At 37.1% G+C, this 144,179-nt stretch overlaps 7 protein-coding genes across 8 annotated transcripts; 4 read left to right on the forward strand and 3 right to left on the reverse strand.

Annotated features, from left to right (window-relative positions):
* The first annotated feature begins 1,180 nt into the window (after nt 1–1,180).
* On the forward strand, nt 1,181–10,395 carry LOC145772635 (nucleotide sugar transporter SLC35B4-like). Its single transcript, XM_082584500.1, has 6 exons — nt 1,181–1,303; nt 1,626–1,739; nt 4,912–5,014; nt 5,840–5,959; nt 7,307–7,474; nt 9,617–10,395. Exons 1-6 carry the CDS (start codon nt 1,218–1,220, stop codon nt 10,121–10,123), a joined length of 1,098 nt encoding a protein of 365 aa, XP_082440626.1. The 5' UTR covers nt 1,181–1,217; the 3' UTR covers nt 10,124–10,395.
* Nucleotides 10,396–26,410: 16,015 nt separating this feature from the next.
* On the forward strand, nt 26,411–42,743 carry LOC145771931 (coagulation factor XI-like). The gene is made up of 13 exons (XM_082583699.1): nt 26,411–26,501; nt 27,219–27,268; nt 27,897–28,004; nt 29,416–29,532; nt 30,012–30,176; nt 31,814–31,926; nt 33,071–33,156; nt 33,425–33,527; nt 34,396–34,567; nt 37,911–38,081; nt 38,371–38,547; nt 38,662–38,790; nt 42,289–42,743. Exons 1-13 carry the CDS (start codon nt 26,485–26,487, stop codon nt 42,414–42,416), a joined length of 1,536 nt encoding a protein of 511 aa, XP_082439825.1. The 5' UTR covers nt 26,411–26,484; the 3' UTR covers nt 42,417–42,743.
* Nucleotides 42,744–43,434: 691 nt separating this feature from the next.
* On the reverse strand, nt 43,435–56,138 carry LOC145771930 (alkaline phosphatase, tissue-nonspecific isozyme-like). The gene is made up of 11 exons (XM_082583698.1): nt 56,030–56,138; nt 54,986–55,093; nt 53,355–53,476; nt 52,364–52,544; nt 51,600–51,775; nt 49,954–50,161; nt 48,897–49,052; nt 48,437–48,616; nt 47,654–47,797; nt 46,877–47,021; nt 43,435–44,771 (listed from the first exon to the last, which is right to left on the reverse strand). The coding sequence occupies exons 1-11, from the start codon at nt 56,094–56,096 to the stop codon at nt 44,504–44,506; spliced, it is 1,755 nt and encodes a 584-aa protein (XP_082439824.1). The 5' UTR covers nt 56,097–56,138; the 3' UTR covers nt 43,435–44,503.
* Nucleotides 56,139–61,125: 4,987 nt separating this feature from the next.
* Nucleotides 61,126–88,417, reverse strand: LOC145771503 (AP-2 complex subunit alpha-2-like). 2 transcript variants are annotated; one of them, XM_082583198.1, is made up of 23 exons: nt 88,288–88,417; nt 87,922–87,990; nt 84,633–84,775; nt 82,455–82,648; nt 81,693–81,822; nt 81,120–81,251; nt 79,942–80,020; nt 77,865–78,015; nt 77,278–77,446; nt 76,666–76,803; nt 76,104–76,286; nt 74,678–74,902; nt 74,209–74,403; nt 73,709–73,795; nt 73,194–73,318; nt 69,531–69,608; nt 67,202–67,284; nt 66,787–66,878; nt 66,024–66,142; nt 64,862–64,984; nt 63,797–63,873; nt 63,322–63,449; nt 61,126–62,741 (listed from the first exon to the last, which is right to left on the reverse strand). In XM_082583198.1, the coding sequence occupies exons 1-23, from the start codon at nt 88,352–88,354 to the stop codon at nt 62,664–62,666; spliced, it is 2,865 nt and encodes a 954-aa protein (XP_082439324.1). In that variant the 5' UTR covers nt 88,355–88,417; the 3' UTR covers nt 61,126–62,663. The 2 variants fall into 2 exon arrangements, with proteins under 2 accessions (XP_082439324.1, XP_082439325.1); XM_082583199.1 differs by lacking the exon at nt 69,531–69,608 and having other exon boundaries at nt 88,288–88,415.
* A 10,021-nt stretch (nt 88,418–98,438) lies between these two features.
* LOC145771923 (protein phosphatase inhibitor 2-like) lies at nt 98,439–102,800 on the forward strand. Its single transcript, XM_082583687.1, has one exon. The coding sequence runs from the start codon at nt 98,457–98,459 to the stop codon at nt 98,931–98,933; it is 477 nt and encodes a 158-aa protein (XP_082439813.1). The 5' UTR covers nt 98,439–98,456; the 3' UTR covers nt 98,934–102,800.
* A 6,432-nt stretch (nt 102,801–109,232) lies between these two features.
* On the forward strand, nt 109,233–112,837 carry LOC145772573 (uncharacterized). Its single transcript, XM_082584435.1, has 4 exons — nt 109,233–109,487; nt 110,082–110,262; nt 110,540–110,659; nt 112,668–112,837. The coding sequence occupies exons 1-4, from the start codon at nt 109,305–109,307 to the stop codon at nt 112,835–112,837; spliced, it is 654 nt and encodes a 217-aa protein (XP_082440561.1). The 5' UTR covers nt 109,233–109,304.
* Nucleotides 112,838–125,337: 12,500 nt separating this feature from the next.
* On the reverse strand, nt 125,338–132,516 carry LOC145772574 (mixed lineage kinase domain-like protein). The gene is made up of 8 exons (XM_082584436.1): nt 132,367–132,516; nt 131,174–131,317; nt 129,801–129,981; nt 129,108–129,255; nt 128,031–128,172; nt 127,093–127,245; nt 126,393–126,526; nt 125,338–125,563 (listed from the first exon to the last, which is right to left on the reverse strand). The coding sequence occupies exons 1-8, from the start codon at nt 132,514–132,516 to the stop codon at nt 125,338–125,340; spliced, it is 1,278 nt and encodes a 425-aa protein (XP_082440562.1).
* Nucleotides 132,517–144,179: the final 11,663 nt, after the last annotated feature.

Below are 144,179 nucleotides of genomic sequence, written 5' to 3' on the forward strand. Positions count from 1 at the left end.
TTTTTTTCGATTATCTCAAAACAAGAAATAATGAGTTACGCCATTACTTTATTAGTCTGACGATATTACCTTTTACAAGTTAAATTTTCCAGGTTACATTTTATAAGCCACCTTTTACAAGCCACATTAGGAATCATAATTTCAGTTTCTTAAAAAGAATTCTGGTTTTGATTGGAGAGGCGCAGCCACAAACATCGCAAACTCTACACGCGACCATATACACGCAACACAATGATAGATCTACGTGTTGATGAAACACAGTAGAAATGCGATTCAGGCATAATGCAAAATTTGATTACAAGACTGCATTCCGAGAGCACGCGGTATTTGTTAATTGGAGCAGAATATTCTAGAATGCGACTTGACGTCAGTGAAATGACGCGCGTTACGTCAAAGAAAAATAACTCTCGAGCGCTACACTCTTCTTTCAGACGCCAGAGTTATCTGGACATGTATAAATTAATAATCAATGATTCAATATTGAACATTCTACTTCTTGTATGTTGTGATTAGTGTACCTATACATTATATATTTACACAATCAGCATGATAAACAATTTGAAAATAAGAATTTGTATGAAATCTGTATAGCATTTTGCCGCCCAAGTTTTTTCCTATTGAACAATGCTTGATTCCACATTGAACACAAGCCCGGATTTAGGGGGGGCAGAGGGGGCAAGTGCCCCGCCCCCCCGACTTTTGAAGGGCCCCCTACGTGGAAAAAATGTGATTTTGTGTTATTTTGTTTTTCCTTTCAGCCTTTGAACATTCTGCAAAATGCTGTGTAGTGCTGGATTGATGCTACTGTGGACGCAGAGGTGGTTTTTTGCGCCGTAGGCGTGAACATTTTTTTGCAGGGGGCCCCCGATCTAAAAATGCCCCGGGCCCCCATCAGCTAAATCCGGCCCTGATTGAGCATTGTACTTCTTGTATGTTGTAATATAGTCCCTAGTTGTAATAGTAACAGTGTGTGCATTTTTTATCCACACAATCAGCATGATGGACAAACTGGACAGACCCTCCTAGAAAGCTCGCGCCTTCGGCGCTCGACCGTCGACGTGTCGACGTCAAATTGGGCTACTGTTTGATTTCTTTGGCATATTTTAGTTTTTTTTTTAAATCTGGCAACACTGGATGGTATCAGCACAGCTGAATTTACAATCATTCATAAATAAAGTGATTTTTTGTGATTTCTAGTCAATTCTGTTTTATTCAAAATGGTTGCATTTTGGACTAGCTTTGCGATTTCTACTGTGATGCTGGGATGTGGATGCAATGTGATCTTTTTAGAATATATCATAAGGTATGTATTGTGTAAAAGTTATTTAGGGAAGTTTGCTAATTTAGCCTATTTCACAAACTGTTAACTTAATTTTAAGATTTTTATATGAACGAGATTTTGACTTAGCGAGATATCGTACTCTTGAAATATTGCTTTCTCAAAATACTAGCATGAAAAAATTAAATTGTTTTGCGAGATTTGATAATTTTTTGATTTGTATTGCTCCACAATCTTTAATTGTTAGTTGCAATTTTTATTAGATAGCCTACCGTATATATAAATTGTTGAAAATACATTAGTTTGTTCCAAAGCTGATCATATGAGTGTGTTATTGTTGTTTCAGAGCTTCTAGCAACAGTGGAAATATGATTGTCTTCTTTCAATTTCTTTTTGTAGCTGTGGAAGGTTTCATTAACCATAAAAGTTTTGGAAAAACTCCAAGAATCATTCCCATGAAGTAGGCCCATTGTTTAAACACTCCATAAAGAAGTTTGCTGTGTTAGAATTACATTGCACTTTAATATTGTGTTTTAGTGCAGTTTGATTGATTGATTGATATTTATCCATGGACTGTGAAAGCTTCTAAGTTGAGAGCTTAATCCTTGAAGTTTTAGATACTTGTGGAGGCTTTAAACCACTAACACAGGCCCGGTCACTGAGAGTGTTGTTAATGTTGTTGCCAGGGAACTAATTTATCTGCTAGGTGCCGCTGAATGGAAAGCAGTCTTAAAATGCTTTGCTCAAGCGCACACTCTGAGAGTCGAACCAGCTTGAGTCGGTCGTGTAACAACTGAGCTAGCTGGGTGGACAAATGAATTTTATTTACAAGAGTTTGTAAAATAATTTCAAGCTTGTATTATTTATGTTTAGTATGTATAGAATTACAAATGTTACAAAATTAACTGGTTGAAAATCAAATATTTCATTTCATATTCATACAATCAATCAATCATTTTATTTTTCGTCATAAACGCGTCCAGGACGAAAAAGATACTAACTACAAAAATTGATATAGACCTACCAGCACGTTAATGAACGGGAAAAGGTGGCAAACCTTGAAAGGTTTAAAATGTGCCTGAATGGAAAATCATGTAGTAGGCTATATAGGGTGCAACCTAGTTCGTACCCTGAAAAGATCGAGAAACAAAATTAAAAAAGCCGAAGTCGCTGATCACAGTTTAATAGTCACAAAGCCGAAGTCGTTAATCGGAGTTTCCGCAAACAACTCGAGGGTTAGGGTTAGCGGAAACTGCGGTTAGCGGAAACTGCAGAAAAATATTTGCGGAAACTGCAATCCGCGAGGGTTAGGATTAGAGAGCATAGATTACTCGACAGTTAGAGTTAGGGTAAGCGGAACTGCGGTTAGCGGAAACTGCGGAAAAATGTTTGCGGAAACTGCGATCAGCGAGGGTTAGAGTTACAGCATAGATTACTCTAAGGGTAAGGGTTAGCGGAAACTACGGAAAAATGTTTGCAAAAACTGCGATCAGCGAGGGTTAGAGCATAGATTAGTCTATAGTTAGGGTTAGCGGAAAGTGCAGAAAAATCTTTGCAGAAACTGCGATCAGCGAGGGTTAGCGTTAGAGTGAGGGTTAGCGGAAACTGCGATCAGCGACTTCGGCTTTGTGCTATCTTTCTCTCGATCTTTTCAGTGGGAAAATTTTGAATTGTTTGCGGAAACTGCGATCAGCGACTTCTGCCTTTTTTAATTTTTTCGCTCGATCTTTTCAGGGTACGAACTGAGGGTACGAACTGTTCAGGGTACGAACTAGGTTGCATCCGGCTATATATCAGTAGTTAGCACAGCCACAAAACCCAAAAAAACAAATAGCAAAAAATAAAACAAAAACAGAGAGAAGCACGTGTACATGTAGTAATGAAAGACAGCCTAATGAAAAGTGTTGTGGATTGAATTTGCCAGTTCCAATATTGATGTGGATGAGCAGTCATAATAATAGGATGAAGAAAGAAAACCGGACGGAAAAGAAACCCTTCCTCAGGCAAAAGCTCGTTTCAATGTGGCCCAGGAGAGCAGGTGTTGAGCTCTTTCTATGGCCAGACTGCACATCACACAATAGCCTAAGACGATTGAGGTTTGAAATCCAATTTAAGTTATTGTTTCTTGTTCTGGTGGGTGATGGAATGGATGAGCTGGTAGATGATGCTGCCCTGATGGTGTTGATGAAGCTCTCCTCCCCTTTTGCGACGTGTCGTGTTGATTATGGAGTGGTGCGTTTGCTGTTAATACTTACAAACATAAAAGTACAGCACGAGCAATCGACATTATTGTTAGTTAGGCCTAATCTTTTGTAAATTATTTTGGATTTCCACTAAAATCTTTACAAGAATGCAAGAAAGCCTTTTTATGTGTTTTTCTATTGCGTGTCCATTTTGCTGAAATGTTTTTAGTTTGTGGCTGATTGTAGCAACAGTTGACAGCGCTAGACACATGTTTCAACCATGAGGCAGGATACATTTGTATTGCACCACTAAGTCATGCTAGTTGAGGATAGCCCATTGATTTAAATGAATAATTTTTTCCTCCACATAAGAATTCAATTGACTGGCAAGGTGACGGTTGAGAGTCTGTAAAGTTTCAAATATAGTCAAGTGGGGTAAAAAAAATTTGTTTCAGAAAGGTTGTCCTAGATTTTTTAGTTTATCAAGTATGACCACTAAAGTTGGTCACAATATACAGACCATATATGTCTATCATCCCCCAATGAAATATTTTAAATCCATTAACTGGTTTAAAAATTATGCACAAAATACCTGAATTTTTTTTACCCCAGCTTTGGGGTAAAAAAAATACCTGTTAGTGTAGCAGTTTCTTCTTTATTAATATAGTATTGGTTTCATATGTTTTGCTATTGATTTCATAGGTAAAAGAAGTAATGTAAATGTGTCTCCACCAGAGGAAAGAAGCTTTGTGTAACTCATAGATCAAGGACTGTGAGAGATGCTGAACCCATAGTCGAAACTGACCAGATGGGTCATGATGATGTAAACGATTTTGCACACAATTTTTGTATGCACTTTTTTATAAAATACACATTGTAAAATCGCAAAGTCTCATTTTTGTAATAAAAATACCAGCAAGACAAAAAATTGTGTCTATGGCGTGCACGTATACTTATGCACGCATAAGTATACGTGCACGCCATCCTGAGTTTTATCTGCAGCTCTAGTTTGAACATGCGAGTGGGCGATTAAATTTCGCAGATCGTGAATCCTAAAAAATTATATAAAGCCCTCAAGTGAGATGCAAAGTATTGGAGTAATAAAGATTTGAACAATGAAACCAAGGATATTTCAAGAATATATAATCTTTTTTATCGTATTACTAATTTTTTCTGATTTCATTTATTTTTGAGGTATTTAGTCAAGATCTCTGAAAAGGCACTGCAACAAGAATTCTTGACAAATTGTTTGATTTTCTTCCCTGAAATGTAACAACGTAACATGTTTTTTAAAGTTTTGCCTAGTTGCTAAAATTAAAAAAAACTGAGCAGCCAGATATATCTCATTCTCTGCATTGCCAAACCTGAGAGGTTACACAATGACAATCAGCACTCATGTCTTGGCATTGAATCTCAATGTACTAGCCTAGTAATTTTTTTGTGTCGCAGGAACTACTTGCTGTTGACAATATTGTACTTCTCAGTCAGTGTGAGCAATATCATGGCACTAGCATGTGACATTCCAATGCCTTTGCACATGATATTCAAATCTGTAAGTTTTAAGTCTGGATATACTTTTAAGATAATTCATAATGTATCTATATATAGCAGAAGTCTTTGGAGAGGATTTGGTTGCATTGCTATAGACAAGACAACCGACATATTAAATTTTATCTTCTCAAATGTTTGAAAAAATAAACTGTTCATCCAATATTTCTTTGCAATTGCAAATCGTTATCGTTTTCCAGTGTTCTAGGCAAATAGATATGTTTTGTGAATAAGTTAACTTTTTTGATATCATGTATTCACCAGAAGAAATCGCCTTATTAGTGTCTCATGTTTTTTCAGTTAATTGTGTCTGTCACCCATTTACAGTATATACTTGTACTTTTGGCGGTGCATCTTGTTCCAAGCTTTTCAATCATCATCAATAGATTTAGTACCGGTAATAGGCTACTGTTGTTAGCTGGTTTACAAAATAAATTAAAATTCAACAAAATAAGTGACTTTCATGACATGTTTCAAGTGTGAACTTGCCATTACAATTGTCAAACTAAGACAAAACGTAAGTCACAATTACTCTATAAAAACTGGTGTACATTGATCAAGTTCATGCCTACTGGTACTGTACAGTTGCATTAAAAAAAATTACGTTAAATATTCAATTCATAACCTTCAGGCAATGTCTCACTTTTGTATCTTCACATCATTTTTGTGATTTGAAACATTAGTCTTAAAAATAAGCCAGTTTGTTAAATTATCTTTACCGTGGTTGTACTGTAATTGACGGCACCAAATGCAAATTATTCCTGGTGAATAAAAAATTAATATATTTATAAACATATATATATTTATATTTATAAACATTTTTAAACAGGGTTCTCTTGTTGCTAACATGCTAATGGGCATTGTGATATTGAAGCGATCGTATGCAGTTGTAAAGTATCTTGCCATTATGCTTGTGTCCGTAGGAATATTCGCGTGCACCATTGCCACAGTAAGTGTTCTCAATTACTTTTACTGTAAAAATATTTAAGACCTGCCATGTTCTAATGCAGTTGGAGGCCGCATTGTGGCTTGCCATGTTGTTCTGTGGAGCCCGGCAGCCCATGTGGTACTCATCATAATACTGAAAATATATATTGCATCTGCTTACTAGTCAACACAAATTATTATACAAATTATACATCTCACTGTTTCCAGCCTTGGTAGCAGAATCGGATGAGGACTTCCTCAATCTAGCCTTGAGGCGAGTAAGGAATTGTAAAAACTCTGTGAATTAGCTGAACACACCCTTTGATGTAGTTCACATCAATACACATGTAAATTTTCTTGTGTAATGTTGCATTGAAGCTTTGCAAACAATAATGCTGCCTTGCAGTTTCACAATGCGAATTTAACGCTCAGAAGCTCGTGGAACAGTGCTGCTAACCTTGCGATTTTCCTGCAAACTTGCGCTTGTTTTTTCTTTGGAGTTGGCATATGTTTTTAGATTTACAGATTGCTTGTTTAATGTTTATGGGCCAAAAGACCTGCAGTTCTTTCATTGTGTGGATTTCTTCACAACAGTTGTCACCCACATAATGTGTGGACTGCATCGAATCTGCTTCTTGACATAAACACTTTCATAAGAAATTGATACTAAATTTTCTTTTAAAAAACATTGATTGATCATTAAAAATTTCGTATTTGGCCTGCCAGTACAAAAGGTTGCATGTGCCTGTTCTAATGTGTACACTCTGTACAGTGATAAACGTAAAAGCACCAGTGAAAACTTGTCTTAACTGGTGAAATTGCATACACACTATAGTACCAGAAATTTCTTTTCACTGTTGGTGTCGTCAAAGCTTCTATACATATACTGTATTATAATTGTGGGTCAATCCATTTACCACCCAATGTTTTCCCTCAGTCCATCGAGAGGCTATTAGAGGGTACCCTAGAGAGTATATATGGTTGGTTTTCTTGTCCAGGTTATGCAGATGTTATTCTGCTGTGTTTTGTAGAATGAGAATAGTAGCCTACTGCACAATCACTAATGAAGTACTTGCAATATATCACTGTAATTACGAAACAGGCAATAATACTAATGAAATTAGCACAGGCTAACAAAGAGGGATGAAAAACGGTTCTTCCATTTTTAAATATGTCAGTATAAACTTTAGATTTACGTACAGTTCATTGTAACACTAACAAAGGCAGTACAATCTCATAAAATAGTTGCAATGAGTAAAACTGAAAATGTTCGTGACGCTGTGAACATTCAAATCTCATAAACTTGAAAACAAAGCAGTAGGTTGAAATTGTTGTTTGTAATTAATCCTGCCTGTTGTGTTTGTGCTAGGGATCTTCAACTAACTCTTCCGATGATGGAAAAAGGTCTTTGTTTCTTATGCTGATTGGTGTAGTGCTGCTAACTGTTGCATTGTTACTGTCTGCACGGATGGGAATATTTCAAGAAGTTTTGTTTTCAAAGTATGGGAAGCAATCAAGAGAAGCCATGTTTTATAATGTAAGTATAAAAGTAGTTGCTAGTTACTTTAATACTAGGCTATGGATTTATATTGATATCACTAACATTGTATTGTGAATATCAGTATTTTGCTGAAAACTCATTTTTTTCACGTGATATATTAAAGTTGGATAGGAAACGATAGATTCTGCATCTCTTTATTATGTAAATCAAGCTTCTACCATTTGTAGTTCATAAGATGTGGACGTCGCTGGAGCCATTTGGCAGGTGGCACCATATAAAAATGCAGAAAAATTAGGGGGCTTGAGCTACCTCTAAACATGAAAAAAAAATTAAATTATTTTGCATGTGATATACTGATAATTTTTCACCAAATGAAACACTTTAAACGCCTGGCCCTGGCACCAACAAAATTCCAAAAAGTGTTTATAAAGACCACCTTAATATAATGCGTTATGGGAATTGAGAAGGAGTAGGATTGCAAGCCTGTGTCTTGACCTAGGTTCGACTAGTAATTCGATATTATATCATACATTTGACAGCTGAAAAAGCTGCTTGCCTGTGCAGTGCATGTATTTGGTTTTATAATCTTACCACAAATCAACAGAGTGATGAAAGACCCTTTGTGGGTTGTTGGTTCGACTCCCTTCGAGAGCACATTAGCTGTGTTCTGGCAAGACACATTATTACCCGCCCGAATGGGTAGAACTGATGTGATGATCAATTGACCATACAGTTTGCTGCTTTCTGCTGTTCGTTATGATGCATCTGTAATCATGGTAGAACTCGTACATAACCGACAGGTCGGCACCAGCAAGTTTCATTCAAGTATTGCTTTTCAGTATATGCTCAACAGCTCAAGATTGTTTGCATTATTTTTTGTCAAAGAGCCTGATACTTTACTTGGGTGTACACGATATTCTGGTTCGACCGACCTGTTGCAGGGACATCTCACCCTCCCTGAGAATATTGGCCCGAATTTTATTTCATCTAATGAGCTTATTTTTCTTTATCCAAGTTGAATTCCCATCATATTTTTTTTCATTTCATACTTCACACTTGTTGTGACGCAAATGTTTTAGTTAAAAACACGATATACGTTCTTCTGGTGCAAACTAAGCTGAACTATCTCAAGTTGTATAAGGTAATAATCTGCTTTTGTTCTAACGTTTCTTTAATCAGACACGACTGCCTTCTTCAGAGGCTAGATCAAGTAATGCCCTGTCTAGCATGGCAAAACACAGGACCATATTGATGTAAACCAATCAAACATGCAAAATGATACCCAACTTCCAAAAAAAATTATCGTGTGTAAATTTTGAAATTAGAAAAAAGAGTGTAAATGTCATCAATCAACAAGAAATTTAGATAACGGCTGAGCGGGAAGAGAGTGAACCGTATGGTCCGGTATGGATCATAAAGAATCAAATTGTATACGCAACACTGCACAGTTTCCAATCAGCATGAAGCCAAACCAATTTAAATACATCGGACAAGCACTAACAGTAATTTTTTTATAAATAGGAAAATAGATGCCATCATTACGCAGGTAATGATAGCAGATCATCACCTTATACAACTTGAGATAGCTCAGCTTAGTTTGCATCAGAAGAACGTGTATCATGTTGTTTAACTAAATGCCTGGTGAACAGCCACATTCAATTTTAGCAAACGTTTTAGGCTGGCTTTTTTGTTTGGAGTTGCATTTTTGTTTATATATATATATTAGGTATACCGCTGTGTATCATGAACCCCCTGCTGTTTTCAGAAAACGTGGCAATAAAAATAGATATTAGGAGACCTTAAGGTCGAAACAGCTGCGTCCTGTCTGTAGTAATGTATTATATATAATAATATATGATATTGGATAAATTTTGTGTCTCAAGTGTCCAGCGCAAAAAATGTGACTGAAATTCAAGGGTGGTGAACCAAAACAAACGCACATGGCAAAATGTGCTCAATGGATGAATGACATTTGCACCAGACTGTCTTGATCACTTTATCTGCTGTATACCAGTATACGGTACCGGTACTGTTATCCGTTATTTACGCATTTGCATCATTCGGTGTGTACTGTGCCTTGTATTTGATTATGCTGAAAAACTTCTTTCAATGCTGTTTGAAAAACTAATCTTAGCATTATCATAATGCAATTACACATGTTGTCGTTTTCTTTTACAGCACGCCATCCCCCTCCCGTTTTTCATCGCTCTAGCACCAAGTATCTTGGAAAACATTTACATTCTCAATAAGTCGGAAGTATTTCCTCTGCCTTTGGTTACCGATGCTTATGCCTTGATAACGGGTGATCGTGACTCTGCCGAAGCGATGATGTCACTTCCGATTCTATGGCAGTACATGATTGGTAACTTGATTACGCAATATATCTGCATCCGCTCAGTCTTCTATCTGACGTCTGTATGTCCTTCCTTGACTGTGACGCTGATTATAACTTTGCGAAAATTTGTTTCAATCATAATTTCTGTTTTTTATTTCAACAACGAATTCACTCAACTACATTGGCTTGGCGCTACTTTTGTGTTTGCAGGAACTTTATTATATGCTGATGTTTTTTCAATGTTTTCAAAGCAACCGTTGAAAAGTGTTGCGTCACACAAGAACGGACATCTTAATAACGGTGTCAACCAAACAACCAAAAGAAAATGTCTTGATGACAATTTTTCATGAAAACTTTAGATAAATAATGCAGCTCACACTTTGATTGCCAAGCGATGTTGTCAGGTCTCCATAGTTTGGTATTTCTATAGTCCCCGACCTCCTTTTAATCTCACACAAATCTGTTTCTAATACGTTTTAGTCTTTTCGGTCAATTCCACTTGTCGAGCAACACGCTAAACTGGCATTGCTTGACAAAGTGAGGCCATTCGGCTCGACGACAATGACCTTCGAAATCATTTTAAACCTTTAGGGGCGTTTGAAAAAGTTTATTTAAGATATGTAACCGGTTAGATGCTCCATATTTATTTAAAAAAAAGTGGTCTGTGGTTATTGTGACTTGAAAGTGTGCTAGATAGGGAAAATGACGTTAGTGGAACTGTCGCTTTTTTGGGATAAATACGTCATTAATGTGCTATCATTGTTGTTCAATAACATACTATGTATTTTTATCATGGCAATATTTCTGTTTGACCTGTAAGTCTTTTTCTTTAATCCACGGACCGCGCCTCTGCTTTTTCGTTTTTTGTTGTTCCATTAACGTTATGAAACGTAACTGGGAAAATGCGTGCTCTCTTGAAATATTTTTATGCTGTTTCACTGCAGAGCAACTGAGCAAGGACACTGCTATTTTGAGAGCGATTATTGTACACTTGTACAGGACTTACACTGCATGAATCTTAGGAAATTGTTGTGTTTTGATTTTTGCTTAAGCCATGAGAGTTAACTTTCATTAGGTAAATTATTTTTGCAAGTCTTAAATATAGAAAAATATTATGTTTTCAACATTGTTTTAGCGTCGATTGCATTACTTTTCTTACTTGATTGTCATTCTTTCAACTGCATCCGCATCTTCCTTGAACCATCAGCGATCCGTAACAGCTAGCCTCCATCGAAGTAAAATATTTGTGCTATTTTGCTCTTCTTTGCACTCCATTAGATTTACATGACGTTTCCAGTACTGAACTTGATTTGTGCGGAATGGCCCGTTTCGGTGAGTCCGATCCCTATTCGGTGATTTTTTCAAATTTTTCTTTTTAAATTATCGGGTACCGTAGCCTGGTTATCATTGCCGTTTTAGGGTTAGGGGTTAGAGGTTAGGAACTCACCGAGTCGGACTCACCGAATAGTAGCAGACCCTGATTTGTGAATGTATAACTTCCCGAATGCCAGTTGATCGATGGTTTGGCATATTTGGCAAAGTTTTCCCAGGTGGCAAAATCATCCGTCCTTTTTATGTTGACTCAAAGTCTACAGTTAGAGGTTAAATCAACATACAAAGAACAGGTTTTAGTCGTTGTTTCGCCAAAAAAAAGCCTCCCATTGTTTTAAAAGTGTCAGAATAACCCCTGCAATTGTTAGTGCCAACATCAGTATAAAAAACTGACTTTTTTGGCTGGGTAGATCCAACAATTAAACTTCCGGCCACAAAATTAGAAGTTCCCGATTTAGATCTAGGTCAAATCAAGTCTTGTTATGTGTTGTTTTTTTGAACAACACTTGCTTTAGTTCAAAAGTATTGTTGTAGCTGGGCATTGTTATCAAAGTTCTTTCAATGGGTCTGTATTCTATAAAAAGGTTTATCAAATATTGATGTTGCAGTATGTAGCATGTACACTGTACAGTTGTACACTGTACAGAGTCTGTGGTGGCAATCTTGTAATTTTAATTATCACATTCTTCTTCGTCGTATGAGCTGTCTTCTTCCGGACTATATGTTTGGGCATGAGGTCATCAGTTACTCGACAGTCTTGTCATCCAGGGCCTTCAACATTAACGACATTTCACTGTAGAAAGGAACGATCCATCTGAAAGCCAGCATTTTGCTGGCTGAGTATGTAGCAATTCGATTTCTGGCATGAATTAATGGTGTGATACTGATCAGCCCAGCCTCGTGGGCGAAACACGTGTCTATCGCTCTCAATTTTTGCTCATGTACAATCGGCTGCCAGAAACGTATGCTGTGGAGTTTGACGCATGTTCTTGTGCGTCATATGAAAGCTTGTGTTGGTTTGCTTTGCATTGAAAGTATGTAACAAGCATCCGAGCAATTTTTGCCTGTGATGTATAATTGTATATATTACGTCATTGACAATAGGAAGGAGAGTGTCAAAGACATAGGCGGCTTAACAAACACATTCAGCTTCTCATTTTTAGTTAATCTTCTATGGTTATGCTTCTAATTTTTTAATAGCATTCACTTTTCTATTATTTATTGGCGTCAGACTTCAGGGTTTTACTATGTCAACAGTACAAAAAAAAAACAACGAGGATGTGCCCTGGAAAATTATATGGTAATACAACAAAATGGAGACTTAAAGTGCCTAAGGTTTTAATAATAAGACCTGTTTTATCCTGGCTTTTGAAATAGTGCAATGAAACGATCACAGTAGATCTTCAGAGTGTAATCATATCATTTTTCGTGATTGCGCAAAATATATTAATGTTATTATTAGTTTCTTCAATGTTGTTAGTAGGCTGTGGCCTAGTCCACAACCATTTTATCATAATTTGGCCTTTGGATGTTGCCCTTGGGTGAAACTGTGATGTATATATTGAAATTAATCTTCCCAAAGTTGTGTAGGCCTGCATTAAAATTTATGCTTATTTTTGTATATACGTTTTCTTGCATTAAACGAACAGCTTTCCGCTTGCAATCCTCAAAATTACTGAAGCATGTAAGCTGCACAATAATAGCATTCGTATAGCTTCATATTTGTGGTGCGATCTAGTCGCTGCAGGGCGATCCATGGCAGTGGTGAGCAACCAGTAGCCGAACCAGAAGGAGGGCACTTGGCCACGTGCCCTTATAATCGTATGAGACCAAACCGGTCCATGCCTGGACAGTAGGCTAACATACGGTAATAAACATCAGACTACTTTTGTTTATAAACGACTAATTTCTGCTTACATTTGGAAAGCAACAGTTGCAAACACTCAACAATTCCACCAGATACTAAAGTTAATATTCCCAATTTAGTCAAATTCGCCTAAATTGCTATCGATTGAGGCGTCAGGGCAGTGGCGTATCCAAGGGGGAGCAACTGCCCCCCAGTAAAAAATGCAGCTAATAAACCGTTAATCAGGGAAAACAGGTTTTGATTGGAATTCGTATCTCATATTGCAGTAGGCTACATTAGCTCGCCTAATTTACCCAGATTCGGTTAAACACATCCGTTTTCCTTGATCCAGCTAAAACAGTAGCCTATGTGTCACAATTGATGATGATGATCCAATATGTTCGTTCTTTAGAAACTCATTTTTCTTTCAATTATAACCAAACCGGAATCAGCAAGTGCAATTCGTATAACCAGGGGCGTCATGGGGGTAATTGGCATTGCTCCCTTGAAATATTTTTGTAGGCCTATATGCGATCGACTAACAAACTTGTAAGCTATTGAAAAGCTTGTTCAAAAAAGAAGTATTTCTTTGTTCAAATTTATGCGGCATTTAGTGTACCTACGGTAGGCCAACATTTTTGCTTCTATCAGAGGCAGTAATATGCAGTTTGTTGTTTATCGTTTTGCTTACCAGTATTACCTTACCAAACACCGCTCACCTCTGCCCAGGGTGTGATAAATTGGGTGGGCGTAGCTGCTGAAGGAAAGGCGGCCGAGAGAAAGGAACTGGCCACCCTACTCTCGTTAGTGCCGAAGGCTTAATATAATGAGAACCTTATCTTAATTCTCATCCTCCGATGCTTGGATTCAAGTATGGGACTCACCTTTACCTACCAGTAGTCAAATGTGATTTCAGATCTTTGTTTCCACGTCCGACGCACACCTCAGGTCTTATATGAACATTGAAAAGGCTACTGTGTTGTATTTTGTTTGAAAGGTATTTATTGACATACTGAAACCCACCTTTGAACCAAACATTTATCGGACGTCCAGTTTATTCTTACTGCTGTGTTGATTTTATGTAAATTAAATAAACTTTTCACCCTCTACTATAGCATTATTTGACTGAGTTATGGCATTTTTTTCAAAAATTTCTGGGGGAAGCCCCAGGCCCCTTGCGGCTACTCATTTTGGCTTCTACCTTCCACAAACGTCATTGGACCAAAAAAATCTACACCACTGTTAAGAAGGGTTTGTTGTAAGCCGTGGTAATGGTAAATCAGCCATAAAGTGCCTGATAGGCTTTGCTTTCTCCAAGGCACAACCAGCGCAATCATGCAAAATGTTTCACCGAGGAATTACCATTTGCAATCCAAAAACGTTGAGTAGATAACAGTGTCTGTTGCACACCACAGTGATAGCTACCACAATGAGCGTCAAGGACAACTATCCGTGTCAATGCGTGCCTCGAAGGTAAAATAAGAGGATGCTTCGCATCGACAGTTAGTTTTGGGAGACTTACTCAAAAGACCTTCAATACTAAGTATACCCCTGTGTCCACGCAAAGACGATGCTTTTTTAGGGAGCGCAACTCCGTCAGACACTGTTTTTCCGCGCCAGCTTCGCTCGAGGCATGACGTTTTGTTACCACATCAATTGACTTTGGCAGACCCTCACAACTTAACAAATCTCTATAGCCTACACTACTTGGTAGGCCTATCATATTTTCATAGCCCAAAAAGAGGACACATTTCGCCAGCAAGTAAAATTTTACGCTTGGACAATCTTTTACATCTTTTGGATACCGTAAAATGGGGTGACTTTGTACACTTTTTGCGCATTTCTGTTTACCTTAAAAAGTTCTTAAGTGATGAGAATAAAAGTTAGCATTAAAAATACCTCTCAAGTATGGGTCCTTCCAATACAAATGTGATTACTTTAAAAAAACAAATTGAAAAATACCTTTTTTCATTTAAATGGCCTGTTCAAAGTCACCCGGCAACGGGGAGTCTTTGAACGAACCTACAAAACGACTGAATTTCAAAGTTTAACTGGCAAGGGGTGGCTTTAAAGTACTGAATACAGTGAAGTTATTCCTCAGTAAAAATTGCTCTGTTCAAATACATTTTTGAATGCAATTCTTTTATTTATTTTTACTATTAGGTTACGGTGTATAGAAAATAACGAAGAGCAAACCTATCAGGCACACAACGTTGATATTTAGTTAAATAAGGTAGAAAACTGAGCAACTAAATATCAACCTTGATTCAATATTTAACTTCTGACGTTGTGTATTGTACAGCGTTGACAGAACGTAGCGACTATAACAACCTAATATCAATGTTAAATCAACGTCACCAAAACAGAAAGTTTTCTCAACTTTCAAATATACCGGTATGCTAAGAAAATTTCAACGTCAGAGTCAACGCGTTTTAATGTATTTTAAACGATAATTCCTTGTCGTGTGCATGCTGAGAAAGCAATAGGATCACACACAAAAAAAAAAATAGGAAGACGATGCATCTTGCAGTACCTATCGTAATCGATATTTGTAAAGATATTGTTCAACAGTATTTGTAAAGAAATTGTTCAACAAAAAGTTTTTGTTCATCAATAGTCTTTGCTCACTGTTTGTCTACCATTCACGTGAATCGACAACAAATTTCAAAACTCCTCTTCGTAAAATTTCGGGAGCTATTTTTCAATCACTTTGCTTTAGGAAAACGCACAGATTTCCTTTTCATCCGGAAACACAAAGAGGTCTTTGTCACATACTCGTTGAGTCTTGCTTCGCACAAAGGAGGATTCATATTCTTTGCTGCTCGTTGTAGTGATGGATTCTACTTGTCCTAGATAGGCTTTCATCTTGAATGTTCGAAGAGCAAAGTTCACCAATAACCAATGTCCTGCTCTTAGGCTGTCTTCACTGACCGGAAAAACTCCAGTAAAGTTAAGAGTTTCCTGTGGCACTGTTGGTGTAGTGATCAATGTAAATGAAGACTCCTCTTCAGAGTCGTCGCTGTTTTGTGGCAACGGTTCCACACGACTAGGACCAGCAATCTCAACTCTGCTTCTTGAATCAATAAAAGGCAATAAAAACGCTAAAGTTGCCGTTGGATTAATCCAGGTGTCTGTTCAAACTCACCCCAGGGTATGTTCAAAGTCACCCCATCAAAGTTTTTTCGCTGCCATACAAAAATGGGACTTGCAACAAAAGTTTCAATTGTTGCTTCATAATAGTGACCAAAAACGTGATGCAGAATTTTAATATGAACGGTGTACCTCAATCGTAATCACAACAAAAATATAGATTTTTCGAATGTACAAATTACAGTTCAATTTATGTCTTTGCGTTTACATCAATTGGTGAAAACCGAAATAAGTTGGACACCTCTTACATTTTCTCAAGATAGTAGACAACCTAACTAATAACCACGAGTAACAAAAGTTAAAAAATTTTAAAAGGAAAAAAAGTACAAGATAGTTAGAGGTATAAAATCTTTTAAAGTCACCCCATTTTACGGTAATTTTAAGCTTAGCCTATGCAGCAAAAGTTACAGCAAAAAAAACAAGACAAATTTATACGCCAGATTTGGCCTATAAATATTTTGCAGCCCCCTTATACGGCCTAATTTGTTAGCCTACATTTTGCAACACGTTTCCAGATTTTTCCAACTTTTGGTTACTGTCTAAGTGAAATTATTAAAAATCATATTTTAACATCTTTTGCTCTCTTTCCCGAGTGACACAATGAGTTTCAACATCACAAGGGTGGAAAAACGAAGACAGTTTCACCTATAAGATTTCAGTCAGACTGGTAACAGGACTTGCTTACAAGGACTTTTTATAACAGTCTGCTTGAACGTTTTTTAATATAGTTTTTCTCATTTTGACTGCTTCCTCAAGGCAACAAAACGCTTTCATATTATTACGAGTCAGCAAAAAGTGAAAATATCTGATTTTTAGAAAATTTAAGTCAGATAGCAACGATCGCAAGAATTTACAAAATGTGACAAATCAGGCACCACATCCACGTAGCAATGCCTTAACTTTTTCAGTGAGAAAGAATCAGCTTTGAACTTACAAAATTGTTGGCATGAGATATGATTGAAATTGTATGCTACTCAATAGTTAAGATTCTGAAAACGGACTGAGATAACTAAATGGCTGTTTGTTTCCATGCACCATTGAGGTTGAAACGAGAATCGTAGCTACATAAAATGTGTTCTATTTGCATCTGCATAAACTGAAAGTAGGCTATCTATGCCACGATTTCTTTTTGAAGTAGCAATACTTAAGTTACGTTATGCATGGTGCACATTTGGACATTCTTTTCTACTTTCTTCACTTGACCAACGACCCAAACTCTCAAGTTGGTAATCATAACGTCTACAAGCGTTGAATCAATGTAATAAAATCTGAGTAAAAGGATTATTTTTTTGTAAAACTATGCAGAAGGCCGTAAATTATAAATACGATAAACTCTTCTGCATTTTTCTGTTTTTAGGTCACATTTTTTGTATTTCCTCGTGATTTAGCCTAAATAGCCCACTCATTTTTTTGATTTCTCAAATTACTTATTTCGTCACAAATTTCCTTATAAAATTCCAAATTCAAAGTCACAAATTACCGATAACCGAGAAACAATGGTGTTTGATATGTTACAATACAGTAGACGTCTGATTGTTTACAACAACGGATCAACAAGATAAGCTACGCCAATTGTTTAATTATCTTTGAATTAGCTATTAGCCTACATTGGTGCAGAAAATTGTTTTGGAAAGCACATACAAGCCATCGCCGAAAATTCGCGCAACAATAAAAACACTGTTGAAAATTTAAGCAAGAAACTTCAAAATACCAAAAAAAAGAGGACATTTAAGCATTTCTGGGTGTCCTCGGAGGACTATTCATTTTTCTTAAAAAAAGAGGACAAATCCTCTAAAAAGAGGACATATGGTAGCCCTACTACTTGGGCCTACCACTGTAGGCTATGTAGGAAAACAATCTATATTTGAAGCGTCCTCTAGGTAAGAAGCACTTTGGTGTTCTAATCACGACCTTCGATCGCTAAACGCTGCAGAATTAACCTCGCTTTTAGGAAGAATTGCCAGCCGAACCCTAGTGGATTAAAATTTTGGCCAAGTAAACTTAACATTAAACGACGTGTGTCATCCCTGACGTGTGTACTTCTCTAATGGTCGGATAGAGAACTTAACCCTATTCGGACTAACGGGCAGTGATGGGCATTATCGGCGATAATTATCGGCGATAAATTTTTATCGCTTATCGTTATCGCTTAATTATTTTTTCAGTTATCGTTTATCGTTATCGCCAAAGGCAATATTTGATTATCGCCGATAATTAATCACCGATAAATTTTATTTCGGATCAACACACAAGTGGAAAGATCATGAAGAGTAATATTTTTACTAGCCACCTAATTCATGAAACTAAAATTAAAACCAGTTCTTCTTCAGTGCCTGAAGTGTGTGTGCACAGGTCGTTGTCATGGGAGGGGCACGCCCCCTGCAGCGACGGCCCTGACAACACAATAATTTTTAAAGTTGCAAATTGCAATGCAATGAAATGCATGCAACAAGTCTCTTATTGTTTTGCTGCAATCGGCAATCGCGAGTGAATTTTACAATTAAAATGTAAGCGCACAGGCGGTACAGATTTCTTTGAAGCGAAGCGAAAGAAATTGGCAAGTGGTTTATGAAAGCGTCGCAATACGACTCCACTTTTACATCGGAAACATGGTCTTTCGCGCCACCATCACTAAAACAAGTCATTGCAAAATATGATATTGCTTGAAGCATTTGACATGCAGACCGACATCACACTTTTTGCATCTTGTAAGTTAGTAGTTTTTGCATGACAATAGGCGCATCGAGTTGCGTGGTAAAATTATGCTAAATACAGTATAACCTTTCTCATTTACCTATGCTGCATAGCCGAGTGATAAGAGCGCTTGAACGGCAATCGAAAGGGCGCCGGTTCGACACCGCTCATGAGCATACAGCTGTGTCTTTGGCAGGACACTTAAAGGCATGCCTGAAGGTGGACATGAAGATTGGCTTCCTTGCCTTCCCGTCCACTTAATCTAAATCTTCAACCACCGGGCGTAAGCCTGGATACGATGACGATTTACCTATGCGACATAGCCTAACTCAATTAAATATTTGTATTCCCACTAATAATACAGTGCCTATATTGTAATTCTTATCTCAACAACTCAGCGTTCTGCAATTGCTTTTGATGGTGTTCACAAAGAAAACAGAAAAATTTATCTGGAATTATCAGTAAATTACCATAATTATGTTATTGTTCTTAAACAAACACCACTAATTTGACAAGCTTGATGGATTTCACAGTATGCACATTTTTACTACCAATAGTAGTAGTAGTAGTAGTAGTAGTAGTAGTAGTAGTAGTAGTAGTAGTAGTAGTAGTAGTAATAGTAGTAGTAGTAGGCATCCTTCCATCTTTTCAGATGATGGTAGCACTTTGGGTACGGCAGCTTCTCATATGGCTCTGAAGTCCAATCCTGGCGTGGCAGTCTCGTCCACAGTTTGGACATATGAAATCAGAGGAGTTCTGAGGCTGCTGTCTCTCTTTTCTTCTTAACCAATACTTTCTTTCTTAACCAATTCTTAACCAATCTTTTCTTTCTTAACTTTTACTACCAATAACGCTTAAGATTACTGATAAATTTTCAAGCATTTTGCGTTTTTTGGAATTTTTTCAATTGCTGACTTTGCTGTAAACAGCCCGCAGAAAGCAAAATACAAAGTTTGGAATTTTTTATGGTATTTCCATTTGATTTAATTATTTTGCCTACTGCACGTAGGCGGCAGTGTAACTTACTTGATAAAAGCATCCAACTGGTATCTGAAGATATAATTATAAGCACGGCGGTTACCTCAGTGGTTTGATTCTGGATCAAGAGGTTGAAGATTCGATACCTACTGCCGCTGTTGCGATTCTACTCATGCATAACTTACAAAAAGTTTTGTCCCTTTACAGTATTCGATTTTTCGTCATGTTGATGAAAACAGTTCGTGCTGCATGGGATGGGGCAGCGCTAATCAAGAAAAAAAAATTATCGTTATCGGACATTATCGGCGATAATTTATCGTTTATCCTTATCGCTTAACTTTTTTTTGATTTATCGTTTATCGTTATCGCTTTAGGCATTTTTCGTTTATCGATTATCGTTATCGCTTAACTGAAAAATGAGTTATTGCGCCCAACACTGCTAACGGGTGGATGGGTTCCGTCCATACCTAAAACTTTCATCGATTACTTAAAAGTTACTGGCTCAAATTAGCTGAAGTTTTATGACTTTTCCTAAAAATTATTCATCTTTGTTTTAGTAATAAAATGACATTTTTATGTGGTATAATTTTTTAGTTATCAGCAGTTTTTGACACCCTACTCCTAAAATTGCCAGGTCATCTGAAAAACTTTATCATCTTGTACAAGCAAGTTAGCAAACATTTGTATTGTTTTGTGCCTTCCAAGATTTACTGCGTGACCTACATGACTACTGACCATTTCGGATTACATGCATGACTGGACCGTGTGCCTTTTACGAAGATATTAACGATTTCAGGAGATTATGACGGAGACATCAGAAAAATGAAAAAAAAATGACTACTTTTAGCAAAAAAGCAATAGCAAATAACTGGTAGAGTATGTGTGTCCACTTAAAATTTTAACCAGTTTGTCAATAATTTTGCTTTAACTTTGCGAAAAAAGCAACCTCGTAACGTTTTTATATCAAAAGTTATTAGCAAATGAAAGTGTGGATGGAATAAGTCCACACGTCAGGCCATTACCTCACAAAAATAGCTTAGTCCGAATAGGGTTAAGGACACGGCTATTCAGAATTTACAAAATCTATTAAGCTTTGGATGCTTGGCTTCGCGGTGCTACCACATTGTCCGCCCCGATAGCTCAGTTGGTTAGCGCGTGACTTCTGGAACAAAGAAGCTTCAAGATGAAGCCGCGCTGGTGCGACTCTCTGGGTGTGCACTGTGCACTTGATCAACGCACGTTAAGGATTGCTCTCCTTTCAGCGGCACCTAATAGATGGAATAGGCAAGAACACTTCAATAATCGGAAACTCCACTCTGTCAATCTCGGTGACCGGGCCTGCGTCAGTGATTCCAAGCCTCTACAAGTATGCGATACTGCAAGGATTAAGCTCTTTAAGAAGCTTTCCCAGTCCGAGGATAAAGATTCAATCAATCTTTCAGATAGCAGAAAAAGTCTTTCCTCGCATAGCCAGGCAATCGATTGGCCAGGTCTAGTATAAAACGTCCTTCTAGCTGATGACGCTGGTTATACGCCCTAGCGAAGAGGGTAGCCTACACTGAGCCAGTTTGTCTTTAAATTTTTTTACTAAGGATGACGACATCCGAGATAATTTATTGCCATACCGTACCCGCTGAATCTCCGGCTCCGCGAGATATTCGCCTCTAACGCCACAGCGCTGGGGCAAGCGATCCAGCGACATATAAATCTTTCCCCTAAATTTGAAATGGTTTGCGCGGAGCTACGTACGCAGGCTGCCTGCAGAAAAGTCAGCTGATTTCCCTCAAATCGGCAACTCTCTATTAGCTATTCAATACGGTTGTTAAAAAAGATAACTGGCATGTAGTTGCTGTCATAGTTAATCAATGCGATCTTGTCAAAAAAGTGCGACAATTATGATATTTGTAGAACCAGTTTTGTTGATCCTCAACACCTCTGTTTGAATTAGGCCTTGGCGGGGGTGTCATAACATGTGTAGTTTTACGGCCATTCTATTCAACTAGTGGCGGATTACATCTCTTACTTTTGAAAGCATCCCTTTTTCTATAAAAATAACGTTAATCATAGTATGGTTCTCTCCCAGCTGCCTCATAGGCCCCGGACAGTTTTGTCAAAACATTATAATTATCTCAAACATGTTCTATTTTTGTTAGGCGTTTCCGGAGAAGAGCTTTCTTGGGGGGTTTCTCTATGTGGAAGTTCCATTACATTCTCCCATTTAGCCTTGCTCTGTTTAAGTTGGGCTTCCAAGCTAGCGGCACCATCAGTGTGTCGGGCTCTCCCAGGTAGGCTGACAGCGACAGTGGTCCAGTGTCCACCTCTGGACCTTTTTTCATCGCGGTAGGAATGTGATCGGCGACTCCGAGACTGCTGGCTGTAGGCAGTCGTGACCCGCTCTCTGAACACAGGTTCCTATCCACATCGTAAAAACAGCTCAAGTTTACTTTGCCTTGCTCTCAGTTCGGCTGCCTTGGTCTAAATTTCAGTTTCGGCTTTCTCAGCTTTGCCTTTGGCCTCAGCTCTGGCTTTGTTTATCTGCTTCTGCCTTTCAAACCCCGATTTCTTCATTTCGATGGTGATATTAATTATTTTTTCTTCTTTTGAACGGCGGGACCGACCACTCGCGGCACTGGATGTTGTTTTGCTGTTGACATACCGTAACTGCAAGATGGTACCCCTTTTATAGTAGCCTACCTGCATTCGTATCTATGCTAGAAATTTTATTTTGTTTTAAACCCTGTTTTACCTCTTCAACTGACCTGACCTGACCTGTTTTCTAACTTCAGATATCATGCTGATATCCTTTAATTTATTCGCGAGTTTTAAAAGTTCGCCGAAGTTGCCCTCTAACTCTACCATAGTAGCCAGGACCCGCTCCAACGACGCTTTATCATGTTTCGACGTGAGAACCCTGCTTAATTCTTCAGCCCCTTTATCATTTCTCTTTTTTATGTCTGACGTTCCTTAGGAGCACAGCCTCCGCACTGGAATCAGCATGGGCAGGGCTGTCATGAACCCCCTGAGAATGCACTTTCCCAACGCCGGGTGGTCCGCCGTGCTACCCTCAGACGCAGTCCTATAGGTAGCGGGAAACGTAAGAGACACCGGATGTCCTCCGTCACCTTCCAATATTTAAGTAGGCCTAGCCTTAAATGAATTTATATCTGCTTGTGGACGGTCTGCAGATACAATCTTGCATTTACCCAGACAACAAAATTCGTCATTTTTACATTGATTCTACGTTTGCAGTCGTTAAATCAGAGTAAAAATGACGAATTTTGTTGTCTGGGTAGAAATCTTCGCTATAAACTACACCGCAAACGTTTTTGCTCTATGGTTCACCGTGGAAACAATGTTCTTGCCTTCACTTGATTGCAGTCATTAAGATTCTTCTTGCACTCAGTTCAGTTGCAGAAGAAAAAAAGAATATTAGCAGAGGGTGGGAGTCGAACCCACGCAATTGAAATGACTATTTCTTTGCCCTAACTCATTAGCAGTGACGTTCGGCGGTTTAATCCTCTGTCTACCGTGGGGTCCAATGGACCCCAAAACAAATTTCGCTCTGCAATTTCTCAGGACATATAGCAGATGCGATATTGATATACCTTGACTTTTCACAGCTTTGTTTGATCTTTAGGACATAGAAAAAATAGGTAGCATAGAAAAAAATAATAGCATCTTGTACCGTGGGGTCCAACGGACCCCAAGCCTGCTGCATTTGAAGTAATCTTGTATTACAACAGCACTAAAAGAGGAGTCGACACTATTGGCAGAATTTTTAGGAAATTCACTTCCAAAAGAATGACGAGAAGATGGCCGATAGCTCTATTTTACAATATGATCGATGTCACTGCTGTCAATGCTTTTGTGATATGGCATCAATTGCAAGGCGAAAATAGCAGCACAACATTGAAGCATGCATGCACGAAAGAGAAGAAAATTTTAGATTCAACTAGGAAAAGGGCTTGCTGGATTACCAACTTTAATTTCAATATCAACAAGACATCTAAATCCGCAAGAAAATAAAAGAAACAGCTGTTGAAGATCAGGCGCCAAAATCAAAGAAGGCTTGATGCTATCCTTGCGAAAGGCACAAAGACCAAAAATGCAGACAATTCTGTACTACTTGCAAAATCAATGTTTGCCAAGAACATTCGCAATTCATTTGCAATGAATGAGATAATAAGTTACTGTATATAAACTCACAAAATTTCTTGTGAACTAATATGTAGGCCTAATATGCATTTTTTAACCAAATTTCTCAATAGTTTGACCATTGCTCAAGAATAGACCAATTCCGTATCAGTTTGGTTTGTGCTACTGTATGATTTCTTTGTTAAATTTCGAGTATTTTTGGTTTTTCTAGAGTGTTTATAAGTTATGATTTTTGTAGTCTGTTACATCCTTTCCTATTGAGCTTTAATTTTATCATCGGAGCTGATTTTTTTGTCCAAAACAAGTACTTTGAACTTTGGGGTCCAATGGACCCCAACGGTAAAATTTGCATATTTTTTTTCGCTAGACAGAGGGTTAAACCGTTGGGAAAGCTACTTGGAAATATGCTGCAGCAAGGTAGTAGGCACGAAGGGCGTAACCGTCGGGCAAAGCCCGAAGGCGTGTTGCTGGAGGCAACACTTCCAGCGGGGGGTCTGGGGAGCCTCCCCCAGAAATTTTTGAAAAACACTTCCAATTTGGTGCGCTCTGAGAGCATTTCCAAAACAAATCAAAAATAAAAATCTGTCAAATTGTGCTTCGCCTATGTCGTGATCATACATCCATTTAATGTTTAGAAGTCATGAACAATCTTAATTTTAACGTTGCAGGACCAAAATCCAGTGTTAGACATGGAATAATAGTTGTCTAAATATTTAATTTGTCATGAATGTTCATTCTCAGATATTCAGTTAGGTCTACACTACAAAAACTAACACTTAGGCCTAAACATTACAACCGCAAGCAATTTGTACAAAAAGCTGGATAAGTTTGCCTCCTGCGTATAGAAGCTTAACGAACTAAATATTGCATCCGCACCTGAACGTTCATTGGCGAAGTAACGTTATATCAACGCTGTAAAAAGGGCAAAGGCATGACTATGAAAGCTAGTAGGCTAAAGTACATGGCGAGGAGACATAAAAAAGCAGCAACAATCTTTTCGCCTTGATGATGCTGTGCTGTGTACCGTGACGAGACCATTCTGTGCGTATGACGAGATAGTCTAGCCATTGTACGCATTGACGTCACTGGGAAAGCAACTTTAACTATAACACGTCTGATTGGCTAAGCAGCTGGTGACGTTTTGCAAAACGGTGAGGATTGGATGAAACGAAGGCGTTTTTTGACGTTTTTGAACGGGGGGAAAGCAACTTGGAAAATTGATTTCCCTGGAGCCTCAGTGATTGTTTCTGACAGGAGCGTTTGCGTTAATTGACATTTATAGGCAAGACATGCGGTTTGGTGAGGACTTAGACTACTCACAAGCGTTATGAGTAATTCTAGTCACAAACACAGTAATTTTCAAGTTAAAATAGACGTGATAAAAATAATAAGAAGTTAAACCTACAATTCAGTCATTATATTTTGCATAGTTTTCGCTCAGGTAAGCACTGCTTTCCTTGCTTTCCCTCACCGATCGTCACTGCTCATTAGGCCACGTTGGTTGTGACGATTCACTTAAGATTTAAATTTCTTTTTATCAAAAAATCTTTCCAGAAGAACGATCAGCTGAGTCACATGACTGAAATCAGCTGACTCGCATATACGTTACGTATGATTGCGTTATGTCCTTCCGACAGTGGGGTACGTAAAAGTGTTTACTGCAAAATTTGGGTGGTCAAAATGTGCAAAATAGAAAGGACGATACCATAGTTTGAGGTATGAAAAACCTAAAGAAATAAGTAGCGAGTCTAAGGATTAAGTCTTCTTTGAAATACGTTTTGAGTACTTTTGAATTCAATATGACACACTCTTTGCATCTATATAGCCTAACCTCAAATCAAAGCAAGGTTTATGTAGAAGACGGTATATTTAATAGCTCCACTTTGAAGTTCAAAACTATTTCCTCAATGATCGATTGTGGAGTCTTTATCCCCGGACTGAGCAATCACCTTTGAAAGCTTAATCCTAGCAGTCTCGCATACTTGTATTGTAAACTTGTCAAGCCTTTGGACCACTGACGTATAGGTACGTCACCGAGCTTGACAGAGCGGTTTCAACTTGTTGTTGAAGTGTTGTCCGTGATTATTCCATTTACTAGATACCTATGAATAGACAGCATTGAGTCTGAAGAAGTTTGTTTTTAGTCGTTTTCGCTCAATCACGGATATCGGAACAAACGGAAATGATGGCGATGATAATGTAACAGTTCGTTGACGAACAGGAAAGAATGAAAAGAGTCATGCGAGGTTTAACGCACGATCGTCTCAAAACACCCCACTTTGATACAAACGCTACATTGCTGAAATAATGATGTTAAATCTTCACAGGTTGTCAGATTACATTCCTTTCTACAGCGATGATTAACGTGACCGATCTCACGGCTTTGTGAAAGAAACTACAATTCAGTTTTTGCAACTATTTTACTATTTCATTAACTTATATGAGCTAATATATTTTGCTAATAAATTAAGATTTTCTTTCAGTTCCAATAAGGTTTAGTCAAGTAAATGAAATTGTCTTTGACAAAGTTTCATAATCTATAGATAGCACTGCAAAATGATGTCTACCAATTGGTGAGTTTTTTAGCCTTAAAGTTGTATTGAAATACTTCAAATACTTCATAGCATGCAGTAGGCCTACTTAGTAGAATAGTCTTTAGGCCTTGATAGAGTAAAAACAGTTTCAAGTATTTAGGAAAAATGATTGCTAGTTGTTTTTTTTCGTCACATCAATCTAAAATTATTGGCTTCATAGCAACTAAGAATATTTAAGTGCGTCAGCACGGTAAGAACACTTCTGAAAAATAAACTTTTTTTCGCTTCGAACACTGTAGCTAGTTGTCCTCTTTAGTCTACGGCAGTGGTTGGGAGCCTTTTTGAGTAAGAGAGCCATTAAAGCTACATTTTTTAAAATACATTTCCGTGAGAGCCATAGGTTATACTGTAATGCTTTAACACTTAATATAATTAACACTTGGTGGCACTGGTGAAGTTTTGAAAGTGGGATGGCGTCTTCACAAAAGGAGAAAAACTGCGGGGGTTTGGGGGGTCTCCCCCACCAAAAAAAAAAAAGAAAAATTACGATTAATTTGGTGCATTCTGAGCGTATTTTCAGCTCTAAATTGTAATGAAAAGTTAAGATAAAACTTTTGCGGTTTGCACTTTAGAAGATTGGATTTTTTTGTGAGCTAGATGCCGTCGTCAAAAGAGCCATATATGGCTCGCGAGCCATAGGTTCCCGACCCATGGTCTGCGGCATCCTGCTTACCGTAGTTGTTTTATAATTTGCAGGTTTCTTTCTATTATGGTTTTTCTGTATTTAGAAGCTATTGTATCTACTGGTAAGTAAATCATCTAAATATTTGCATATGTATAGAAACAGTTTTCAAGTTTAATTGCCTTCCATGTATGATAGTTAATAAAACGTTTGTTGTAAAGATAAAATTAATAATTCAAGATGGGTTTGCGAACTAATTTTCATCGATTGAATTTGTTTTTATTAGTTTAAAAACAGATTGGATACTTTTATTTTATTTTAACTTTTTATCTGAAAACAGTGAAGATGACCTGGATAGCATTTATTGGCCAGTCATCGTCAGTTATAGTCAGAGTGGTTTTAGTTTTGAATTCTTCAATGGTCTTGTTTTGAGTGTAATTATATGAAACGTGAAAGACCAACAAATTTGCTATTTGAAATGAGTTTAACAAGCAATAATTGCAAATGAGTTTAACAAGCAAAAAATTGCAATTATTGCAATTTTTTAGTGCTTGGGAACTTTCGCAAAGAGCTTATAAAAACTAGGCTAGCTGAAAAGGATGTTTGTGGAAAAATGATGCGTTGTGCTTGTTTGCAACAATCACTCTAAATAGGCTACGATACACAACTCCTTAGGCTACTCAGTTATATAATAGGTAATTTCATTTTATGAAAATAAAAATAAAAACTGACAGACTCTCTTAACAATTCAGATGCTTGCAACGATACAACAACGTCGTGCATTCTTTTTAAAGACTTGTGCGAGGAAACTCCATTTCTGCAAAATATATGTCCTCTTACCTGCAATCGCTGCCCGGAAGGTAAATCAATGAGCTTTAGTTTTATAATCATTAGCTGGTCACCATTAGCTGATTGCATGCAGGTTACAGCGGCTCCTTTATGAACTTTCGGAGAATATACATAAATAAAGAAGTCTAAAATAGATGCATTTAGAAGGATTATGATTTAATGGTGTTCAGCCAGTGAATTCAATGGTAATGGGGATGGTGCCAGGCAAACCAACAAAAGGACGAAAAAATGAAATATTTTGGCAATATCATGCAAATTACGGGAATGAAAAGCGTGGCAGAAGTAAGATAAAAACAAAAGATATAACAAAATGGAAGGAGTTTATAAGGAAGATCACAGCTGATCAAACAGGATTAATCTATTGAAGAAGAAGAATAACAACAAAAATCCTTTTCCATATCTTACCTCAGCTATTACCACCGCAATAGGTTGACTTGGTCTTCAATGTGGTATAGCTCAATAACAATATTTTGCTGAAGAAAATTGCACTTTTTCTAGTTTTTGAAAGGCATATGGCCAAACTCCTTTTCTTACTCCTTAAATCAGATGATCTTACGCGAGTGTTTCACAACATTTTCAAAGTGGATTTGAATTTTTTTTTTATTTGGCAAAAGTTCAAAATTTTAATTCTTATAAGCATGGAACTTTTTATTGAAAAACAATAATTTAGTGTAGGCTAATATTTAATAAGACATCAGTAAAAAATCTACACTTCTGCGCAAATTTTTTCTATTGAATTTTTTCTTTTTTTATAATAATTGCATCTGACACGGATATTTTAGAACAGTGGCCAAGCTCACAATTTCTTTCAAAAACTATTAGATGTTCCCAATACAGTAACTCACTTATAAAGTAAGCTATATCCCTCTACCTTTTAAACAAACAGAATTTTTAGATGACATTGCTAAACACTTCTTATCAACCATTTCTTAAATTGTTGATAAAATGCGACACAAACCAAACTTTCCATCTGATCTACTTCCCAGACTAACTGTAGATTCTGCTTGCGTTTTGAAACGGGTTTCTTTGATTTTGTCATCTATAGGCTGCATCTGAAAACTTTTCAATGTCAAGAGGTTCAACAATCTATGAAACATATTTTGCAGTTTTGAGCAAGGTGGAGATAGTTGGTTGTAACACATTTTTCAACAAGATCAGTGGCTCATAAATATAACTCATGTTAAGTTACAAACCTTTGGTCGGAAACTACACTGTCTTATGCCACAGGCATAGATATAATGTGATTGAGCCCCTTTGTCTCCAAATGCATTTTATAATTTTTTTTTTAGGAGGAGAGGTACAAGACCAAGTGTCCCTCTTTGGATCTGCTTTTGTGCCCAGTATCTAATTTTGTTGGTTATATTTTTGGTTATAAAAGCAACTGGACCGTAGATTGGGTTGTTAAATTCATAGCATTTTTAGATCCATGTGCAATTACAAACGGAGGTTGCAGTCAATCATGCAGCTGGAAGGATGGAATCGTGACATGCGGTTGCATGTCTGGTTACAAATTAACTGACGATGACAAAACCTGTGTCGGTGAGTATTGTATATCAAATTGAAACTTAATTGCAAACACTTTGGTTTGGTTGGTTTTCAATCTTTATCCTCGGTCTGACAAAGCCTTAATTTTACTCTGTGCTACATTTAAACCATCATACCACCATGCAAATTTTGCTAGATAAAGATTATTAAAGTTTAACTAGTCGTAAAATTTAAGTGTTGGTTTTTTAATTTTTTGCTTATGTTTGTTCTGTCTTTTGTAGTCTTTCAACACCATCTTACGTTATGCCAATGTATTGAATTACTCAACATAACGTTTCTTACACAAAATCATCAGTAATCTCATATCACATCACTGAAATCATTATGTGCAAATGATTTCAAATTTATTTTGTATGATTTCAAATAATATTTCTGGAAAGTGGGTTGTAATTACAACATTGAGACGCCACAGAGACCCACAGCTACGCAATATTCATACTCCAAGTTTTATTTGGCTATACGCTTATCGACAGATATAAACGAATGCACAGAAGGACCTAGTCCATGCAACAAAGATCTCTTTCAAAGCTGTGTCAACACCATCGGCTCATTCTACTGTCAAGATTTCAATTGCCAAGAATCCTTGCCTGGAACGATCAATTATTACAAAAGCAAAAAGTGCTGCACACTAAAAGATGGTAAGCCAAGTGCAAATTAATTTTATATTTCATTAACTTGATTGTTGATAGGATCGCTGCAACCAGTTTTATTTGTCTTATCCAGGCTTAGGCCTACGCCCGGGAGTTAAAGATTAAGATTAAGTTAGGCCTACTATATTTTCATCACCTAAAAAGAGGACACATTTTGCTAGCAAGGAAAAGGCGAGTAGTATTTTATGTTTGAAGAATCTTTTATGTGTTTCTGGATAATTATTATGGGCCCATACGCAGCAAAAAACAACAGAGACAAACTTGTTTGTCAGATTTCGCTTATGAATATTTTGCAATTCTCTTGACCACGCCTAGAGATAACGGCTTGATTTGTTACGTTCTGCAAGACGTTTTCAAAAATTTTCAACTTTTGGTAACTGTGTGATCAAAATTTTCAAAAATCATACTTAAATATCCGGTTTTGCTCCTTTCCTCAGAGGGGACACAAGAGTTTTAACATTACAAGCATTGGAAAAACAAAGACAATTAGACCCAGAATATTGCAGTCACACTATTAGCCACTTGCTAACTGACTGAATGTTTTGTAACTTAGCCTACCTTTTCATTTTTTACTGCTTTCTGTAAAGCAATAAACAGGCCCTTTATCAGAACTGACGATGCACTAGCAAGTGCGAAATATATTTTCTGTTACATCTACTGACTACTGATCCCTGTTACCTTAGCTATTGAGGTTTTAGCTTTCAAGCAATAAACAGCTTTTATAGTGCGTACCATATATTACTGAGAATCAGGTTAAAATGATAAAAAGGATTTTTAAGAAAATTTCAGTCAGACAGCAATGATCGTCAAAATCTACAAAATATTACAACTCATGCAGTATCTTTAGATAGGCATGCCTTAATTTTTGTCTGTAATAATTGGTCGGCTTTAACTATTTGCAACAAATATGACTGGATGTTTCATTGAAACAAAAAAATTGTGGATATCAAATGGCCTACAAGCCGTCGCTGAAAATTAACCCAAAAATAAAACCAAGTGTCAAAATAAAGGACATTTGAGCATTTTTGAGTGTCCTCGGAGAACCACTCATGTTTGTTAAAAAAGAGGACAAATCCTTTTAAAAGAGGACATATGGTAGCCCTAGATAAGTGGACGGAAAGGCAAGGAAGCCAATCTTCGTGTCCATTTTCAAGCATGCTGCTTTCAAGTGTTTTGCCAAAGATATACCGCAATAGGCAAAGAGTCATTTATTGCAGTGTCGATTTAATGGCAGCTAACATTGCAACCCTAAACGGACGCCCTGTATAATTCCGTGGCAGTGTGGACACTGGAAATATCTGATGATGGCATTACTCAAGCTGTCAATTTTCATACATCAACTAGACGTTTTGACATAGCCTACTGTAGATGTTCAATGTTATGCCAAATTAAAAACATGTCAACCAACCAGCTAAACTCGTGTACACAAAAAATACCATATGGTAATCTAAGTCAGATGCCTTGACGTTATTTTCTAAAGTTCCAATTTAAAAGCTTGTTAATTCTAAGCTCATGTTTTGCTTCCCTTTTTCATGTTGTTGATAAATCAAATGGTTGCAAAAGTCGCGGACAAAAAGCGATCTAAACCGTGGAGAAATCAGTCAAGCTTTTTAATACTTTGGCAGGTTCATGCGGACTAAATCAATATATTCGGCGGCAAATAATGCGCAACAACTCCAAAGACCCAAGAAGAATTCGACTTGGAAGTAACGCCGCTGTGGCCAGTTGGCCCTGGATGGTAGGCTATGACATCCACCGTCAAATAACATTGTTAAAATTGCAATGTAGATTGAGCTACGCTATTAGAGGCATGGTCGTTGCTTGCTTCGCAAATGTTGATACAAATGACTTGTTACAGCCTTGGCTGAAACAAGTCGTTTTTATCTACGTTTGTAATGTTAAAATTTTAAAAGAATGTTTTTACACAAGATCCAGTGGTATAGGTTTTCTTCGCTGGTTATTGATTTGTGCGTATTAACACTTTTTGCAGGATATGACTGATGGCATTTCTTTTGAAAAAGAACTTTTCAGATTAATTTTTCGTGATAACAAACCTTAACCGCCTTTGGGCTGCGATAGACTAAGCATCTCCGAATTTTTTTCCTTCCTGCTAGGTTTACTTCCGTTATTAGGCCACTTGTTTTTCTTTCAATTTTGCGTATGCTCTGTAAGTTAGTAAACAGAGTGAGCTAGCCTTGTTGGCTACCGCGACAAATTGTCACAAAAGTTCTGTTTTACTTTGTTTTGTAGAAAAATGTATAAGATTGATGGCGTTGGTTTAGGTAAATATGAAAGACAAAAATACAGAACAAAACAAACGAATAATACCTCTACTTCATTTGAGATAAAGCAACCAAAAACCATCCTGACTGCCAATAATTTCAGCCGTTAGCGAACAATAATAACATGCAAGTTGAATAAATTATTCTACTTTTTAAAGTGAACTATACTCTTAAATCTTAATCTCTAGCAGTTTAGACTTATTCAAATAGAAGCAGAAGAAAACACTTCAGCTGCATATTTGCACAAAGACGCATTCGTACGATATCATTCAGGCAGGCCTAAAATGAAAACATAATTTCAACGCTACACTCAAGTTGATGTGCATTAAGGTTGATCGAAACCGATTCCCTTCTAAATTTTGAAATACTTTTGGTCCATTTCTACGCATAATCCTTTAACTCATTTATTTTTCATATTGGAATGCAACGGTAATGGTGATGTTTAAAATTTGGTTTTTACGGTTAATCCAAGCTCCTTAATATCTCATCTGCAACCAGTATTGCAAATATGAAAAAATTAAGTGGATTTGACTATATAGTATAGGCCTATAGTTAGAATTTATAATTGTTTCAAATCCATAACTCAGCTAATTGTTTTAGGTGCAACTGACTACCAGTGGTTCACACTTGTGTGGTGGAACATTGTTAACGAATTCATGGGTCGTCACATCTTCAGACTGTCTGCAGTGAGTATTGGTGCTTATAGATCAACAAAAATTGAAACTTGAAAATTTTCCGGCAATAGAATTTTATATTTAATTTGTTTGAACAGGTTACGTAGGCTTCCTTCACAAAAAAAAAAACAAAAAAAACACAATGTATAAGGCTACTACATTAGGTTATAGAGCTGAAATCGTTTCCCAGTAATTGATCTATGCAAAATTAGAAAAAAATTACAGTTACTTAGTTTGACAGATTGCTCTGCTTACATTTTTTTCGTATCTTTATAAACAGGGGTTTAAAAAGCGAAGATATTTTATTAACTTTGGGCCACGTGCGAAATGCAATCAGTGTCTTCCTTGACATTGAGAGACAAGAACAGCGAAATGTGGGTGAAGTAAGTTACCACTTTGTTTCTTTGACAATGCGATATTGTAAATTAATAAATGCCATTGTATAAAGCACTAGGCTACCGATGATATTCATAGCGATGCCTCTGGTGAATATTGATGATACTTATTACTATTAGTCACTATTTATGACAGCGGAGACTTGTCTTTGAAGAAGACATTAAAATACCGCTTTGTGCAACAAATCGTTGTGTGGAAAGTGTACTGTTGAGGTTCGACGACTTTGCTTGGAATGTAGTGGGCCTAAATTACAGTAGATGAAGAATTTCTGGCATGCTCTTGGGACTTATTCGCATTTTCGTCCTATTGGTCGTTTCGCTTTGGTTTTTGTTTCAATCCATTTTATATCTTTGAATATGATCAGGAGCACAGCCACCCAATTTTTTGGGGGGTGAGGGTAAATAAGTATTAAGTTATTGCACATATCAGTGAGCCCGGCAACGAGTCGGCAAAAGTTAAGCACTCAGAGAAGTGTCTGGGCGACCTCACCCAGAAAATTTTGAAGAAAAAGCTTAAAAACTTCTGAGAGTAGACTACTTTCAGCCTAAATCCATAGTAAAACTGTATTAAATGATGCTGTAACGAAAGGTTAAACGTTTGTTTAAAATATTTCGGGAGAGGGCAATTGTTCTTCCCGGTTACGCCCCTAGGTATGAAAACCATGTATTAAAACAATGTACATACTGTAAACTACAGTTAAAAATGAATGTTATCATTAAGACCCAAATTCGCAATATCTGTTAGGCACAAAACAACATGGAGTCAAAATAATTCCTTCGGGTATTTTTAGTGAATCAAAATTCCGGGCATTTTATAGCGTTAAAATTAATCACGTTTTTTGTTGATTACTTACAGATTATTCGACACCCCAGTGAAGTTAAAAACGGCCATGAACAGAACAATATCGCACTTTTAAAACTCTCTGCTCCAGTTAACTACACTGAGAAAATCGGACCGATCTGCTTACCTTGTGGAGAAGTGCCTAACGAAGGCGATAAGTGCTGGACTACAGGATTTGGATCAATAGGTTGGCATTTTTATAAATTCCCTGAAGATTTGTAACAGTACTATGTAAATTTTACCGTCTAAATGCAGCACTTCTATGATTCTTTCTCTCTTCTTTCCTCTTTGACTTAGCCTACTCACTTATAAGCTATTTTCTCCATTCTTTTTTTCTTGTGGTGAATTATTCTTCCTATCATAGTGACAATTAGAGCTGAAATAATCCAATAAAGATCAAGTCAAGGTGAATGAAAGCCAGAGACTATGCAATACTTAAACTGAAATACCGATACCCCCAATACGTAATCAACTGTGGAACAAGTGTATGGAGTCATTAACCTCAACGGCTTTGAAAGGAAATAGAAGCTGTAACATCACAAGACCAGCATTAATTGACTTGGTTTCCTTATCTTTAAACAAAGCTCTTGGGAGGTTAAGTCTCCATGTGGTTTATGTCACCCAGGCTTTTTTACGTCAGCATAAAATTAGCGATTTAAATTTTAAAAAAACCTTCTGAATGCCATTTTTAAGAAAACAGATTACGGTACAAGAACTAGAGAGGAAAAGATGGCAGAGTAATGAAGCACCGTTAATACCCACAACTACAGTATCTTTGTCATCTATCTTCAACTGTTCAGACAAGTCATGGTCTTTGCAGGCACTGGCCACTATAATCAGCTTCCGGGCAGACGTATGTTAAAACGTTTCCTCGGTCCTAACACCGACCTTCCTTTCACCGACCGACACCAACCTAATACAACCGACGGCAATACTGCTCAAGACACCAATTCCAACCAAACCGTTCAAGAGGTGGAACTTCCGTAAAGCCGACTGAACTTTCTTTAGCCTCCTTACCAACAAGTTTACAAACGAGTTACCTCTACCTAACTCTCATATAATGAGGACGAGGCTTACCAAGACTTTTTCAACACCATCTTAGCATGTGCCAAACAAGCCATCCCTCGCCGTCGTGAAAACAACTACACTCCGTGTTGAGATGCAGAGTGCGAGCGCCCCTACCAATACTTTCTTAGCTCTGCAGGTAGTCAAACAACATCTTCAGTCGCCAAGGCTCTTCTGGAAAGACTCTGATCTACGCTCGTGTCAAACCAATAATTGACCCAATGGTTCTCAAAGAACAAGCTGGATTCTGACACAAGAGGTCAACCATGGATCAAGTCACACTACTAACTCAAGACATTGAGGAGAGTTTTTTTAGCAAAAAGAAAGAGAGGTCTGTGTTTGTTGATCCATGGCCACCTGGAGATGCGGCCCGATTTGTCACATTTTGCAGATTTTAATTACAGCTACTGCTAGTGCTTGACTGACATTTTTTGAGATGTTTTTACTTTTTGCGGTTTTCTAATGAAATAAAACTTTTTTGTTGCCTTGGGGAAGCAAGTAGCAAATGAGAAAAAGTATGTTGAAAAACGCAAAATCAGACTGTTATTGAAAATTAACAGTCTGACTAAAATCTTCGAAATCAAAATTTCTTTGTTTTTCAACATGTGAGGATGTTAAAACCTATTGTGTCATCTGGGGAAAGGAATAAAGAAAGCGTAAAAATCTAATTTTTAGAAAAATTTATTTAAACGTTTGCCCATGTGACAAATCAGGCCGTATCTTTAGGTGGCCATGGTTGACCTAACAGCAGCCTATGACACCGTCTGGCACCATAGCCTAGTCTACAAACTACTCCGCCTACTCTCTGACAGAAACATGGTCAAAATGATCATGGAACTCATCCGCGACAGGAGTTATGCCCTTACCACCGCAAGCTGAAAACTCAGTAGACTACGGCGTCTCAAAAACGGTGTCCCACAAGGATCAGTCTTGCCAGTCTTCCTTTTCAACATCTCTATGAACTACCTACCATCTGCTGCAACATCTGATAAATATGCATATGCTGATGGCCTAGTCATTTTGCACTCTGCGAAAGACTGGAAATCACTAGAAACGACATTGAGCCAAGACATGACGACTATACCAACAGGGCATCTTCATCAATGGATACTGAAGCTCAGCGAAGATAAAACTGTGACGGCAGCCTTCCTTCTCAGCAACAGGGAGGCAAAACGTGATTTTACAGTGACCATCAACGGCAAGATTTTGCTGTCTTGTCCAAAGCCTACATACCTCGGAATAACACTCGACAAGTCACTCACATACCGCCGCCACCTACAGACACTACGCAAAAAGCTAACATCTCGCGTTTTCTTGCTGAGACGTTTAAAAGATACATCTTGGAGTGTAGGTGCTGACACCTTGTGCACTGCAACCATGGCTTGGGTCTACTCCACCGCTCAATACTGCACCCTTGCCTGGTACCGTAATGCCCACACCCGCCTTATCGACCGGCCAATCAACGATGCATTGCGTACTGTGACGATGCCTGCTCCTTACTCCAACAGAGTACTTACCAACCTTTGCAGGCATCCAACCTGCTGAGCTTCGCCAAAAAGGAGCCATTATACACCTGGCTCGCTGGGCAAATCTAAACATCCCACTTTAGGAATCTTTCCGGCGATTAAAATCAAGACACTCCTTTTTACCAGCTGCCTTTGATTTATTACAACTATTCAGTGATCACACCACCAGTGCAGTAGCCTACATTATATGGAAAACACTTGGAACACAGCATGGTGTGCCATCGATACCAAACTCCATGCTTTTATACCTCACCCGGTGGCGCGCCCCTCTGGTAGGCTATAGACCTGTCCTGGCCGACTTGTGTCATACTCAACAGAATTTGAACGAGAGTCGGCCGCTCCATTCCAATATGTACAAGTGGGGTCTGGCTTCCTATTCGGCCTGCGAGTGCGGCACAGAGAAACAAACTGCTGACCATGTCGTTCGTAAATGCCCCGTTTGCAAGGCGCCAAATGGAATGCATGGCATAGCAGAACTGGATGAAGCTACACTCACCTGGCTTTTCATCAACTACCATGAAATCTAAACAATCCTTGTCTCACACAAAAAAACAACTGTTCAAAAAACAACTGGCACAACCAAAACTAAAAGTCTTGATCGTATTTGTCATTCACGTTTCATATTAATGTGAAGACCATCAATATCGAATGCAAATGACAACGATGATGACTGCGATTAGTTTCAACAAAGATTTCATATTTTGCCTATTTACAAAAAAAGGTACAACTTCCTGCAACTGGTTATTAATTTTATTGATTGCTGTCACATTTTGTATACTAGATCAAACCAGAAGTGCCATCTTTTCTGTAAGCAACTATAAAAAGTTTCGTTCCAGTGGTATAAGCTAGATTTGACTGCATAGTTCCCAAGCAAGCTAAAAAAGTTTTTAAGTTTCAGCAAATACACGTATAGTTTCTTTTGTAAGAAATTTTTTCTAGATGAGGACCCAGATCTTCCTTTGCCTGGCATTCTTCAAGAAGTCGACGTCCCCATTGTTGGTATCAATGAATGCATTCGGGCTTTTGAAAAGTCTACATCAAATGTTCCTGTTAATCGAGATACAATGATATGCGCTGGATATAAGGAAGGAGGGAAAGACGCTTGCAATGGTACGTATAAACTTGTAATCTGTAGGCTTATAGTTAAGGTTTTATGGGTGATTGTTGAACGTTTTAATGCCACTGAATTGGACGAATTCAGCAAACGTTTCGGCATTTACTAATAAAGTTTAAAGCAGAACAAACTTAACATTCTTTTCATAACTAGAGTTACTTGTAATAAAACTGCATTGTGACAAGCATCATGCTTTTGTTTTCTGCACTGAGTTAGGCTGCGTCTAAATGAAGTTACAGTGCCTTCACTTTAATGATTTTATTTCGAACTATTTTAAAAACATAGGAGACGGTGGAGGCCCCCTGATGTGCCAAAGAGCCACTTCTTGCCAGTGGTATCTTACTGGAATCACTGGATTTGGAGTGGGATGTGGAAGAAAAGGATTTTATGGAATATACACAAATGTATTCCGGTTTGAAGAGTGGATCCGAAAAACATTAAAAGAGGATGCATTTGATCTATGTGAGTGTCAATAAAAGGACACAATTATGCAGTCAACATTTGTAAATTCGAGCTTAAATTTTAAAATGTTTCGCGGCATGAAACACAGAAATTCATCCGCTTATGTTCTTACAGGCGCTACAAATTACAACCCGTGTAGCTTTTTGGAAAACGAACAAGTCGGATGTAATTCTGTTTCGAATGTTTGTGAAGGGCGCTCGAGAGTTGGCTGTGCACTCACTTGTTGTTTACGTGAAAATAACCGTAAGTTTATGTGCATGAGCTTGTTAACCTTTCAGATTGCATAATATTTTTGTTTATGTTTGCTTAAAATATAGCTTCACCTATGCACCACTCCTTTTTCAGCTGCGCTTTTAATTGGAATTATCAGGGAAGGTTGCTTTATTATTTTTTAGCAATGGGGTACAAATATTAAAAAAAAAAAATGTAAGCTACTTTACATGCTACATAGTGCACATAATCCATTTTCACATTTCACACTCACCATTTAAAGATTCACATTCTAATTTCATTAGATACTTTTTTTCTTTGCCCTGTGGTAGCCTAACGTAAGTGACGTGCTGTTGTGGAGTAATAGACCCTTGTTTGAGACTGCTTGAAACAATATTGGAAGCCTCGTCTCCCCGTTGGATAAAGTAGGGGTTCATTCATAGCTTGTCACGCCAGTGTCGGAGCCAGGTAAGAGCATTGTTTGTGATGTTTTTGAGGTCGTTGTCATCACATGAAGGGCTAAGGGGGCAGTTGGTGAGGATGTGCTTCATTGTCTGATTGTCTAGGCCGCAATCACACATTGGGTCAGGAGTCATCTTCCATCGGAAAAGATTGCTTTTATTTCTCCCGACTCCGCAGCGGGCTCTGTTTAGGCAGCACCACTCTCTTCTCTCAAGGGTGGGAGTTTGTTGTAGACTTTCGGAAGGACTTGGGATGGCAGGATGTTGTGTCCTATCGGGCTCAGAGGTCCACATTTCTAGTCGTGCAGCTGTCGCGCTTGTGTGTTCCAATGGGCCGACTTTGATGAAGCTTTTGCGTGACTTGAGTCTTGCTGGGATAAGTTTGTGTTCATAGAGAGGGTGGCGTTGGTCGGATATTTGTTTTACTCTTTCCTTTTTTGTAGTGACTTCTCTTCGGATATGAGGTGGGGCTATAGTTGCTAAGTTATAGAGGTCGGCGATTGGTGTTGGACGGAGTGTGCCAGTTATGATTCTACATGCTTGGTTTAATTCGGAGTCAATTACTTTGGTGTGGCTTGACCTAGCCCATACTGGAGCGCAGTATTCAGCGGTCGAATAACAGAGAGCCAGTGCTGTTTGCTTCAGTGTGTGCTCATCTGCTCCCCAGTTTGAGTTTCCCAGCTTTTGCAAAAGGTTGTTGCGAGCAGATAATTTTTTCTTAAGCTTCAGTAGGTGTGTCTTATAGGATAGGGTCCTGTCTAGTGTTATGCCAAGGTATACAGGAAAGGGGGTATATTGTAAAGCAGTGTTTTCCCAATTGATGATAAGTTTTTGGCTAGCCTTATGATTGTTCAAGTGAAAGCATGTCACTTGGGTTTTGGAAGGGTTTGCATTTAGGCTCCAGTACTTGTAATATGTGGAATACTCGGAGAGTGCTCCTGTTAAGGTCTTTTCTATCACCGAGAAGTTTTTTGATTGGGTAGCTAGGCAGAGGTCGTCGGCATAAATGAAACGACGTACGTTGGGGGGTTTTGGTTGATCATTGGTGTATATGTTAAATAAGATAGGTGCAAGGACAGAGCCTTGCGGCAGGCCATTACGTTGGGTTCTCCATCGGCTTTTTCGACCATTCATCTCAACAAAAAATCGTCTATTTGTAAGAAGTGATTGGATAGCTTGGTTGATTGTGGGGTTCTTGATGACTTGATCTAGTTTAAGAAGCAAGGCCCTATGGTTGATGGTATCATAAGCGGCAGATAGGTCTACGAAGACGGTTCCAGTGGCGAGTTTCTGTTCGAATCCATCCTCTATATATTGAGTTAGGTTTAATACTTGACCGCAACAAGAGCGCCCTGGTCGAAAACCTGCCTGGTCATGTGTAAGTTGGTCATCTACTTGCGTTGAAATCCTATTTAGTATGAGGCGTTCGTATACTTTCATGAGGATGCATAAAAGTGATATTGGTCTATAGTTCTTTGGGGAAGAGGGATCTTTTTGGGGTTTCAAAAGAGCTACTACCTTTGCTTTTCTCCAGATCTTTGGTATTGTTGCACCGGCCAGACAATTGTTGAAGAATTTTAAGAGCCAGGATTTTGCTTTCGTACCAAAATGGAGGATCTGTTCAGTAGTGATTCCATCTAGGCCTGTTGCTTTACCACTTTTCAAGTGTTTGAAGGCTACCTGAAGGTCTGCTGGTGTAAAAAATTGATCGTTGGTTTCCCTTTCTAGTAAAGTATCGTTTTTGTACCTGGTGGGTTTGTGGTATCGGTGCTTGGCTTTGGTTTTTCCATTAAGGAGCAGTTGGTGGGCGACTTGGTTTGGTGTGACTGCTGCGAGGTTATTTTGCAGTTGATTATCAGAATTTAATTTTTTTATGGTAGCCCATGCTTTCTTGCTATTGTGGCGAAGGTCAGTTGACTCTATCATTTTTCTCCAGCGCGTTTTTCTTTCTTCATCGAGTTTGTTGAGGACTGTTTCGCCAAGGTTCTGAGCTTCTTGGCTGAAAGGATCCTAGTTGTATTGGTTCAGGTATTCTTCATACACTTCTTTGCTTTCAGTTGTGAGACCAGGTATGTATTCTTTGCGGCTTCCTCTTGGTATGGTCTGTTTTGAGACCTTCCAAACCAGTTTTTGAAAAACAGCGTATGATTGGGGTGTGGGGGGTATATTGTCGATTTCTGCGTCTAGTACTTGTGTAAAGTTGTCCCAGTTAGCTTTGCGGAAATTAAACCGTGGCAGTGGTTTGGAGATTCGGGGCTGAATTACTGGGTTTATGTTGATGCATACTGGGAGGTGTTGGGACTTGGGTATGGGTTCGAGGATTGTTCTTTTATAGGAGTTGATGTATTTTGAGCTAACAAAAGCAAGGTCGGGATTATAGCCTTTCTTCCATCGGGCACTGTGGAAGGTTGGTTTGTCTTTCGGCGAGTAGAGCAATGAGAGATTATTGTTGGAGGCCCACAGTTCGACCAGTTCTCCATCTTTATTGCTGCTGCTGTATCCCCAGGCAATGTTGTGGCTGTTAAAGTCCCCTATTATGAGGCACGGTTTGCTGTTGTCGATCCAGGTGTTATTTGGCCAGGAAAAAGATTCTGTGGGGGGTTTATATATTGAGAAGATTTCCAATGAATTAGTTTTTATGTGCAAAATTTCTAAAGCACCCGTTGTTAGGTTGGCCGATCCGAGAATCGCTGACTTCTCCCTGCAGAATATGGCACTACCATGGGTTCGGCTGGGAGATTGAATGGCTAAGTACATTCCTGGGATGCTAGGAGGGATTTTGTCTCTGTGTGTTTCTTGCAAGCACAGGATGTCTGGTTGTAAGTTAGCTATAAGAACTGCTTTCGTGGCTGACAAACCTTCCGTATTGAAGCTAATTATTTTCATCGTAGGGCCGAGGGTCTATCCTTTTACCACCCTAAATATGCTCTCTCTGGCAGTAACTGGAGTGTAGTGTTGAGATTAGTCTCCTGTAAAGGATTAACGGGGATCGCCACGTGAAGGCTCTCAACATGATCCCCAGTAGGGGTAACTTTTATTCAATTAATAACCAGTGTTTTTACCCTTTCAGGAGAGTCAAACTGTTTCGACGATCCAGACTATACTGCAGCATGCTATGCCCTGCAGGAGCAATGTGAAAACTCTGATTTAAAGCCATTTCTTTCTGACAAGTGCCGAAAAACGTGCGCTATCTGCTGATGCGTAACTATACGCAGCTGTGGTGTACTTGACATACTGCAATGAAAAATATCGACTTTTCAACTACGAGAACATCCAGTTGTTGCAAGAACGTGAATTTGTTATTTTTGTTATACTTTTGCCAATAAGAACTTAATTGAAGAAGAGAGAGTATGTCACATAATGTCGAATTTGAAATATCGTCATTTGAATATTTTATTTTTCCTGAAATCAACAATTTTCGATTTTTGTGGCATATTTCAGTGAGTTGTCTCATGACGAAATGTGATTTAAGTACTTTTCGTTCTCACCCTTCAATTGTTCTCTGAACAAAAAAAATTCACATCTTCCATGTATTATTACGTTACGTAGGCTACTTGATAAGCAGAATCTGGCATTTTTACATTGATACAACGTCTGCAGACGTTGAATCAATGTAAAAATGATGAATCTTGCTATCTGGGTTTCTTGGTAAGCAGAGTTGTTCTGTTCTTTTTTGTGTTAACCTTTCTGTTGTAGTAGGAGGAAGGGTTTTACTTTTTGCTACTTACTGAATGTCTGGGCAGGCGTCGAACAGACATATTGGATTGTTTGGTCATCCAGAGTCTTGCTGTGCTATGGAGGTACAGTTGATGATAATAGTCTTTGTTGTTTATTTCACCTTACCCCAACCACAACTCACGCATGGTGCCATCATCCACTTTTTGTTGCGAGCGTAAACACAGAATATGCCTCAGTATGTATTATAACCAGAGATGAGCAAGATCACAAGTTTTTGTGATTTTAAAGATCACGGTCACGAATACTCGACAAATCGAAAATATTTTCTGTGATAGTTTTAAACATTGCAATAATTTGCATGTACGAAAACAGTGATGTTTAACCCCATTGTAGTCTTTTGGGTGCATGCAGGGTGGGTTAAAGACAGAGGCCCACTAACAGTATAGCAATAGTATGTTTTTTTAATCAAAACAAGTGCCCCTTTTGTGTCTTTATCAATAGAATCAAACACAATGTGCTATTTGTGATAAAAAAAAATGTAAATTTTAGGCCAACCACCAATAGTTCACCTCAACACCGAAAAGCGCGACAGCTATTCACTAGTGCGATTCTATTTTAATGCAAATTGAGGAGGGTAGAAACATAGCATAGTGATTCATGGAAAGTAGCCTAGGTAGGTGAAATCAATGCAGTCAAAAATTTGTCAAGGCGTTGTTACGTCATCTTTTCAAATGCTCAGCACTTTTTTGCTAACATTGCATTATTACTGAGGTAGGCTACACTTTAATAACAAGTTTCAACCACCCACAGGTTATTTTGGAGAACCAAATCAATCTCTACAAGTGTTGTTTGTGTTTCCTTCCTATGATAAAAGAAATATTGTGAAAAGATAGAAAGTAAATATCAAAAATGCTCCAACGAATATCAAAAACTACTTTGCAGAACCCCAAATATGTAGGCCTACTTACTTCTGATAGATTTTGGGTGGCTATGATTTCTAGTTAGGCCTAACCACTTGATAGTCAGTAAATTAGTACGGTAGTATAGAGTTCCAGTAGTAAGCTATAGCAGTTTTTATGCCTATACTGTATAATTATTACAAAGCAGTAAAGTAGGGCCTTTTTCTGTGGCGCTGCTGTTTGCATCACTAAAGAAAACACGTGTCAAAATGTGAATTATGTGAATATTACGGACGTTTTTTTTTAGGCAAAAATGGAAACTTGAAAAACTAAAATGTTAAAAGTACGGTTGACTAAAACCCAGATTTAGCAAACATACAAAATAAAAAAGTATTAGTTGATGAAAAAAAGAACATGCAATAATATAATTCAGCACAATAGAACAAAAATAAAGTGAATAACCGTGGTGTTGGTTTACTGAAGCAATACTGTACTTGTATAGGCCTAGTAGCCTAATGTATAATCTTAATCCCTTTTTCTCCTTTGAATATTTCGACATTGTTCACAAACAGTAGAGTGTTCCATTTTTTGGCTTTCAGCACAAACCATTTCGACTAGTAGCTAATAGTAAGTTGAACTAAACCAGATGATCACCAAGCGATTGATGCCATTGTTAACAAAACAGCTTGATTCAAAACTGATCCATGGTTAAACGTTTTGCTCCATCATTGTGTGGCCTTTCTCAGGGCGTGACGATGGCATTGTTGAATTCCTTAACTTGTAAATCCAAATCCCACAAATGACCAGTAAGAAGACACATAATAGCAGGAGTACGAACATCACGTACAATCCCACCTGTGCATGATCGGAAGTTAAATTCTTTCCCAAAAAATTGCTTGTGAAATCTTGATCGGGCTTCTCATTTGCAACTGAATGACAGCGGTGTGTTGTGTAGGGTCCAATGCACGAAGCATACCTACCAAAAACAGAATTGCATAAATTTTACACAAATTTGCAATGAGAAGTCAACGTCCTAGTGACTTATTCACAGAGAATAAACTGAAAGAATGCTTAACCGGCGTTGTAATAAAAATGTCATGCTTAAAGGTCATTGCGAGGCTTGCTCCACACCAGGGGTCACCAAACTACGGCTCTCGAGGTTCGTCTACTCAGCCAGCCGAACTATGCAAAGAATGTGATACATACACTGAATAAAAATCTCATCAAAAGTATTATGCTATGTAAAGTGTTAGAGTATTTAATTTGTCGTTCCCGGTCAGGGTACATATTTTATCAAAATATGAAAAATGCTGTTTCTGATGTGTGACTTTAAGAGTATATGACAAAATAATGAGTTTTTTCTCCACAACTCATCCGCCTACAACGATCGAACATGCATCAGTTCTTGCGATACAGCTGAATAAATCACACCTACTCTGTTGAATTACCACCACCGGTTGCAGGACTATATAGGCGGAGAGCATCTCTTTGTACAGTCACATGGCCTTTTCTCGAAAAAGTTTGGTGACCATGACAAGAAAAGCGTAGGCCTAAGCCTAAAATGATAGTAGTTTTGAAGTGAAGCTTACGGCCAACCTTCACACAGAACATTCTTACACTTAACATTAACTATAGCTTATATAGCCTACTCAGACATCCACATTTTCTAGTCCAGATCTGATAAAGATGTTTAAACAGCTTATTCTGTCGTATCCTCTCTGTAAATATCATAGCTGATACAGCCCTCAATGTACAATGATGTTCCAGTTTGATCGATTTAGCGCGTCTTGCCAAATTTTAGTAGGGTTTTTAATATGTGGTTAAAAATTGTGCAAAAATGTGAATCCTTGAGCTCCTCTTGGCTGTTTTCCTAGTATTTTTCCACTTAAAGATAAATCTTCAAGTTCGCCTTTCCTTATGATGTGACCCAAGAACTTCAGCTGCAGCATTTCTAAAGATGTTATTCTCTGCTGCTCCTGGCCCATCTGTTGGAGAACTGCTCTGTTGGTTCGAAAAGCTGTCCATGGAATTTTAAGAATTCTTCGGTAAAACCACATTTCTGCAGCTTCAAGCTTTTTTCAGGTTTTTGCCGTTAGCGGCAAAGTTTCGCATCCCTACATCAAAACTGACCAAGTCGTAGCCTACCTACTTATAAAATTGATTGAGTTTCGCTTTTAGCAGCATGATCGTTGCTTACTTCACAATGTAGATTTTAACGACCTGGTTTAGCCTGATGCTGCGAGTTCGCTGAAGTAATAGTGGATTGCACTAGCTTTCGGAACACAGTTCCCTAGTCTGAACCTTGAATATATCATAGCACATGACTAAAAAACTGTGTTCCAAAAGCTAGTGCAATCCAATATTACCACAGCGAACTCGCAGCATCAGGCTAAAACAGGTCGTTTTAAAATCTACTTATAAAAATATGAACATGATAATGGATTGCAATTGAATTATGACTCTTTGATGTTGCATGTGCACCACCCGTCCAGGACTATCAAGACCATTGTGGCTCCAGCCAAGAATGGAGGTTTTGTGTTAGTATTACAATATTTATAGGATGGCGCAGCGAACAAGGCGCTTAATTGCTTTCCAATCACGCAACTCTGGTTCGACTCACAGCTTAAGCTGATTGTTGCAAAACACTGCTCACCTCTGCCCAGGGTGTAATAAATTGGTCAGGAGCAGTTGCTGAAGGAAAAGCGGTCGAGAAAAATGGACTGTCGACTACCTGTCTCTCGTTAGTGCCGAAGGCTTAGCATAATGGGAACCTTATCTTCTCATCTCCCCAATGCTTGTATTCAAGTATAAAACTCACTTTTTTCTTGTAATACTTACAGAGTACTCACATAGTACTTTTACAAAGTAATCACATAGTACCTAGGCCTACTTTGCTTAAAGTATCGCAGCTGCAAAAGTAGTAGGCTAAGCAACGTGCATTGCAACAGCAATGCAGGCTATCCCCAACAGAATAGATACATGGACTTGGTTAATTGTCATCGAGCAATGCTACTGCATGTTTATTGTTTATGCAACTCTGGCAAACCATCACTTTTCAATTTTGTTAGCCTACTTATGTACCTGATAACAGTGGCGATGTAGCTTTGCTCATGTACACCGTGAAAAAGATGAGACATAGGGCCTTGTGCAAAAATAGACATATCCTCTCCTCCGTGTGTTTCCTTCTTCAAAGGAATCGCTGAAAATTGTCGATATCCAGGAAGGGCTAAAGAACATTTTGCACATTTCAAATAGAGAATAATCTATCCGTTTCCTTCTGAAGAGAAAGACCCAAACGCGATGACACAACCAACTAACAAAAAAACAGCATCAGTAATGTAAAAAAAACGTATCAGGAAAAGATTAATGTAGAAAATTGATTATTGTAGCAAAATGAATCGTTTCGTGTTGATGGCAAAGTGCGTGTATCTGTTATCATAAGCCTAATAAGTGAGTTCATGGATGCAATGTATGCGATGTATTCGTGGAGTAGGCTTAATACTGAAAACCTTATAAAAATGACTAGATCTCATTTAACTCTTGGTGATTTAAAAAAGGTAAACTAACTAGTAGAATAAGTAACTTACAGTGGCAATTTAAAATTAAGCATTGTATTAGAAAAGATTTTTTTATTTGCTTGAACCAAATTTAATTAAATACACTGGCATAAAAATATTAAGCATACATTTCATCGAATAGGCATGTGTAGTTTGCTACATCAACAATATTAGACTATTAACTGAATATTCTGGCAAAGTTTATATTTGTACTTAAAACAGATATTTGGAACCTTAGTTTGAGTGGAAACTCTCAACATAGTTCAATATCGCCTATAGGTAGTGAAAATTTATAACTAACCAGTGTCTTTTTCAGTCAAGTTTGCACGATGGCATTCTTCATCTGTATGTGCTGCTTTATTGCCGGGGCCATTTGCATAGATCAAGGTGGTGTACGTCCTGCCATTCTTATCAATTTTTGGATTTTCGTTTGATGGAGCAAGGCCTGTTAGAAAGCAATATTTATTTTATCTTTTTAAACGTACTTTCCGCTGTAAACTAGTCAGGATTGTTTAAAAATAAGCACGTGAGCTACACACACGATTTAAAAGCCACACTACCACTCATGAAAAGAAATGCTTAAAATTTTATAACTTGAACGTATTAAAATATTAGTAAAACTCTTCTGCACCAACTCATAAATAAGAGTTAGAATTTTTGGTTGGAACATTGCGAAATCTAATTTCTAACAAACTTTGCTTACAACAAGGTCATCCTTTTCAGTGAAATATTCAGCGGCAAAATAATCGAGGAAAATCTGCTCAAATATTGCTGCAAAGTAGGCTACAATGTTCAACCTTATCTCTTTGAAAACAATACTAAATCACTGCGAAAAATAGCGGGAAATCACCATAGAAATTGTTGTTGAGGAATGAGGATACATTACAACTAATTTTTGTAAAAAAGGCATTCAAGGATTTAAATTTTATAATTTTAGTGGAATTTACAAATTATAAGATAGTTTAAAACATTTTTAGTGACTTTTCATGGATCCTTTCTAAATTTTGACTCGAAATGCATTGTTTTCTGGCAATCAACTTAATCAGCCTTTTATTTTTCATTCGCCAGTGTTCTGACAGCGTACCAAAGATAGGATTTCCACGATCGCTATCTCCACCGAGAGTCATGGTATGTCCATGGTCAGCTGTGACTATGATGAGACTGTCATTTTCTGACGTCATCTTGATACCAACATCTACTGCTTCGTCAAACGCGAGTGTGTCATGAAGCGCGAGGTAAGCTTTTCCACCGTGATGGGCATGATCTTAAAATAAGATTTCCTTTTGAAAATAGTTGATAGATTTAATTTGTTCGATGTATCACTATTACGTATCATGCTGATTGCTGACATAATTATTTCAAAAAAATGTAGAAGTTAACTTCCTATATTCCCGAGACTCACCTTCCCGAGAAAGTTTAGCCTATATGAAAGTTGGATTACGATGCTATAAATTTTTACAGGATTTTTTCAACAGATATGTTCAAGGAATCCATAGCTAACAAACTAATCAACTCAAGATATCTACAGCCTACGTTTAGGGTACCTATTCTTCCGCCTTCAACCAAAAGCATAAATCCTTTCGGATTTTTTTGCAACATTAAAATTGCTTTTTCGGTCATTTCAGCTAGTGAGGGTTCTCCAGCGGCATCATTGGAATCTCTTTCAGCATCGTACTGCATGTCAACCGGTTGAAATAGTCCTTGAAAGACAATAAAAATGTGTTGTGAATAAAAACTATGTTTTCTTAGCCCACCATCTCAAACAGTAAAAACGTTACACTAATCCATTTCGTGCCTGAAAAATGACCTGTAATAGAAGTGTATGAAATTCCTTGTTATGCTTCTGCGAAATTAAAGACTGCTCCACAAAATAAACCTACTGTGGAACAAATTAAAGACTGCTCCACAAAATAAACCTACTGTGGAACAAATGAAAGACTGCTCCACAAAATAAACCTACTGTGAAACAAATTAAAGACTGCTCCACAAAATAAACCTACTGTGAAACAAATTAAAGACTGCTCCACAAAATAAACCTACTGTGGAACAAATTAAAGACTGCTCCACAAAATAAACCTACTGTGAAACAAATTAAAGACTGCTCCACAAAATAAACCTACTGTGAAACAAATTAAAGACTGCTCCACAAAATAAACCTACTGTGGAACAAATGAAGCTTGAAATTTGTTTTGAAAACTTTATGCTGAAAAGTTAAAACCGAGGCCATCAGTAGCCTATAATGGTTTCAAAATTTGTATAACATGCTGTAGAAGAGTTTCTTGGAAAACGATTTTAGGAAATCCTTTTCTGATCAGAAACGCGACAAAGCCGAACGGCCAAAAATAGAATTCGTTACATTGAAATTAACCACTTTTGCAATACAGTGAATTCACAAAGAATGATAACACTATAGTGCGGTAACTTAACTCCAGGCAAGTTGTTCTCCGTGTACCACCAAACAACAGATATATTATAATATTTACAGGAATTATGAGTCTGTGCGAGTCAATTATTTACGTGTCTGTGCAAATGGGTATGACATTACGGTACCCTATACAGAATTAGACATTATATTACATACGACTTTCGTTACTTTCTCACCTAACAAATAATCAGTGTCGTCGGGATTGATACCATAAAAGTCGTCTTTTTTCCAAACATATTTGGCTTTTTTCCCACCCGTTGATTGCTTTTCCATCCACTTTTGCACTAGATTTTGCCCATCCAATCTTTTATTCCTTGCGTATGGATATTCCACATCAAACGTATTGTTTGGGTGAAAATTTTCACGACCCCCTCCAAGAACTACCTGTTTAAGAATATTTACTGATGTTAGAGTGAGTTGATGCGTAACCTTAAAGCGCTATTGACAAGATTTTTTTTAAATGAATTCAGTGCATAAGTCGAAAAATCGTACAATCATCGATAAAATAATGTAATCACCCAGCAAGCTAAACTGGCCGCTTTTACAATGATTTAACATCGATAGACATTGAATCATTGTAAAAGCGGCTAACTTTGCTTGCAGGGAAGTTATATAAACTTCTACGATGGTTATTTTTCGTTTGCTTGATCTTTTAACCAAACATCTCAAATACTTTTTTCCTTACACGTATAATGAACTGGCTTTCAAAAACTGATGCAAGTGCGACAATCAACCAATATTCTACTACAGCATAATCAGGCCCGGATTTAGGGGGGGGGGCAGAAGGTGCAGGTGCCGCGGGCCCCCCGACTTTTAAAGAGCCCCCTACGTGGAAAAAATGTGATTTTGTGTTATTTTTTTTTCTTTCAGCCTTTGAAGTTTCTGCAAAATGCTGTGCAGTGCTGGATTAATGCTACGGTAGACGTAGATGTGTCTTTTCGCGCCTACGGCGCAAAAATTTTTTTTCACAGCGGCCCTAGATCTAAAAGTGTTCCGGCCCCCATCAGCTAAATCCGGCCCTGAGTATAATAGAAAAAGTACCAGCAAAAATTTTGTCATACAAAATTAAGAAATACATAAAACACGTTTATTTTCCAATGCCGCGCTAACAATTCCTGATGACATCACATTTGTTTTTGCTTCAAACAAGAATTACTACTGCTCTTAAACATGGAAATAATTGTAAGAACTAAACTGAACCTATAGTAGCTGCAGTCTAATAAAAAAAGCAATCAACTTTGTAAATGTTTCGCTTATGTCATGTTTTATGTTTGCGTAATAGTTGGCGTCATTGCTAAAGTTAACTCCTTTGCTTAAATTAGAAAAAACTGTCCAACTGTCGAAAGTACTTCACAAACAGAATTTGAGAGGACTCTCAAAACGTTATGTCAACACTTAGGCTGCTAAAATAAATTTTCTATCTTGACCTCAAACTCGCAAAAGTTTAGAAAACAAATTTATTATCGCTAACTACAGTAGCCTATAACAGATAACACCAACAAATCATAGTAAACTACTGGCTTGATAGTAATTAGTAAGGCATTTGACAACATAATATCTTTTGATTGAGTTTCGCTTTTAGCAGCATGATCGTTGCTTACTTCACAATGTAGATTTTAACGATCTGTTTAGCCTGATGCTGCGGGTTCGCTGTGGCAATGTCGAATAATATCTTTCATAGTCGCTTAATGTTAGGCTATTTTCAGTTTTAGATAACCGTATTTTTTAATGCCATTAAACTACCAAAAAAGAAAGGAGAATCCTATGAAGCCATCACAGTTGGCGTTTTCTGTCTTGGCATGAAAATTTTTTTTAATGTTACCTTAAACATATGAGAACTATCAAGGAACTGCTGAGCGATATCTTTACATCCATACTGTTTATCCTCTTCAGAGATATCTGCATCTGAGTGCCACAATCTTTGAAAAGTGTGAGCATATATGGTGCCTGGTGTAGCATGAGTGATACGCGTCGTGGTAACTATCCCAGCAGATTTACCTGAAATGTATCGCGCTTCAAGGTTGATTTCAAGATAACTCAGCAAAGGTTTACTCTTTATTCAAATTTAAAAGTAAGTTTCTGGGTCGTTGTCAAAATGCAGATAGTACTCTGAGGTCTGACTAAGCCGGCGAAAAGAAATGCAATATACAGTAATGCACAAGAATGTATATTTTATAAATTGCCAAAAGTATTCAGATCGTGATTCAGATGCATTCACTCGTGTATTATAAATACTAGAGAATAATACACTATCGCAAATTATTATTCTCTAGTATTTCTTTTAAAAATATTTTCTTATAGGCTTGAAAAGGGTTGTATGATTAGCCGAAAACGTTACTTATTGTTTTTTGTTTTTATTATGTTAAATGTAGTGTTGTTGCTGGGTTACGTCTGTTTATGGTAAAGTTGCCTCTCTACCCAAATTGTATTGTCTCCAAAAGATACATTATTCGTAATAAAACACTAAAAAGCTTAAATGTATTATGAGATATTACCTATGAGTAAAAAAAATTTTCTTAGCTACCGAAAGAATTGAAAAACAAAAACATAGGCATACTATAAGTTGTAACAAATTCAAAACCTTACCTTCTTTCCACCCATCTACTAATACAGAGTCCACATAATTGGCTTCAGGGTCATCGCTGCGGCAATCCTCTTTTCTTGCTGATGCAGTGACCCCCATCATTTCCTCTTTGGTCTTCACTCCACATAGATAGGCTGTAGCCGTGCAAGCAGAATCCGCTACTTGCTTGTCCACACCGTAGGTCTATGCAGGACATATACGCATACAAGACATGTCTATACGCAGGACATGCGAAACAGAGTTTGTAAAAGAATTGATTGCATTGGCGTTCTTTTTTCCAATGCATTTTAGTTTTAGGCATAGGCTACTAAATTGTATATTTTTATGTGCAGTGGTGTTTTTTAGTGCAGTAAAAATTCAAACGAAATATTTTTTTTTGCATTAAATATCATACAATAAACAACATTATAATAAAATTAATTTGCGTTCTTCTGGTGACTATTTACTAGGTTACCTCGTGATGTTAAAGATGATAACTAGCTTTTTTTCCGACGTTTCGTCAGTCAGCACGACTGACTTTATCAAGGTGGCTAAAACAGGTTAATACAACCTGTTCAGCAACGATGGCACAACACAAAAACATACTGATAAAATGAGTAAAGTAAAGCAGCAAGAATCAGAATTAAAAAACATTATCTCGACTAAATAGTGGAAGCAAAGTAAATTGAATAAATATTTTATGTGAAATCAATTTCTTGTAGAGTTACAAAAATGGTTTTGTGGATGAATCTTTTTCTACGTGTGCAGTCATTTGAAAAATTAGAATAACCTAGCAGTAGGCCTGCTGCATCCAACAGTTCAATCTGTATCACTTTCCTACCTGCTTTAGATGGAAATGGTTGAACATTTTATCATTGAGATGCTTATGAAAGCGTCTTCTTTCATAACGACAGTCAAAGTGCATTTTGTCGATTTAAAGCACAATATCTTGATCATATAGCAGCAAGATAAGTAAAATATATAATAAACAACATGCTGTTTTTAAACTTGTACCCTGGACTTTCCTGTGTGGCTTAGTTTGTCCATAGTCAACTTTGATTCTTCTCCGTCGTTTCCATCTAATTGGCCTTTCAGGATACGAGCAGCTGTTTGAGTCGCACCGCTCATTCCATCCCCTAAGTAAATGCAGGATAGATCTCAAAAATGGATACAGATAATTTAATTTAGGCGCCGTTAAGGTTATACCCAACTTATCATCCAGTAAATGAGTAACCTGTGGACTGTTTTAATATGGCTTCACTGTTGAAAGATTTGAGTGTATCGCAAAATATAGCCTACAGCTACAATTTGTGCAAAGACAATTAGACAAATTTATGTTGCATTTTCAATACCATAATTTCAAATTGCAATCGCCTTGTTGCGACTAAAAGAGGCTACCAAGGCTATATATATTTTAGCTTTGCTCAAGAGAACACATTTTCAAAGACGAGTCGAGCATGCAGCCAATATTTGATTCAAACTAAACCTGCCTTATTTTGACAACACCAGAGAGCAAAAAGGATTTTACGTTTATATTGTAGGCTTAGAAAGGAAACTAAATTGAAGTTTACAATTATGTTCCCAGATATTTGTTAAACGTGCTGAAATTTATTGTCCAAATGCAATACGTTGACTGTCGAAGGTATTTTAACAAACTTGCCCAAATTTTTGATACATTGAAAAGTTTTCTGGTGTGGTATCACACCCCAGCAACGAGGATACGAAACAACCACGAAAAAATTGTTGAGAAACCAGGTGTATAAGTGACCTAACTTAACTTTTCTCCCAATAAATTGTCAAAAACTTTACGTTCCGAAACCATGGTTCAACCTGAGGTCCAGCCTTGTGTCTATTTCTTATTTTAGGCCACGTTAATTGTGATAATGTTAAGTCACAAACCAGACTTGACTTGGGTAGAGAAATCAAGACGTCAGTCTCATCTTTCATATCAACACAACTGCGTTTTACAAAGTTTCTGGACGTGTTAATTTCTTGTGGAAAAGCAGATATCTTCCACAGCCAAACTTATAATGTTTTGTAAAATGTAGGCTAAATAACAAAATAGTTAAACTTAAAAATAGCTTTGCTGTATATAAAAATGACGTTGAATAACACAATATTACGATATATGCAACTTTCTTTTTGTCAAAAGAACATTGTCAGAGGCTGTTGGCTTGCGGACACTATCCGCTTGTCAAATCTGGCCCGCCTGGGGAAAAGTTTGGGCACCCCTGCGCTAAGTGATATGGTTGGCGCACACAAGTACCAACATCCTTTCCGTCACGTTAATTTAGTGCTCAACTACCAGAGATAAGCCTCCACACAGCAAAATAAAGAGAAATCGATTTTACAAATATCAACAAATTGGGATTTTACGGAAAGAGAGGTTTTATATCCTTTCAAGAAAATTATGTGATAAAGCGACAATAAACTACAAACATTTAAAAAAAAAACGTACTAAAATATAAAGATATAATAAAAAATACTTGTTAAACCACTCACTTCGCCTTATCTCCAGGCCTACATACTGCATAGTCCACAAAAACATAAAGATTACTCATTAGTGACACACAGCCATAAAAACAACTTACAATAGTTTTTATTTAATATAAATCAAATGTTAAATTTTCTTGCTTATTTCTTACCTAAAAACACAATGACATTTTTCGCAACATCTTTGTTTAACTTTTCTTTTGAAATGGCGTTTTTCAACTCTTCTTCTCCGAGTTCTCTCCAGTAAGAAGCTGTTTTTTCTACACAATTTGAAAATATTTAGTATATTCAAGGCTTTGTTTTTAACTACCAACTGAAGCCGATTTCACTCCGTGTTTGGATGGAACTTTCCAGGCTAAAATACACAACGACAAATAATTATGCCATCAAACAATACAGAACCAACTTGGACCCAGCCAGTAAAATTCATCATTTTTACATTGATTTAGCGTCTGTAGACGTTCAATCAATGTAACAATTACAGAATTTCTTGTCTGAGGAGTTATATGTAGACTATTGAAAGAATCCTTTGCAATACGATTGCTGGGCTTGTCTCACAACCTAAAGAAGCATAAAATATCAAAATCAATCAAAATTTAAACTTATTTCCAATCCCTTTTCTGCTTGACTTATATACTGTATAGTGTATATCATGCATTACAATTCTTAAAATTCAAACATTTTTCCCGTTTTGTTTCGGAGACCAAATTTCAAGTCATCGTACAAAAGGACGCATGCAGACAAAGAGCTTGAAGTAGTGGAAGGGTAGTGCTCTAAAACCTTTCTTTTCTATCGTGCATTTACAATTGATACAGTTATTTTATGCACCCTCGTAGGCTACATTGTGATTGGTGTAGGCTAACAGTTAAAAAGTTTTTTTGGCACTCTGGCATTTGTAAGTTTTGGCCATGGTAAGGCACACCTCCGAGTAAGCATTGAACGACTTCAGTTGATGCTTCCAGCAGTAGGCCTATAGTGCATGTTTGCAAAGTTTGTCATTCTTATGCCCACCTAAAAAAACGTTTTGATAAACCGCTCTGTACCCTTGTGGCTGTGGTGGTACATCTTAGGGTGCACTGTGTAGTGTGTAGGCCTACCCTAAATAAAAAACGCTGTTCTAGAGTCAAAAAAGTTACATTTACAAAATTAAGTCATTCATTTATGTTAAAACTAATAGACTCATAAAATTATCTTACCTGCAGGGTTAACACAAGACGCAACTGCAAAAACACATGCAAAAAATATTATTTCAAACTTTGCCATCTATACAACTTTCAGTGTCGCTTAGGCTAAGTTTCTTTTCGCATATGGTAGCCTACTGAAAGAGATAAAATATTTTAAACTTTAATTTCCTTCTGCAATCTGCAACAGTCAATATGAAAACCAAATGCTTTCTGATTCATAGGATTTCTCTACCTTTTCAGCTAATATTGAAGTCGCTAAATGGGTTGTGGATATATTAAAAATTTAGAATATGCCATTCCACAGTAGGCCTATGATTCACTAACCAAGCAAACGTAGTAGCCGACAGTTATAGCCTACATAACAAGCCTACAAACGTTATATATGCATAACACCGTCGGACAACACGTCATCCTCCACCTCTTACCTCTATTGTGACTAGCATAAGTTTTTTTAAAGTTTGACTTTACTTTATGTCGACTGAGGCTACTTTACGAAGGATATCGTGCATAGCCTTCATTTTAGTTCCGCTAATGACCTACCAAGATATGTAGACTACTTGCTCCTTTATCGTTGGTTAGGCTGTTTTAATATAATTGAGCGAGCAGACAGAAGAAAATATTTTTTTCTTGTAAATCAGATTGTTTTGTGGAGATCGTTTACGTTATCGAGTAGCCTACCCTACCGGATAAGGCCTACCCAAACCCGTGATCTGATACAACATTACTGGCAGTTTTACATATATCATATGCCTCTACATGTCACTCCCAACCAGCATACATCTTTACTCCAAGTTTACAACACCGTATCAATCGTGATCCCATAAAATGTTTTGACAAATCCTTTTCTATATTTGAAGAGACCTTATTTGGAAATTATAGCTTACAGGATATCTTTACACTCTACAACGCAAATTAAACCGGCTAATTTTATCCTTTGACATTATCGCAGAACTTTGAACTACTTCCTATTGACAGACTGGGAGGTCACGAATAATGTATTTTTCACAATTATTTCAACACCTTAAACGAAAGAAGTGTAGACATTTTGAGTTGGTTCAACGTCAGCTACTGTTGAATTTGTTAGAAAGCTTGTTTTGTCTTCAAAGAGTAGTATTTTTGCTTAAGTGATTACCGGCACAACGAAATGTTGAACATAAAATCTGAGGATGACTGTAACTTCATAGAAAAATTTTAAAAATTTGGGAATAGCTGTGTCACAAAAACTTATGTCTCGAAGTGATTTTGTATCATGATTTTCAAACAGTAGGAAGTCATGAGGAGACTATTGTCTACCTGGCGCTCTTTTTAGTGTTATAATTTTATTTTGAGTTACCATCTCCACATAAACTCATGATTTCAAAGCAAAATGTTGCTTTCAAAGATAATATTAAATACCCGGATGTTCATATCAACTCGTCATTAAAAGATGACAATGAGATAAGCAAACAAGAACGACATCTTTATTGTGTTGGAAATAAGTAAAGGGCTAACTTCTCGAAGTGCTCTAATTCTAAACTTGTCATTCTTGGCACATTGTGTTTCTTAACTTTGGGGTAACTTCATCGTGTCTCCATGAAACATTTACGTGTTGTTTAAAATGATGCCTTTCGTATGTTGCATGGCTTACCTCGCTGTGCTAGTGCTCGCTCTATTCAAGTTGAACAAAATATCTTGACCTTTGATGCAGTACTTCGCAAATGTGTTTACAATTTTTTATATAGATGAAAGTCTTCAAAAAATTGTTACCGTACATGAATACTCTCTGCTATTCTGACGCTTTTGTCAAATCGTCATATTTCAATACTGCCATTTGCAGTTTACTCGTTGACATTCTTCGTAGCATCATCATCAGTTAACTGGGTTATTGTGATTATTACTTGCATTGTTTGTTTTTCGCATCATCATCATTTTGTTCCTTCCTCTCTTCGAGGGTTGGAGGCAATGAAGCGCCAAGTTTCTCTGTTGTGAGATTTTCCTTTTGCAGTTTTGTAGTCAAGTCCTGACCAGTCTTTAACATCATTAATCGAAATTCTTAGTGGTCTGCCCTATTTCGTTTTCCATTCATTTTTCTTTCGAGCAGTTGTCTTTGAATAGAATTATTGCAAATCATATGGCCAAAATACTTCAGTTTTCTTGTTTTAATTGTTTGTAGAATTTCCATGTTGGTTTGTATTCTAGATAGTACATCTTTGTTTGTGATTTTATCCTTCCATGAAGTTTTAAGCATTCTTCTATAAACCCACATTTCAAACGCCTCAAGTCGTTTTACCATTTGTGATGACAATGTCCATGTTTGTGTATTGTAAAGTAACGTAGTCCAGACATAGCATTTCATGATTCGTTTTCGAGTGTTGATGTTAATTTTGCATGTGTTTCAATATTTCTGTGTCGCATCTGCCATTTTCAGTTATTGTGTGTCCTAAATAGATAAAGGTTTTGATTTGTTCGACCAGCATTCGGTCAATAGTAATATTTAAACTTGGTGAAATTTCTTTTCTTGTTGTAATCATCGTTTTCATCTTTTTTGTGTTAATTTTTATGTTAGCCTATCTTCCTTTTCAATATTGTTTACTTTGTCTAAAAAATTTTGGAGAGCTTCTGCTGATTCAGCCAACAAGACTAAATAATGATAAAACATTGTTTGTATGGCCATGGAACGTTTCAAATTTTTCATCTGCATGATTTTGTGTTGGTGCATATAGGCCTACCCGTATCACATTTATGTTAAACGGGGTTCTTTGCAGTTTCATCATTATAACTCTGTTGGACACATGCTAATATCCAATCATTGCAGATGCTACACATTTCTTTATTAACCATTCCATACACATGTTGACATCCACCTGAATAAATTATCACAAAACTATCATTTGCTATTTTACCATCATCATTCCAGCGTGTTTCTCTAATTCCCATGATGTCAACATCCATTGCTTTCATCTGTTTTTAATTGCTGTAACGCCTTGGCCTATAGCATGCAATGTTCTTACATTCCATGTTGCTAGTTTAAGCATCTTTCTTCTGGTCTTCAGACAACTTTCTTTAGGCCCATGCTGTCCACAAGGTTTTGACCATCACAGCTGTCTACACTGGTAGATGAAGACGCTCCGTCCCTGTAGCAATTAAAGGATTTCTCGCAAGGGGTCACGGATCGATCCTCATATCTCAATTTATTATTATTTTTGACGCTCATCGTTATAACTATAGAGAAATTACTCGATACTACAATCTCTTTCGAGATGACTGGGCCATTACTCAATTTGTCAAGAGCACGCGCTAGCGAGTCACATCGCTTTGCTGTTACGTCCCGAGAGGACCTAATTAATGAGTTTATTTTCCTCACCAGCCGATCCAGTCTTCAGGCACTTCATGGAATTAACTTGCCAATAAAATATGCCAAACGCAAAACATTTAGAAATGCATCTCACTTAGTTTAGTCCGGCAGTCGAGCCGTTAGGGAACGTTCAAATATTACGTAACGCCTTCGAGGGGGAGGGGGGGTTTATGCAAAGCGTTACGTTAGCGTCACATCGGGGGGAAGGGGGTTCAAGCAAAACGTTACGTAACGCTTTCGAGTACGGAATGGTAGTTTTTTGTGCTGAATTCGTAGTGAAAAAGCGTTACATGGGGGAGGGGAGGATTGAAAAAAGCGTTACGTTGGCGTTACATGGGGGAGGGGGGGGGGGGGTCAAAAATTCGGAAAAAAAGCGTTACGTAATATTTGAACGTTCCCTTACCAGGTTGTGGCCATTGAGGTGCATTACCAACTAGGCTACGAGGAGCCATTTAGGATTCCAGCGGACGACCAAAGCTTTCTACCCACATCAGGGATGTGCGACTGGTAGAAACAGAAGTGCTATCTCCCATGAAATCCCATACACTTCAATGTTTGGTAGTACAATATCTACCAACTTTTCGCGTGTTTGATGGTAAGTATAAACCGATTGGTCAGATGCAAATACATAATATCAAATAATGCGATACCCGCTTTTTGCAGTTGGTGATGCTTGAAAATATACTTTTGATAAAATGCAAGTGGCAGATATTTTTTAACTTCATTTAAATGAATAAAACATTTTTCAAGTGAGAGAACGTAATTTGTAGGTGAAGTAACTCGTCAACAATTAGTACAAAAAATTGGAGATAGGCGGGCTACTGCATTGGGAAAATGAAGTTTAAATTGTCTACACGTAACCTGCTTTCTCATTTCCAATTCGAGAAAAGCTGACCTATCTTAGGTCAACGTTGAGTTTAGGTGCACTTTTGAAAAGGCTCAAAGTTTGAGAAACACAATTCTTTGGTTGCAGATAGTACAAAGTAGGAAATTACTGGTGCAGACTTCGAAGTGTCGGTGAGAGGTTGCTCACTGCTCACATGGTCCTGATTATTATGTTCACCTGAATTTCATTACAAACAAGCCAAATGGAAAACTCGATCTGGCCTGCGTTTGCACTGCAGTGTTAGCTGGTCTAAAGTAGGCTACTGCAAGATGTCTGTTCAAACGTGTCAGATTTGATGGTTAGTGGTGACACCGTAAGCGCAGATTTTATTAGCTGTGCCAGTAACTTTCATCACAAATGAGGGTTGGTAGCCGCCTGCAGATAATAGCCTACTGGGCACATGCCCCTGTGTGCAGGTCGCTTTAAATAAAGCTTATGACGGTTAGCAAACTTTTACATTGATGACGACAAGCATTGTCCACTTCTGAGTTCGCCAAGAATCTCATGTCCACCGCAATTTTAAACATCTGGCAACACGTTTTTCTCTAAATCACTTGTTTTCTGTTACAGTTAGCGCTTAACAATGTATTGCATGTAGATAGGAAATCGACCTTTCCGGTCACGTTTTAGTATAACTTACTATACTCGACACGCGGCCAAAGTTGTGAACATTTTATAGGTGTCACCTCAAGGTTACGTCATTATGAAAAAATAGCGTCATTTTTTAATTTAACGTTGAAAATCCAGGCAAATATGACCTAAGCTTATTTGACCTGAAAATTCGACTAAAAATGGAGCGCCCTACTAAACACTCACTACTCGGCTAGCAGACAGTAAATTAAACAAAAGGAATAAAACACACGCTTTGTGAACATTCTTTCATAGATGAGACTTTTAATAGGATTCGCATACACAATATAATATATAACTCGTCGATGTGGTTTAAGATTATGTTACAAAGCTTGTAAATAAAATTACACTAATTAACGCAAAAGTAGGCAAAAAGCACAGATATTAATAATGTTGTCATTTCTGTACAAGCGCTCCTGTGTTGATTTCTGTTGGGAAAAAGTACGATGCAAGGTCCTTTCCCCTCAACAAAAATGAAACAAAACGGGAAAATGTAACCCTTTGACACTTTCCAAGTATTGGCATTCAGCAATGAACGATTGCCATTGGAATCAGAGTTGGGTGGTATTTTCGTCAACTGAGACGTCAATTAACGCGTTTTGTGTTTCTTAAGCAGCAATGCAAATCAACAATAAACTTGACACAGAACACGTAGCCTATCCATGTAAAAATAACACGTGACCTATCAACTTCTCTCACTTTCCTAACCATGTTCATATTTTAGGGGGTAGGAACATTTCATAAACTTGAAGATTTTTTATGCTTTATTGCATCCTATAGAGATGTTCAAAAGTTGTTACTTATTCCACAGGGGAGGGGTGAATGCCGAGCTGATGAAAAGAAAAACTTGCTGGACAATAGGTCGAAATTTAGAGTCACGAATAAAACGGGGTCATTTAGAATCACTTCACATACGCTTGTTATCTGCATGTATAGCACATATCACGACGAAAAGATTACGCAACATCTAACCATCATCTTCGGAACAAAATTTTTTCGATCTACATCCATGTGTTTATACACAATACAGACATAATATAGTAAAACAACAACATTCTTAGACGATTTGAACTGTGGTGTCACGCCCATTCCTCAATAACGGAAGACATTGGGTACGTACGCGGTACGCCATATATGGAAGTGTTACACAACGCATGAGAATTGAAATTTATAATAAATTGATTCTTAAGGTATAATGGTTGTTGTCAATCCAGTAACTTAATTCAATCAGATTCTATTGTTTCTTTATTAATGTTCGAAAACATCGACTCATATTAGTTCGATGTAAGATTAAAAACATCGATGTCATGCAATCGAGCAAAATTTGGAATCACTACGCGACCCAAAATGTTTTTGGAACATTTTTGGCACGCCGTGTAACTTACTGACAACGGTTCAATCGATTGGCCAATCAGGTGGCAGGAATGTCAAAGATCAGTGAGATGTGAGAATCAGATAATTACTAAAAACTTTTGTCAACAAGTGTAATCGCTAAAATGACGCTTAAACATAGCGACAACATAAAAATGACATTTTGTTCACGTAAGAATTGAGAAACCTGCGGATACGCGTCTGCAGAACCTCAAACAACGTGAAATCAACGTTTACTAACGTAATGAAGAATACATAGTTTCAATGACATTGCTATAAGGGTATTGCAACTCCAGAAACTTTTGACAAAAAGGAATGAGGGTATTTGGGTAAAACTGGCCATATGTCTTATGTGCAGTTATGAGCGATACGATTGGCCAGTTAGTTTTCTTTATTACCATGGCAAATGGGATAACGAGATGGAATCAAAACTGCTCTTCCAAGATCTCGCAAAGAATGGGTGAAAGGTCAGTACTGCTGGATCGGATGGTCAACCGGTACATCTGAAAGAAAGCATATAACAAAATTCAGTAGCCTACTTCCGGAGACAAAGGAAAGTAGAGTAGCTTTTTAAAGATGGAAAAAAAATATTCTCCCTTTTGCATATATCAGTAAATCGGTTCATGGTTTTCTATTAAAAGCAAACTGAAAGGGTATACCAATTCTTACAGGATTTTTCTGAGAAAGGTGCATCTTTTATGCTCACTCTGGGTTCAAACTTTACCTTTCTTGCTGTTGTTTTGAAACTTTAAACTAAAAAAGTGATTTTATACAAAACACTGCTGTCGGTATTTAAACAACTGTATTAGAGTTGGCTAGCTAGAGCACTAGATAAAAATAAAATATTAATTTGTACTTTGATCGAATGGCAGCTTTCTTGGATCAATACGACAGTGTTAGAAACGGAAATCAAACTCAAACCTTTAGCACAGAAAGTAAATAAGCCAAGCCTGGAAATAGACTCACTCCATGAGATGTTGTAGGCAACTTCTGGACTCTAGCACTACGCTGTGCCTTCTCGTTACCATCATATGCATAAATAACTACTTAAAATAACACAGGCAGCTAAATTAGTTAACCCACCTTTGCCTTAGTGTTAGGTTCCAAGCGTAACAAACATCCGATCTGAGCCTGTTTTGTCTTCAAAATTCCGGTTCCAACTAGATTTTCCGGGTTTGGATCAATGCTAGACAAACAAGCTAATCCAAACCCTGGTGAAACATTGATTGCATTCGTATTAACATCTAATTAAAATTAGTGCAAGGAATCTGGATAAATCAACCCCAACAACCGGAAAGCATGCCCAAGGGGCAGCCAAAAACTGGCGGACCCCTGATAGCGGGGTCAAACGTCAGATCTCATCTGCTAAAGGAACAAATGGATGAGTGCGCTTTTATAAAAGTTCAACAATGTAACGCAATAGCTGCAGAAAAATTGACTTCAGATTTGAAATTAGCAAAACATACAGAGAACTCCAAATGAAACCGCATTGATAAAGCCACTGGGAACCTAAAATGTGAAGAATTTCCAACTTGTATGATAAAACCAGCTACCTTACCTGTAAGTTTTACTTTTGCCTGATCCGCATCAATTGGGTGCTGAGCTTGGAAGATTTTTTGGCATTCTTGATTTGGTCTAAAGAAAAAACAATAAATCACAACACCAACAAGCTGTAACATATCTCGTCTCAACGCATTACAACAGCAAGTTGATTGGCCAAATGATAAGGGCCCTGGCACAATCCTAAGTGATGTCTGTTTGACACCTGTCGCAAGAACGTGGTTGTGTCTTCGGCAAGGCACTTAAAGTTATACCGGTAGATGAATACGAATACACGCTTCTTGCCTTCCTGTTCACTAAATCCTCATCTACCGGCATTCGTCTGAATTCGACAAAAACAAAACTACCGCAAGCGTCAGCTGCGTGGCCGCCATTCGACGCTCAGTTTGCGATCATTCACGTTCAGGAATTCAACAATAAATGAGAGTTGGACAGCCAGCTCTTTGGCAGCAACATCTATGCTTATTTTTGCAAGACGTAAGAAAACTGAACGAGAACAAACAGTACCAAAAAAGTCAATGATTTAAAAAAGTATCCATGGTAAGAGAAAAAAGATTATAACAAACATTTCAAAACCACTCAAATAAGAAAAAGGGAAAAATCAGACTGGTAGTAAAAACAAGTCAAAAAACATTTCACTTTTCTGTAAGTTTCGACCTGAGCTGAGCATAGTTCTGTTGTGAAGAAGGGGCGTTCTTTCTGGCCATCAGCACAAGGCTAAACACTCACTAGTACAGCGAGCAATTGCAATTCGCTACCCATAACGGTGTAGCTTCCACGCTAGCCATTAAAACCATCCAATCAACTATATGTTTCTCGGCAGCCGATTGTAGCAAGAATTGACAGCGATAGACAGTTAAACTAACTGGTAAAGGTGGTGGTCAAATACCATTGTGGCATGCACAGTGGTGCGATACTGACGAGCCCAGCTTCATGGGCGAAACACGGTGTCTGTCGCTGTCAAGTCTTACTACAATCGGCAGCCGAGAAACATATTTCAACACATCTTTTGGAAAAAATAATTAGAAAAAGGCCAAATTTGAAACCAAAACCCTGCACTTACTGCCCAAGCTGCTTCCATCTTGAAAAGAAATCAGTGGAACCCATCTCCACAGGCTCGAAAAATTTATTGATAAGAACAGGCATCTTCAGAGCTAACGATTGGGGCGAGCCGGTGTGAGTGTAACTGGGAGACACAGTACATTGCGTTACGTCACAATCTTTAGAAACTGGTTTAAACCAGTTGTCTGTAACATGGAGGCGGTAAAACTTGTAAGTTGTCGTAAGATTTGGTAGTAGCCGGTGTATTCTATTTCCACAAGGGAGTTATTCGATTTCAATCTGTTAAGGTGCAAAAATGTTAAAATCAAGGTTATCTTTCCTTTCAATCAGGTCAATCGCTTCTTGTTGCTAGGCATAGTAAATGAAATTTTCAAACGGGAATTAGGCATCAAAATGCGTAAACAACATTCAAGAATACATTTCAAAAAGAATTACAGAAAAAAAATGTTTTCAATGGCACTGGCAAGGCCCAAAGTTCAATGTTTCATTTTTTTTAAATGACCAAAAAGTGCAAACACTGCTCGAGAATACGTCACTATCGACAGCAATAACAAAAGCCACGTTCCCACTTCTGATGTTTCAACATCAGATCTGATGTTTTGAGCAAACTGTCTGATGTTTTGATGTTGAAATCTGCTGTTTTGATATACATACATGTCATACATACATAGCCTACAGTTAAATCGCCCGCAGTAACAACTATTGCGCGATCAACTGATTGCTAGACTATAGTGACGTAGACTGTACAGTCGCACGCTTCGCTGCTCACGCCCATTCTCGTTTTGAAAGCTCTGACAAAAGCAGGCGCGGAATGCTGATTAGACCGCAATGGAGCAAAATTTTATTGAAAATCGTTTTATGGTAGCATGTTAAACACAAAGAACGTGGAAAATCGCCAAGTCAGGTTTTTCCTTTACTATCCCTTTAAGAGACAGCAATTGTAGCTCACACGAGCTCTATGCAACTCCACCTGTACAGAGTGATGCCGACCCAGAGTGATGCCGACCCAGAGTGATGCCGACCCAGAGCATGCGATCGTCATGTCTAATAGCTGTTCAGGGCGGGCAACTTCAGTTGTCGTATGAGAAGACATCGCGTTGCTACAGTTGAATGCGGAAGTCGATCACTTACAGTATATAAAAACAGTCTTAATCGTCAATTACTTGATTCTGAGGGTGAGAGCGTTCTTAAAGACAGACAAGCATTCGAGGTTAAACGAATGTTGGACTTGTGCACCTCCATCTACAAACGATGGCGCCTCTTTCTGCGTCGTGAAGTTTAACTGCAAAACAAAGTTAATGTTTTTCATACGCGCCAAGATTGTTCGTACACTAAAGACAGCTGCAGTTTATGTGCTAAAAAGAGCACATTCGCCTTATAAACTGTTGCTTTGAAATGCATTTACAGTATTTACGTTCTGTGAGAATTCACTTATTAAACTTTATCCTGGCGGTTTGTTATCGGTTAAGCTTCAATTAACACGCATGAGCAGTTACCCAAATTGACGTCACCGACTGGGCGGGTTCTCACGCTGCGTGAAAGTGTCTGTGAACCAAAGCAACATCTTACTCTATGGGAGCTAGTCGAAAAAAAGATGGAAAAGTAGATGGAAAAAGCTGAAAAGTTAGCTTGTATAAATCTTGCTTAATTCCCGTTTTCATAACAAAACACCTATTCAGCTGCGTATAAGTTGTTAGTCACAAAAACAAATACCTCTATCAGAAACAAAAATATTAAAATGGTTTGGTTCTGACTTGAGAGCAATCTTCAGAAATACGTCTCATCAAGAACTAAAAGTTCAAAACATCACAACTTTCAAGTTGTGTTGTTTTAACTAACTACTTCATAGTTCTAGCAAATGTTTTGGTTACACGTACATAACTTCTGCCCAGGTATCGGTGTTTAAACCGGGTAGCGGGTACTTACTTTTCCTTCAGTATCCGTAGCGTGTTGGACAGATGAGGAAAAATTCGTCAGTTGGTTGGAAGATTTGTTTCCAAAGAACAGAAGAATACGACCTGAGGATAAAGTTGTACCATGAGATAATTAAATGGCTACCAAAACAATGAAAATGGAAAAATCAAAAAACAAGAAGCTTTTTTTTACCTAATATTAGGTCTAAGCTCTGATACTTTGAAATAGATTACTTGCTTTGAATCATACAAGCCAGCTTATGGACCGCATTTAGTTTTCTGGTAAGTCAAGGGCCACTGAGTATGTTTTTACAAGTCTAAAGGTCTACTATCCTACTAGCACTAGTATGTGTTTTGATTTTACTACATCTCAAGACAATACAAGCTAATGCAAAATCGACAAAGAGTGATATATTTAGTGCTCTCACCGTAATGTTCTTTGAATTCACATTTGACGCCGATCTGTATAAAGTTGTTTTCAAAAAGCACTCCACTGTTTTTGAACAAAAACCTACAAAAATAATATATTTTGTTGCTGCATTGTAGCCATTGATCAATGAATCAGAAACTTCTATCCTCAAGTCAACATTTCAGAAAGCAGTCAAGACGGAAGTTATTTCTTAATTGACTAAAAACATAGCCGTGTGGTTTTACACAGGGGCGTACAATATACTGTAATTGCACACGGCGAAGTACCACAGAGACTTTTTCTTTATAATTTATCGAAGTTTTCTTTGTAAAATTGCTGTTATTTTGTAATAATAATATTGTACAGTGTACACCTATGTTAATTAACCACTGCACTGCATCAGTGCATCATTGACTAAAACAACCAGTTAACAATCTCAGAGTACAAGTCCGGGCTGATAACTCAGATAGTTGGCGCTTGACTTCGTAAACACAGAAGCTTTAAGATCAAGCGGCGCTGGTTCGACTCTCGGCGTGTACGCTTGACCAGCGCACGTTAAGGACTGCTCTCCATTCAGCGGTAACTTATGGGATGAATAATTCCCTGGCAACACTTCAACAATCGGAAAACTTCAATCTCTCAATCTCGGTTACCGGCCTGCGTCAGTGGTTCAAAGCCTCTACTATAAGTATGCGAAACTGCCAGGATGAAGCTCTCAAAAAAGCTTTCCCATTCCAAGGATAAAGATTCAATCAATCGAATAAATAACTGACAAATTGCGTAACCAAGATGTGATGTGGAAAGGAAATGAGGAATTACCCACTTTACTAAATTACGTTATAAGTGTTTCAATATAGGCTTTCGTTTATGTTTTCATGCAAACAGCAAAAAAATGCTCAAAAACAGCTTCAATAGAAGTGGCTGATATAAATCACACAACCACACATTGCTACGCCTACATCTACGATTAGCATGCAATTGTAAGAATATATTTGTAAAAGCAATCTCCAATGCAAGGTTTGCATCAAAATGCATAAATCGTTCTAAAAATTTCCAAAGTAATGCTGATACTTCCTTGAGAATAATAACCATGTTCGTTTATGCAGAATTGAGTTTCAGACAAAACATCTTTCTGAAGATCATCATAATGTCAAAGTGGGTGGTTAACTTGAACCATGTCGAAAACTGTGCTGCAAACAAAGCAGCATGATTTTCGAAAATGGCATGTTGGTGAAAAAGGATTTTCTGTGCTAATTTGATGATAAATACGGAACCTTGCAACCACCACCAAGTCTACAGCTCACCAACACAGACGACAGCTATCCTTTGTTGTTTCGGCAAACAATACACGTTATGTTGCTTCAACATTTGATGACGTTGAACCAACACAAAATGACACCATTTGCCACTACGATTACTTTTCCATGTAGCTTTGATCTTCCACTTCTCGTAGTGAATGTTCTGCCGAAGAAAGAAGAATGGAGGTATGCTCCTCCACCTCAGATGTGGGATTCACGTTATTGAAAAGATCGACATCAGCTACGCTTTCAGGCTCCTCCAGGACACCAAACGATGAGATTGGTTCAGAAGCATCTAAGAATTTCAATCCAGTCGCCTTCTCCAGAGCATCAAGATTTGAAGTCAAAAGATCATCAGCATCTTCTACTAGCGCCTGGTTTTTAGAAATCCCAGAATCCAGAGAAAACAGCATCTTAGATGTTGGATCAGATGCAGATGCTTCATAACCAACGAATGAAGGTTGGCTGGTAGCTGGAGCGCTGATGCGAAAACAAACAAGTTTTCTGAGCTATGAATCAGGAGTATTTATCATTGAACAGAGAAAGCTTCTCATGCAACTTGATTTGTCACGACAGCATACTTGAATGTAAAATCTTCACAAAATAAAGCATGCGTATTCAGTAGCCACGTAGATTGAAAGTCATACAAAATATGCTTGCACTGCAATCATAAGCATGCAACCGCACGTGCAAATTAATCACAAAGCGTGCGAATAACACAACACCAGTGATTGGTCGACAAAGGGTATGATCAAATTAATTATAGCTAAACATGTCACACTGGGTTCAAGTTCATGTGACGATCAATTGCGAATACATATGAAGTAAAATTAGCACACATTGATTTTCACGCAAACGTTTAAATAAACCCATTGAGAAAAGCTATTTTAGCTTCATCTCATCCATGTACAGTGTACACCTGTTGGTTTCGAATTAATTTTTCAATACAACGATTGAAGCAATAGATAGAATTAATGAATTGTCACCAGGCAAAAGCCTGTTCGTTCGCACTGATGTCAAAAGTGTTGGCATATTTTTAAATGTTCTTACTTTGCCAAATACTGTGTCTCATACTCCGAAGATGGACTTGCATCTTCTATAAACGCAGACGCGGCAACATCTGCAGGACTAAGCATGCAATCAAATGAAAGCATTAAAAAGTAGTTGTTAGTTGATTTGAAGAAAGCAAGCGGCCAACTTAGCATTGAATGCAAATAAACGCAAAGATTGACAACCTACGAGAAAAATCGTTCCTACTGGAACTATGAACCACTACCAGTAAATACAACTGTGCATTGTGTAACATGCGGTGCCATTTGTAATTGTATTAGAGGTCGTAATGTACTATATACAATTGCACATGTAATATGCATCCCCAAAATCTGGGTGTTTTTTTTCGCTGAGACTTTTCGGTCATTTGTCCGAAATGATTTGCAAAAATTCTGTCATTTTTTATTTATTTTGGTCATATTTTCTGATGAAAATCTTTCCTTTCAAGTAGCTGATACAAACAAAATTTGCACTTCTAGACTAGCTACAAGATTAAGTTTCGCTGAGAAACATTGTTTTTTTTTCGGATATTTTGACTGAATTGACTATATATTTTTTCGGACATTTTGACCGAATTGACTATGTATATTTTTTTCGGACATTTTGCTAAAAAATCGGTCAATGACCGATAAATGACCGAAAAAAAAACAGTCCCCAAGTGCTCATGTTCACTCGAATGAAGATCTGTTCGCTACAAATACACTCAACGGTCAAAACTCTTGTGGTTTCTCACAAAAAAACAGCAATACAGTATATTGCTGACTATAGTTTTGAAGTTAGGCGACCAAAAAGGATTTTCAAACATTGATATCTACATATGTTCCTTTGGGGGAGACATGGGTGTGGCAATGATCTCTGGCATGACGGCATTACGTCAAACCAATTTAGTTGATCACTACAGTCTCTAGACCGGGAGTCATCAAATTACGATAATATGCTTCTAGCCAACCACGCTTTGGTGCACAACGAACGAGACTTAGTTACTAATACAAAATGCAAAACTTAACGCTAAACGTAATAGATTGAGTTTCGCTATTGGTAGCATGATTGTTAATTATTTCACAGGTGTAGAATGAACTTTCTTTTTCAGTCTAGTGCTGCGGGCGTCCAGTCACAGAATTTTACAAGCTTTCCGAACTGATTTACATTCATGATAGCTTGTATTGTTGAGACTAATGAAGAATTCGGAGATTAATATCGCTTCTTGAAATTCCACACCCTTTGAAACGTTTGGACTCCTGGTCTAGACTAGTGGACAGAGATTTGCGTTTGAATCGGATAGTCGGTAGACGAATGGTCCGTTTCGCCGAATCTAATTCAGAGAAATCCGATTTCGGAGACAGCCTTTTTCGGAGATAACCGATTCGGAGAATTTGTGAGGATTATTTAGGTAGGCGGTTTTTGTGTTTACCTTTCCATACCCCTGCAAAAGGTTGGGCAATTAACTTAACCTATTACACTGGTCAACAAAAAAATTTTACAAGACAAACTAACAATCATTTCCACGTAATTCTGGTGCCCCAGTAAGTAATTCAATACTAATACGCAACCAGTGCTATACTTGGTCAAAATTAGTGTAATTTTTGGAAGCTTAAACTGTATGAGGTAGCTTGTTTTTCTGAATATTTTTCCGTATAAGTTGCTGTATTTCTGTTATTAGCATAGCTGGCAAAAACGACTGCAACAAGTATGAGGGCTTGACCAAGTAGCTCAAGACGAGGTTGGTTGAAGATCGAAACCAATTTTTGATTCATTTGCGGAGAGTAGGTACACTACAGGTATGCAACACATTTACCTTCTGACTCTGTAAAGCTGTCCACCAGCCACAAGCTTTCCTGGGCAAATAGAGTTAATTTATTTCGTTTTAAGGAAGCGATTGCCAGATTTGCCACCGATATGTCGACCGTGGTAATGATTCAAGAGGAACAAGTAATATGGACAATTTGGAATTGGATCTTTGCATGCATGACTTAAACCATTACGGCTTTGCCACCTTTTCCATTTGTTGGTTATGTCACTATGTTTCATTTCTACAACATCGTTTCTTCTGCATTCCGACAAAGAAAATTAAATATACACAGTGTACAACTGCAAAGAAATGTACGTTTTAATGGGGAAGCTATAATCTGTTGTCGCAAACAAAACATTGACTTTATTTTGCGTTTTCTTCATTTCCTATGGCGGAAATATATCGAATCGGATTCGATGTAGGCCTAACTAGACTACTCTGGCAGGCCTCTAAGCTCGTTTACTTTTCCGGAGGCCACGCACGGCCCACCAGAGCTGCTCCGCGGCGGCCAGATTCTTTTACCCGGCAACCAAAACAAAAAAATCCGTTAAAAACTTTGTTTATAAAAATCCGTTAATTAATATCGTGTTTTTGCGTTCACTCAGATGACAACAACGCAAACAAGGACCTGAAACATCTTTGCAGCTGTATTTAAATACACTACTTCCCAAGTAGATGTAGAGCTAGTCTTCGAGTTGTCATAGGTCGACAGCGACGCTCATACTTTGCCTTGTTGGTGAAAAAATATTGCGAATGCAAGTGAAAAGAAAAACATTTCGAATATCAACGGAATGGAGAAATGTTGGCTTGTGGAAGCCTGTGATTAAACATGGCCTACCAGCGAGGTAGTTTCGAAGGACATTTAACGTTTGCTAACTGTTTATTTATTTTTTCTTTAGTTGAGATTTTTTGCTGACACTTTGCTTGGTTAACCTTTGGGAAGAGCAAAAGACTCTCGACAAATTTTTGACACTGCTGGGCTGCTGGATAAGACTTTGCCATGGAAGACCAAAAGGTTTGCAGGGAAGACACTTCAAACATATCTTTGAATGTTGAATCATTTAGAAGTTCCACGAATTCGTCGTGCAAGCCGTTTTGGAGAGATTTGGGAACAACCACAAAAGAGTTCCCAATCCGGTGATAATCAAAGTCGTCCAAATTAGGAGAGTAAGTTCCCAACTGATTATGCAACGAAACCAAGTGATCCTACACAACTCCATAATGTCAGTAATTTGCACAGCCAGGTGGTTTCAGCTTACCAATCTTAAACTTTTTTCTCGCTTATCACATAAAAGTTAACAATGCTTTCTTCGAATCACTGTCGCAAAAAATAGTCATAATGCCAGTAACATGAACTTGCTCGCGTACCTCCGAAAATTTTTCTTGCGTAACCCTAAGGTTACGCATACCCCAATATGACGTCATAATGAAAAACATAACGTCAAAGAGAATTCAGCTTGAAAATCCATTCAGAATATGGCTCAACCTTATTTTTCCCGAAAAGTTGCCCAAAAATAGGTTACCCCACTAAGCAATCTACCTTATTAAATATAAGGTTAGGAAAGCAAAAGTGGATCAAGCGTTAGATTTTAGCAAGCCCGTTGAGCTAAACTCTACAGAGTGCGCTTAGTGAAATCAAGTATGTTGCATTGTTTGGAGGTGGTTGCAAGCATTCAAGCAGGCGGAAAACTCAGCAGGCGAATAAAACTATATGTACCCAAGTTAAACACATTAAAACGGAAATCACACAATCTGATAAGCTCTCTCAACATTCGCATGCAAATGTACTTCATCAGGTGAGATTCAAAAAAAACTTCAAGATATTGCGGTTGAAACGATAAGCAACGACACGGTTGGGTAAAATATATTCTTACTTTGGAGCATTCGCATCGATGACTTGAGAATTGTTGGACGGAGTCTCAGTGGTGACGTCAATAAGAAGGGAATTGCTGGCTGGGGGCGTCGCAGAGGCGGCTCCAATGTTAATAACATTTGCATTCTAGTAAGTAAAATTTACCGTATCACAAAATATGAACACACGCTTTATATATAGAAGTATGAATTTTTGGACGTGTTTTCCCCAAAGGGCAAAGATTGCCAGTTATATCGCATTTTTTATTATCAGTTCATAAGCTATCCATCAAGTATGAGACCATCATATCTGGTTTCGTATTTTAACTCAAAGTTACTAGATATTTCTAACACAGTTAACTCCATATTACTTGGAAATTTACTTCAGGAAAGTTAAACATATTGCTGTTGGAGTTGTTTATCTACAAACGCAGTTATATTTGACTAATTTTAATCGAAGCAAATTATGTAATTTAAGTTTAATTTATTGTAATTTGTTTCGAGAAAAAGTATGATAAAAGAAAATTTGTAACCATACCGAAATAGCAGGTGGTTCTTTCTTTGAATCAGCGACATTGTCGGTATTTTCGGCTCTCTTATGCTTTTCCTCTTCTTTTTCAATTGCCTGAGCAAGAAACGCCAAGTAGTTATAACACGTTTCATGTTATTTGCGTTACCTTACGTAATTGCAACATTTTGAAAGGTTTGTTCATCGTGTGAGCCTCTGGGGCTGAGGGTCTATCGGATAGACTCTATCCTTTTACCACCCCAGATTCACGATATTCCCAGACTACATTGGAAAGGTATTAGGAGAGTAATGCAAACTAAAACTGGGCAAAACCCAACGCCACATTTCGAGGCGATAACCAAAAACACGTTGCCGCAAATGTAGTTGGAAGATTCTTTTAGAAACAATGCGTATGATTCAATTTGTACCAAACTTAACTCTTCTACTGTAGAGTTGACTTGTAAATATACGCTTTGAAAAAAACAACATTTAACTGTGACCGAAAAACAAAATAAACACTTCAACCTTACCTGTACAGAGGCAGGTTTCTTTTTCTTCAGCTTTGCCAAGATGGATGACTCTCGCTCAGGGAATGGAGGCATTTCCTCGAGCACAGTGGCAAGGACATCGGGTGAAGTTATGGAGCTCAGCTGGGAATATTCCAACGCTCGTTGCTGCAGTTCAACGTCTGCATTCCGCAACTGGTTGTTGTTTTTAAGAACATTCTGGAACGAGATTATGGCCTCAAAACAAAATAGCATACTGGGCTGCACCGAAACTGCATAATTCAACGTTAATTAAGACATTTTTAATAAGCGGCACATTTCGATGATGAACACAAGCTATCAGTGTATAACACATATTTTGTTATGGTCTTGTTGAAGATGTAAACTCGCTGGCCTTTCAAATTTATTGCATAAAAAAGCACAACAATGGCGTCACTATCGGCCTTACATCATCCATTGTTTAGGCATGGCTACTAAAACTAGATCATAAAACCTGAATTGTTGGCTTGATCTCAGGGAAGAGGTTAATGAATTTGATGTAAGTGGAAAGCAGCAAGGCTCTGGTAGCAGGAGTACACAAATGGAATTTGGAGTGGAGGAGATTGAATTGTATAATCGGCGACGACCTGGTGTCACCAGCGATGAGGTTGCCAAACTCCCCGAGAATGTATCCGCCTACTTTCACCATGTTTTCGTGACAAGCCGGAGCTTGAAGATTCTGAAAACAACACAATGAGCTTTTTGTACATCAGTCGCCAACTCCGCTTGCAGCAGATTGCACATCAACATGGATTATATGCTTTCAAAGGTTTCGATCTTGTGAAAATAAAACATTTGCCGATACTGATAGGATTGTCGATTTCAGAATATTTGCATACTGTTCTACAGCAAAGAAACTATGAATTGTTTTTTGTAACTTCACTATTTGTGCAAAACGTTAAACCCCACTACAGTGGTTCTCAGCCTTTTTGTCTTTGTCTGAACGAACTTCTTTTGATGCTTTCGAAGTTGTCGCGGACTCCGCAAAAACTGAGATTTTAGTAGGCCATATCGCGTTTCCTAATGGAATCAAATGTTTCTTAAGTTTGAAAGCACACACTTAGAAGAATTTGCTGAGCTCGCGACGCACTTATGACGATTGATGACATTGACGAAGTTATACTATGATCTATTCTATAGACTATTTTGCCACACATGATCAAAAATCAGTAATCTATATACTAATTTAATGTTTTTCTACAAATTTTATAGAAAATTAATAGAATTTGTGTGACCTTTACAAAGCATCTCTCCCTTTTTCATTTGTAATCGCAGTCATGGCAAAACTGTGAGTGCTAATACTAATAGGCTGCTAATATCATTCACAATAACGTTGAATGTACTATTTCAAAATCAATGTAAAGGAATCTTGATCCAGATGTGATAACTACACTAAGGCTTGCTTATTTCTTGGGCGACTTGTTTCTGGAAATCGGAACACATTTGTAGAACACGTCCGAAGTTACTGAATGTACGAAGATCAAAATAGACAGGAAAAAATCTTATGGAACCACATGAGACTTTCCCACTTTGTCAAATTTTTCATAAATTTTAAAGTTGCATTTACTGCAGAGTTTCCAAAGATAATTGAGTTACTGAGCAAAAAAATGTGACAATTGTAAAATGCATTCACTTGCAACTTGTAAACACAAAATCTTTTCTTTTAACAATTGGACAAACAAGTAAATTTGAATCCGAAAAATGAAACTTTTCAACCATGTACTTGAGGCAAAAAATACGTAACAAACATCAACGTGAACGGAGCTACCAGGTTGCATAAAGCACGCACGGGATCTTTGCAACATGCGCATAAGACTTGCTACAAATACTGAGCCCACACACGCAAAATTGCTGCATCCATTTTGTATCGTACGACCTACCTCAAAGACAGTCTTTGCAGCGTAGCCCTGAGCATCGTCTCTATTGATAACGATCTGGATGACGCGATGCCACACTTCCTCAGATACGTAATCGCCAGCCACACGAATAAGCTGGAGGATGGTATCTACATACCATGTGTAATCCGACGCGTATTTCTCCGACAAAATGGCTACTTTTAAAACCTGCAGAAAACTTGACCAATTAAAACGTTTTCATCAACAGCGAAAAAAAAAATCGAAGCGGCTGTGACTCGTAAGAAAAACAACATATAGTTGTTTTAAAAACAGAGAGAGACTGTTTTTATATAGTTGTTGTTGTTTTATTCTACATATAGTTGTTTTATTCTACGGAGAACCTAATACTTTTTAAGCAGTACCGTTACATCTAAAAAGTAGTTTTGTTGAAATGCTTAATTCAGTGTGATCATCCACAAGAATACAGTGTTTTTATTCTTGAACGGAAACAAATTGCGTATGTTTAAAACGTCTATTCAATATTTGTACACGTTATAAAAGTGTTAAGACCATAAACCAACATGTAACAGCAGTCGGTATATCTCACCATTTCTTCTCTGATTGCATAGTCTGCCTTCTTGAGGTAGGCCAGCATTTCGGCAACTATCTCTTCAGCATTGCTTTTGTCGCACATGGCATAGAGAAGATCCACGGCTCTCTGACGTACACTCACGTCTCTTTCAGTCTGTTAGGTTCAAAAATATCGTTTGTAACAAAAATGAAATAATTTTCGCATTCTCGATGCCGGTTCGTTATCAGCCACATGATACAGCACTTAATTTTTTTAAATCCGGGGCTATTGACTGATCAAAATAATTCGTTAGAAGCGAATGTAAAGGTTAAAGTGAGCTGAGAGAACATATCTTTAAAAATTAGAAAGTGGCAGTTCTGAAATCTTGCACGGCTACATCAAACGTTATCACAGTATTGAAAATGAAACCTTTTGAAAACATTGAATTGCCGATATTAATGGCAACATGTAACCATCCAAAATGGAGTCAAAGCAGAGCGAACCATGATTGGGTGACTCTTTGCTAGAAGCTACAGCGTGCTGTGTCTTGATTGAATGTCGCTCCAACGTCAACAGAAGTATGTTATCCAATCGTTCAAAACAGTGCTAATACAAAATGAGCTTGCTAACAAGTAACAACAGTCTCACCTTTAGCGCATTAATCACTGTCTCCCTGTGCTTCTTTACAGCGTCACATGAGAATTCGGAGCCAGCGAGTAGGCACATGCTTTCCAAAGCCAGGTAACGTAGATTGGTCTCACGATGCTGCAGGAACTGGCCGAGCTGGTTGCACGCTCGAACCAAGAGATTCGGCTCACTGTAAGACAAATGTATGCATTCACACATATCACATACGTGGATTCATACACGGCTAAAACCGAGTTAGATAAAACATTACAATTAGTTCGCGAAAGTTTTACTGCATGTGGATAGGAATAATCTCACCTAAAAAATTCTAATGAGTGGTGATTGATCTGAAACTGTTGGAGTAAGGTAGAAACTAATCTACAGAAAATTAGACGCTAATTTGTAAGATGTTAACCAAAGGTCAAAATAGCGAGTAGCTTCATCTTCTGTGTACATTGTATAATTGTACAATGTACATAGAATGTCCCTTTGATGAAGCATATTTTCATCTTTACTGATTTTTAGTCTGCGGTGAGAGCAAAATTGCTATTGTAAAAGAAAGAGAACATTGATTCTCACACATATTATGTCTCACAGAGAAAACGTACCTGTCGATATGAATAATGAGGTTGATGGCTTCAAATAGAACAGCATTCTTTGAATTGGAATGTTGAACTTTCTTCGACTTGGGGGGCTCCTGGCACTTGTTCAAAATCGTTTCAAGACATTCTACCAATCTACCTCGAACTGTCGGTTCCTCTGCAAGAGTCCAATGCATAAGTTGATCTTCTTTAATCCTTATCTCTCTAGTGGAGATTACTTCTCCAATTCTGCTCTATTAACAGACCGAAATAATTATTTTAAGATGCAGAATTAAAATAGGTCGCTTAAATAAACGGAGATCGTCTTTTAGGTGAAAACAGGTGCCTGCCAAATAGGTGCGCACACTGTGACGTTAGGATATTTAGGTGAGGCGCCCGGTCACTTAGGTGCTATACTCAGTAAGGTATATTTCATTAGGTGCTTCATGGTAATACTGCAGACAGTGGCGTACGCAGGATTTTCTCAAGAGGGTGGGGCATTCGAAATGCTTTTCGAAACGAAAATGAATTAAAAAAACGACCATTTTCTAATTATATTATAACCAGCAAGTCAGCTTGCATTGACGATATTTTGTTAGTTTACAAGAGCTAGGTTACTGGTTTGGATAGAATTTGTATTTAAAACAAACAATATCTCTCAACAAACGAACGAAGTATCTACGAAAACAAAGCGAACTCTCTACGGAAATGCCGCATAATCAAGCATTTCTGATAAATGATTATGAGAGTACAGTAATTCGACACACCGAATAGCACCTAAATGATTGGGCGCCACAGTGCGCCGCACATAAATATCCTGACGCCACAGTGCGCGCACCCATTTGGCAGGCACCTAAAAGATGTAGACTCTAAAAGCAACACGCCGGTAATTATTTTTGGTATGCGACACTGTAAACAACTAATAACAACTTTTTCTTCCAATAGCCTAGCTACTGCTCAAAATACTAAGTTAACGATAACTCGAAAAAGTTAGGATGACAACCCAGCAAGGATTTCGAAGCATGGAAAGACGTTTCAAAGTGTCTTACAGTTTACATGAATGGATACACTACATCGGGTAAATTTAATGCAAAGTTATAAGCAATGCGGAAATTACCAACCAGGTGTTTTCAAAACAACGACTTACTCATCAAAAGTAAAATGCATAAATGTAAAATAAACAACGAGAAACGGTTTCAGATAAATATATACAAAGGTAAAAAAAAATATCAGACTAATTGAAATAGGCAACCGGACCATGCCAAATTCCCAGGAGTTCTTAAATCATAAGACAATGATGGCACTAGATGTCAAACATCGCAACATTTTGCGCATTGACAACACCTCATCACTTGATTACTAAGATAACCGGCTTCATCGAATGCTTTACAACTTTTTTGCTATCGTCTGTTCAAATTAGAACAGATCTTAAATTTGGGGAGTGAGAAGAACTAGCAAGGGGAAAATTATAAAGAAAAGTGCAACACTATTCGCTTCTGCGCACACGTTTTACTTAGTTTGAGATATCTCCTAGAACTATCCCATACCGGACGAAAACCACCGAAATGAACTTGGAAGGATATGATCTCAATTCTTTTGTCTCAACAAGTGCATTGTTCTTCATGATTATTCTTGAATATAAAATGTCACTCCATTCGAAAAAACGTCTGCAGATGTTGAATCAATGTAAAAATGGACTTATTAGCTGGCTGGTAAGTGGCTTTATTCCTTGTATGAATAGGAGGAAGAGCGGGTAGTGTGCAACATGAAAGGGGAGGGGGGGCAGCTAAAACACTGTATTGTCTAGTTTGGTAGGCTAACCTTAACACCCATTAACCAAAGAAAGCCTCGGAGAAAGGAAACTGAAAACCTCATGTATAAGTAAGCGCTTCCTCGAAAAGCACGACGACTACAACAAGCATGGATCAAGCACTTCGTGATCTAACGAATGGAAACATGCAGCTCAGCAACACAACCTATCAAACTATGAGATGCAGCACAGTGGTTAGCGGACTGAAGGAACATACAAATCCTGTGTAGTCTGACAGAACACACAGGGGCAGAATAACGGTTTAATAAAATAAACAATATTTTTTTTACCAACCGGGAACTGGGTAGCATTGTAGAAGCCTCAGTAGCTTTACGCTTAGCCATGGAGCTGGTACAAAATAATATGTGTAGTCCTGAAAATAAAAGAGGGAATAGTTAGTATCGTAAGTCTTGACTGAGGTACGTTTACATACCATGCCACTCCATCTGTCAGAGTCACACTTGCTCTGAGGGTTGCGATTGCGGTTCTTTGCCAGGCATTTCCGATGCCAAGCATTTCATATCCGCGTGCCTCAGTCAAGCTTCAGCAAGTTCAAGTTTGGCAAACTTTTAGTAATTTCGAAACTGTTTGCAAAGTCCCTATAAAAAATAAATATTTGCTTTCACTTGTCTCTAGAAAAATCGGAAATAGAATCTTAATCCGAGGTTAAAAGCGTGTGTTCAAAAAATTACGCATGAACATTCACAAAGTACCTAAATATTTCGATTACATTTACGGTAGTTTAAAAAAAACAAAAAAACACATATAAGCTTAAATAAAGGAACAAGAGTACGCTTTAAAAATCGAATGATGTGAAAAGGGCATGAAAACAGTCCATATGACAAATTAAAAGAAAACAAGTCTGCGGTAAAAAAATAAAACTTTTTGTTGGCTGCACGGTCAAGTAGCGATTGCCCGCCCTGGTAAGAATATTGTTTTAAAACCTATTCGAGGCTCCACAAGACGATTATAACATTCTTAAACAGGCCTCTAAGCTCCCGGTGACTATGACAGCTGAGAAGTCATTAGGTGGCCTTCGAAACTACTGCGCTAGTATGCCATGTTTATTGTTTAGTCATCGGCTTCCACAAGCCAACATTTCTCTATTCCGTTGATATTCGAAATGTTTTTCTCTTCACTCGCTTTCGCAATAATTTTTCACCGACAAGGCAAAGTATGAGCGTCGCTGTCGACCTATAAAAAATTGAAGACTAGCTCTACTACATCTACTTGGATCAATAAATAGATTTTTTTGTTTTGGCTGCCTGGCGCGAGAATTAGGCCCGCCGGGAAGCAGCTCTAGTAAGCCATGCGTGGTCTCCAGAAAAATAAACAAGCTTAGAGGCCTGCTTAAAGTAAACACGACGACTGAACTTTCTTGCCTTCCGATCCACTTCATTTCAACTTTTCACCAGACAGAAGTCTATATAAAACTACAAAAAACATCAAAATTTTCTAACCATTCATACTACCTGCAAGTCGTGGTAAATTGAAGTGACAATTCTGCTTAATCTCGACACGGCAAGAGATACACAGCCCCTGTATGCAACCGGACTGTGCTGGGCAAGAGCGTGGATGAGACTGGCAGCAGCTGTTACAACTCCCTGGTGCAAAGAATCTTGTTAGTTTTGCCAATCTTTGAAAGTAACTCGGCTGGTTTTATCATGTTAGTTGTTCATACTCGTTGGGAGCGTGTTTGTACAATGTACATGCTTACAATCAGGAACTGTTTGCTCCACTAGAACTTTAACTGTGGACGTTCCTCAATCGTTGAGTTGGGCATTGTGTGGTTTTGAAAATAGCTTATATACGAAATTGCAGTATTATTTTTAAAATGAACAAATACAACCCTAACGTACCCTAAAAAACTAGCACACCAATTGAAAAGGTCAAATAAGTTTTGAGGTAAACAATAAACATAGCAACATATATAAACAACAAATCGTTTTCTTGAAAGAAAATACTGTAACAAAATCGCTAAAGTTGAATTAAATATGAGCTGAAGTACAGAACAAATTTCAAAAGAAATTTAATAGGCTATTTACCATGTGTTGATCATTCAACAAGTGTATAACTCTTGAAGCCCACTCAGCATACGCCATTGATTCAGGTGAGGTACGGAACAACCTCAAGAGACAGAGAGCAGCACTCTGTTTCACCGACTCGCTGGCTTGGCTGTACCAAAAAACAAACAAAATAAAGCTGGTGGTTTTCATACACGGCAAGCACAAGCAGCAAACGAACACATTTGGCGGACACATTCATTACTTATTGAGTTATTTTCTAAAAGTCGTTTTGTCTGGTCAAACACTTTTGTTGCGAAGTTAGTTGCATACAAGACAATCAATTAAAAACTCAAAAGTACGTCACAGTTGGCTAATAAGATGAATAGAAGCAGATGAACAATTAAAACAAAAATCAATAACTGTAACATCACGTCAAAACGACCATGCGCACACAGTAGAGCGAACTGATTGCCATTGCTACACATTATATAGCCAACATAAAATCAATGGTAAAATCTTTTGTCTTTCGGTATTTTGTAGGGCCCATTACTGGTTTAGTATATATTTGGCCGATGTGTTTGTATTTTTGTTTGTTTTTCCTTGTACAACAAAGCTTTCTACAAAAAGTACTTATTATGTAATTTAAAATAAGTGTCACTTAAAATTATATTATCTGAATTAAAATAAACCGTAAGTAATTTACCATAGTAATGCCATTATGTTTACTAAGATGTTTTGACATATTTTAATGAACATCTAAAAATTATAATGTGTTAGAACTATCTATAAAACACAACTTACGCAGAAACAAGTAATTTTGGGATTTCAGAGCCAAAAGCTTCGGCCATCTCAACGGAGCCAATGTTGGCAATGCAGTGAAGAGCAAGGTTGACATGAACAGGTTTGGGGGAGGAGATGTCGTTCTTGATGTTTTGGACTATTAGCTTCATCAAGTCCGAATTAGAACTCACCAACACGGATATAAACAAATACCCCTACAAAAGAAAACAAGATTAATATAACACATCAGACAACACTTAATCCTCGAACAGTGGCTAAGCAAAGCCATAATGACAAATGAATACAATACAACATACAGTGTATCACAATATACAAGCTAATACACAAGTATATATCACACAATACACACAGTGTATCTTGATAGGCAAGGTTTGGAATTCATTTTCGCTTTACAAGTTTTACATTTTCGCTTTTACATTTTTGCTTTACAAGTTTTCCCGCCCCGATAGCTCAATTGGTTAGCGCGTCACTTCTGGAACGAAGAAGCTTCAAGATCAGGCGGCGCTGGTTCAACTCTCGGAGTGTGCGCTTGAGCAACGCACGTTAAAGACTGCTCTCCATTCAGCGGCATCTAATGGATGGAATAGTTCCCAGGCAACAAGACTTCAACAATCGGAAACTTCACTCTGTCAATCTCGGTTACCAGCCTGCGTCAGTGATTCAAAGCCTCTACAAGTATGCGAAACTACCAGGATTAAGCTCTGCAAGAAGCTTTCCCAGTCCGAGGATAAAGATTCAATCAATAAACAACAACAATTTTATGTGAGAATAAATGAAAACAACCAACGTAATCTGATATTGAAATGATGTTAGTGACAGTGAAATCACTTGTGTTGTAATTTGTTTTAATTAAGATAAGAACACATTTTAAGATCAATCTTGCAATAAATGTTTCGTTAGGCATTTAAGTGCTGGTATTGCCCTCTGTAGCTTTGAAATAAAGGAGCACAGAGCGTTCTTGCATTTAAAACAGATACGCTCACACAAAGAATTTAGAAGTTATAGCAGCAAGTAAACTGTTATGTTAGGGAGCAAGTCTTTTAGGCGCAGACAGTTAGGCGCCGGTCAAATAGGCGTGCACACTGTGGCGTCTGGATATTTAGGTGCGGAGCACTGTAGCGCCCGTTCATTTAGGTGCTATGCCTAGTAAAGTATGCAGATTGTATCAGCTTGGCAGGTAAGGCAATGCTTTTCACACAAAATGTTATATTAAACAAAAAAATATGTCATGGCTTCCGTGAGTGACCGGCAATGCTTAAACCGGCAAATGCTGCTTAAAACCGGCAATGCTGTTCCCACAAAATGTTATATTGAACAGAAAAATATATTGTATTTTAATGCGCATGTTCGGTAGCCTATTTAGTTGTTGTTAGTCCAGGTTTGCGTCAGCGAAAGTTTTATCAATAAATTATTCAAGTTTCCGAACATGACTGAGTTCACTTTTAGTTAAGTCAAATAATAACTACGCTAAACATCAGTAAAAAATATAATAAAATAGCCTATATTCAAGCGGATGGTTGGTAGGCTTGAGTGAAGAGTAACTTAGTTTTCCGTCAAAACCCTGACTATGTTTAATAACCAGCGAAGTCGCACCATTATGCTTGCAGCCAGGGTTCACATGCCCTATAGAAATGTATTCATGTAGTAGAGCATTGTCTCATAAGTAGGCTACTTGCCACACGACCAATCCATCCCGAGTAGAAGTAGCCTAATTGCGAAAGATAACAGATTAAGTAAGGTTCCATCTGGCTGCAACCGGTGTTCAGGATGAATAGCAAATGTCCTGTGGAGATGTGCTAATATCAAGAGTAGTAGAGCGTTGTCTCGCACGTCATCTTCACACGCGCATTAACAAAACAATATATTTTTCTGTTCAATAAAACATTTTGTGTGAAAAGCATTGCCTTATCTGCCAAGCTGATACAATCTGCAGACTTTACTAGGAATAGCACCTAAATGAACGGGCGCCACAGTGCTACGCACCTAAATATACAAACGCCACAGTGTGCGCGCCTATTTGACCGGCGCCTAACTGTCTGCGCCTAAAAGACGTGGACCCTTACGTTAGTATGCACGTATGCACACATACTTAGACACTTTTATTTCAACACTTGTAGTAAGCAATGAGTCAAAAATTTAGCCTCAGAAATTGTCAAAAGTTTCAAGAAGTTGTCTTACAATTTGCTTTTCAGTGTACTTGTTGGAGCTGAGAAGGTTAACGGCTTCCATATGGCCGAAGTCAATGTCGTGGCCAAGCAGGAAAATGAAGAGAAGCTTGCAAACATATTTCTTTTTACTGTACCCATCCAATGTTTTATCACCTGTAAAACATAGATAGAGTTTAAAAGCTGGTGAAAAACGTACCTTAATAAGAAACTCCAGTTATAGCCTAGCTGTGTTGATGTTAAAAAATGATGACAAAATTTTCAATGTAAATCACTCAGATATGTTTCAGAGAAAAAAAGTTGATCTTTTCATGCAACCTTTATTTCAAAATCCACAGCCTGGTGAAAAGTTTAAAAAAAATTTAATCAGTGTGTGCGTTTCCCTCAGTGGCCAAATATTGTAAATGTAAACCCATACTGCATTGAGTCAACAAGACAGGAACATCATCAGTGGAACAGCAACCAACTTAGTAAATAATTTATCAAAATTAGTCAGCTCCAAATAAAAAGCTTATGGACTGAGAGATACCAATCGCATTCCAGTAAGTTAGATTCTAGCAGATAATCTTTATGATTGTTAGCTATCCTGACTGAAGAAACGTTAAATCTACACCTGATCATAGATTCTAACATTTTGTAGTAGCTTGGGTTATAGTCACAAAAGAAAAGAAAGATTGACATATATTTAAACAGGAACTTTTGAAGATCGCTTTTTTAGAAGAACAAAGGTTTGGTTAGTTTGATAATGTTACATCAATGATTTAATTTATGGTATCGGTACTTGACTGAGCTTTGTTCAGTAATCAGTACTGAGCACTCTTGTGGTGGATGGCATATTACAGTGCATGCCTCGAAAATAATGCTGTACTCAACACTTGAAATACACAATTAGAAAAAAAAATCACCAAAAATTATGTCAATAAAAAAAGATGTAAAAGCTTACAACATGTCTTTTCTTTAGCCTCCTGCTGAAAAACATGGCAAAACTTAAAAACTCCCTTTAAGGCCTGAACCTCTGAGGTCTAGAGGTTATCATTTCACTACATCGCATTGGCAATATTTTTCTAGACTACAACTGGTCGACGGTCGTTAACAACCGAAACTGACATAAAACCATGTAAAAACGAACAAAGAACTTTTTTCTTAATTGTGACTTTTACAGTCACAAATAAACAGAAACAACTTTTGAAAATTTTGCTCAATAATAGATTTTCAAGTTGTTGTTTTTTTTAATTGTGCACATTGCAATTCTATTTTCTGATAAGATCTCACAAGCACGAATGAGTTTAGGGCAAAGGCTTTAAACACATGGGTCACATGCAGCTAGTGAGAAGTTTTTATTAATCCGGACTTCAATATTAACTTTGACATTGATTTTCCCCAAATAAGCTTGGAAATATCCTGCGGTAACTATCATTGCAATATAAAATCAATGGACAGTACTGCAAATTTTCCGTATTAAATGCCAGAAATCAGTGACCTCAGTCTGGTTTTTTTTTTGCTGAGACTTTTCGGTCATTTGTCCGAAATGACTTAAACAAATTCGGTCATTTTTTATTTCTTTCGGTCATTTTTTCTGATGAAAATATTTCATTCAAGTAGCTGATACAAACCAAAATTTGCACTTCCCGACTAGCGACTGTACAACATTAAGTTTCGCTGAGAAACGTTGTCGTGTTTTAGCTGAGAAACGTTAGAACAGACAAACGTTTTTCAACGTTCGTTTTTCGGTTCAAATGTCCGTTTTTTTGGACATTTTGACCGAATTGACTAATATTTTTTTTCGGACATTTTGCTAAAAAATCGGTCAATGACCGATAAATGACCGGAAAAAAAAACCAAGTCACTTGGGGTTCAACCTGGTTCATCTTTGAAAAATCTTGTTTACCCATTACACAAGGAAGTCACAGTGGTGTCAAATGATGATGATGCTTGGAAACAATGTACCTATCTATACTGGTATGCATTGGTCATCCGCATCAAATAAACAGTCTACCTGGGTTAGGTTTTCAGGAACAAAAAGCTTCTTATCAGACCATATTTAAATTTGGCACACAGTTGTGTGTTATCTAAAATCTTCATTACTTTGGCTGCATGGGCAAGTGGTGAAATCACCAGATTGGGTGCTTGAAAAGGTGTCGACGAAGCACACATCCAGAACAACGATACATGACATTATAATGCAGCTCAAATACTGCAAATCCAAATGACGCAATCCATATGCTAAGAGACCGGAATGACACAAAACCCGAACGTAATTCATTGTAATTTTACTGAAGATGGGCTGTATAATTATATCCATTATCGCACAGCACAAGTTGATTGAAATTTGAACAGTCATCTTTCACTATGTCTAACTTGCAAGGCTTTGCCACCATCTTCTGCTCCATTGAACTACTGATAGTCTTGTGTTGTAGTTGTGGGAGCAACTTAATCTGCTGCCCACGACATATTAATGATGAAAAACTGAGCGGTGTTGTTAGAATGTTGGAGCATTTGCAGTGATACCGTTGTTTAAATAATGATTTTTGTAAGCCACGCATAAATTGCACAATATATAACGCTTTTTTTCTGTTTCATATAGATCAACAGACCATTCTGCTTAGACAACCATGATGATAATGATGATGCCTACACAAGACTACATTATTACTGTTTAGTGTTTAGTATGTGTTTGTGATTGTTAAGTGGTGTTGGTGCAGAAATAATTATTTAATTTCAGACATTCACAGTCATCAATAGACAAATGAAATAGGATATACAAGTAATAGTAATAAGAAGTAATAGTGATACACCAAAAACAATAGAGTAGTAGTGAAATGTACGCAGCATGCATTTTATAGATAACAGGTAACAGCAGCAACAAGCCTGGTAGGTAACCAAACATAGAACTATTTAAACTGTTACATATTATTTGATCTAGAGTCTAGACTGAATCTCCCCATAATTTCTTGTTTCAAGCCAAGAAGGCACATTGCTAGGGAAGTGGAACATCATGGTATTGTTACTCAGAGGAGACTAGGCCATGCACCAAACTACACAGTTTTATAACCAACAGCAACTTTTTAAGTCTTGTCTTCTAAAACAATTCTGAATGCCTAAATCGCTAATTTGTAAATAACAAACATGTCAAAATAAACAATAGTGACAGGTCGTTAATATCTAGCCTACATTGTGAAGTAAGCAACAATCATGCTGTTAAAAGCGAAACTCAATCTATTGCAAAAACAATGGGGTTTCATAAGATACACTGCTCATTGCTCAAAATACAATGACATCATGATGCAAGATAAAAGTGTTACCTTTAAATTTGGAGCGAATATTTGCTAACTCCTTATTAATTCGTTTACTCTCAGCTTCTTTACTTTTGCCTGCAAGCAATATAAACCAAGTTAAATTCAGTAACTAATAAAAGTTTTCCTTAAAATAATTTGAAAACTGCGAAGAAATATATAGTTAATTAAAGTGCCCACTAGTATTGCATTGCATTTTATGAAATAGTAATAGTGTGAGAACACAAAGTTTAAAAAATAGAATATGCAAATGATGAAAAATAAAATACCGGTGCCAGTAAGTAAAATAAAACGGCACACGTTTGATTTGCAAAAATTAGAGACAAGCTGCAAAATTGAAACAAAGATTTTTTGTAACAACCTAGGTTTGCTTACAATTCCGAATATCTGCTATAAAGACAGCCAATCCTCTCATCGCATCTCCTTTGGATACTCCAGGCATGTTGAAGATATTTGAGCTAACCTTGCAAGTATTTGGTATCTTTCACAAAGAAACTTATTAAACCAGTCAACTCTACAACACAGACCGTCAGAACCCAAGCAAATTAAAAACTTTCTTGAGCAAGTTACAAAAAATGAGGTATAGTCAAGTGGGGTAAAAAAACAGTGGGGGTATTGGGGAAAAAAACAATTATATACCATTTTAAATCTAAAATGAGTAGACTCAACTTTTTTAGTTTCTGTTTAAGTGGTCTCTGGTGAACACTTTGAGGAGTAGAGGAAAAAGATAGGATTTGACAAAAAATAGATACGTTAAATACAGTAAATATGGCCAGCAAAGGGTGCAAAAAAAGGTTCGGAGGCATTTATTAAAGGTTTTTGCCTTGTTTTAGTGATAGGTAGTAAGATTAAGAATGTTTAAATGTTATATTGTGAGTACTATGTTGTGAGGCTACTTGATGCAACAAAGACTGGGGCCTCCAAATGTTTGTGTAGATTATTATTAAGGTGTTTTTTTGGGAGCAAGTCTTTTAGGCGCAGACAGTTAGGCGCCGGTCAAATAGGCGCGATCACTGTGGCGTCTGGATATTTAGGTGCGGAGCACTGTGGCGCCCGTTCATTTAGGTGCTATTCCTAGTAAAGTCTGCAGATTGTATCAGCTTGGCAGGTAGGGCAATGCTTTTCACACAAAATGTTGTATTAAACAGAAAAAATGTCTTGGCTTCCGTGAGTGAAGCTGCTTTATCCGGAAATGCTTTTCATACAAAATGTTATATTGAACAGAAAATATATTGTATTTTAATGCGCGTGTTCGGCATTTATTTGTTGTTAGTCCAGGTTTGCGTCGGTGAAAGCTTTATCAATAAATTATTATTCAAGTTTCCGAACATGATTGAGTTCACTTTTAGTGAGTCAAATAATAACTACACTAAACATCAGTAAAAAATATACCGTAGCCTATATTCAAGCGGGTGGTAGGCTAGAGTGAAGAGTAACTTAGTTTTCCGTCAAAACCCCGACTAGGTTTAATAACGAGCAAAGTCGCACCATTATGCTTGCAACTTGTAGCCAGAGTTGATATGCCCTATAGAAATGTATTCATGTAGTAGAGCGTCGTCTCATACGTACTCGCCACACGACCAATCCATCCCGAGTAGAAGTAATTGCGAAAGATAACAGATTAAGTAAGGTTCCATCTGGCTGCAACCTGTGTTTAGGATGCACAGCAAATGTCCTGTGGAGATGTGCTAATATCAAGAGTAGTAGAGCGTTGTCTCGCACGTCATCTCCACACGCGCATTAACAAAACAATATATTTTTCTGTTCAATATAACATTTTGTGTGAAAAGCATTGCCCTACCTGCCAAGCTGATACAATCTGCAGACTTTACTAGAAATAGCACCTAAATTAACGGGCGCCACAGTGCTCCGCACCTAAATATCCAGACGCCACAGTGTGCGCGCCTATTTGACCGGCGCCTAACTGTCTGCGCCTAAAAGACGTGGACCCGTTTTTTTACCCCAATAAATTTCGTTGATTTGGGGTAAAAAAACAGTGCATTTTATGGAATGTTTTGGCTTCATATTGGTGTTACATCAACTGCCAAGGAGTATATCACCAACAGATACAAAGACAAACTTCTGGATGCATCAGTGCCAATGTATGCATGTGTTATGCACAATCAACTGATGTAGTTTCAATTGGGGGTCCAAAGTTAAGATTAGTGTTGCGGGTTAGTCAATCAATAGCGCAGATTAAGAGCACAGAGTGATCCATCGATTGATTATGCATAGCACATACAATCATACATATATAAACAAACTGAACTTGTTTGATTTCCTGACTGTTGTTTTTTAGTTGTATGTTCATTTACAAACTGATTGATTTTTTGGGATTCATGATCCGCAAAATTTAATCGCCCGCCCGCACATTTAAACTAGAGCTGCAGTTAAAATTGAGGATAGCGTGCACAAGTATATAATACTAGACACAATTTTTTGTCTTGCTGCTGTTTTTATTATATAGAAACGAGACTTTGCGGTTTCACATTGTGTATTTAAATCAAAAGTGCATACAAAAATCAGGTGCAAAATCGCTTACATTATCATCGTGGCCCATCTCGTCGATTTCGACTATGGGTTCAGCATCTCTCACAGTCCTTGATATATGAGTTACACAAAGTCTCTTTCTTCTGGTGGAGAATCATTTACACTACATATGAAATCAATAGAAAAACATATGAAATCAATATTATGATAATAAAGTAGAAGCTGCTATACTAACAGGTGTTTTTTTACCCCAAAGCTGGGGTAAAAAAAATTCAGGTACTGTATTTTGTGCATACGGTAATTTTCTAACCAGTTAATGGATTTGAAAAAAATCATTGTAGGATACCGTAATAGACATACATGGCCTCTATATTGAGACCAACTTTAGTGGTCATACTTGATAAGCTAAAAAATCTAGCACAACCAAAGTCAACCATTCTGAAAAAAAAAAGTTTTTACCCCACTTGACTATATTGCTGGACAAACATTAAAACAATTTTAGAATTTAAAGCACGAATTGATTGGTCAAATTTAAAATATCCAAATAACACTAGGTGACAATTTTCAACTTTTTCATTATTTTTTCAAACAATTAATTGAGTTTACCTAATTTGACTATGCTGATTCCGAATTAGCTGTCAGAATTCACCCATCACGTCACACTTTTTTGCAAAAATTGAATGAAAATTTTACTCAAAAACGATTGTATCAAGGGCGCTTGTGCCCTATTATTACAGGTCAAGAGCTCTGTACAGGAAACGAAACACAGCCTACAAGGTGCTTAACTTACTCAATTGGATTTGAGATTTTGTTAGCTGAAACCTTAACCCTCTAAACCTAAAGTCTAGACCCCAATAGCACATAATTATGTTCATTTAGGCTACGGTACTCAATAAACTTTTAATTCGAACAACTTTTATGTCTTATTCCTGATTGGTGTTTGGCATGAATTTTCTTCTTTCAGCTTTTCTTGCAGTCGCGTTTCAGGCACCAACAATAGTCTGCCATCATCGTTACATTCCAACGCCCTTGATACAGTGTTTCCATGGTTTTGATGTCCTGGTGAAAACGTTCACCATGCTCCTCACTCATGTCACCCAAGTTTGTAGGAAATTGTCCAAATGTGCAAACGTAGAAAATGAACCTTTAAACTCATTAGATATCCAAGTGCTTGATAAGAAACCAACGTGTTTTCTACAACATTTTGATCTTTCATATTTCCAAGAAATTCAGATACAACTTCGGTGAAAGAGAGCCATGCTTTTTTTTCCACATGGTAATAAGAAATTGGGGGTCTTTGGTGAGTGTTACCAAATACACCCTCTTTAACTTTCTCGCCACTCAAGCAAGGAAACTTTTCCCGAATGTATTTAAAACATGCACCTTCTTTATTGAGAGCTTTTAAAAACTGTTTCATGCGACCCAGTTTAATAGGTAATGGTGGAAGTATAACATTAGATCTATCGATAAGAGCAGGCTGTAAGATACTCCCTCAACGGCCACCCACGTTTATTCCAATGATTTCTCCTGTCTCGACTGTCCCATTCACACATAAAACAAGGGTACTTTGTAACTCCAGATTATTGACCCAGTAGCCTAGCATATTTAGGAATTAAAATCAACGCAAATTTTCCATGTATGAGGGCCATATGGCAACTTCGAAAGCAAAAGTTTCATATTTTCGTAAGACTCCTTCATGCTAGTTGAATGAGCTACAGGGATAGAAGCAAATTGAATTGTATTGTGCAACAAAACAGCTTTTAGGCTTGACTGTGATGCATCAATAAAGAGGTGTCAGTCACTGGGAATATGCACGATTGCATGTTCCCAATTTCTCTATAAGACCTTGAACATCCACACAATAGAATAAAGACGGTTCGTACTTCGTAGACAAAGAAGCGTGTGTATTCACTCTCACCATGCTTATACCAAGCACAAGTGGTATTAGTGCTAAGCATACGTTTGGCTTTCAATCTGGAACCCACAATAAGAGCAGACTCTTTTGGCAAATTTAAATCTCTGACAAAGTCATTTATTTCCATTTGATTGCGCTTTGGCTGCTGATCATTATTACACTCATACTCAGAACATTCTTCAGACAAAGACTCTTTGCCGAGAGAATCTTCTTCAAGTGTTTGTAAAACTTTTGGAGGAAATGGAATTTGGACATCTGGCCCATGAGGATTTGGTCGTATTGCGCAGTAGGCAAATTACATAGTGTATTGAATTTTATGCTTATTTTTGACATTGAATCCAAAAACAACACATGAGCAAAAGTAACATTCTTTTTCATGTCCACTCAGCTCTCTCCAAACCATTGGCACACCAAATGCTAAAGACTTTCCAATGCTCCACTGCCTCAGTCATGACACACAAGTACAACACACTTTGTGCAGGGCCCATGGTTTGTCTTGGTCCCCTAATTTCACACTAAAATAGGCATAATAGACATTTTTGACAAAAGGTGTTATACTCTGCCGTTGAACAGATGGAACATAGCTTCCGCATATGTAGCAAAATACGTCTGGGTCATTGATACAGCTTCTTCGTTTAGATGACATTTTTCTTATAAAACTAGAGCAGTAGCCTAAAGAAAGTAACTCCAACACTAGTAGATTGATCCTGACAATATACTTGTATCCAGGCATAAAATACCATTTATTTGAATTTCTGCTGCAAGAGACAAACAAAATCAGGCAAGATGCAAAACTAAACATGAACTAAACTAATCTTCGCTGGTTATCATACCTCTTAAAAGGAATACTGAAATTCTAAAATAACAACTCTAGTAGAAACGAAAGTAAACCTGGCCTATATAAACGACGTACAAGCTGGCATAATGCACTGTGCAAAGTGTGCATGTGATGGTATTCTGCCAACTTGTACTTGTATGTAGCCTGGTTTCTCACAATAAAACTATTATGACATCACAATGATATACAGACGAAATCAGTTAATAGTATACTGCTTAAACGTATCAATCGTTTATTTGAATCAAAACCTGAAATCCCGAACCAAATCTAATCTGATGTTAAGTAAAAATATCGGTTAAGCGCATACCGCTTAAAAGAATAAGTCGGATAAAAGCATCAGGATTTGCTTCTAGTTTGCATACTTCATTCATTTAATCATATAATTATATCCGTTAGCGAAAAGAGAATGCCTCTTTTTTGCTTTGCATTATTGTCTGCAATGTTCAAAGGCGAAATGAAGCAAAAGTGAAACAGACGCATGCGCTCAAAACAAAGACAAGTGTCTGTAATCCCAGGCCATAATCTTATGTGCTAGACATCGCACAGTTACAAAGAACCAATTTTCGCACAGCTGGGCTTCATTAAAACAGAAGAGCACACAAAAGGAATAATCACACTGAAGAAGTTTAAATGCTTTTCATGTCATCCGTCGGCGACTGGCCTTCCAAGGAATGGACATGGACAAATTATTTCGGCTTAAGAGGGAAGTGTTGGAAAGCATGTCCAAAAGTTTTTACCAGAAAACTTTGGAGAATTTTTTTTAAATTGCTGAAAAAAAGTAGCCTACTGTTGTGAAATGCAGTGCATACTTTCATTTGTGCAGTTTCGTTCAGTTGAAAACAGTGCAAATTAATTATTTTACCAGACAGCGCAAAAGACTTGAAAAAAAAACTTTGCGATTTCAAAACAATGTGTGTGAGCCGTGTTTTTCTACCATACCACTATTTTCGTAGGCTACGTTCCATACTCAAAACTACACAGCTGGTACGAGCTAAAAATAGCACGCTTGAATCAAAAATGTCAACGTCAAAGTTCGCGTTGTGACGTCACAGAGATCGGTGAGATTAAAAGAAGTCCGATTGCCGCAGTTTGCAGAAAAATGCTTTGATCATACCTGCTCAGCCAAGTCAGCAAAGCTGGTCTTTTTTACATTGTTTCAATGTCTGCAGATGATAAATCAATGTAAAAAGGACCAGTTTTGCTGGCTGGAACATACTGCAGCATAGTGTTATGTAACACAGAACTAGTAAACTCTTTAAAGTTTAAGCAGAATTGTAAACAGTTGTAGGAAGCATCAGTTGTAATGTGCGTTGCAGCCTAGTCAACACAGACATCTTCCCAACAATTACGCCCATTCACAATAAACCTGTTTTTTATAGTAAATTGGTTAAACGAATCAATCGTATAATCGTATCAAAACATCTGGCAAATACGTGATTCGATTAACCGATTTCGTCTGTATAATGGCTATAACAATAATAACTACCGTATGACCCAACGGTAAGGAATACTTCATAGAACATGTTGTTATTAGTCGGAATGGCCGGTTTCGACGAGTCCAATTCGGCAAATCCGATTCGGCGAGTTTGGGTTTGGGGGTTAGGGTAAGTGTTAGGGTTAGAGGTTAGGGTTGGGGGATATGGTCTTATTTCTACGTTTAGCGACGTTAAAAGGATGTAAAAGCGGCAATGATAATTAGGCTACGGTACTCAACAATTTAAAAAAATCAAAAAATTGCCGAATAGGGAACTCGCCGAAAAGGGCTCTCGCCACATAGGGCACTCGCCGAATCGGACAAGCCGAATTGGACTCGCCGAATAGTAGCAGACCCGTTATTAGTAGGCAGTGGCTATTTGACCGGCGCCGGTCTTTGAATCTGAAACACTATTTAACCGGTCATGACGTTACTACATACCGTAGCCACTTTTTTTCTTTTTCTCTTTCAAAGCAAAAGACGAGAAGCGCCTAGGCTATATAAGTTATAAATTCGACCACTTTATTCAACTCGATCCGTGGGGCGTAAGATATTTCTCCGGTTGTTATTCCAGAGGGAATGAGTTCGATACTACCCAGAAGCGTTCCTTTTTTCTTAATTTTTTTTTTTAAATAAATTTTGACCTGAAGTGCAATTTTTTAGTCAATTTTTAATTTGAGTTGCCTACAGCCCTAATTTTTATGTCTTTTCAAATGTGAGTAATAAAGTTAGAGTTTTTTTAATCATTATGTACCATTTTTTTTTTAAAAGAAGCATTGTATCTGAGGGTGGAGCATAAGAGCAAAAATGTAATGCGTCGTTTGTTCTCACATTTGAAAAAACATAAAAAATAGGGCTGTAGGCAAATCAAAAATTGACTAAAAAAATGCACTTCGGGTCAAAATTTAGTTAAAAAAAAAGTAATAAAAATAAAAAAAAGAACGCTCCTGGCTAGTATCGAACTCATTCCCTCTGGAATAACAACCGGAGAAATATCTTACGCGCCACGGATCGAGTTGAATAAACAGGTCGAATTTAGAACTTATATAGGCACTTCTCGTCTTTTGCTTTGAAAGAGAAAAAGTGGCTATGTAGGGACGTCATGACCGGTTAAATAGTGTTTTAGATTCAAAGACCGGCGCCGGTCAAATAGCCACTGTTTGTTTGTTTGTTTATCTTTATCCTGCATTGCGGGAAAGCGGACTTGAGCGCTATGCATCGGTGTACGCCTTCCGACATACACCTGACCCACGCTGCAGCCGACGGCAATGTCTGTTTCCGGTTGTCTACTCTACTTATGACGTAAATTTGGTACTACCCATTACTCGAAATCGATCACTAGGTAGAGGCAATTATCGTAAAGTTTCTTGCCCAGAGAAACAACAGCAAGTGCGGGTGGCTGGAGTCGAACATGCAGGCTCTCGACTGCGAGCCCAACGCGCTAACCACTCGGCCACGGCTGCCGAGTTATTAGTACTTATTAGTACAGTAGAATTCGCCTATAGTGACTTTGGCTATAGTCACACTTCGCCTATAGTGACACCTGTTGCAAAGTCCCTTTTGCATACGCAACAGTTGAGTAGAATTCGGCTATAGTGACACTTCGGTTATGGTGACACTTTTTCCGCGGCCCCTTCAGGTGTCACTATAGGCGAATTCTAAAAAAAATTTGACGTGATAGATAAAAAGCGATTTCATATTCGTAATCAACGTAAGCAAATTATCTTAGAAGTCACCATTTTCGCCAGATAATAAAAATCATGTCGACCAGTGATAGTGGTGCAAGTATAGAATCCGCCACCCTGGTCAACATGACGTCACAAAACGGACGAAACTACTACATAAGGGATGAAAAAAAGGATGCTGAAAAGCGGAGGAATAAAGCTGATAAAGCGGAATGGATATGGATTTTTTGACAATTTTACTGTGTTTTTACAATAAAAACATTAAACTAACGTCCAGTGTTGAATATAACTACCTAGAATGACATAAAATTCACCAAATTGCATCAATTCAACTAAAAATTTACCTAATTAAACTTTAAAAATAAAAATATGAAACGTTTGCAACTAAATCCGATAAAGGTCTAAAGGTCCGCCCCGATACCTCAGCTGGTTGGCGCGTCACTTCTGGAACGAAGAAGCTTCAAGATTAAGCGGCGCTGGTTCGACTCTCGGGGTGTGCGCTTGAGCAACGCACGTTAAGGACTGCTCTCCATTCAGCGGCATCTAATGGATGGAATAGTTCCCCGGCAACAAGACTTCAACAATCGGAAACTTCACTCTGTCAATCTCGGTGACCGGGCCTGCGTCAGTGATTCAAAGCCTCTACAAGTATGCGAAACTGCCAGGATTAAGCCATGCAAGAAGCTTTCCCAGTCCGAGGATAAAGATTCAATCAATCAATCAAATGCGTTGTAGCTATCTAATTTCTGCTCGCATTTTAATTTTTACAATAAAAGTACCAATCTAACGCAACTCCAAAGAGTATGTCTTGCTTTATGCACGTGGAAAGTTTCAGGTTTATATCTTATCTACAAAACGGGCAATTGTTGTTCAAGAGTAGCCGCTCGGCGACACTTTATTCCCATGCGTTGTAAAGGCGAGTCGATCCTTATTCAGTATACGCCACCCCTGTTTGCTGTGATCGGTAAATAGTGCTTCAATATAAAACTACAGAAAGTTTAGTAGAAGCATTATTTACCGATCACAGCAAACAGGGGGTGGCGTATACTGAATAAGGATCGATTCGCCTTTACAATGCATTGAAAATAGCTTCGCTGTGCGGTTACATTTGAACGACGATTGCTCGTTTGGTAGATGAGATATAAACCTGAAACTTTTCATGTGAATAAAGCAAGACATACTCTTTCAATTTGTAAAACATTAATGATTTTATTGTAAAAATTAAATTGCTGAGAATCGGTACAAATTGGTGAAGTTGAAGTTATCACAAGATAATTCTAGTAGGCTACTTACTTTGTGCTTGCATTTAATTGATTCGGGTAGATATAGGCTACAATCGTACTTTCCAACAATGGCAAAATTGTTAAATTCCGAGCAGAAACAAGAAAACTACAGCAAGTTTAGTTATGGTTGAAGCACTATTTACCGATCACAACAAACAGGGGTGGCGTATACTGAATAAGGATCGATTTGCCTTTACAACGCATTGGAAAAAAGTGTCGACGAGCGGCTACGTTTGAACGACGATAGCCCGTTTTGTAGATAAGATATAAACCTGAAACTTTCCACGTGCATAAAGCAAGACATACTCTTTGGAGTTGTGTTAGATTGGTACTTTTATTGTAAAAATTAAAATGCGAGCTGAAATTAGATAGCTACAACACATTTAGTTGCAAACGTTTCATATTTTTATTTTTAAAGTTTATTTGGGTAAATTTTGGGTAAATTTTAGGTAAATGTTTAGTTAAATTGATGCAATTTGGTAATTTTTATGTCATTCTAGGTAGTTATATTCAACACTCGACGTTGGTTTATTGTTTTTATTGTAAAAACACATTAAAATTGTCAAAAAATCCATATCCATTCCGCTTTATCAGCTTTATTCCGCCGCTTTTCAGCGTCCTTTTTTTCATCCCTTATGTAGTAGTTTCGTCCGTTTTGTGCATGAAAAATATACAAAAGCAATAAATCGGTAATACTTTATTCAAATTTATATATAACTAGCTTCCATGTGTTTGTTAAGCTCATAATGTGAATATTACTGACAAGCTTAGCAAAAAGCTGTACCTTTTCACCATTCACTTTTTCTTGCAGATTTATACAAAAGTAGTGCACTGTCTGAGCAGCCTATAAATTTTTAATATGGCAAGTACATCTGCGGGTGCAAAACCAAACACTGAAGGATTGTCTTCATCTGTCCCATCAAAAAGGCCTTCTAAAAGTATTTTAAAAAAGCAAGAAAGACAACATGATAACAAAGGCAAAGGAGCATCATTTGACGAAATGAATATTTTAGCTACACATCACCCGGAAGACAAAGACTATGGACATATGAAAATTGATGAACCAAAAACCCCCTATAGAAATGATAGTGACAACGTAATATCTTTAAATGTGGACGATATTTCAGACAAACTTGCACATAATACCGGCCCAACAGTATGGAAGCCACGCTATGACAGCGATATGTCAGATGATGATGAATATATGACCCCAGAGGAAAGTGAAAAGTCAAAGCGCTTTAAAGAACACCGTAAAGAACATTATAATATGAAAGAGCAAATGAAAAAAGCTAAAGAACTATTAGCCAAGGAAATGGCAGAACTTCAAGTTGATTAAAGGTATTGGAAAAAAAACTTTGTATGCTTTGCTGCTGATAAGCAATACAATTATTCCATTCATTTTTTTTGTCACAAGGGTAAAATCTGAACAAAAAATAAAATCTCTGAGTTTAATAAAAAAACATTGCCCAAGTTGTTTAACTTCATATTTCGGAAGGAAAACAAAATTTTCTTCAATTTAATGCTACAATTACACTTCTTTGATGTTTTGTTTACAATTCCATGCAAGATTTCACTCTTAGCTGTACACAGTCAAAAACGATACACCAAACTTTTAAAATATGGTACATTAAAATCTTCGACAAGACGTAAAAAAGATGAACTTTGGAACTCTGCATTGTCGCATGTCTGCAGATGTGTTATGTCAAAATTTATGAAAAGACTTTTGTCAAATATGTGTAATAATGTATGAATGAAACTGTGTGTTATTCTGCCAAAAGTGTTTTTAACACCAACTTCATCATAACATGTTGACTTGACATTGAAAGGAATGGGATCTTATAGTCACAAAGTTTTAACCAGTTGAGTTTTAATTTGGTCATAAAATCAACATTTTAGGTTTGTTTTCAAAAACAGTGTTAAAAAAATTATAGTGACAGTAAATTTTGATATGAACAAAGCTTTCTAATGTTTTGGCCAATCCCAGGAAACCTTCACACAAGGCCTGCTTTAAGGATTTTATTAAAACTATTATTACATAGCGTATACCAGTGGTTCCCAACCTTTTAACACCAGGGGAGTGGCAAAATACTTTAAAAAATGTTTGCTAACCAATTCATGTCAAGGATCTTGATGTCCCACAAATTTATAGTTAAAATTGTTAGCCAACTCTTTCAAGTGTTTACTCACAAAATGCTCAGTAGGCTATATATTAACGTGTTAACACCTATCCCCAATGTCAACTCCATTTCATCAGCATTTTTACACCGCACTTCGGCTTCTAGTGAATTTTACCTACTTCTAATTTACCTTTAAATGACGACATTGCTGTGTCTTGGATTCCATTATAAAATTAGCTTGGCAGAAAACAAGGTCTTTAGCAGACCAGCAAAAACTTTACGAGGACCGGTGGTTTGGAACCACTAATGTATACAAAAGTAGAAGTTACTTGTTTTTGATTGATCTATTTTGTGAAAAGTAAAGTTTTGGGTTAAGTCTTGAACAGTTTTACAAAATTGAACATCTTCCTATTTAGAAGAAATCGATTTTAAGCCATTCATCGGTTTTATTGCTTTTATGCTTTGTCACTGACAAGACTAATAATTGTATTTGCACAATGAAACCATTGTTTAACTAGGCACTTCTGACACTACATTATAGATTGCATACCTTAGTGGACCTAATGTGCAATAGGAATACAAACTTTTGTGTAGAAAGCAATGACCTATCAAGCTGAAAACAAAAAATCCATGACAATAATTTTGGGCAATGATGGTTATTTGGCTCAAAGTTTGTACACATCGTAAGTACTATATAACCACATCTCCATTAAAATACACTTTACTCAGAACAGCGTCTAAATCAGGCCGCGTGAGCGCTGATTTGGCGTGCGCATAAGTGTCTGCTCCTACAAGTTGTGCTCCTCAATTCTTAATGCTAAAACTGTTTCAGGGACTTTTCTTTGATATTTCACTGTGGTAGTATTGTGCAGGGTACAACGAGTAAATATCAATTTAAAAAACACTTTTCAGAAGAAAAAAGTGAATTTTATGTGACACGTTCTAATTTTTATTACATTAAAAACATGTTTGTGGTATATTCAGAAATTTGTCTATTGTGACTCAATATAAATGGCAAAGTTATCTTTGGCTGTTTATTGTGTATGATGTAGTTAATTTGCTGCTGCTGTTCTTAAGATCTGCTGCTATTTTTTCAAACAATCTATCTTCAGCTTTCTTTTTTCTCGGTCAGCATTTGATCAAACCATGTCTTTGTGGCGTTCGAATGACGCGACCAGTATTCCACCGCTCAACAAGCAAAATTGGTTGTTTTATATTGATTCGACGTATTGAGGGGTATCGTTTCCAGAGCCAGCATAGTAAAGTCCACTTTCCAAATGACGCCGGTCACTGTTTGTTAGATTGTGTCATGATATGGTAAAATTTCTCGTCACTTCTCTGTTTCCTGACACCAGCTATCTGATGGGAAGCATCTTTCGCTTTGGTAGTCCGAAACAAATTGAACCGATACTCGATGTTAAATGTGATTCTCACATCATAGGCCTACTTTTTGTTGAATACTATACAAATCACAAGAAGTATAATATACAAGCTAAACACTCACTTAAAACATGTCAATAGCCTGCCAGACTGATGTCATTACCATTAAGATTTATTTCAAACATGTGTCCACTGTCCATAGACAAATATGTAAAAAATAATTTTTGGCACCTGTTTAACTTGTAACATCCGTTTACTGATATGTAAGTTATTGATTAATTAAAAGAGCTTTAGTAGAGATAGGATTTTGATATACTGGCACTGTGAGCGATACCTCAGAACAGCGCAACGTACATCGATAGCAAATACAACAAATGACCCAGACCGTGTAATTCGGGTTGAAGTCATTCGAACCGCATCGCAAAGACTGGTTTCGAACAGGATGCATGGTGTTACACTAGGCTACCTGCCAAAGCTACCTTGATCTGTATTTTTTCCCCTGGCCTATCCTTGTCCATATGTTGAAAAGTTATCATCTGAAAGAAAATGACATCTTTCAGAATTTCTGGAAAACCTCATCTCTGGACCGTGTCGTATCTGACACTATTTTATTGTTTCTGTCAAGCTTCACTGTTCATCTCCCATCCTTAACGTCTTTACATTTACACGTATCAATAACCAGATACGGATACTGTTTTGTGCATTATGTCGATAATTTTACCCTTGACATTTATTGCTAAAATGTGAATTATTTGTGCTTTAAGTATTTTTATGTGTTCTACATGTATATTATATATGTTTGCTCTGTTTTTCTTTTATTTGCAGAAAATTTTTTCTGAAGTCATTATTTCTGTTAATATTTTTTGAAGTATAAGATTTCATGTTATTCCACTGAGTAAATTTCAAGCTGTGGTGTGCGATTTCATCAAGGCCGCTCCGCATTTTATGGACCACTACTCAATCGTAGTCTTTTAAAAACTTTATTTGAGAAGTAAAATTTTCTGTCAAACAACTGTTTTATTTTAATGCAGCTATTCGTCAACGTTCTGAATTTTAATTTATTCTCAATAGGCTACATGACATTGTACTGTTTCTACTATGGATCTGAAGTTTTCGATTTGTTGGATTGTTACAGAACTGCAATATAATTTTGTTGATATTATCCTAACTCATATCTCAGCGAATGCAGTAGTAGCAACAGGGGTCAGGAAGAGCATATTGCATGTGATGTAGAAGCTGTGCATTTAATCAGTTTTTTATATTTTTTTTGTAATATTGCAAAAACTGTGTTACGTATCTTAGTTTTCGGATGTCACTATACTTCAGCACGACAAACCTTGTATTGTGTGCAACTATACCGGTACAGAATCGTCGACTTTTGGTAATGAAACCTACTCGAGTCTTCTTTTTAACTCCTTAACTGGGCCGGAGGTGTGTGGGCAAGCCTGGTGCAAGCTTACTCTAAATGCTTTTTCCCTGAAACGTCACATCAGCTTATTTCTACTTCGGTAACTCTAAAGCCTTGATCTGCGACTAATTGCAGGTTGATCCTTATTCAGTACTAGCCTATCAATAATCATCTCTGAAGTCTTAACTATGATGTTAGTTTAACGATTATAACCAAGTTCAATTTGGTTCAACTGGTTAAACACGACCAAATTTAAAAGTTAGCCTTAAATCTGTATTTGAACATACTTATAGTGTTCCCACCAGGGCCGTTGAGAGGATATTTTTGGCCCGGTACCAATGAGATTCTTGAGCACCAAATTAAGACATTTATAAGGAAATGCGCTATAGCTAGGGACGGTACATTACGGGACGCGCAACTCCGTTGTTCCTTCAACATTAGAAGGGTCAATTGCCAATTTGACATTTTTTACGCTTTACTGCAGGCTTGCTTTCAACTAAAAACCTTAAATTACTTTAAAACCAACTTAACTCTTCTTATATAACCCATAAAAAGTAAAATATTTTGTAAATTAGAAAAAAACGTAACCCTTCTAGTGTTGCGGAAAAGCCAAAAGCGGATGAAGTTTCGCATCCCTATGATCTACTATCCCTAGCTATAGCCTACCAGTTTCTTCATGTTTTCTGGGCCAAATGTACCTGCTGAACCCCCCCTTGTCAACACTACTGGTTCCCATAACGTCGCAAAATTAAGAGCATTCTTGCTTGGCCGTTACCTTGAGACTCGGAATTAGACACATCTCAAAATCTTGATGTGATGAAAAGAAATCTGAGCTCCGATTCAGCACCCCAAGATACCTCTGATTTCGAAGTTTTTCAGCAAAAGTTGTGTTGATCGGCAGTAGCGTTGATAGGGGGGTGGGGAGGTACGTTAGGACGCGGCCATGATCGCTTTGTAAGGATTATATTTTTACTGCTACCGCTACCAAAAAAGTAGCGCGCTATTTCCCACCTCTGATAACAATTAAGACATATATAGTTAATCTTTTAGCGATCTTTAAATGTAAGTTTTGGTGATGTCGTATAGCCTAAATAGAAAGTAGGCTAACGCGCAAAGCAGTGACTTCAGGTGATATTGGCCTTCTTAACAGCTTATAAATTGATAGCTTACGCCTATATTATCCTTGCGAAAACGGATTAGCCTAAGCTGATGATGGAAATCTTTGGATTGAAAAAAAACTTTTGAAAGTTTGCTCTGGAAATTCTGTATGCATGTAGATTGTAGACGCAGTCTACCAGAAACTTTGAATCTTTTCGGTTACCAATCGAGTTTGACGCAATAGTGAAGTTGGGGTAGGCTACCTAAATAGAGCAAATTCCCGAAAGTGTATTAAGCTGTCACCCTTCGTTTTTTTGTTGTGTCTGCTATGTAAATTATGTTTCCCACTTGGTGCCACTAAATCTAGAACAGTCGGTTGGGAACAATAAATTGGTCATGCACACTTCTTGAAAGTTTATCAACCCTGCTAGGCCTTTGTCAGACCCTGCTGTTTTTTGTTTACCAGTTTTGGCGACGATGTTACTGAAGCCAGTGCGTAGGAGCAAATGCTGCCGCCCCTGGCTTTCGTTGAAAATGCCACCTAAGCAGACTGCAGCAAATTTTGAAATAGCTTCATGTTCAAGCAATCTTTTTAATAAAAATAATTACAAATAATGTGCTGCGTCTCAGAAGTTCTATATTGCTTGAGAAAGAAGCCTCACTGTCTCAGCGTTAAGGCCAAAAACAAAAAATGGACAACAAATGTATTAGGCAAATAAAACATCAATAGCCGCCTCAAAATTGAACTTTTCGAGTTTTCGCCGAAGCAAAATCAGCGATAACATCTTCAAAATCAAGTTTTTGAACGTATAGTCTCTTTCTATAGAAAGAATCGATAGAGCTGATAGCCGATCATCATTCACGGTAGAACGTAAATACGACTTTATCATTTTGAGCTTTGAGAAACTCCTCTCACAGCTCGCAATTGAAACACCAATGAATGGTAAGATAAAGTTTCAGACACAAGCATAAATATGGTGTCGAATCAAGTAGGTGTGATTTAGCTAACCACTGTAAAACATCAAACGCTGTTGCATTACGATCAAACGTGATTTCACTGCTTTGCACCAGCCTCTTAAATCTGTCAATTTCCACAGCTAACTCCAAAAAGTCAACCTCGTCGTCATAAGTGCTTTTAAATGCGTTGGTGAATCCATTGTGACTTTCGCTTTGCAGCAGCGCGTGAGGATTTAAAAATCCAAACATATCATTCAAGTGGTGTATGCCGGTAAACCTAGTTTCAGCTTCAAGTTTAAGTCTGTCCAAAGCTTGAAACATGCATCGTCTTACTTCTCCAACAACACTAAGGCCAGCATCTTCTGCGTGTTCGCCAGGCATTCTCTTTTTTTTACGAACTCTCCGATCTTCAACTGCAATCTCTAGCTCTGTGCATTTTTTGATCGCTGCATCCACAGAACCTTTAACCAGATTATCTCGTTCTTTTACTAAAAAGTTGACAAACGCTTTCATCTTGTTAGAGCATTGCGCTAACAGCAGTCCTTTTTGCTGCAAGTAAGTTTGAGTAGGCTATCATGACATTCTCGCAGGATTACTTTCCAAAAACATAAGAAGGAAAAGAAAGAAAAATTCTGAATCGCTTCTAGAATGCTATGAGCGTCACCTCGTGTATTAAGATTTTCGTTTGGAATACATAGTTCCTCTAGACTAGAGCATCCATATTCTCATCAAAACCTGCGTGAAGGGCCTTTACAGCAGCGTGGTGTGCATTTCATCGTGTATCAATCACTCGCTTCAGCGCGATTGGCGCATGCTTTAGAGCAGTGATTCCCAACCGCGGCTCTTAGAGCCGCATGCGGCTCCAAGCTAGCCTTCTTGCGGCTCTCATTGACCCCTAAAAATCCAACAAAAAATATAAAAAATCTATCTATAATAATTAGGGCGATTATTTTTTGTCTTGTCAAAATTGTTTACAAAGTCAAAATTGTTTACAAACTGCATTGTCGTTATGTCGTAGACTCGTAGAGGTTGCATGGTTGCACTGTCAGTGAACTTTTCATTTTACATCTTACACCTTGTAGCCTACTTTATACTGTTGTGAATGGCCCATTGTCTACTTATTGTGAATCATAAACCATTAAGTGAAATAATTAGGTTGATATGGTGTGATGCTCAACACACTTCAAAACGTGTAAAATTTCTGGTAGGTCCTATAAAACAGACTGAGAAAAGCAGTAAGTTATTGCCGCTATAAAACTATAAAGCAGGAGAATCGGGTCTTTCAAAGCGCTTGGGAAGAAAAGTATTTTCGAATTGAGGTAGACAACAAAGCGCATTGCATCCTCTGCAATTGCGCCTCGCTTTGACAAACTTGTTAAAGCCAATGCCAAGTTGGACATTAAATTGATTTGTGTTATTTTTCTTGTTTGTGTTGCTATTCGTTGGTAGGCTACATGCTTTAAAATTTTCGTTATAATTACTTGAGTGTTTTCATGCGGCTCCACACGTACTCTGAAGTTTGAAATTCGGCCCCGACACCAAAAAAGGTTGGGAACCACTGCTTTAGAGTTTAGAAGGACATCCCATCTATGAGTAAAGGCAGCAAAAAAACATACAATCTTTCTAAAACAGCGAAAAATATGTCACTTAATTGCGACGATCCGACGGCATGAACACCTGCAAGATTCAGTGCGTGATTTCCACACGGTACGAATAGTGCTTTTGGATTTATATTTTTGATTTTTTGCTAAACTCCAGTATAAATTCCCGACATAATAAATGCGTTGTCGTAGATGCTAATAGTAGATGCGTATGACGTAATAAATGTTACTAAGAATTGAACAACCGACGGAATACAGGCTACAGCTATCCAACATCACGCAAGAAGCAACTCGAGCTTTTTAGCTGTTCTATCCTTAAATTTTTTCAGGTGTGCTAGCTGTCTGTTTGTAAATCATTTTCTTGTTTTACTTTTTATTTATTGTTGCATTGCTTCATTTCTCGTGCTGTGTGCACTGTGCAGTCTCATTTTTCCGCTCCATTGCAGCCTGGTGCAGAGCCAGAACCGCCAGGTGGCTGCTACGCCACTGACTGAAGCTATAGGTTAAGTGGACAGCTTGGCAAAACAGAGCAGTGGCCGATCCAGCGGGAGTGATTGGGGCTATCGCCATGCTGAAACGCAGAAAAGTAACTTTATTCGTGGTGTATTTGCAAGGTCGGATTTATGTAGACCCGAACATCATTTGTGATTTTTTTAAATTGCCCCCTTTGGTTTGGTTTGGTTTGGTTTTGAATCTTTATCCTCGGACTGACAAAGCCTTGATAGGTTATTCCTGGTACTTGTTCGCATACTTGTAGAGGCACTTGACGCAGGGCCGGTTACCGAGATTGGCAGAGTGAAGTTTTCCGATTGTTGAAGTCTTGTTGCCGAGAAATTATTCCATTCACTAGGTGCCGCTGAATGGAGAGCAGTCCTGAAATGCGTTGCTCAAGCGCACACCCCGAGAGTCGAACCAGCGCCGTGTGATCTTGAGCCCGGCGCGTAACCACTGAGCTATCGGGGCGGACTTTAAAGCAACTAGCTGGACCGCCCTTGAAATAGAGCATATGTTTTTTTCACTGCACAGAAAAACATCTTGAATAACTGGACTGCGTAGGTAGTTCATCCAATGCAACACTTTTTACTCTTCCAATAGCCAATGCCTTTGCAATCAATCTAATTGGGCTATCTATAGGCTTATAAACTACCGTTATATTTTTCAAACTTTATTGATTAAGTCAAAGTTTATGTTTCAATTGGATTGATTGTGAGAGTATTTATCATTGGACTGAGAGGGCACCTTTGAGAGCTTAATCTTGGCAGTTTCGCATACTTGAAGAGACTTTAAAGTTTGAACCAGTGAAGCAGGGGTGGTCATCAAGATCGACAGTCAAGCTTTTGCGGATTGAAGCGTTGTAATCTGCTAATTATTCCATCCGCTAGCTGTCGCTAATGCGTTTTTCAAGTGCACACCCGGGGAGTCGAAGCAGAGCCGCTGCATCTTGAAGTTTCTTCTTTCATAAAGTCGGTCACTCAACCAACTGAACTATTGAGCCCAAGAATATCTAGAGAAGGGGATATGAAGGCTCGCAGCGATTGCCTTATTCTCATGACACTACCAGGGCGGTAGTTTGTAGTGCTTTAAATATGTGGTTCTTTTTTAAATCCTAGAAAGTTTTGTAGTGCAGGTGGTACAATGAGCTACAAAAGACAGTTAGCAAATGTTACGTAGAGCATATTTAAAGAATACTTGTTTACAAAGACAGTTGGAAAGTTACCAGTAAGCTGTTTTTTTTTAACAAAGCCTCTGCAGTAGGCTAAATGTAAAGCAAGTATATGGGTAGTTAAATTAAAAAGCAACCATGAGCATGCTGTGAATATCCAGGCCTGATGCTAATAGCGCAATGCAAATTATTATAACAAGATTTAGTAAACTACTATCGGTGCCAATTGTCATTTTACGATAAACACAGATTATTCGCGAAACAGAAAAGCCCTTCTATTGTCAGACGTAATAAAAGCCTTCGTATCCCCTTCTTTAAATATCCCTGATTGAGCCGCACAGTATTACTAGTATCAGTGACGGAGCTAGAATGAAAACTTTAGGGAGGGCAAAAACAACCGTTGGGGGGGGGGTGCGAACGTCATTTAACATGCATTATAAAAGCATTAAAACGTTGTAGGCCTAATAGTATTAATGCATATTTTTTTGGGGGTAAAATAAAACTTTGGGGCGATTACCCCCCCCCCCCCAAGTCTCCCGTAGCTGCGTGTTTTACTAGTATCAAAATATTTATAAATAATTTAATATTGCCTTAAACTGTGTGTCCGAAAAAAAGAAATTAACAGCAGAATGATTGAAAGCATTTCAAAATAGCAAGACAACAATTTGTTATCACATAAGAGTTATTATGCTAACGTGGAGTTTCTTTTTTTCATTGCCAAAAAGACTACACGTTCTCGCGAAAATGTAGTCTAACTTTGTTTTTTCAAACTTTTCTAACAATTAAAATTTGTCTGAGATAGCCTAACATATACACTTTGGAGTTTTCTTTTGCATTGATATAATTTCTACAGTAAGCTTTACCTAGGGTTTTTAACCTAATAGGCTACTATACTTTACTAACTTTAATATCTATATACTATTACCGTATTGTATGTAGATAACTTGAAAAATTACCTAATGAGTGCAAGTAAAATCATGATTTGTTGACGCTCTGCGTTTGCTTCTGCAGCCTCAAATGAATAATTACTGATGTAGGCTAGGCCTGTTTATTGACACATTAGGAAATTATAGATCTTTCTTTGTTTATCGTACGCGTATTATCGTAAGCTTCTAGTTCATGATTATCTCAGGAGAGCTCTGTTGTTCATCAACTACCAAGTGAGAGATAGGCTAATAAGCAATTCGTCTGTGTCAGTCAAGTGGAAGCACTCAAGATTCTCATTGGCCATACTGAAATTATGCGCTCTTCTGATAAGTCAGCGTCTGTTCACGTTGCATCAAGCATTCTTTGCAGCAACAGATGAGAGAATCAGATTTTTGAAAGTGGAGAAGGTGGGACCGTGCAATAAGCACTCAGGATAGATCGCGCAGACGTACAGTAAAATAAAAATCTCACAGCGTACCTATGCAACATAAAATGATGATCTAAATCTAAATTACGGTGTCTGCATTTATTAAAATTTATTGTAGGTTATTTGAAAATGCCGTTTACCAAGCCTAAAGCTCATTTGTTCAACATCATCATCGTGGGAAATCAAGCTAAACAACTTGCCGAACTTTTTCATTGCTATCGATGCGACAAAGTAATATCCAAGCAGATTTTTTCTAACCAAATTTACGAAAGTTGGAGTTATTTGTACACAAGAAATGGTTTAAACGCCAAGGTAGTTTAGTAATCAAGTATTTGTATGAAACGATGTAGGGTCTAGGCTACTCTAGACCTACTACAAAATTAGACATCCTTGCAATCAAATCTACGATCGATCTCCAAGACAAAAGTAGGAATTTTTTTTATTGGTAGTTGGATGTAGCCTTACTGGTTCGTTAGAAATCTGTTCTGTCTGGGTAACTTTTTTTTTGAACGGTAGGCCTACTTGGGCAATTTATAAAAACTCAAGAAGCGAGATGCAGCCCAAACGTTTGTTTCAGTTTTACCAAGTAGTTTTACAGGGTAGTTCTACCAGTTGAAGTTAAAAAGTATTTTTGCTTCACGGTGGCCGCTATCTTCTTTTGACTTACAAGCAAAATCAGTGTAAATAATGCTCTAAAATGCTACATTTGGATTCATCTTCATCATCCGTTTGTTCCATTATCAGTGAAATCTGGCCTTTACCTCTGCAAGAAAAGGTCCGCCAATTTTGGCACTCTTTTGAATTTGTAGCAGAGCCTATAAATTAATTTAGATAGGCTATTAGGCTATGTTGAAACGCACAGTAGGCTACGTAGCCTACACTGCTAATATCATCCGCTGTTTTCAGGTGAAGATTTGGCACATCGTTGAAGGATTAAATCTTCGGACACTTATGCCGAATTTTTTCCGACAAGCTAATATCGTTTTGGTAGCTGGCAGCTACGACACATTGATGCTAGAACACAATCTAAAACAATCGTCATCGCTCAGAGATTGGATTAAACTGCTTGAACATGACTGCAACAAAGGTAGCTAAATGTTTTTCTAATTTTGCAAAGCCTTGAAAACGATTATGGAATGAATTGTAAAAAGTTGTCTTATCTTGATGTTAAGTAGCATAGCTTACTGTCGCTTCGCATGGCTCAAGTAGGCCTGCTGATGTTTGAAATGCTGAGCTTAAAAGCTTTTGCTTAAACTTGCTTAAACTTGTGTTAAAAAGTAAATAGCCTACAATTTTTTTCATGTTTTTACTGCAACGAAACGGTGCCAAATTATTGTAATTTGGTTTATCTTGTTCTATTCTAGCAACCCGCATTATGGTCATGCACGCAGAAGAAGGGCTTCGCGAAGTACAACCAAAGATGCTCAAAAGTGTTGCATCAGCTCATTGCTGCCATGGATGCTTTGTTTTGTCATCGGAAAAAGGTAAAAATATATAAGTGAAAAAATGCTTGCGCGACCTGGTTTTCGGTAAAAGTTATAGTTACAACGAGTATGTCTTCATATTCTTATTAAATATGTAAGCTTAAATACGGTCTTGTTTAAGTAGCCTACCCATCCCGGTTAAGCAGCTTAACTTAGAACATTTTTTTACAGTGTATTCTTGCTTTAACAATGGCAATAAAATGCCAATTAAAAATTTTGGTAAGTCAAAAGTGGGTGAACCGATAAAGGACACGATAGATTGAAAAAGGGGTGTGGTTTTTATGAATTTTGAGGCAATCCATATTTTCAGAGTTACACTCTAATTACAATTTAGACGATAATAAACTAGCACAGCGATTTTATGTTGAGTTGCAAATCGCCAAACTAGCTTGTTTACAAATTTTTTAACAGATAGGCTATAATAGGATTAGGAATACGTCGTAAAATTTTATATGTATTATTGTCATTCGGCTTTCATTATTTTGATGGAGCTGTCAGATTTCAGTTCTTTTAAAGCTGTCATTTCTTCTGGAAGAAGGTTAGGTGGAAGGGGCCTTGCAGAATTCAGAATTTGAATAATTTTTGACCTGGCCATTGCAACACCAGCTGCGTCATTCACACCTCTGTATCCTTTCTCTGTTGCCACTACAACGTCCAATTTCAGGATTGACTTAGAACCAATAGCAAAAATTGAGACCTTTTTTCAACACTTTGGTTTGATCTTCAGTTAGGTTCTTCTGGCTATGATTTTTTAAAGACGATGTGTCATTTCTTTCTGTGAGATATGATTGTCGCAAAGTATTTAACTTTTTTCCATGAATTGGTTTTATTGTTTGAAGAAAGCTGTGTTTTTGTGGAGTACCGTAGTGAAGTAAATCTTGAACATGGCCTGACTTTAACTTGCTCTTCAAAAAATCATAACGTTGATTGTAAACTGATTTTTTATTCTTAATTTGAATGTGGCTGTAACATGTGCCATGTTTTTAACTAACAAATTTATATTTTAACATTTGACCGAAATTTATCATTATTGCAAAATGCATTTCAATGCTGCAAATTCAAAAGCTAACGTTTTCACACAACATAAGTCAAGCTTCCTGTTAACAAACGCCACTCACACAGAATCTAGCTCAACACATCTGTATTTCTAATGCGACATAACTATGAAACCGGTATAGCTTTCCCTTGATTCTTACGATAGCTGTTATTGATGAGAAGGCTCTACCGGTATATTATGAAGTAAGCGGGGAATTGAAAAGGACAGGCATTCGAAATTTGACTTGCAAGCGAACGGACTGAACTTTCGAACAAGAAGGTTAAATTCACGACTGGGGAATGTCGCTCTTCTGACACCGGTCGCAATAAATTATATTGAGTAGAGATATTTTTCAATTCCCGAATAGCAAATTTGTAACTTTGATTTAATAAAAAATGATTCATTCTATTTAATTCGTTTGTTTTTTGTAGGAAGTCATACCCCTAGACTAGACAGCCAGAAGCCTTTTTATTATCCCTTTTTTAATTAGAGACAGAGAGCCTCAATATCCTTTTAAATTCTCCTTTTTATTTTCCTTTTATAAAAAATAATGCCACAATTAAATAGCCAAAACCCTGCACTAGAGGATTAGAATAAGAAAATCCCTACATGGCATTCCGTTGTGAGCAAGTTTAAAAATTCAAAACCGTATTTAGACGCTAGTCGAAAATCACGAGATGTGCGGATAGGTGGAGAAAAATGTAGACTTTTTGGAAAAATTCTTTCTCTCAAACAGCAATGATTAAAATTGAGATGCCGATACAATTTGCTGATCTTTAATTTTTCATTCAGAAGTATCTTTGCTTTCCTTTAGCGGCGTAAAAGCAGATTATCACTTCATACATTTTGTGATATAGTAGTTCAGCTTAGTTTGCATCAGAAGAAGGTATATCATCTTTTTAACTAAACGCTTGGTGAAATCAGTGAAATGCCTCAATCAATTTTTAACAATGAACCTGTTACTTCTTTCAGGGGTGGAAGGCATCAATCTACTATTACAACACGTACACAATCAGCTATTCGCCGATGAGTCATCACTGCACAATAAACTTGAAACAGAATTGCAACAAATTGATCTTGCAACCGACAGGAAAGTCATTATCAACACAACTCGATGTTATGAACGAAATGGAATCGCTTGAATTTAAATTATATCTACACCTTCAGATTAAATCTTTATTGTCAATGAGAAATCTTGATAATAGGCCTACTCTACCTCAGCTAGGCTGTTACAAGCCTAGTCATACATAATGTTAATGAACTATAGAAATATCAGTGAAGCAATAATGCATTGTCTTGTAGCATTGTTTGCCTTTGTTTTAGCACCATATTTGCTGGCTTTTAGTTTTAGTGGTGTATCATTGTTGCAGCAATGTCCAAAGTGTAGGCAGCGCTCATGAATTAATATTGTCCCTACTTATCTTCACAGTTCGTTGCAAGAAAAAACAGAAACTGGTCCCATTTTGATGCCGTTGGTGCAAACCCGTTCGGAGTTAATTTTAAGTTTATTAATTACCAATAGTGGCAGATAAATATTTCATGTTCATGGGTAAATGATTCTTGCTCCTTTTTATTTTACATTAGGATTCCAATGTGTGGCCAGTGGCCTATAAGTGACACAAACTTGATAACAGAAGCTAAAGAAGGCTTATCTTTTACTTGCGCCAAGTAAAAGTTGCACAAGTGCGCAAGTGCGCTTTGATAATATCAAAGCTGTCTTTGCAGCTTGGGCATTGCCTGCCAATAAAGTAGGCCACTAAATTATCTCACAGACTTGAACATGACGTGCGTGCACTTGAAAAGTCTAAAGTTAAAGACCTAAACAAGTTGTGGGCATCTTTGCTCTTTATCTGAAGCATGGTAGCTGCGTTGTCGAGTTGTGAGAGCTCTCGCACGATACTCGAAATGTCGCCAATTAGCACCGCTCAAGAACATGTCGCCGAGTCTTTGACAGAATGCTTAGCATGCCTGAAGATGGAAACTAATATTGGCTTCATTTGCCATCCCGTTCACTTTATTTTAATCTTTAGCCACCACGGTCACTGGATACGACAAAAAGAGCTTTGATCGGTGGAAATTAATGTAGCCTACTTGCAATGTAGCCTATAGTAGCCTAATGTTTAATGTAGGTGCATTTATTATTCATTCTTAGAAGATGCATCACATTAAATTTTCAAGAAGTTTTGTATTGCAAAAAATGTTGGAATGCTACGCCCATGCATAAAAAAAAAACCTTTTTGTTTAACAAACAAATTTTACTAATTGCTTTGCCCAGTCAGTCAACTCTACAACCAGAAGAAAAATCCACCAGGGCAGCTCGATAGCTCAGTTGGTCAGCTCGTGGCTTCGCGAACAAAAAAGCTTCAAGATCAGGCGGCGCTGGTACGACTCTCGGGGTATGCCCTTGAGCAACGCATTCTAAGGACTGTTCTCTAGTCAGCGGCACCTAATGGATAGAATAATTCTCTGGCAACAACAATCCGAAACTTCACTTTGAAAATCTTGTTAACCGGCCCTGCGCCAAAAGTCTCTACAAATATGCAAATCTACCAGGAATAACCTACAAGACTTTGTCAGTCCGAGAATAAAAGTTTAAAACCATCCAAGATTGGAAAAGAATCAATATACAAAGATTTTTTTGTGATGCCAAAACTGACGATCGTTGCGTTTAATCAAATGTGTGTGACACACATACACTATACGCTAAATACAAAAAGCAGTTAGTGGGCTTAACAACTATATCTGCTTTTTCTGCCACTTATTTATAGTTAGACCACTCATCCCTACACAATTACATTGGTCTTTTCAGCCATACTCTTACTTTCGCAAAGTTTACTTGTAATGCATTTGGTTTTCGTAGATAAAATCCTAAAAGTATCCATAGACTAGAGATAAAGTGTTTGTTGTTTCATCATACGTTGGACTCGTTAGAGAGTGAGCTACGTAGTCTTTAATTCCGTACGATACAGTTAGAAATTGATTCCCTTGTTTAGGAGTATCAATCATTTTTCGTCATTTTGAGGCTTTATCACACTTGTCGTATACAGAATTACATCCAGAACAGTTGAATATCTCGATTAAAGCGAATAGGAAAGCAAGGAAGTCGATCTTTGGAAAGTCACCTTCAAGCATATACAACCCTCTAGGTCAGCGGTTCTCAACCATGGCTCATTGGTGGGCCATAGAAGCATTTTGAGGTGGGCCACAGACATATTTAAAAAATTGAAAGATGTATTGAAACATTTTGTTTTATTTTTGTCACTATACCGGTACTCAATTTTACACTTGTGTGTTTGTTTAGTAACAATGAATGATGCTGCTGTTTTTAGCTACAAAGTGGCAATCATCATTCTAATTATTGCAACATACAGTTTCACTGTACATCAAGTCAGTTTTTACAACACTTATGATGTAATAGACTAGTTTGTGGTTACAATTAAGCCATCTTTATAAGCGGTAGCCTTGTTGAACTTCTGCAGATCCGCTTTTTAGTACGTGCAGCATTTTATTTTCTGGATTACTTTGACAAGGAATTAACAATAGTTGAAGCTTTAAGTTTGATGAAAATTACATTCAGTATGTCTACATCAATTCTTGATAACAGAGAAGAAAAAGGACAATGTGTATTATGTTGTAAAGTTCTTAGTCATCATTCATTGAGGCCATCCAAACTGAAACTTCACTTGGAAAAAGTTTATCCAAATTACAAGGATGAAAATGTGAACTTTTTTTAACGAAAAGAAGATATTGTGAAGCGTCAGCGCCTGGATTCAACGAGAGGATTCCAGGAACATTCCAAAGGCAATGTTCTGCTGCTTTTTGTTTATAAACCTTTTTTGTAATTTTTTTCTTACATAAAAACTGAATGGGCCACAGAACTTTTATGCAAACAAAAATGGGCCACGAAAGAAAAAAGGTTGAGAACCACTGCTCTAGGTCCTGCTGTTCTCAAAGGATGTCGAATCAAAGTTAAACATTAATTAAGTAGGCTAGTCTATTTTTCTTCGAGTTTTCTTAAACGTAGGGCAGGTATTCTTAACACGATTTAGTCACACAGGACTTTAAAGACTTGAATCACTGATTGACGCCCAATGACACAAAATACAGGCAAATAAACGTATATTCAATCCAACCAAGCAATCAAATACTGTCCATGATCAACTCTGAATCGATATCACTTGATTGGGCCCTTTTTGCAACATAATGTTTATAAATCATCTTAGAGTAGTTAGTATTATCGACAAAGTTTATTGCAGAATTTTCCAAAGAATAATATTGTACAAAAATATACAGAAGTCCGCTAACTGTCGACCAAGTGTTGTTTTGTTACTGCACAAGCACAACGTCATTGCATACTCGTTATTCCTCAAGTGCTATAGTTCTTGCAATTTGGTACCGGTAGAGCTGTCAGCTGACGAACAACGTCTGCAGGAAACAAAATTTGAGTTTCATTACTTATGCTGGACAGCAAGCTCAGTTGCAATAAACATGAAATATAAGATGGTATTTCATATTGTTTTAAAGATAAATTGTCTGCAGTAAATTTTTACAAACCAACAGATTGCAATACTTTTTGTATTTGAAAAGTTGTAATACTAAAATATGGCCCGTTGTTGGTTCGGTTAGTTTGGGTTATTTCCCCGTCCATATTGTTTGCAATCAAACATTTTTCCACTGCGCTTCTTTTGTATGTTCTTGTGTCTGGTAGGGGAAGGGAAGGTAATTTGATACGGAAGGTAATTTGATACACCCCCCCTACAGAAATGCACAAATACTATTAGTCAAAAATATTGTCATTAGGTGGAAGATCTGTGAAAATAATGCCTACAAAAATTGCACCATGCAGCTAACTCGTGCTTTTATGGCAAAAAATTGTAAAAGTGTGTTTTTTGAGTATTTTCGTAAAATTTTTAACTCATGATTATTTTCGTCTGGAAAATTAAAGAAAAGTTCCTGAAAGAGGAAACCAAACTCATTTGACAGTTCATTGATAAGGCTTCAAGGCACAGACATCTTATTATAACTAGACTGCGCTTCTCGTATTTCGATTGAAGAAATTGAAAAAAGGCGGCGGCCATTGTTAGTGTCTCAAACTCGCGTGAAAGCTGCGCTGTTAACGATAACATTTCTGAGCTGGTTGCGCTTCTGCAGAAAACTAACTTGTTAACTATAATTTAGAACTTTGGTGTAATAGAGGTTTTATTCATCTATGAAATGAATAAAAGCATGTGTTAAATTGCACAGAATTATACATACAGTCTATAATATAAAGCAAAAACACTGCGATGCGAGAGCACGTATACGATACACTGAATGCATCATTTCCAGCAGTTCAGCAGAACTCTTACCGTATTCAATTTGGCGTTACAGCTGAGCTGATGATTAGCCTATTGTAAAAACAGCAACAAACAGTGTATTACATCAAACCTAAGCAAATGATACGCTATATTATAGCGGCTATAACGTAGGCCTATAGCTCAACAAAATCAAAACAAATTAAATATTCACCAATACTGATGTGATGTCGAAAGGAAGTAGTTTATTGGTGTTTGAAAAGTACTGTTTTGTTAAGCGTTTTACGAACCAATTTGCCTTGTATTTGCTTGCAGGTTTCCTTACCAATGTGGTAAAACCTAATTTTTAAATAACATTTGGACACAGTTTTGACTAGCGTAAAAATGTGATTATCGGTAACGGTGCATTCAAACACAAGATCCGTGAGATTAGTAAATATCTTGGAATGGTTTATATTTCCAAGCACAGCTACCGCAATAGCTTCCACAATGCCTGGATGAAGAGGTAATCTCCCAGCTGTGGTAGTTAGTAACCGTTTAATGCATAATTCAGTTTCTTCACAAATATATACAACACTGAAAGAAGGTTTAAAAAGTCCACTTCTATCTTTAAATGATAAGAAGCTGGGTTGAACAGGTAAAGTGTGTGAACTCAGTTCAAAGCGGCACCTTGCACATAACGTTATCTTTGCGCACATTTTGGCAGCATAAATTAACAAATTCTAACAATATGTTTGCGATTGTAGAACAGCAAAGGTGAAATCATATAAAGATTTCGTCATACTAGGTGAATTGCGGAGATATTTATTAGTTGTTATTTCACAGCAACTTGAAACTGAAGCTATTTCTTTAAAAGTTATTGTTGATGAAATCACACGAATTTACGTCATAATGCAACGTTTTGCTACAACGGAGAAAATCGAAAGCCATCAATCTCTATTGAACAGAATCCTGGTAAAAGCTGCGGTTGTGTTGTTGCATAGAAAACTATTTGTTTTGTCAATTATTTGTTCACAACAACTGAGTTTTTTAAGAAACGCAAATATTATAGGAGAATTACATTTTGTAGAAAGTTAAGTTGTGTTCAGTCGTGTTCTCATTGCTTTAAGAATTGGCGCTCCAGTTGTTTCAGGAACGAGGAGGCGACTGATTCTTAACTAATTAATTCATCTACTTCTACTTGTTTTAAAGTATCAGGTTTGGTGGCCGTGCTTAACTACTGTATATTTATCGATTCATATACCGCAATATTAAATCCGTTCATGCACGTCTTAAACCATAATAGTTTTGCCACCTTTTCCTTTTGTTGGTTTTGTTCCTGTATTTCTTTTTCACAATATCATTTGTTTTGCATTCTGACAAGGAAAAATAAATTGAATTGAATTCAAAACAATGAAAATTCATTACGGGTCCCTACAAAAGCATTGGCAAACGCGCGGAATAGGTACACTAATAATGGCTGACGTCTGAACCTGCTTTCTTCAAAAATCGTAAACGAGAGAAGTGACGATGCGCGGTCTAGTTATAATAAGATGCTTCAAGGGCATGTGACGTTTTTTCTGCAATGTGCATCCAAGCATACAAAAATCAGAATTTTATAACTTTTTATGAAAAAGGTAAATTGATACATGTGGAGAAGGTAAATTGATACAGTATATTAAATTCGTTTTTGTGACTGTAATAAATGTTGTCATTGATCTAGTTGATTTAAATAAGTTATTCTTTATTAACAAGACCGGCTACTTAGGGAAACAACTATTATATAGGCTTTCGTAGGCCTACACGCTATCTGTTGTCAAAAAATAAGAAAAGCGCAAAGCACCCCCCTTAAATAAGAACTCTAGCCAATGATCCTTCCCATGTCCAGTGCTGTGTCAAGGGGGGGGCCAAGGGGGCCCGGCCCCCGGGCCCACCATCTCAGGGGGCCCACAAGTAATAGACATTTGCGCGTCAGTGTCATGTTTTTTAGCTGCTAAAGTTTACTGCGTGTACTTCCATTGAGAAGATAATTTAGGTCCGATACCAATAATGAGATGCCGGGCCTGGGCCCTTGTACCAAAATATCTCAAAAATCACCATATTATCTTGAATCAAAGTTAAAATAGGCTGCGACAACATTAGTAAAATCATTTGTATTTGAAACAAAACAGGTTGGTTGCAATTGAATACTTGAAATCAAGAAGGGCCCAATTCCCACAAAGGTGTGTTTAAAATAAATGTGTTGTAGTTATTTTGTGATGGAATTTCAGGGGGCCCACAGGTAATAGACTTTTGCGTATCAGTAACAATGTGTTTTTTAGTTGTTAAAGTTTACTGCGTGTAGCCTACTTGTCCATTAAGACGATAATTTAGGCCCGGTACCAATGAGATGCTGGGCCCTTATACCAAAACATCTCTAAAAACACCACATTATTTTAAAGAAAAGTTAACATATGACAACATTAGTAAAATTACCTGTATTTGAAATAAAACAGGTTGGTTGCAATTGAATAAGTCTTGAAGTCAAGACGGGCCCAATTCCCACAAAGGTGTGTTTAAGATAAATGTGTTTTAATTATTTTGGTTGTTTATTTTTTCGTATTTTGTGGTAGAACTTTGGAATTGGCAACTGTTGAAATCACCATACTTTGTAAGCTACTGTTAAACCACGAAGTAGACAGCTCATTTTAAATTGATTGTCATAAATGGGAAAATTATGTAAGACATTTGCATAACTTTATTGCAATGCCTTGTCTAAATTTTGCAAAAGCATAGATTGAAACCTTTCTTTAGCATACCGGGTATAAGGTGAAAGCGTTCATGTTTTGTAGGTTAGCTTCTCTTTAGCATAAACTTTAAGAGTGAGGTACGATTGATTTTGAAGTCTGCCAATAACTAAACAAGACACATAAAATACTTTTTGTAATACTGGACTAGCTGAAAGTTTGGTTGGTCTATTGATATCCCTTTTAACAATAAAGTATTTTTCTACATCTACTGGTATAACTTGCAAAGTAAAAGTCTTTTTTGAAGTGTCATAAGCAGGCCTGGAAAAAATGGGGAATCCGGGAATGACATTCCCGGGAAATTTGTCGGTTCGCGGGAAATTTTTACCGGAAGAATCACGTTACTAACGTCTTTCGTTCACCGTCAACCGTCATCGTAATTTGCTACCACGTTGCAGTTCCGACACTGATTCGTATCACTGCGTAGTGCGTATTTACGATTTCCGACTTGTACCTCCGAGCTGAACAAGTTCTTAGCAAAATTGCGCAAATATTTTGCAGTAGTCCGCCCGAAAGCGTCGTAAAAAGCACGGGAAGTGTAATTGAAAAAATTCGAATGTTTGCGGAGGTACAAAAACATCCACAAATAAAAAATAAAGACATTAGCAACGAGCTGCTCTTTCACTGGAATGGGCCTCACATAAGCAAGTGTAATAGCATCGTGAAACAAGCTCTTGACCTACATTTCAAAGGAAAACTATGGCATTTTAGTACTAATGACGTTCGCTCGAAAATGTGCAAAGTGTCTGCTGTGGTAGATAGACCAAACAACAAGAAATTGTCACCATTTTTTATGTCCTGGTAATGTATTTGTAGTAATTTCGCATGGGCAAAACTTGCTTGCGGTTTCTTTGATTTACAAAAACAGCTGTTTTAACGTCGTAAGTTTGATTTTGTTGTCAAATTAATTAATGCGTTTCGTTATTCTTCGTGTAACCGACTGGTTGTTTTGTAGATTACAGAAGTAATTTTCCCAACGTCTTGCAGGCCTCGAAATATCCGGCGGTCAGGACCTCCGAAATGACCTCGAATGTCTGCCGAATCCGACTCATTGGTCGGTCATAAATGACCGCCGCAAAATTCCTGACAAAAATAGAGCTAATACAGCAAAAATATATTTTAAATTTGAATTGTTACAATTGTTTGTTTAACCTGAACAAATACGGAGCTGAAACAATAATAGGAGGCTACAGGCAATTGTTTTAAAGATCACATTAGAGTGGCGTGGTTAACGAGCTGATGGCAAAAGTAGCCATTTTTACATCATTTCAACGCCTTGCAATGTTGCCTTGAAATAAAGTTGTCTGAACTTTTCAGCAGGATATGTATTCTAATTTTAACAATGAGGATTATTTCGTTACATTGATCGTTTGTTAAAAAGAAACGTCACAGAGAAGCAAGTCTCAGCTGGGTTCCGCACGTGCTAAGGCGAATGTGGCGACCTTATTCACGCTGATACTGATAGAAATAGAATTTCTGCACAGAAGGGAGGGTGTTAGACACATTTGTCTGCTGTAGAAAATCTTCTTCTACAAACACGACTACACAATACTGTAGTGTGATTTTGTGCAAAATCTACATGCAAAAAATATGTCCGGTTGAGATATTAAATGTCCGCTGAAAGGGCCAGTCCGGTAGGACATGCTTGACCGCTGGAAAAAAAATACAAATTTCGAGGCCTGTCTTGTGTTCTCACTCAGCGAAACTTGTTGTGAAATTCAGCCGTCTGGCCGTTTTTTTGTGCTATATGCCTATATCGCTTAATAATTAGTTATGCTATTCATGCACAATTGCACATTGCACATACTATCAACCCGTTCGAGCATGAAGCATATTGTTAACTTGTCAAGTACGTAACAAGCGGCTCGTGATGTCGCATTGTTTCATGACATTCACACGGTGGTCGGTGAGTCAGTGAATCTAATTTGTAAGCATGCGGTGTCTAATTTATTAAGTTATTGTTGTTGGCCAATGTATTCCGATCAAAGCGGGCACATCAGGCACAAACAGTGCGCCATGCCTGCTTACGAATACGATACCAAGATTCTTTATTGGAAATATGAAGCTACAAATGGCCGTCTATATTTTTTGCTTGAGGCTTTTCGCCGGAAAACTGTAAACGGTGAAATTATGACGTCATTATCGTGATTGCAAGCCGCGGGAAATTTTTTCGCTAAAAAACAGATTCCCGGGAAGCTTAACATTTTTTCCAGCCCTGGTCATAAGCTGTATTAAGGCTGTTGCACTTTTGGCTTAACGTTTTGGTTTTACAGGGTGTTTTGTTTTCTTAAGCTTAACTTCAAAGTGAATGTTACTGGTTTACAACTGGTACTCTGGTAGTCTAGTTCTAGAATGGTGTAACATTGCTATGTACCAAGATTTCATTCAGCATTTCATAAAGAAGATGTCTTGTTTGAACTAGCGACATTCTTGCTTTGAACATTTCAGATTTATAAACAAAACTCTCAAAGAGGAATTCTTTGAAATGGCTGACCATGGAGGTTTGTCAAAACCAAGCAAACTTTGCTTTGCCGTTATTGCCATTGAAGTACATTCGTTTACTATGATTACCAATGGTGCAGACGTGCTGCAAAAGTTTTGCAGATGTTCCAAACAAGGGAATGTTTTTCTCAAAGCTCTTTGCATAGTTTTTTCTTCAAAAGTTATGTTGAGCCAAATGTTAAACCTTGAATGTACCAGAAACCATGAAGCATTTAATGCGATCTTTACCCATGTCTTTAATTGCTGTGGTAAGAACCAGATAAAGTGATCAGCAGGCCACAAGCTGAAGAACAACCACCAAAAGTAAGGCAAACAATTCAAAAACTGACCTCAAAGGTCAGCAAGTAATAAGCGGACAGCAGACATTGAGTAGTGTAATAATCAATTCACCTGCCTTTAGATGTAGGCCATAAAAACGTTTGTCTTATTTGTAGCCTATTCCATTTCTGCAGTCATATTTTGTTTACTGCTAAAAAATTGTAAACAGTAAACAAAATAGCATTTCTCATAGATTAATTAGCATTTCATTTTTAGCATTTACAACCCCCTAATTATAAATATCCCTGACTTTACAGAGTAGCTATCGGCAAGTGTAACCAGCATACATTTAGATACCAATAAGTATTTTATGACAGTTGCCAGGATTTTGTTTGTGATTTCAAATCGTTGCTGCTTTATATTTCATTTCTTTCATTCAAAGCAAAGATGAAGGTATAACTTGATAGACCTGTGTTTACTATAAATTATATTTCTGCTGTGTTCTGTACACTGCTGGGTTGATGGTTGTTTATGAAGTTATAAAAGTTTAACTAGGTAGTAGTTATTGTGCAGTAAGCATTACAACATTTCATTAAGCACCAGTAACCTATGAAGGCTTTCTGAGTACTGCAAAGTTGTCAGTGAGTAATGAAGCTGTTAGACCTTACCTAGAAACCTCTTAACTAGTGTTGCACTGTAAATATTGCTCCGTTTTGTTAAAGTTCATAGTAATTTTCTTATGTATGCTGTGATTCCTGTGAAGTAGTTGCAATATGTGATAAAGTTATTAAACTTCATCTACATAAGTCAGCATTCATGCCCATGCACCATTCCAATAACAGCTGTTTTTAGCATGACCAATGGTGTTTGCATATGAAAAAAATAGTTACATGTAGTAAAGTTAATTCAACAGTTAGATTACAGCAATACAGCAACTGCTGCTCATAATAATTGTGCTTCTTAAATTCAACAACCACAATGTTCCAAAAATAAAGCAATTAATAAAAAAAATGTTTTAGTGAAATATAGCATGATTAACAACAGGTTTCTAATAATAGTGTATCTTGTGTGAGTAGGCCTAGTTAATAAACCATGTACGCCATTCTGTGCTGTTATAAATTACCACTGTTCTGTTGTGAATTGAAAGTATATCACTACATTGGTAACTACTGTTTTTATCATACTAAAGTTCCTGATTATGCACATTTGAGTTTTGAGTACACTTGAGTTTTCATGTTAGCATTTTGAATGGGTACTTGGGTAGCATTTTGAAAGTATTGTAATGGTGAGTGGTTTAATCAATCAATCACTGGTTTATGTTTTTTCACAAAATATTACACCAAATGCACCGGTACAATGGTACATTACATAAAAGTGAGAGAGGAAGGAAGCGAAAGACCTTATGAGGTCACCAAGTCAGCCTCCACCCCAGTGATCCTATAAGGCAAAACATAATTACCACTTGGTGAAAGTGTTAAAATGTTGTTTGTTAAAGCATTTGTGAATTCACTTTATTTTTTGCACTTCTAAACTGTTTTGTTATGTTATGGCTATACATTTAAAAATAATAGGTTAGTGAAATTTCAGATGCCAATTGTAATTTTTGGAAAAAATTGCTTTCAAATGTAACTAACCAATTTAAAATTTTCATAATTTTGTCAATTCTTGTCCGATATAAAAAATTGTATGAACTCAATGTGATAAGCATGTCAAATTTTTATGCTAACTTCTACTGTGTGATATATACTGATATAAGATCTGGGTTGAATGACCCCTACGCTTCATGACCGTTGCCAGTATGTTTAGAAATCGTTTACACTTTTGGCTTTCATTGCAAGCAAAGGTGTAGCTATGACTTGATGGACCTGTGTTTGCTCTTATTTACATTTGTATTGTTTTCTCAACTGGTGAGAAAGTCTAGTGAAGTGAACCACCTTTCCATATCAGTGCAGTGAACATACACACTATATTATCATAAGTCTGCTTGTCGATAAGGGGCCCAAAATTATTTTGGCCCCGGGGCCCACCAAGGGCTTAACACAGCACTGCCCATGTCCATCCCGCTGCAGAAGCTTCGCCGCACACATAGGCCTCAACAGTCATCTTTACATCCAAGCACGCCAACCACATATACAATTTTCATTTATTGCTTTGCTGTCAAAGGGGATTTCTTTATTAGTTTTACTGTATCAAATTACCTTCCGGGTGTATCAATTTACCTTCCGTGGAAGGTAAATTGATACATTTGAATGACGTTTTTAAAATTTCAATTAAAAAAAATGTAACAAAAATAGAAAAGTGAAAATGGTTTTAAAAAGTGTGTAAGGGATCAGACTTTCATTTCAGCTTAAAATCAATAGTTTGTGTCACGTAATTTTCAGTTAACAGGCAAAAATGTTAAAAGTGTGTCAAATTACCTTCCCTTCCGTGGTGACGCACGAAGTAACAGAATTTACTCCTCATTGACCTACATCAGTTTTTCAATTAATCTATCTCACCAGTTGTAGACCTCGTGAATGGTATATTGCGGCTTTGCATTAAATCCCAGATTACGTTTTTTGTTTTTGGTAGAGGCCCTTTATCCATTTTTCTTTTCGAAAACTTGTTGTAAAAATAGAAACCAACCTATTACTAATTGATTTCAATTACTTTATTGCTTAAAAACGATGCATTTGAAATTATTTACATTTATAAGGTTTAAATGCAAGTGACTATCTTCTTTCAAGAAAATGTTTTTCAAAATGCGTTGTTAAATAAAGGCTGTGAAGTTGTGAAAGCAGCAGCTGTCTTCGTTGAGCAAGAAAATGAAAAAAGCCATTCTGTTTAACAGTGCTGACAAACTTGATAAACTTTTGTTTTACCTTCCATGGTCGGCCTAAGAAATTTATCCTTTTGAAGACAAGCTATGGCGACTTCTGCTGCATCGCTGTGGTGTGACAAACTTAGCAGCTTCTCAAGACAGTTTTCTACACAGACAGCGCTGGAATCAGATGTTTTATGGTGGTTTGAAGTCCCTGTAGTTAGTATTTCGCATAGCACCAAGCCGTACCTACACAGACAAAACAAATGAATTACAATAGCTGGAATGGCATTTCTGAAAACAAGCTGTTATTTCAATTATTCAATTCTGAGATAGTGTTCCTATGCTGTTGTAACGTTAAGCGCAATTACTCGCTTCTGTGGCACAGAGCCTCGCACACTGGCTTTGTTTTGACTCTTTATCCTCCAACTGACAAACTCTTGATAGGTTATTCCTGGTAGTTCGCACACTTGTAGAGGCTTTGAGCCTTTGACGCAGAGCCGGTTACCGAGATTGACAGAGTGAAGTTTCCGATTGTTGTTGCCAGAGAATTATTCCATCCTTTGGGTGCTGCTGAATGGAGATTTGGAAGCTTTTCGTTCACAAAGTCACGCGCCAACCAATTGAGCTTTCAGGGTGGAAGTATTTTTTCTGTTTTCCACTATATCACTCAGTGCAGAAAGTACGATCACTCGGTAGATCCATATAACTTTCTTGGAAAATAACGTGCTAGTGCAGTGGCTACCAGTACCACCCTACCACCAGTGACAATTTGACATAGAGTTCACCCTGATGCGGTTGTTTTCAAAGACCTGCACGCAATTAAGTTAACAAAGCCAAAGCGAGAAATGCTAGCCTCGTAGTATAAATATTTTCCATTCTGGTACCATGCAAACTATGTAAATGCACCTACACAGTAAAAAAAAGCGTAAAAATGCTAATCTTGTAGTACAAATATTTTTCGTTCTGGTGCCATGCACACTGTGTCAATGCACCTTTACAGTATAGCCTACAAATAAAATTCAATGTGATGTGAATGCAAAATAAAGTCTTACACTAATCAACCAGATACACGCACCTAAACACATCAGTCTTTTCTGTGTACGATTTCCTATCATCATTGTTCAAGTCTTTTGAGAAACAATAAGTCTCAACGTGATTCGGCGATTCTTTCACAGAAGTCTCAGTGACGGAAAACTCAAATCCTGTAATCTTAAAAAAAAAAAAAACTATAAACAGGAAGTAAATTATTGTTACCAATAAGTATCGGAAATGTCTGTAACTTTTTTTCCAACATATAGGTTTAATTTTTAACTTTAACTTTTTTAACTGGACTCGCAGTATCAGACTAAAACAGGTCGTTTATACCTGCATTGTGAAGTCAGCAACGATCATGCTGCTAAAAACGAAACTCAATCTATTGCAATTGTAACAAATATATATCTTTTGCAGATTGAAGGAAAATCATTTTTTGATAAAAAATGAAACATAACCTAAGTTGTCAAAGCATCCCTTGCAGTGAAATTATTGTTGCTGTAAACAGTTGAATGTTTGAAACGTTAGAAGCAGTTTTTTTTTTATTTGTGAAACAATTAAATGGTCTTCATGAGAACAATATGCAGGTCATGTGATACTTTATTCAAATGTAAATTCTATTTAGCTTGATATAAACAACCTTTTAATCTCTAAAATCAGGGTGGTTATGTAAACAACAAAGATTATACCTACCAACCATAGGCTCCTTAAGTAGACTTACTTAAGGAGTCTATGCTACCAACCTTAACGTGCAAGTCATCGTTGACAAGATATTTTGTGGAGGAAAGATTTCTATGAATTACGTCACAACAGTGCACAAAGTACAAGCCACGAGATGTTTCTATACACATACGACGCAAAGCATCCTTTGAAAGAGAATCATCATTTTGGAGAACCTTAAAAATTGTAATACGTTTATCATTAACGGTGTTGTATAACCTATACTACTGTACACCCAAAGCAGGCTATAGCAAAATTATACAAAGACAAACGTTACAAACTGAAAATTGACAAAAAGGCATGCCAATTTTCTTATTTCATCTTTCAGTTAAAGTAAACAAAAATATTCTTAATGGTACGTCAAATCTTGCTACCATGCCACTCTCACTAACATAGCACTTTCGATCGTCCCCGACAAAGTTCAACAGAAAATACATTTACTATGCCACCCCTTAATCTCGCTGCTGCGCCATGTGAAATAACATACAGTCGTGCGTTGAAGCAAGCGAGAGGACAGATTCTGTATGTCAACGGCGATCTGCTCCATAGCCTGTTGATGCAGTGTCCAGTGTATGGTAAATGATCAAATAACATTTAGCTAGATTTTTTATTATCAGATCAACCAAACACTGGATTCCTATTGACATCAACATGCCTGGAATTCTTCTTTTAGCGCCGTCAGTTTAAACTGGCGGTAGGAGCAGAGGATATGGGCCAAACACTAGGTTTCCAAATACATTCGATAAACGTAGGTCATCCACCTGTGATAATCTACCAAATAAATCTTATTCACCTACACTCCTTCATGATTTATTTGTTCAATTAACTAGAGAAACTTTATTTAGGTTGTGGGTTCACACAAACACTTTAAACATGAAGCTGGTAATTGATACTCTTGATTGTTAAAAACTCCAACATTTAAATAGCAATATAAACGAGACGGAACAAGCCAAGCTCGTACTTTATGGAGGCTTCCTCGATGCATATGTTCCAGTACAATGAGATAGGAGTTTTGGATTTCCACACAAATTCCAAATACTCTTACAACATCCTCCGAGTTAAATAGCAGCATGTTTTTGGCATCATTCAAAAACATTTTTTGTCTGTAACATACATTCAATTTTCAACATGCATTCAGGGATATCTAAAGAAGGGGATGTGAAGGCTCACAGCGATTGCCTTATTCTTATGACACTACCAGGGCGGTAGTTTGTAGCGCGTGAATAGGCGGTTCTTTTCAAAATTGCGGAAAGTTTTGTAGTGCAGCTGGTACAGTCAGCTACAGAAGACACTTTGTAAATGCTACATAGAGCATATTTAAAAGAATACTTGTTTGGAAGGACGGTCGAAAAGTTACCAGTAAGCTGTTTTTCTTAAAAAAGCCAATGCAGTAGGCTAGATGTAAATCAAGTATACGAGTAGTTGAGTCAATAAGTAACTATGAGCATCAGTGAGTATCCAGGCCTAATGCTAATAACGCAATGCAGGTTATCATAACAAGGTTTATTAAATTACTATCGGTGCCAATTGTCCTTTTACGGTAAACAGAGATTATTTAGAATAAACAGAAGCCCTTCTACTGTCAGACGTATTAAAAGTCTTCGTATCCCCTTCTTTAGATATCCCTGCATGTATCAAATAAAAACAAGATAAACAAAAGAAGGTTAAACAAATACGTGTTAAATGTGATTTATTGCCACGACAGAATACTTGTTTTCAAACTTACAAACTTACGTATTTTAAACACATTTTCAATCCATGCAACCTCACTCATGAAACAAACACCCAACATGCTGAAAGTTTTGTGTAAATTTCTCAGCATAGTCAAGAAGCAGGCAAAACAGTCTTTGCACCTCAAAATGGAAACGCACTCTAAAACGACTACAGAAGTTTCAGTAGGGTAAATTTCGTAGGGTTCATATTTAGCTTATGTTTGTGAATTAGTTATGATTTTGTGTTTTGTTTTGTATTAATCGGTTGTTATTTAAACTGTTTAGAGTTTAATCTAAAATCAACCGGTTATAAATAGGCTACCAACCTGGTGGTTGTGATATCAAATCGAGGTTTCTTAACAATCACAGGCGCCATTTTGTATTTTGCGGTATATATAGTATACAAATGAGTGTCCGTTAGGTGGTGCTTTTCAGCCAAATCAGATGCATGTATACTTTTGAATGAAGACATTCCTATAAAATAGTTAAGTTGAATTTGTGAAGTTAAATGCTAATAAACCAGAAAGTCATTTTAACTAATACAAACTTAACAACATTTTCTGAAAATTTTAAAAACTTTATTTTGCTACTTTATTTTCTTGTGGAGGAATTTTAGAAGTAAGCTACTATTTTTTATAAAAAAAAAACTAACACAAAAGCGTAATTTGAGCATTGTTAAAATCGCATCGAGTGCAGCGGTGATATAAAAAAATACTAAAAATAATGCAGAGCTGTTTCTCACTACTTCAATGCTTGTTTGACTTGGTCACAGATGACACGAGTGACGCCTCACCATAAATAACACACAATCATTGGTTTCATACCATAATTGAATGTGATCTGTGGTTCTACATCACCGAAAAGAAAAAAGACAGAAAGTCACATGGGCAGTGTGAAAACAAAGTTTTAAATCGGACAACTAATCCGTCCTGCTGTAGTAGGCTATTCTTTGCAGTGCATATTTTTATGAAAATGGCCAAGAAACTTTTTATAACATAAACCTAATTAGCTGGTGGTACCTAAAGAGCAAATCAATTTCTGTATATCTTTCAAGTCGCATGATTCGTCTTGTATGTCTTCCGGCAACCTTGTACTTTGTGAAAAAGCTTTTCCCACCGACTTGCGAGATTCCACTTGTAGCCCAAAGGTTAGAGCAGGCACTAGGATGTTCAATCGTTCGTTTAAATCTTCAAATTTTTCCTGAAAATACCCACCGCTGAATTAGACCTTTTTTTAACAGTGATTTGACAAATATTGAGGAAGCAAAGAGTTTGTCTATTTGGTTAGGGGAGATCATTAGATCTAATAAAATAGATTTCAATTCATATTGTAATACACAAAGTAGTAGCCTAACTTATGCCTTGTATTATGCTTACAAATTATATATTGAGTGTCTAGTCTTTAGAAATGCATAGTTAATTTTCTGCAGCTCTGCGAGCTTTACGTACCTAGGCTATATCATTTTTACGTTCCCTGAGGTCGCATATTTTTGGTTCTGGAGTCTGTGTAGACCCTCCAGGCTCTCCACAGATCATTTCTGCTTTTTTTTCACGGCGTCTTTGTTTTGTTTTTTTTCTATTCTTAAAATTGGAATGCCATAGAGTGCTTGATTGCATTCCTGCGATTGGGATATCGCTACATATACTGTATCATGGTTTTGCGTATGTTTTACGTTGCATGTTTTGTGACATGCCGCATTGTAGGCTAATCAATGTGTCGTAACCACATGCTCTGAGCGCACGTCTTTAATCAAGACGGGTTTCTTCTAATGTGAAGTGACCAGAGTTTATTTTCAGAGTGTACTTCAGTGCATCTATATAGCAGTAAACTAGTATATCTTGGTGTGGGTATAGCTCTTATTATTAATGTTAGTCTTAAGTTTGGTTCCTGGTGTGGGCATTCTTGTTCCGCGGTTTTGTTTTGCGTTCTGTTCATGGCTTCATGTTTTGATGTCAGACCGGTCAGCCTCTTTTTTGTGTTCTGATGGAGACGATTCGTTCTTTTTTACTGCAATAAACTGCTACACAAGAATATAGTCCTCGTTCTTTGGTCATCTCTACCACTATTGTGCTCGGGATGTCCCTATCTTGATTACAGGACAGCTACGTGTTAGCGGGTTGTTACTACATTGGCTACATGTCTAAGATTGTGCTTTAGTAGGATAACGACTAAAAAATATAATGACGTTCAGCCTAATAAAGTTTAAGCTAATTTTAAAATCTTTGAAACTACGTTAAATTTCTGTTGCTTGAAAGTCTATTATTCATTTATGCGATCATTGCATTGGTGCAAGGTAGAAAACGTTGTAAAGCCTTTTTATTTAAAAAGTACAAAAGATAGATTTTGCAAAAGTATATCTAATGATTTTAGCTGTGCTGATAGGTAAGATTACCTTGACTTTTTTTGCGTAGCAAGCGTCCTGTAGTTTTTTGATTACAGATTTCCCTTTCACAAATCCTTTTAGAAACTGGCGAGACTCTTCTAAAGTACGCACAAGTTCAATGAGGGAGTCTTTGTACACACCACTATTGGCGCCCTTTATCAACACATATCATTGTTGCAACTGCTTGAAAGTAAAATGTTATACTGTATATGGAGCATTGGAGTATGTAAGCGAGGTCAACAACGATCTCTTTTTTCAAATATCATTTCAAAAAATTAAATATAATTTCCAATTCGAAACTATTTTCTCAAGTATTGAATACTGGCACTAAAATTTTGTAATGCAAACACATATACCAAAGAATTGTGAAATTATCGCTTAAGTTATAAGCTTATAGTTATAAACTTAATAGAATCATATGTTTGTTCACCACGTCATCCGCAGTTTTGAACTTTGCTGAAGAATGAACGGAAAAGCAGCATTGCATAGATTCATATGGTTGCTGTATATATCATCTAAACACTACTTTTCATGCCGTCACATCATGGCATCCATGAAATGATAATTTTACGAATGTAAATATCTATATAACTTAGAGGTCTCCAACGAGTTAGCTTTTAAAATATATTTTATGATGAGATTAATTTCTTAATTTTGTAAATCGATTTTTAACTGAGCTTTAAGGTGAACAAGCGAATACTTAAATTAAATGTGATTATAAACAAAGAAGTGATTGTTTAAAATGGACCCATGGCCACCTAAAGATACGGCCTGATTTGTCACATTTTGCAGAAATTTTCAGGTTTTGCTAACTTTTGGCGAATGTTTAAATAAATTTTTCCAAAAATTAGATTTTTACGCTTTCTGTACTGTTTTCCCCAGATGACACAATAGGTTGTAACATCCTCACATGTTGAAAAACAAAGAAAATTTGATTTTGAAGATTTTAGTCAGACTGTTAATTTTCAATAACAGTCTGATTTTGCGTTTTTCAACTTACTTTTTCTCATTTGCTATTGCTTCCCCAAGGCAACAAAAAAGTTTTATGTCATTAGGAAACCGCAAAAAGTAAAAATTTCTCAAAAAATGTCAGTCAAGCACTAGCAGTAGCTGTAATCAAAATCTGCAAAATGTGACAAATCAGGCCGCATCTCCAGGTGGCCATGATGGACCGGTCAATAACAACAAACAACGATACCTACTTGAGCAACAAGTTGATTCAATGGACTGACTAAGCATCTTATTCTTTCTGCCAATCTTTTGCACCTTTTCTTGTTAGCTTGTACTTCATCAACTGTGGCATATATTTTCATAGATACTTTAAAAACACATTCCACTATCTCCAAAGCCATTACAGTAGCAAAAGGTTTTCAAAACTTGTAGTAATTATATTGTTTAGTTACAAGTTAAAAAATCTACATAACATTAACTGGATTTTACATCTCTCAGCAGCACCTCATAATTGCCGGACAATTACTGAAGTTTTAATACTTTGACAACTGTTATATTCAGTAAAAAATGATTTTTCATAAGAAAAAGATAACTTTCAAAATACAAATAATAACAAATAGCGTAAATAAAAGAACACTTTCTGATTTATACGATAGAAATTTTCTACAAAGCATTAGGCTTTCGATAAAATATCACTCTGTACGGTATTTTAGTCTATAACACTGTCTCTATGTCACTTTCTCACTCAGCTGTGTAACCTACTGCTTGCCATGCGTTCATTGTGCATATTGAAAGTATTTTTCTCCGTTTATTATGCAAAGCTTCCAGTGATGGGTCACTTTTACTGCCTTTATCTTTTTCACACACAAGTGACAATGGTAGCCTGTCGCTGATAAGCGTGTTATAGTTGAAGAATGTTTATTGTTTATAAAGGTTGTTTTAAAACTGTGCAATTTGCTTTTAGAGTTTACACAAATTTGGTTTTTACAACTCCAGAAAGATACCATCATACCACGATACTTTACAAGCAGAAAAATATAACCCACTACAATAGTAAATAACAATTTTTAAATATTTCAACGATTAATTAAAGGTTTTATTGAATAATCTCTTCCATTGATGATACGATCACTGCATTGATATTCCACAATAGAGAAAACACATAGCTGCAAACTAACTATTTTTGGTTTGTGCGGATGAAAATTTTGCAAAATGAAAAAAATTAGTGCGAACCATGGGTTTAAAGGTTGAAAAGCACAGCCTTAAACTATTTTAATATTAAACGCCTTCTAAAATCCCAGTTAAAATTGGATAAAAATTAACTAAATTAAATTGTTCTTATAGACTACAGTCTACAACATTGATAAAAACGTACGTAGCTCATAAGTCCCACTTTCATTAATTAGTAAGTGTGCAAATTTAGTTAAGTTGCAAAAAATGGAGTAAATGTAAGAAACTTGCAAAGATAAATAGGTTACAGATTTGTCTCAGTCTATTATTTAGACTAAAATAATTTTTTATCAAACAGCCCTTAGCAGTGCTTCGAAAGCATATTGCACAGTAGCAATTTGATGAACATGTCTTTGTTTTAAATAATATACAAGTGGGTGTTTGAGGTATGGCATAGTTCGTGAATGCCAGCAATATGGTAGTTTTTTTTCTATGGAGTTTCCACTTCGTCAGTTGCCCTTCTTTAAGAAAGATTTTCTACATTTTACATCTAGTCTAAACTGTTTGTTGGAAGCTATATATGGACACTTGGGTCTTTTTGGTAGAGGCCTGATAATTTGAGAGAAGATTTTGCCACAATTTTAGATTGATTGCGTTTTGAATAAAACCCCATGTAGTAATTCACTACCTTTAACGATACAAAATGTAGACAATTTTATAAGATGAAGCAAAGGAGATATTTTATTTTGGTTTTTCAATGACCACATTCGTGTATGCTACAGCATATAGAATACAATTATGTGCATGCAGAAGTCTCATTGTACAAAAGTGCAACAGCAAACGTTGATGACAGCAAAAACTACAAGATTACACAACCGTCGAATCAGTGGTCCCATTTCGCATGGATATTGATGAATCTTGCCAAGATGAAACCGCATTCTCCTTGCACGCCTTGACGTGGACGGTTAGATGTATTTTGTTTTGTTCTGTTTCGAAATATGATCACGTTTCGTCGACTAGCGCTAGTCTTGAGTATTACCTCGTTACTTACTGCGGTAGTGAACAACTGTCAAATAGCGAAATCTTTTTTTACTGTAATGTCCGATGTTTCAACATGCTCTTGAGGAGTTTTATTACCAATACCACTATATGACTTTTTTATTGGTTTGGTATGACCTAAAAAGAAGTCTTGTTAGAAGCTACCGTTGACGTTCTTTTAGCTTCCTGAGCTTTTCTTGAGCATATTTTTATTACAATGTCTTTGAGGGAAGCACGAAATGATTTGTCCATCACAGAATATATCAGAACGTTGATAACGCTGAAATTAAAACATACTAAACCTATGTTATGCTGTTATTTTATATAAAACAATTTTTTTTTATTTGTCTATAACCTATAGCAAATGTAAACCGTTTTGCTGTCTTCTTTTGATTGATTAAACAATAACTTTCAAGTTAAATGCATAAACGGCAATATAGCCTACATGAAACTTGAAGAGCTTCAAACCTTCAAAATCATCTCAAAACATACATGACTGCGCATAAAAGCTTAGCCTTAACTACTTTTTTCTGGAGTGGTCTTCGTAGTAAAATACAATAGTTTAAATTATTATCATTTTACGATGTAGGCCTATAAGTTAACTATTAAAAAAATTAGGTTAAACTTGCATTTTGCTCAAGTAACAAAAAAGCAGTTAAGTTACATCAATAAACTAAAGAAAAAAAAGAACAAAAACTAAAATAACCCCGATCAGTGATTCTCAACCGCTGCCCATCGGGCCGCATGCGCTTTCACTGATGCAGAAAAATATTATTTGTACCAAAAAAAACTGCCCGAAAAATGCGAGAATACATGGTTGTCGTATAACGTACGTTATAGCAAAAAAATTCCTTGTATTAACGTTTCTCCACACTACCATACAGATACAGAACAATTTGTTGTGTTTATCAGGGGAATTACACCAGACTGTAACATTTGCAAGCAACTTTACACTTTACGTTCTATTCACTGCACAATAAAATGGATATATATGTTGGTGAATTTCGTTCAAATTTTTTAGAAGCAAATTTAGACTCATCAAAGCTGTTTGCAGTTGCAACGGATGGGTGTCCTTTCGTGGAAGAAAAGAATCAAGGTCTTCATGGACTCGTTTTCGTTAGACAGATGACAAAAGAAGATAATATTTTCCCTGTGATGTGGCACCACTGCGTTTTACACCAAGAAAATATCGTTGCTAAGTCACTGAAGATGTCTAGTATGATAGTAATTGTAACATTAACAGTGAATTGAATTCGTGCAAATGCGCTTAACAAGTTTAAGCAATTTCGGACAGATATCGATGTTAACTATGAAGACGTGCTCATGTTCGCTGCCGTTCTTTCGGTGGTTAAGCCAGAGCACCAAGTCAAAGAATCATTCGAAAGTACACTAGGCTTATAAACGACATGATTGATTAAATTGAAAGTCTTTCTTGCTCCTGATTTAATAGTATTCGCAACAGTTATGGCAATAGACGCAGTCACCGCTCCCCGATGATTTGGAACCCGATCATCTGGAACTGATAGATTTGCAGTCAGATGTAGAGCTGATGCAAGCATTTTCATATGATCATTTACTTTACTTTTAGGATCGAGTCCCAGAGCAAATGTATCCTAACTTGATAGCCAATGCACTGAAAAATGCCTCTGAATTTGGTTCATAATAACTTGCGTGTGTGAAGCACCTCTGAGCAAAACAGTTGTAGGCCTAATTAAAATCAAATATTACATCCGCTTGACGAACTGTCGTTTCAACTAAATTTTGGGCAAGCTACTAGCCTATATCTTTCAAGATTTATTACCATCCCTCTCGTTTTGTAAAACTTATTAAAAGTCAAAACCAAAATCAAGTTTCACATTGGTTTTGTTCAGTGCTGTATTCGTAAAAAAAGCACAGGGTATACTGTCTCAGATTTGATAAAATGATAAATACACAACTTGCAAAATACTAATCTTTATTCTACCATAACATGAATTATCAACATCAAAATTGGACGAGAGGTACACATTATGAATAGGCCTACATTCAAAACAGCCTGCAGAGAGGAATCTACGTCTTTATCCTCTTTACAAATTTGGGATTTAGTAGCCTATCCTTAGCTGATCGGTGGTTTGGCAGCCAGCATCTTACACATTTTTTAGCAGTAAATTGAGCCACAGGTGGTCCATTGCAATTAAGTTTAGTAAACATCGAACAGCCCACATTATCAATAAGCAACGATGCTTTTGAACCTGTGATAATATCGTTCAATAAACTGAAACCACGTTCACATTCTGCTGTAGAACAAGGAAAGTTGAAATAGCTGTCAAGAGAGGCTTCAAATTTTTGGGCACAATTTCAACTTTTTCACTAAAGTTTCTTAACCCTTGGATTGACTGTATTTCATCAATGTCAAAGCATCTACAAATTCTTTTCACCTCTGCTTCTCCATGACGCAAATTTCTTTCTATTATTTTTTAAGGTTGCAAAGTTAGCAATATATCAACCAGTAGCTGACCATTGGTAGTGTCGGCATTAGCACAAAATTGCATTTGCATTCTGCTAACAATGCTCTGAATCAATTAATTGAATGATACAACTCTCAGAACGGGTTCATGGTACACGCATGTACCATTGTACACCCGTATACCATTGGTCCTCAAAGGGTTAAGTAGTTAGTTAGTAGTTGTCAAGAATCAGTAGCCTAAGGATAGCATAGGCACTCTATTTGGAAAACCAGAGGGTATACTATAGTTGCTCGAAAAAGCAGAGGGTATACTGCGTATACCGCCGTATACCCTACGAATACAGCACTGGTTTTGTTTGTTGTTTTATGGTACATATGTTCTTTATGACTTTTTTTTCTTTTGTTGCAGCCCTTTATAAAATTTAGGTTTTGAATTTGGCTCCCATGCTGAAAAAAGGTTGAGAACCACTGTGTAGACCATTCAAACCTGTTGAACATGCTCAAGTAAGCACATATCATGTACGTAGAAGACAGATTTGAACATCTGAGTACCTTTGCGTGAAACAGACCGGATGCTATCATTATTGGAACTGAAATATAGTTGTTTAGTTGCACGTTAATTAGTAAACTTAAGTGTCTCTAACAAAATCTAGATTGAGAGTCGTATACAAAATTTCTTTTTAGCTAAGCACAGTTTTAATACAGACTGCTTCAAGCTAAGTAGTCCGGCGAGGTATCAGCACCAGACAAAAGTATCATTTCATGATATGCCAACTGCTATACGCAGACAGTTTATTGAATCGACAATTTATTGAAACAGCACTTTGTGTACCACAAAGAAATTTTAAGTAATACTTTACTCTTTCCAAAAACAGTCGGCTTCTTTTCTATAAAAATATTGTTTCGGTAAATTTAGCTAATTTTTCCATAAACTGATGTTTTGTGAGTTCACTCAGCTGTACAATAAACATATAAAACTAAATAGACTAACATAATAACCAAATTTAACATTGCTTTATTTAGGCACATAAAATTACATTGAATGACCTTTGAATTGTCACTTTTTTATTTTCAGATATTACTTACATAAAGTTATTGTGAAGCCCAGTTGCATTACTGCTGAAGTCTTCAACACCGACAACTCTTTTCTGTCTATTTGCTTGTTTCTTTTAGACGATTGAGTATGATGTTCCAAGGCCCGAGACTGTTGTAATTGAGGTCGAACAAAAACGTACAAACCAGCTGTAAGAAAAGTCTGAAAAAAGTATTTTATCTCCTTGTTTTTTTTTTTTGTTTTTTTTTGCAAGAACAAAACGTAAAATAAACAATAAGTTAAACCCAATGACGTCATTAAGTTTTATAGGTCTGATGTTTGGTTCATATGCAATCATACTTACCAAAACAATGTAAGGAATTACAAGTAGAAATATCATCAACACTAGAGGTGGGACAAAAGAAGAATCCCCAACAAAAGTTTGAGATGTCGGGAAGTACAAGAGAGTCGTAACTTGCAATGAAAATGTAAACAGGTCTGGAAACCATGCTGCATACATAAAAGTAATAGTTAAATATAATGTTAAATGGATTCTGGTTGTTTAAGGTTTTATTATGACCTAATTTAGAATTGAACACAGAAAGAAATAATGACCGATGAAGCAAATAGCTTCAACAAATGCGAATTGAACTAATAATGTTATTACTCGCCTGGCATCGTGGATGAAGCAGCAGCTAAGATCCACACAATAGCAAGCTGCACATACAATTTTTGATTGCCTTGTGATTTGTACTTCATAGGCATTTTAATTGAATACAACCTCTGCATGGCGATGAAGATCAAATGATACAAAGAAGAAGTCATGCTAAACAAATAAAATATTCCTCCGACAAAAGCTTGAGGCGAAGACCTCGTTTTTAACTGCTGGACATCGAGCTCATGTATTGTAGAGGTGTAAGTCCATGAAAAATTGGAAATCACAACAATGAAGACATTGATACCTAAACATAATAGAGTAGAAAAACAAGGAAGACTTTTTTGCATGTATTTTTGGGCGTAGAATTCAAAAATCGAGCGTTTACATGCCGAAAACTCGGCAATTTTAAGATATTTGCAACTTTTGGGCTGACAAGAAAATGACGTCATTGCTTGGAGCTCATGACAAAGTCAAAGTTTTTAGTTGAATACGTGGCTCAAAACTAAAGTTGCATGTTCCGCTGTTTTCCCTCAAAATTGAGTTTGTTTTGTTTTCTGGTCTTGGAAAATTGGAATTTTTGTGGCCTGGTTTTTCATTAGTTGTGTTTCATCCAACTTTTATGGAGTAAATATTATTTACTTCATAATTATCAGTTTTGATTACTTTGTTTTGCACAAATTTTCTAAATGCGGGTTACGTGTGTGCTTGTTTTATTACTTGTAATGATTGAGCTACTTTTAGGGTAGTTTTTGAAGACAATAGGCTGGAAATATTAAAAATATGGCAACATTGCTAAACACCACGTTGCTTTGTGTGCGTGGGAAAATGATATTGAAAGCTGTGGAGTTTTATAAAGCACTGAACGCACTGCAAGACAGATAGCTTTTGCACTTGCAACGTCACAAGACTGTTAAGCAAAGCAATAAGTTAAAGTAAAGCAGTTAAAGCAACCTAAAGCAGCAAGTCTGTTGAATGATGGTGAAATGTAACCACCTAAAGATCATGTGCATTTCTGAAAATATATGTATAGTGGCCTAGATACCATGACCGAGCGCTGTGAAAGATATACATTGTCATCCGCTAAAGACGATGTTTACAAAGCTACAAATGGGAGAATCAAACCGGCAAAGCATCCGCTGATAGGGATGACTCTGAAATTATTGACGAGTCCAAAAATGTCATTGAATTTCTTAGCTATTTTGGACACATGTCTACAAATTGCCCTACAGGCTTTGGAAAAGGCAAAAGCTTGTCCAGAGGAAATAATTGCGGAGAAGGGTTTAGCAACTACGACTGTTTGGGACAATTACAATGTGAATAAAAATACTCTTTTAGGCAGTGGCACCCTCTATGATTTGGAAAAAAGCTGATTTGGAAGAGTTTGTAGGTACAACATACGGGAAAAATCAACTTCATTGAATCTTGTATTTCAGATTTTTTTTTGCATTTTTTTATGTGAAAATTACAAAAAAATGTTACATTTACTCAAAACCCCGAGATAGCTGTTTGTCTTTGCTGAATTTGACCAATTGAACTTTTTGAACTAAGAGACTGTCTAACTCTATGACAAATTGGAAAAGAAAAAAATTAGAAAAAAAAAAAAAGCAAGCGAAGTAACCTAAAACGATTTAAAATCGCTAATGTCTCAAAAATGTCCGGTTTTCGGCATACAAGCGCTCAATTTTTGAATTCTACCTCTAAGAATACATCTAAAAAAGTGTTCCTTGTTTTTCCTAATAAAAACGTAATTAAACGTGTTTAACTCCTGGATTATAACGCATACGTAAACAAAGGAAAAACAAAAGCGGAGCTGTTTTACTGGTTATGTCCCTAACTGTGAGTTATGAACTGCATGTTGAACTTTTTCTTTCCAAAAAAACGCCCAAAAATATTAGATGGAAAATTATTTGTTAACAGATAAGTTAGCCTCTGTTGATGCGTCATCTGCTGCAACCGGAGATGATTACTGATGATGAATTAGTTTAACCTCATTATTTTTTGTCGATTAATTATTTGTTTTGTAAATTTGCTTTCTTCTTGAGCAGATATAACAATGACAGTAAAAATTCAAACTAATTAAGCAAATTCAGCTTCCGCATCCAAAGTTGCGAGTTCCGGAAACAAAAGCGGAACGTATATCACTATCGATAAAACTAAACCTAGGAGTTTTTTCTAAATAAATTTTAATTAAAACAAATTAACATTTGTTACCTGTCAAAAGATCTGCCACTGCCAGTGAAGAACGACAGATGTCGTTTTTCAGAACTGCTTTCTTTTTCGACCTGCTGACACAAACCCAAAGTATTAAGGCGTTTCCCACCAATATCGAAAGTCCAAGTAAAATCACAAGAAAAAGATACGCAGTTGTTTTAGGAACTCCACACTGTGAACATAACTTTATCGTCGTATTGGTGCAAGCTTTGAGAGCTGAAATACTGCAAAATCCTGGTACGCCACAAATTGTGGAATTTTCTAGTTGTGAAGTTTTGTTTTCATCAAACCACTTTCTATCATAAGGAAATTCTTGAAGTTGTGAATTGTTTTCTTCCTGCCACAAGTCAATGTACAAGCTTGTACTTTGTTTTATAAAGTGTTCCTTTAAACTGCTTGTGACTGTTACATTTTCCATCGCCCAATCTTCGATTATAATATTTTGCACTGTTGTTACGAACAATAGTAGCTAGTCTAGGTAGATTTTCTTATCAATTCTGTTGATCAAATTTCAATTAAAAATGTTTTTAACTTAAACGTTTTGTCCAAAGTTTGTTGATTGACACTTTAATTCCACCTGTTTAAAATATTTCAGTTAAAATGTTACATATTTTTCTGCAATTCTTATCTGTTTCTAACTTATTTGTTAAATACAGTATGTGAAAATACTTTACGCTTGTTGAAAGGCGAAAAACGGAATGCCTGCTTAATGTTGACCTCTCTGACAATACATTTCCCATACATTGGGTGTATCTTTCCGTCCTGAGCGCATAACATTGTAGTGTACCATGCTGTCTATATTGCTTATGAAATCTAGACGTTTGTCTGCAACATCTTGGCTTAAGTCTGAAGCTTCAGGCGTTGTCGTTTGACGAACATATCTATTTCTTACTCACCATTTAACCGCATATCGACACTAAGCTGTTTGCTGAAATTCTTTTCATGGATTTGCTTTACTTCAAACACTCCTTGGCAATCCCAATTAGTTTTAATTTGTGCCTTTCAACATATACTAGACTTCACAAGCAAAATTACAAAAAATATTTTTCGGTCGTTTGAATGATTGAATTCTGTTTCGCATTAGAGTGGATTACTAGTTCGTTGAAACATAAAGTTGATTGAACAGACTTAATAGAGCTGTGGAGGTTTTTGTTTGTTTGTTTGTTTTTCATATCTTTATCCTGCATTGCGGGAAAGCGGACTTGAGCGCTATGCATCGGTGTACGCCTTCCGACGTACACCTGACCCACGCTGCAGCCGACGGCAATGTCTGTTTCCGGTTGTCTACTCTACTTATGCCTTAACTTTGGTACTACCCATAACTCGAAATCGATCACTGGGTAGAGGCAATTATCGTAAAGTTTCTTGCCCAGAGAAACAACAGCAAGTTTTATTAAATCTTGCCACTATTTTTCTGCTGAGTTAAGAAAATATATTTATGCTTTTTTTTCTTTCATACGGCGTTCCAAACAATGCAGTCTCCCGTGCTTATACATGGAGGTTGAAGCTTTCTGTATGATTGCTTTTGTACTTTTCACTGCATTTTCTGTATTTTCTATTTATATTTTTAAGGGGTTAAAATATTTTTTCTGTATGAAATTTTAATTGCCATCCTGCATTTTTTGTCACTTGTTTAGAAAGTCTTCAATATTTAATGTTGATCTGCTTCTTTTAGGCCTTTAGGGTGAAGAAAAGAAGATTTCATGAATTAGCTTGCTTATCTTTTTTCTCTAAAACGAATATCTGTTGTAACTGAGAGAAAGTTCGAGCAGTTACAATATTTTTGGAAAAAACAAGCTTAACAAAGTTTCCTTATTATAAGTTATCGTGTGTTTGATTTTTTGTTGAATAGGCAACAAAAAGAAGTTGGTATTCTTGAAACTAGGCGGAACCAACACAGACTTTTGCGTCGAAAAATTTCTGTTTTAATCAGCCCTGATTAAAAATTTTTAATTAGATTTGCAGTGTTTGTTTATTCTAATTAATCTTGCATACCAAAATACGGCATCTTTGTTCTTTTTCTGTCATAGCTCATTAGTCCCAAGAGTCATACTTTCGTAACTACATTAACGTAAGCTGTTATGCTATAATTAGTAGCCTACGCTAACTTTTATTTATTACTGTGAAATAGATTGCTAAGGTGAGTGGTTTTTTAACAAAATCAAGGTACTGGTAGTAGGCTTAAGTGACTTGGTTTTTGGTAAGTGTACTGAATATAAAGACTGGATACAGCAACGGATCTCCAACGCAAGTTTGAGAGATCTTAGCAAAAATGTTTCTGATAAAACAAACAGTATAATATTTGAGGAATGATTCATACAAAAAATGGATCGGGCCTGCGTCAGTGATTCAAAGCCTCGACAGTATGCGAAACTGTCAGGATGAAGCTTTCAAAGAAGCTTTCTCAGTCCAAGGATGAAGATTCTCACTATCAATCAGTCAAACAAGCTTTTGGTTTAAAATTGAGTTTAAAGTTTAATTCCATTTCTTCATTAACTAAGCCTACTGAAGTGGGCTTCCGGTATTTCAACAATTATTTTTTAACAATAGTTTAAGTAAACAATTATTTTTTAACAATAGTTTAAGTAGACTCTGTTTATCACCTTTTTGTGTTCGGTTTCAGTGTTTGTGGTATTAACGTGAAAACTCTAAAAGCATTAACTGTTCAGTGAATTTTTTATTAGGTATAACACTAATTCATTTTCAATTTTTAGCCTGTTTGCTTTTTAGTTTTAGGTGAATTGAATAAAAACTTACCCGCTTGATTATTATCAAAATGTGACAAGCCGCAACGCTGTCGAGACTAGACAAATATTGCATTTTTTAGTGATTGTGTCTGACAGTTTATGGACTTTTATATTCTCAACCTCCTCTGACATTTAATCATTATATTTTTGGATGTTTACAAGCGCCACTTAGCCTGTTACAGTGTTCAGTGCTCGATTAAAAACAAAAGAATCTATGAACATGCTGAGTTGTGCGTCATCAAGCGCATTAGGCCTACATGAAGTTATGTACATAACCCAAAGTGTTCAACAAGTTATTGAAAAGTAGTAATAAGAATAATAAAAAAATATCCGATTTTGTTGCTTGCATCTTGAAATGCAATGATTATGATACGCCATAACGAATCCAAATCAACTTGAAATTATTATCATACGATCTGCTGACCTGAGATAAAGGCAAAACGCATGAATATTTGATTTGTTACGTGTTAGAGTCTTAAAAGGCTTCGATTTAAGAAATTTTGAGTAAACTGAAAATAGAGTTAAGCCATTCTAAAGATGCACCACTTTCTGCAATTAAGTCAATGTTAGGCTGCACGTTTGACACCTATGTCTGTAGGCTGGTCAGATAAGTAGAAAGCAAGCTCCATTCTCCTGCGCAGTCAAACTTCTGCCCGGTCATCAATAGTGATTTGATATTTACGTTTAGGAGTTTCATTATTCCATGGTGGTATTCGATTTCATATGCCGCCAATAATTCCTTGAAGAAGGTTAGGCTTAAA

The sequence above is a fragment of the Aplidium turbinatum genome, chromosome 6 (genome assembly GCF_918807975.1).
Source record: "Aplidium turbinatum chromosome 6, kaAplTurb1.1, whole genome shotgun sequence".
Lineage (NCBI taxonomy): Eukaryota > Metazoa > Chordata > Ascidiacea > Aplousobranchia > Polyclinidae > Aplidium > Aplidium turbinatum.

Coding starts and splice junctions, on each gene's coding strand:
- LOC145771503 (XM_082583198.1), bottom strand. CDS start 88,354: ATGCCTGGAGTATCCAAAGGAGATGCGATGAGAGGATTGGCTGTCTTT. Junction 80,021..81,119: donor CAATTTACCACGACTTGCAG/GTAGTATGAATG, acceptor TTTTATTTTCAG/GACTACACATATTATTTTGT. Junction 67,285..69,530: donor GAGACACAGTATTTGGCAAA/GTAAGAACATTT, acceptor TTATTTTTGTAG/GTTTTTGTTCAAAAACAGTG.
- LOC145772574 (XM_082584436.1), bottom strand. CDS start 132,516: ATGGCTTTGGAGATAGTGGAATGTGTTTTTAAAGTATCTATGAAAATA. Junction 129,982..131,173: donor GCTACGCAAAAAAAGTCAAG/GTAATCTTACCT, acceptor GGGTATTTTCAG/GAAAAATTTGAAGATTTAAA. Junction 129,256..129,800: donor GAAATTGATTTGCTCTTTAG/GTACCACCAGCT, acceptor ACTATTTTATAG/GAATGTCTTCATTCAAAAGT.
- LOC145772635 (XM_082584500.1), top strand. CDS start 1,218: ATGGTTGCATTTTGGACTAGCTTTGCGATTTCTACTGTGATGCTGGGA. Junction 1,740..4,911: donor CCAAGAATCATTCCCATGAA/GTAGGCCCATTG, acceptor TTTGTGTCGCAG/GAACTACTTGCTGTTGACAA. Junction 5,015..5,839: donor TGCACATGATATTCAAATCT/GTAAGTTTTAAG, acceptor ATTTTTAAACAG/GGTTCTCTTGTTGCTAACAT.
- LOC145772573 (XM_082584435.1), top strand. CDS start 109,305: ATGCCGTTTACCAAGCCTAAAGCTCATTTGTTCAACATCATCATCGTG. Junction 109,488..110,081: donor GAAATGGTTTAAACGCCAAG/GTAGTTTAGTAA, acceptor CGCTGTTTTCAG/GTGAAGATTTGGCACATCGT. Junction 110,263..110,539: donor TGAACATGACTGCAACAAAG/GTAGCTAAATGT, acceptor GTTCTATTCTAG/CAACCCGCATTATGGTCATG.
- LOC145771930 (XM_082583698.1), bottom strand. CDS start 56,096: ATGGCAAAGTTTGAAATAATATTTTTTGCATGTGTTTTTGCAGTTGCG. Junction 52,545..53,354: donor GCCACACAGGAAAGTCCAGG/GTACAAGTTTAA, acceptor TGTCCTGCATAG/ACCTACGGTGTGGACAAGCA. Junction 48,617..48,896: donor GGTTGAAGGCGGAAGAATAG/GTACCCTAAACG, acceptor TCTTATTTTAAG/ATCATGCCCATCACGGTGGA.
- LOC145771923 (XM_082583687.1), top strand. CDS start 98,457: ATGGCAAGTACATCTGCGGGTGCAAAACCAAACACTGAAGGATTGTCT.
- LOC145771931 (XM_082583699.1), top strand. Junction 27,269..27,896: donor AGAAGCTATTGTATCTACTG/GTAAGTAAATCA, acceptor TTAACAATTCAG/ATGCTTGCAACGATACAACA. Junction 28,005..29,415: donor CTGCAATCGCTGCCCGGAAG/GTAAATCAATGA, acceptor TAGCATTTTTAG/ATCCATGTGCAATTACAAAC.